Raw genomic sequence first — 144,179 nt, forward strand, 5'->3', positions numbered from 1 at the left:
TCCTTCCTTCATTATAAGCCCACTTACCACAAGTAAATTAGAATTTATGTCTATTAGTCTCAGAGTTAAATTAGCTTAATTTATTATGTAGTCTTTAGTTTTTTGTATCTATTTTTTTTCTTTAATTACCAGTGTGTCTAAAATGAATGTGTGTGCATGTGTGTGTATGTTTTAGTATGTGATCCATCCAGGTGTTCTCAACTAAGCTGTCCCTATGGGATGTCAATAGTGTCAGTGTCCAGCACAGATCGTTGCTGTTCCAAGCACACATGCGGTACAACATGAAATATATATATAATATGCAATTATTAGTCAGCCGTAGCGTTTTAATTGTTTCATTTTTAAAAACCTCTGGCTTAATTAATGTTTTCAGAGTGTTCCTGTGACAAGATTACACCTCCAAAATGTGAACTGGTATGTTGTCATTCTTGCATTTCTGCCTTTTGGTTTCACTCATCTATTTTAAGAACCAGGTTACATTTATGAATTTAATCATTGTTTACGTAGTATCATATACAAAACACAACACAAACATTTTCATGCCAGTAGTGACTGTCTCACGTTTTGGAATTGGGCTGGGTTGTGCCAAAATTGGCGAACTGGTGCAGGGAGGATTTGTCCATGAAGTCATGTCTGATGCAAGAACAGTTATACTCCTCAAGAGGGGATCTATGTTTCAGAGCAAGGTAGACTGCTTATATTGTGCACGAGGCACAGGCAGACAGATAGGTATCTCAAACTTCTTGTTATGTGGACTTTAATGTGTTTCACTCATGAATACATGAACAGTGTATGTCAAAACCAATTTTGCCCGATTCTTTTAGTCGTCTTTGTTACATTTATAAAATCCTACCTCTGGCCATGACAAAGATGAGTTGAGAACTGAGGGTGCAATTTCAACTAAACGAACAAAACAATACAACAAAGTATGTTAACACAAAAGTTGGAATTAAAAAATGATGGGACATGATGCTGTGGAACAAAACATGTTTGTCCATCACCTCAAATCAAAAATGTATTTAGATTAACTATACTATGTTGTAAACTTGGCATCCCGGTGGTGTTAGTGGTTGGCGCGTTGGCCTCCCACCTCTGAGGTCCTGGGTTCAAATCCAGGGCATGTTCCTCAAAGTGGGGTTTGCATGTTCTCCCCTGGTCTGCGTGGGTTTCTTCCGGGTACTCTGGTTTTCTCCCACATTCCAAAAACATGCATAAGCTGATTGAACACTGCTAATCACACATCTGCCGGGCCGCCCTATGTTGTTAACTTGTTTATGATTATTTATTATTTAACGTGCCTGTGGATGAGTGGTTAGCGTGTCGGCCTCACAGTTTGGGGGTCCAGGTTTCGATCCCACGTTTGACCTCCTGTGTGGTTTGAATGTTCTCCCTGGGCTTGTGTGGGTTTTCTCTGGGTAACCTGTTTTCCTCCCACATTCCAAAATCATGCATGGCAGGCTGGTTGAACACTAAATTGCTCCTAGGTATGAGTGCGAGCATGAATGGTTGTCTTATTGTGTCCTGCAATTGGCTGGCCTCGTCCCCGAAATCAGCTGGGATTGGCTCCAGCACACCCACGACTCTGGTGAGGCTAAGCGGTTCAGAAAATCAATGAATGAATGAATATTATTTTACTTAAATAGCTGTCTGTGGTTCTTTTAATGTCACTTTTTATATGTTTTCTGCAGGGAGAGGTTCCTCAATCGGAGGAGACCTTCCTCTCCGACCCACAAAACACATGTGCCTGCAAAAGATACAAGTGCGGTGAGTGTTACAACATCAGAATGATTCACATAGGCTTGAAATACTTCACAGGATACATCAGGTTATGAAGAAAAAAGAGTGATGGACCTCTGCAACTTGACAGTTGTGTCACTGTGCTGCTGGATTGAATCCATCCAAGACCAACCAAGTGGCCATTTCACTACATCCTCACGCACAGTTAACATTAAACAATTGAAAAGTTTCAATCTTACAATGAAATTGATTTGCGATTGACCATGACCTTATATTCCAACTTATAATGAATGATATGTCTTCTTTCTCTGTAAAAACTGCAAATTTTTTATGTTCAATACTCCAATCTCAGTGCCCTCTAGAAATGCTTAATATCATCCTCAATTTCAATACCATCACTCAGTAATTAAAATCATAAAAATATGCAACAAAATTAGAGGTAGAGAGCAGCAGTCCTTTCCCAATATTCACCATTAAGTCATAAAAAAGTGCATAGATATCAACTGATCTCCGCTCACGTCTGTATCACTGCATCCCCATTACATCCTACTACAATCGAGTCAGAGCTGTAGGCCCCACCCGCACAGCCATTTCTACCTTCCACCCTCCATCAGACCACTTCCTAAATTGTTGATGGCTGCACCAGATAGTAGCTATGATTGTTTTATGTTGCTATTGTTTTTAGTTTTCATCCATATATTTATGTATTGTCTGTCGTGCAAATTGTCATGTTTTAAGTTACTGTGCGTCTGTTTCTGTGAATGAAGTTCCTAACACATGAATTAAGTGAATTGAAAATCAGTGTAGCAAGTTAATTAATGTTTTTTTTCCATGAGGGGATTTGGTATCAAACTGGGGAATAGTTTAGCCAATTCATTTTCTATCTTACACTTTTATTTCAACCCTGCATCACTGACTCCTTCTATGTGCAGTGAGAGAAGCAGTTTGCGTGTACCAGGGAGAACGACATGGGGTTTTGCGCCCCGGTCAGACCTTGGTGGAACATCTCGAGGATGGCTTGTGCTACAGCAGACACTGCAGCAAAGTCCAGGACATGTTCAGTGGTTTTCATGTACTACGGACCACCAGCACCAACTGCTCTGCACTTTGTCAACGCGTAAAACATCTTACTCACTAATCTACTTGAACTCTTAAATCAGTCTCAAAGTTTAAAAAATGGTCACTTGAAAAATGATTAAATTAAAATGTATATCTTTCTTCATATATTACATTACTGTTTGTGACATGGAAATGTTCCTGCCATTGTCATTCAAATTGATGCCTGCGTTTCTGTTGTAGAATCAAATCTACATTCCTACAAAAGACCAGTCAACATGCTGTGGAGTTTGTAAGAATATATCCTGCCTTTACACTCATGAAAATGGGTCAACAATTCTTTACAAGGTTTGCATTTAGAGTCTGTACAGTCATTCACTTTATTTTGTGAAATCATAGATGATATGATTCTGCTTTCAGCCAGGGAAATCTTGGGTATTCAATTGCCTGAAGTTTCAATGTGTAGACATTGTGTCCGGCCCGACAATGGTCTCTTATCCCTTCAGCTGTCCCCCCTTCAACGAAACGGAGTGTATGAAGGTTAGCATTATTAAATTCAAAAATAGAGAATAAAAAAAGTTGTTATCATTGTTATGGCCATTGCCATTATTATTATTATTACTGGTACCAGTCGGTATAACCTATGCAAAGAGGGGGTTATGAATGATCTTTTTTTATGTCTGTGTATTTGTGTTCAAGATAACAAACTAACATATTATTTTACTACATAGTAATTATGTTTGTGATATGAAACCAAAGGGTTGATTCAATTTTAAGGTAATTTGGTTCAATGACCCAAGAGGTCAGAAAAGGATTTTTGTGAGAAAATGACAACAATTAGCATGTCAGACTCAAATGTGCAATGTCTGTACTGTGTGAGGAATGTTCATACTTAACTTCCAAAGACCCAAACTCTTGCAAGGCATGCCGTTTTATTTTCTCTTTGATATTAAGGCTGATTGGGAACCTATGAGTGTAAAAACTAGAATTATCTTTTTTGCATGATGTCCACATGCCCTTTTAGTCTAAAATTTAACATTGTAGGCTTTGACAACCAAAAATTTGATGTCCACACATGTGAACACCAGGTCATAGGAGGTTAAAGTGAATGACCGACCACTCTTCCGCATACGTCTTGATTTTGGTGGAGTGCTTCTTTAGTCATTATTTGATTGGCTAACGAACGTTTTACTAAATAATGAACAGTTAGCACGTTTCAATGAGGCAAACTATCTATTTGTTGTGGTGATTTATTGCCTTTGGATATTTTTTTTGCACACAGATTGGAGGAACTATAATAAGTTACATGGACGGATGTTGCAGGACATGTGAGTATGTGATGTTAGAAGAGAACAGCTATATTAGTTAGTGTAGTGTAGTGTAGTGCTCTAGGCTGCAGCTGACACTCGCCAGTCACCGAAGCATCCCTCCAAATCCATCATTTTGTTGTGCAGTCTTAAAATACCTGCCTCACAATCAAAATAATTTCTTGTTCTTCCATGATGACTAAGTATTAAGCTAGCTTCGTTCAGTGTAATTTTCATTTAAATGAGCACTGTGCTGTTTTTAAAGTAGCGATTACTGAAAAGTACCTAAAAATATTGTGAGTCACTCAGTGGTTTACGTATGTGCTGCAGTTTACCATCCTGTACAAATCCCACCAGGTACTGGATTGTCTCTCATCCCTTTCCCTGTTAGCTCCCTGACTCCTACAGTAAACACAAACTGTGAAAGAGGTATCAAAAATCATTAAGATTACCAGTGCTATTGTTGATATTCAACAATGTACACCCTACCTTCATGATCTTACTGATATAACACACTAAATATTAAATTGCTACCCCCTGGCCTTAAGCAGGACAGTCCTCTCAAAGTTTTACTGCTAGAAACACATTGACAACAATTGCATTCAACACAATGACAACAAAATATTTTCTTATACACTGAACCCCAGGCCATGGCAGGGATTATGTGTTCTATACAAGATCAATAAAATACCACAGCATTGATAGATTATTAACATTTAAAAGCACGTTTGGTGATTACTGTATTTTCTCTCATGTAAGGTGCCCACGTACAAGCCACACCCTTAAAACTGCATTAAAAACATTGAATTTTACAATTACTCGTGTATAAGTCGCCGCCTGATTCACAATTTTCACCTCCGTATTCATGGTTATAATAGGGAGTACAAATGTGTTACTCTGAAGGGAAAATCTTAAGAAAAATAATCTCACGTGGTATTTCTGAGATACTGTATGAATCCAAAGCACAATATTAGGGTCAATATCATAAGGAAGTTAGTAATTCATCCAGTAATGGTGGTTTTCTTACTGCAAAACAGCAAGTAGCCAACAAATAGTCAGTGTTAATTTGCCGACAAGAAAAAGAGTATAGCAACGCTGTAAGTCTTGTGAGCATATAAACTGTACCCTTTATTCAGTCATATTTTTTTTAGTTACGGATATGGCTTATACGCGAAAAAATACGGTATAAGATTATTTCTGTTATGGCTGTGGATTTTTCTTCCAATGACAGGGGTAGCAAAACTCGTCTTTTCTATATTTGCCCTGAGGAAGGACCACTATTGGAGATTTTTTAATCATTAACTCTTAATTCTAATGCCCAGCTTGTTGTAGCACAGAGTTTTAATGCATCTCTAATTTTGGACTGTAGATCGTGAAAAATCTATAAAAATAACCTGGGATTGAGCAGCGGAGTCGACAATGAACTACCACATAGGAGGCATTCATTCCACAGTATTTCTCTTGAAACTTTCAAAACAACATAAACAACCAAACTATTGAATTTATTTTACACAGTAACAAACACATTTATTGCTTATGTTTAAAATAAGCAATCTCTTTAGAGGCCAAACAACAGGTTCACAATTGAGAGGACTGCAACATCTACAGCACATATGGGTGCCCTGCCTTCTTGCAGAACTGTCCACAAAACTACACTCGCCCCACATTTAGCACTGTCTGGGCAGTGCATTGTTGATTGCCAACAATGTGCTGTTGGTAGAGGTCTTGTAGTTAGCCCTAGATGTCTGCATGCCTCCATAGATGATAGTGATGGTCTTTTGTAGTTGTGGGCAGTTTTTCATGTGGCTGCTTAAGGTTTGCATCCTTTTGCATGGTTTCACCACAATTTATGGTATGTTGGGAGATAAAAGCCGTTAAGAACTCTGATGGCCAGTTCCAACATAAATCTATCGAGCAAGATGCTTATTTGATTTGAAATATGCCAACATATAACCAAAGAAACATCAATACTTTATTGAAAAAAACAACCATTAAGGCTGGCAAAAATTTGACACTTACCAAAACCATTGCAGGAAACAAGCAGAATACATTGCAAAAAGAGTTAAATATAACAATAAAAAATTGAACTTCAAGTCGTTTTTGACCTTGGTTTCCACATTTTAACTGTTCCAGTTTGTGCAGAATTTTCATTCAATGCATTCCTGATTAAATACTTGTATGACTTGTATATAAACAGGAGGGATTAGAGTACCATATATTTTGGACTATTTGTTGATTTGGGCAAAAAATGCACAATTAAAGGGGAAAAAATGACTGGAGTGTCCCATTTTGTGGGAAATTTTATTTGATAAAATATTAAACAAATAACAGATGTCATCTTTGTTTAATATAAGATTTAAAAAAAATATATAGTATAATAAAAATAAGAATAGTGGCAAAATCCGGCTCAATAAATTTTTTTACAATTTTTTTTTAATCATTAAAATTTTTGGGTAAGCCCTTCTCAGTTGTTGTTATAAATTCAGGTGATGCTACGGGTTTGCAATGATGACCCCTCATGGGATAAGCCAAAAAAGTCCACCCACTACCAATGTGAATCAATCTACACAGGCCTAAAGCCCAGTTAGTGTTCATGTAAAAATAACGTGAAATTATTCACTAATGTGTAAACATTTAACACATTGTACCCCCAGCCAAACTATAATAAATATAAATAAATAAAAATAACAACAAAAAACTGTGGCTTTTAGTCCAGAAAATACGGTATGAACAAAAGCAAAAAAAAACAACCAATATGTCATTGAATGCTATACTAAGGTATTGACATTTTAAAGGAATATGTCAATGCAAAACTCCTTTCCAAGTGATGTCTGTCCCCCTCGTGGGAGCCTAAATCCAACTGACTCCCACGTAACCTGAACCCTGACTGTGTCCAACTCTGAAAACAAAGGAGTTCACAGAGTTGATTCTGCCTGATGACTGCTTAGTAACAGTATATTCATAGCTGATCCTTCAAGGTTGAATTGTCAGTTGTATATTAAAAAAAAAAAAAAGTTATTCTTGTGGGGTATTTTAAAATAGCATAATCATATTAGTGATCATGTACAAAAATATCTCATCTCATTTTCTGTACTGCTTTGTCCTCATTAGGGTTGCAGGGGGTGCTGGAGCCTATCCCAGCTGACTCCAGGCCAGAGGTGGGAGACACCCTAAATCGTTGGGCAGCCAATCGCAGAACACAAGGAGACAGACAACCATGGACACTCACCCCCATACCAATTTAGAGTGTCCAACCAGCCTACCGTGCATGTTTTTTGGAATGTGGGAGGAAACCAGAGTACCTGGGGGAAACCCACACAGGCCTGGGGAGAACATGCAAACTCCACACAGGTGGACTCACTTGGATTTGAACCCAGGACCCCAGAGCTGTGAGGCCGACACGCTAACGACTTGCCTCACCGGGTCGCGATATGTACAAAAAGATCTCTTGGGTTTTCATAACATCAATATTAATCCAACTTTTTAAGGGGTTGTTCAGATACGTCACAGCAAATGCTTGCATTTTTATTCATCACTGAGCGTTTGAAATTGTTCATGTTTAAGTACAGACAATACTGCAGATTCTTATTAGATGGCCTCGTTTGACGTGTCAGTAGGTTCAAATACATTCAGTACATTCACAACTCGGATAAATGTGGCTCTGGCATCATCACTCAAGCGCTTTTAAACACTGACAGCGGCTGCAACAAAGCATTCGGTGCTTTCTTTCATCCTTCTCAAAATTTGCAAACTCGGTTAAATGAAAAAACAATCTAATTTAATGCATTTTTTGCCTGTATTAAGTGTCATTGCTGTTTGTGGTAAAGATTCAGTTAAATTATCAGAATTGACATTCTCAAGGTTGTGTGGTTCAAACACTGCCAAAGCAACTCTATCTTATTCGCTTGTAATTTTTATTTTATTTTCACATCACCAGTTTAGGCAACACTCACTCAGTTATTTATTTGCGTAAAAACGGATATCATCCCAAACCATAGTTGTTTCTTATAGCAACGTTATGACTTTAGAAAACACTAAAAGAAATTCAGAAAGACAATCCTGATAATCACTAAGTTACTTTTTCAGTCCAATAAAGGCAGGGAAACTGCCAAATTACTTAAACCTGAGGAGGGAAAATACATCATTGAGTAAAATTGAATTCCAAAACCTAACACCATCAAATTTGATCAGCTCATTCAGTTAAAAAGGAGTGATCACACTTTGGTGAGCTATTTCTCCAATGACACTGACCTGAATCAAGGCTCCAACCCGAGAAATATCATTTGAAACAATGTATTCAAGAAGGTAAATATGACACTGCAAAACAAAACTGGTTGATTGTTCACAGTTAACTGTTAATAAACCTTAACCAAGCCCAAAAAAAAGGTGAACTCAATGGGCAAATACAAGGACAAAAACCAAATTGACAAAAACCCTTCAGACTATAAGTCGCAACAGCCAAGTAATGTACAATTAAGAGGACAAAAAGTACTATATACACGTCACAATTTAGGGAGGGAAATTTATATTTAATCAGGAACTACGAACCAACATACTTTAAAGTAAATATAATTAAATTGAGAACAATTGGCTGAATAGGCATCTGCTAATGTAAAATTTACAGTTCTTTTTTTTGGCAACTATAGCATAAATATAATGAAAAATAATGCTATTGGTGGTCAAGAGAGGGGAAAAAAAAACACAAGTCACACTTGTGTATTAGTCGCCGGCCAAACTATAAAAAGTGCGACTTATAGTCCGGAAAACATGGTATATATATTTTAACGTATGTTGGACTTCCTTAAATCCAGGATCTAGTCTAGTGCATGATTCAAACATCAGTGCTCTTCTTTACCCTCATCTTTTTTATTTGTATTATATAGATTTTTTTTTTATCCCACAGTCTTTTTCCTCTAAGTTTGCTCTCTCCCAGGAGAGAATTTGAGGTATAATTTCCTAACATTTGGTTTGGTTTGCCTTACCTTTTTGTGAACAGGCAAAGAAGACGGGAAGTCGTGTCAGAAGGTGACAGTACGGATGACTATCAGGAAGAATGACTGTCGCAGTAACAGACCGGTAAGGCTTTAGTCAAATAAGGAGTTTGAAGTCAGAATCGAACATGTAGTACATCTGTATTGTAAAATATTTATTATGAGGATATGTTTTCTGGTAAGCCGCATCATGGTGTAGGGTTTCACCCATTGACTTGGGTGCGGTAAGGCGTGGGCTCGATTTCCGCTGGTTGCGGTATGATTGTGAATGCGAAAGGTTGTTTATCTTTTTGTGTACCCAATGTCTGATTGGTGATCAGTTTGGGATAAGCTCCGGCAACCCCCGCAACCCTTACGAGGATGCGCAGTATGAAAGATGAATCTGATCATTTTCATCTCATTTTATGAACTGCATTATCCTCATTAGGGTCGTGGGGGGTGCTGGAGACTATTCCAGCCGACTTCAGGCCAGAGGCGGGGGACAGCCTGAATTGGTGGCCAGCCAATCGCAGGGCACAAGGAGGCCAACAACCATTCACGCTCATACCTAGGGGCAATTGAGAGTGTCCATTCAGCCTACCATGCATGTCTTTTGAATGTGGGAGGAAACCGGAGTACCCGGGAAAAACCCACACAAGCCCGGAGAGAAGGAAGATGAATGAATTAATAAATGTCTTTTGGTCAAGTTCAACTAATGTTTTTCTGTGTCATTGATACGGTCGTTGGTGGTTGCCTCTGTTTTTCAGGTGAACATAGTGTCATGTGATGGGAAGTGTCCATCTGCAAGCATCTACAATTACAACATCAACACGTACGCGCGTTTCTGCAAGTGTTGTCGGGAAGTAGGACTGCAGAGGCGCTCTGTACAGCTCTACTGCAGTGGCAACTCCACGTGGGTCACCTACAGCATTCAAGAACCCACCGATTGCTCCTGCCAGTGGTCCTAGAGTGCCTATTGCAATCCACTCAAAGGTTTAAGATTAAGAGGAGAGTGAAAAATGAAAGTTAGAAATTCACATGATGGCTCTAAATATACCAAAAAAAATGTTGCTACTCCGGCAGGGAAGTTATGCGTTTCGAAGCACCGGGCTGCCAGCTGTAAACACATCACGCGTTTTGACCTTTGAACTTTGACCTCTCGGGGCTGGAAAGACAGATGTACTACTTTGCAGGAAAAAATCGTCACATAAAAAAAAGAAAATCGTAAGACTATAAATACAAAATAAAAAAAGATATACATATCTAAATTCTGCCTCTAAAATTCAATATTCTCATACCTAAATTGTCAATCCCCACAATAGCTTTGGCACAAGTATTACTCCGTCCTGTCTGATACGAGCCACACAAGCAGAAATCGAACCCAGGCCACCACGACAGCAGATGGAAACTTTGATTACTGAGGCACCACCGGACTTGTCTCTGTAAAGGGATTTCTACAAACACCAGTAAAGAGAAAATGTCAAAGGAAACCATAAAATGTTTTGTTTGCAATTTGATTTGATGAAGGTTGTTAAGAGTGCTGTCCTGTTGTGTTTACAATTATTTAAAACATGTGTTTAATGTAGCTGTAGAAGTAGCTCGTTTGAATTTATGCATTCTAAAACATTTCTGAAAAATGCCTTGTCCTCCTTTTTATTTAACGTCTATATTTTTGTAAATAGTGTTCAATTATTTTAGACACCAGGTTCATTAAACTCTCACTTACACACATACTATATATTTGTTATAAATACATCTATTTGTATTATTCTTTATACTATCATCTTTTATATTATATTGAAATAATGATTGTGAATTAACAGAAATGACAGTCTAGCGCTTTATTTATTTATTGGGGATGGGCAAACTATAAATACTATTTTGCACCAAGATAAGCATTCTAATAAATAATTGCAAATGTGGTACATTTACCTTTCAAAAAATCTGTTGAAGATGAAATCTTACCTTAATATTTTTGCTTCTATATTCCAAATCCTTCCATCTGAACAAACCTTTTGCTGTTTACATTAATTCCAACAATATGTGTTGAAATGCTTTGTATGGTACACCATTTGTAATAAAGATTTTCCCTCAAGAGACGTGTTTACTTTTGTATCTTTTACACTGCATACATAAATTTTCTATCTTTGACCCCAAATGTGAAATAAGTTATATTTTTAATTCGACCGGAGGTTCGAGGCTCCGAAGGGTGAGTAAAAAGCGCAGTTTGTTGCAATATTCTTTTCTTTTAAAATGAACTGGTTAAGGAATAAAATGTCTGATACTGTTGACCTTTCACAAATGTTACAACTTCCTTTTTATATATAATAAAGCAACATTTGAGATACAGGTAGATGATGTAAGTACATTGCAAAGTCTAAGTAAAAATTATTCTGTTCCTTGCATGCAGTCCACCTGCCCCCTAAAGCTTCCTGTGTGGAATTAGCATGTTCTGCCCACACTTGCATGGATTATCTCGGGGTACTCCAATTTCTCCCCACATCCCCAAAACATGCATGTGAGGTTGGTTAGAACACTCTAAATTTCCCCTAGGTATGACTGTGACCATAAATGGCTGCCTCTCTTCTTGTGCCCTGCAATTGGCTGGCCACTTATTCAGTGTATTACCCACCGGATTCAGTTGGACAGGGTCCAGCACCCCCCACGATCCTTGTGAGGAGATTCGGTTCATAAAATGAATGAATGAATAATGTACTTAGCCTGACATTGCACATTTAATATTTTGTCCTTGTCATGCAAAACAGTTAACACACTCACACCCATACCTAGGGGCAATTTAGAGTGTCCAATCAGCCTACCATGCATGCTTTTGGAATGTGGGAGGAAACCAGAGTACCCAGAGGAAACCCACGCAGGCCTGGAGAGAACCTGCAAACTCCACACAGGTGGACATGACCTGGATTTGAACTAAGGACCACTGACCTGTGAGGCCAAGGCATTAACCACTCGTTCGTTAAAACTAACTTGTAATGGTGCACTCCTGGAATATTTGAATTAAACATTGTTTCTCTATAATCTTGGTGAGCATGGTTGCATGAAGTTTAACGACATATTACGAAAAAAAACACTGTTGAAGATTTGACTAAACTGTAGCTGAAAATCACATCTTTGTATAAGAATAATTCAAGTGAATCTTGGGAAATGTTTTGAAATATTGCAACATTACAGTGAATAGCTCATTTGTCAATGTGGCTGAAGATGAATGCAAGAATAAATGTATTACATTTTTGTTGAATTTGCTCATGTTTTTACTTAAATATTAATTTGTTTTAGATTAGTACGTGTTGTGTTTCTTTTTTTCTCACTGGAAACAATGAGTTATTATCTTATTTTAGATCCAAAGCTCAAGTTCTGTGTAGAAGTTGGGTTCAATTCTCTGTATAAATTCTCTGTATTGATAAAAAGCTAAAAAAAAAACATCATTTAATGTTGTTACCACATCACTCATTGATCTTTTCTACATCATGTCTCTGCAGGAGTGTGCTGCCCTCATGTACCCCAATGAGAAAAGGAAACATCCTAACTGTAAACATCCGAATATCTGACTTCCCTAATGAGAAGGCCAGACCACAACCTCAAGAGAGAATAGTGGACATTTGTCCCCTGATAAGGAAATAGCGTAATGGCATTGTCACAACAGGGGGGGATGGAGAGTGCAGGTTGAATTGTTTTAACCCTCGACCCCTTGCAAAAGAGCATTACGTGATCTGTTCTCAAAATCAAAGCAAAAGGAAAAGTGTCAGGGTACTGATTACCAATATTACAAACAAAACTGAAATAATTCCAAGTGTTGCCGAGGATAGATGGGTGGGCATCATGAATTGCAGATGAAGTAGTTCTCATGGCTTCATCAGGCCGTGAATTTCAACTCTCACTGGGACGATTCGCTATGTGAAGCGGTTGAGGTGAGCTTTAGCACCTCCAAATCTGAGACCATGGTCCTCAGTTGGAGTGGGCATGCCCTCTGTGGGTCAGGGATGAGGTCATTCCCCAAGAGTAGGAGTTTAAGTATATTGGGGTCTTATTCCTAAGTGAGGGAAGAATGGAGTTTGAGATCGAAAGGCAGCATCTGCAGTGATGCGAACTCTGCATTGGTTCATCATGGTGAAGAATGAACTGAGCCAAAAGGGGACTATTCATCCTCACACTCAAACCAAGAAGGGAATTAAGAGTCTTCAACCAGCCTACCATCCATGTTTTTTTTTAGAAAACCCACGTAAACCTGGAGAGAACATTCAATCTCCAAACAGTGAGAATTGACCTGGGATCAAACCCTTGACCCCAAAACTGTGAGGCCAACGCGCTAACAACTCTCCCACCGAAAGAAACAATGAAATACATATTAGATCATTAATGCAGTCAATTTCAATACATTTATATGCAGCACGTCAACATTTACTTCATTATGAGTTAAACATTATATTATAGCTCTTGACATGGGTTTGCTAAGTTTTGTGAGTAAGTATTAACAACTAGAGGTTGCCTACATTGAAATGAGACTCATTTGATGACGTGGATAGATCCGCTGACATTATCTGCACTAAAAAGAAATATGTTAAAACAATCTGCATTTGTCTGCATCCCGGTAGTCGAATCACATTCTATTTGAGTACTTAGTGACACTTGGCCAACCACATTAGAGGTCAAACTCCTCACCTACACCACAGGAAGCAATAATTCAAAGTCAAAACCGTGACATTGTTCCACCTGTCAGGAGAGGAAGTTGTACACTTGTCCAAGTAAGTATAGTCTTTGGGAGGTCATTTGGGAAAAATAGCAAATCATTTTCAAATGTGGCAGCATGACCAACAAGATTCCTTCCTTGCTTTGATTATCCAAAAATGCAATAAAAGACAGCAAAGGAATTGAGTTGAGTGATGAAATTATTGGAGCCCAATTGTTATAACTATGAAAAAGCAACTTGGTAAATAACACTGCTACCTAATTATTTAAGCGTTTGGCAGTGATTCTTCTGCACTTAAAAAAATACAAAAGAACAAGAGAAATAGCAAATTCATCTCCTCTGATCTCATTTGACCTCATTTTCTGAACTGCTTTATCCTCACTAGGTTCGTGGGGGGTACTGGAGCCTATGCCAGCTGACTTCAGGCCAAATGCGGGGGACACCCTGAATTAGTGGCCAGCCAATCGCAGGGCACAAGGAGACAAACAACCATTCTCATGCTCACATTTATACATAAGGGCAATTTAGAGTGTCCAAACTACAAACAGTTGGACCGACTTGGATTTGAACCCAAGTCCCCCACTGTGAGGCCGACGCACTAACCACTCATCAGCCCGCCGCCAAGAAACAGCATATTGTATATTGTTATTATTTTTGTAAAAAAAATGATATGCTGTGGCTTTATTAAAAATAGAGGCCTATAAAAATCCATTGTTCAATCTTGATGGTAGTCATGCAACAAAAGGAAAAAAAAAGTAATCTATTAAAATCATACTGCAGCTGGCTGTCCACCAACCGTTGTGAAGATAAGCAGTTCAGAAAATAAATGAAATGAAATAAATGAATGAATAATAGAATCACAGTTATATGAAACATAATCTGATCAAATTTTAGGTTGGCGAGGATGCAAATGCACAGGTGTATTATGGGTCTTCCCAAAACAAAAAAAACACCTGCAATCAAACGTTTTGAGAAACAGTGATAATTGGTGGGTAGGAAAAAAGTTAATGCTGCCAGCTTGAAACCACCAGGCCTGAATTGAACTGAATATTTCCCATTTTCTCATACATCCTCGTTGTTTCGTTCATTCTTAATCTATACCCGCTTATCTGCCCAGTTGAGTATGGGCAGCAACAAAGATACACTCGGAATGGCTTACCAGCTAATCAATTTATTATTTAGAATGTGGTAGAAAAATGCCCCTTTAGAAACGTCGACCAAAACAAAAGAAATCCAGAATACTGTCCATCTGGATTCCACATCCATAATTGTCCATTCCCGTGCCCTTTGACATGATATCAGAGTTTATTGGAGTCTTTATGGTTTCCTCATTTGGACTTTGATGGTCAGGTTGCTGACATGTGAGCGAGGAAAAGATTTAATGTTTGGCTGTTTTCACATTGTCTGACAAACAAATAGTGGGATAATTTATGAAAGGGGACACCCCGGTGGGGCAAGTGGTTAGCGCTTCGGCCTCACAGTGGGAGACCTGGGTTCAAATCCAGGTCGGTCCACCTGTGTGGAGTTTGCATGTTCTCCCCGTGCCTGGGTGGGTTTTCTCCGGGTACTCTGGTTTCCTCCCACATTGGATCTCCATCAATTCAGGGAGTCCCCCGCCTGGTGCCCATGGTTGGCTGAAATAAGCTCCAACACCACCACACTCTTTGGGGAAAAAAATAATGAATTATACAGGTGTATAAAATAATAATAATTTAAAATAATTAACTAATCAATAAGAAAAAATATACTAATATTTTTGTATAATTAATATTACCATTTAAAAAAAGTTTTGTTTAAATTACATTTCGACATGTTAAAAGTACAAAAAGTCTCTGAATACTTTGGACAACATTGTTATGTTATTTCTAATCAATGAGCATCAATGGGAGTATACATGTAGAGGAGTCTAATGAAAAATAATTTGATTAAAGGAGCTTGAGTTAGTCGCGTCTCGACGACATGAAGCTCCCTTGGTGCGTTCGGCACTCAGCTCTCTCAACAGTAAGGTTTCCGTATTTTCCTCACAGCTTAGCGGAGACCCATATGCACCCATGGTTCCCTATCCAAGCTTTAAAAGCTTGAAGATTCAGGAACAGGGTGGTGACCAAAATTAAAAAAAATACTTTTGAATAGCAGTCCACTGTAGAGACTACTGTCTCTGAAAGGGTTACATGGATGCATGTTCTACTAAAAATCCTGCACAGAAATGCGGGGGAGTATTGTTCTCAAGCATCACACTCATCCATGTATGATCAGCAGTGGTGAAATTCACATTCCAAAACAAGAGACGGGAAAAAGAGAACTAGAACCATTTGAGAAACATCAACATATCAGTAAGGATGACATGTTGATGAGTGAATCACTCCCATAAATGAACCATTAAAGTAATAGATATTGGTAAGTAAGTTTCGATATTATCACTCAACTGCAGCGTAAAGAGTTCTGCTGCTTCTCAACTAATATCGACCAGTGTAGTAGTATCCAATTGTCCAGTTTCAGAACTAATTCAACCAGGAATTGAATAGTGTAATGGGTATGACAGCTACGTCTAATAGATTGCCACCTTCTCGTTATAACTCAACAATTCATAGCGTGAATGAGTCTCAGGGTAGGAGCTGAGCTATTTCATGATAATACCCGCTGAAGCTCAAAGGTCACTAGTCTTGAGTTTCATGAGCTGCTAAATTTAAAGTTCTGCCCAATAAACTGTAAAGAGATGTCCTTTTCACCATGTATCACCAAACCAAAGCTGTTAAAACATCAAGCTCAAGTACACGGGACAAATTAACAAGACACTTGAGGTTGCTTAAAGAACCTAAAGAGACCATTTATTTGATATTTAAGTCAACATTTTGCAATGCAAAAGAAAACTGGGAAGAAAATGACAGCAGATGAGAACTTCAAACACACACTAATGCTTTAAAAACTGAGACCTGAGTCAACCCGTGAGTTTATGTCGTGTCACCTGTTTATACAAGTTGCCTTAAACTGTTGTCCAGGAATGACCCTCACTGGGGGGTGTTTGTCCCGCAGATCAAAAACCAACTTAGGTGCTTGTGATCTCATGAGCGGGAGTGAAACACTAAGGCCGCATGTTTTTGTGTTACTGTCCAGGGTAAAGGTGTGTTCACGTACTACATTCAACACTTAATTCCACTATAAGTGGTAACTTAATCACCTATGGTGTTTTTTTTTTTTTTTTTTTACATTTTAACAGGCCAACTGGAAACTTTTACGAACAATGCAGTTTTGGTAGATGTGAAGAATAAATGTAGAGTGTATGGATTTTCTGTATAGAACATGTTGAAACTAATATAATGTTTTTTTTGTTTGTTTGTTAAAAATAAAAATAACCGCAACCTTTCGAACAAAATTGTTGTCTGATGATATTTTGTTTCAAAAACTACAACTAAAAATATTTCTCAAACCAAAACTGCTACAGCACGAATTAGAATTTAATGTGTGTTATGTTTCATGCAAGGAATGTCCTGCAAATATCATATTTAAAATCTGATTGGTTGCAGATGAACTGTTCTTGTTATTGTTCACCTACATCAAATTAAAAAGCAGATGAATACTAATTAATTACCAACATATGTTCTCTTGCTTTGCAGTTGTTGTTGTTATTTATTCAAAACCTTGTGAGGACAAGCGGTTCAAAAACTTCTGGATTTCCTTACGTTAACCTTCCATCACTTCTTGCATTTACCGCCACAAAGACACACCCCTCTGCTCACTGCTCAGTTACATCAATGCCTCGCCCCTTCAGTGACTGCTACCTAATATAAACAGTCAACAGCACTGGGAGTGAAGTGTCACAGACTGAAGCTTAGCAAGCAAAATAACTTTAAAGGGAGAGCCACATTCCTTTTTACTTTTATTTTTTCATTCACCAAGCTCCAATATTTTGGATGTCCTTAGAGGATCTAGCGACAAATCTCACATTCCTTCAAAGAAAAATGGATGTACATGACTTTTCTTTTCCTCTCTCATTTCCCGAAGAACTTTACGAACATCTTCGCATAGACGCTGGGGACGTGAACTTTTTCGATGACCTGGTTGACAAACCAAATTTTGTCGGTCCGCCCAAGTTACGGGAACATCAGAATTTCCATTACCATCATCAAGTCCCAGTGGCTGAAGACAAGCATGTGAGGGTTCCGCGGGATCTCCACCAGGGAGGGAACTGCCTGCAGTGGGCCTGCAAAGCTTGCAAGAAGAAGACAACCTGTGAAGACAGAAGGAAGGCGGCAACAATGAGAGAACGGCGACGACTGAGCAAGGTCAATGACGCTTTTGAGACCCTGAAGCGCTGTTCGGCTTCCGACCCAAACCAGAGGCTTCCAAAAGTGGAGATCCTAAGAAACGCCATCGACTATATCGAGTCATTGCAGGCTCTACTGAGGTCAAACAAGGATGAGATTTTGTACCCAGTGCTTGAATACTGTAGTGCAGACATGTCCAGTCCCCGGTCCAATTGCTCCGATGGCATGGTGAGTCCAATAACAGCTGAAAAGCTCATAAAATATCAATTTGTGCTATTTTGCTTGCTAGACATCCAATTTCACAGAAATCTGCCTGACAGATTACCACTAGGCTACTAGACTTGATAATATAACACAGAAGCTTCCCAAATTGACTTTAACAAAAATATTTGACAACATTTTGATTTCTTAATCGGCAAATTCATATCCCCTCAGGTGGATTTCTTCCCTCCGTCCCCAACCAAGAATGAAAACATTGATCCTTCTTACCATGGCAAGACAAAACACGGTCCGTTTCCCTTTTTTTTTTTCATTCTATAACCCAACTTTCTTCCTCTGCTTTATCTGACTCATTCCGGCTTATATTTGACCAAATTGGATCAATAATTCCTACATAAAACTGCATCAAGCTAATATTTTATGCTGCCGGTAGAGTCGTTTGTGTCCAGAAATGAATACTATATTTTCTCCACTTTTGTAGATTCCAGCACAAGTGCACCATCACTCCTTTCCAGTTTGGACTGTTTAACCAGCATTGTGGAACGCATCAATACAAAAGATGTGAAGATCTCCCTGGGTGATAGTGTAGTTTCCCGAGGACTTGGATCCCCTCAGAGCAGTCCTACAGTCTGTAGAATTATTGAGGACCACACTAGCATATACGGACCTCTCTGAAACGGGACAACCAAAGATCTATTTTCCTCAAAAGAAATGTATTATACCTTTAATGAGCATGTGCTCCCTCAGAGAAGGACACTCGCTTTGATTGTTGGATTAAATTTCGGTTTGACCCTTTTTTGTGGACTTTGCCACAACAACCCTCTCGGCATGTAAGGGTTCTTTTCAGGTACGCTGGCTAATTGGACGGATGTGTAGAAGAATTAGTAAAGATCACCTCGTAAAATTTGTACATTGGTGTTTGATAAGAAGAAATACCTCGATTTGTATTTTATTTGTAATTTATGAGTGAATTCCAGTACATTTATTAAAGAATATTTATCTTCTGACATTTCTAGTCAGATGTGTAAAATATTTTAAAAATGTTATAATGTTTTAAGGGTTCTCTCTGGCTTTGAATGTTAATATAGAACTAATTGAATGCGTCATCAGACTTTTTCAGTGCTTCACTGAAATAATAAGGACCATAATTCTGCTTTTAAGAATACAAAGTTAATTAATGTACCAGTTCATTTCAATCTCAAATGCAGCAACAATAGTTTCTAACTTGTTTTCATTCGTTCATTTTCTGAACCGCTTTATCCTCAATATTCCAGCTGACTTCGGGCCAGAAGCGGGGGACACCCTGAATCGGTGACCAGCCAATCGCAGGGCACAAGGAGACGGACAATCATTCACGCTCGCATTCATACCTAGAGGCAATTTAAAGTGTTCAGTCAGCCTACCTTGCATGCTTTTGGAACGTGGGAGGAAACCAGAGTACCCGGAGAAAACCCACACAGGCCTATGGAGAACATGCAAACTCCACACAGGTGGACCGACCTGGATTTGAACCCAGGACCCCAAAGCTGTGAGGCTGACGTACTAATCACTCAAGTCACCGGGCCGCCTAACTTGTTTTCAATCTATAGTTAAGATGAAAATATACATGTACAGATTTGGAAAATCCCAGATGCCCAAACCTTCTAATGGGACAGTATATTTGCAATGAAAATTTAGAATGAAGTGACAAATTAAACTAAGGGATGTAAGAAAAGGGAAAATAGAATTTGATAAACATTAAAGTTAAAGTTTTCCTTGTGACAAGTAATTAATGTTAAATAGAAAGCTGCGTTTGATGGAGCCTAAATCATTTATTTCCAATTAATACCCGCTGTCATAAGTTTTGAGACTTGTAACTATTCAGTTGAATACGAATGAGTCATAAAAACCTTTGACCAAAGAAGTGCCCCTGAAAGAAAACATTCCAGATTGTATTATTCATAATTCAAAATAGATTAAACAGCAAACAAGCATGATTTCAGATACATGATTTATTTTCTGGACAGCCACACCATCTTTATACAAACATAATGATGAACTTTTAATGTATTGGATGAAGGCAAATCCTTCCAGAAAACAGTTTCTCTAGGCAAACATAGGCAGTAAGACGTCCAGTTGTCATTGCAGTACTGACACTGCCAGTTTCTCGTGGGCGGAGTGGTCGCAGCATAGACAACGTTGTTTCCTGACTGGCGCAAACCTCACTTTCTGCGGCGTGAGTGGGCTCCTTTCTTGCTACTGCAATGCGCACACACAAAGAGAAAGAAACGTGTCAGTGTTTTTGTAATGATATCTCATTCAAGAAACATATTATGAAGTTCAAATATATGATGTGATATTTGTCTTAATTGTTGCCTTTTTATATGTTAATGTCATATTTAAAACACTATGCCATTTAATAGGAATAAGAAAGAATGGTTGGTTAGAAAAAACAACAACACATTTAAATTGTTTATTTTGCCCATTCAATTAAAAATACAACATATTTTTATATTTGAGGAGTAAATGTTTTTGTCCTGTTACTATAAAGATAGATTAATTATATTGATTGCAAACTGTTGAAATTTGTAGTGTAGAAGTTTAAGGTTAATGCCATTATTCACAATTCTTCACTGTAATTCACTTAAAAAGCATTTCTGTAAATTATGTTATACAATTTTCACATGAAAGTGATGGTATTAAGATAAGGGTTGGGCTAAGAAAGTAGTTTTCATGCATCACTTAGAAAAATCATATATACTCTTATGTATGTATACTAATGGATGTATTTACACTGTAAGAATGGTAAGGAAGGAAGTATTTATATATATTTTTAATAGGAGCCCTACTGCAGAGAAACGCATACTCACTGTTTTTGCAGCTCATCAATGCGATTTCTGAGAGAGATCACCTGAAAGACAGTACAATTTAATCGAACACCTTTCACACTGTATGTTTCCCTGTAATTTCAAATTATTTTCTAAATGTGAAAGTTAAAAGAACATTTTAATTTAGTCGATCTAGATACAGGTTTTCTTCAGTTAATTTGCTCAGCGATCGGCTAGACACTGTGGAATAAAAAAAATAGCAATTGGAGCTAAATACACTGCAAAAAGTGATTTGGATTAAAATTCATGGGAAAATGGGCTGGATATCACTTGAATATCAATCAGGATTCTTTTACAACAGAAAGAAGCGAAAGTGATATACAAATATATCAGTGGTCACTACTGAAAAACTGAACCAGAACCATAATTTATCATCATCATCACCATCTAAAATAATCACCATAGTTGGTTGGTTTACAGTGTTCCCTCGCTACTTCGCGCTTCAGCTATCGCGGACTCAGAGCTTCGCAGATTTTTTTCAGGAAAAAAAAATTAAGATATTAAGTTAAAATTATAAATTACATCATTTTACAAGAGGTGGAAACAAAATATTCAATAAGAATTAGTAATTGCATCAAAAAAGGCCAAAGAAATGGTCAATAACATGGTGAGAGTACAGGAATCGCATTGATGACGTCATGGCTGTTTACAGGCGCATCTTCACCACCCAAAAAAACAATGTTCACAACTCCCAATAACGATGTTTCTTACGTGCAAAAAAACTGCAGGAGATCCTCCATCCGGACTACTATGGTGTTTTTGCTTGGTGGTGCTTTTGTGCACGTGTTACACGTTTCTTTAAGTATTTTTGAAGGGGCACGCCTACTTCGCGGAAATGCAGCTATTGCGGGGGGTCCCGGTCCCCATTAACCGCGAGAAGCGAGGGAACACTGTACATAGTTTTTTTTTAATGAAAAATCAAATGCACGTGAAGTACAACATAAAATCTTTACCAACCTCATATCTCTGTCTCTTGAGCTTCTCACAGTGGTCATATTTAATCTCCTCCAAGCTGTGCAACCACTCCCACATCTCCCTTGCTTTTTCCCTGATAACAATGAGCCGATAACAATTTAATGTCAGTACAATTTCAATGTCAGGGATATTTAGGTATCACAAAACTTCAAACATCATCATGTAACTTGAAGCAATGCAGTCTATGTGGTGGATATGGTAACAAAATGGTGTGAATTGTGTTATTTGATCAGTATGATTGCAATTCCACACATTTTCTCTCAATAACAGTCACACAAAACAAATAACGGAATCATAAAGTCATACTAAAAGTGCTTCTACTTTGTATTTCTTTCTTTTTTACAATTACTTCTCTGTTAAAAAAAGGCAAAATGTTATAAACCATAATGTAAATGCTTGATCTGGGCTCTGAAGTATAATAAGAAATCGAATTTTAGATATAGCTTGAGTAGACGTGTTAACTTTTTTTAATACAAGAAATGAAAACCTATTTGCATTGCATATTTGTGACATACTTTTATTCTATATGTTGGTTAGCCTGGTCAATTTGCAATGGAAACACACACAAATGCCAAAGCAATGTGACTTGTGGAGACTTAAAAGTAATGTTTCGAATCATACAACATTGTTCTGTTAAAGGATGGCTTCAAGTTATTACCTCAGAATGTCGTCACTTAGATCATCGATGTCCAGAGGTTGGCATCTCTCTGCCAGGACCTTCTTCTTCTTCTCCCTCTCAGTCTGCTTTTTGCCTCTCTTCTGGTCCACCTGTAAAGTTACGAGGCTAATTTTAGTGGACAAGTACAATTTAACCCAACATACTACAGCACCTGTGTTACGAACTCTTTTAGCTATGAAACACCACCTGTCATTTTTTAAATGACATGTCTCCCTCAACATCCCCAAATTATACAAAGACACAGGGTTTTATGCTTTAACAGGAAAAATAAGTTATCCAGCATACCCTCTGCAAATGGCTGCTGAAACCAGATCCCATGCTGGATAGAGCATTCTTCTTCTTGGCTTCATCCTCAGCCTTCCTGTTGAGGTCGGCCTCCTCCTTTCTTATCCGCTCTGCCTGTTTGATTGCATTGATATTCACAGTCAGTCAATACGATTTCTGAAGCAAAAACAATAATCACATTCACAGCTCATGCTCCAAAGGGTAAACAGATCCGAATTTTGTTTTGATGCTCTTTAGTGGCATGACAATTTGCATTAATTTATCTGCCTTCTACTGTAATTGAATCCTCTCATGATTATATTTTGTAGTGTGACGTATTCAGCATTTACTGTATATGGAGTTGCTTCATAAACTGCTGCTGTCTGTCTGTTTTGGTAAAAAAAATTACAAAAGTGGATATATGTAAGTCTATTCATCAGTATTTTTTTTTTAGATTACTGTAACAGCCTTGTGTGTTGCAACCATGAGCCAGGGACTTCCCCATATCACGACAATGCTCTTTTTCAGTTATGTTCTATCCAAGAACAATGTGATTTCATGTTTCCCAGTTTGTGGAGACATAAGGGCGAATTAAGAGAAAGAATCTTGGTACCTCCCGCCTGGCTTGGCGCTCCTTATCCTTATCAGATCGAATCCTTTGCTGCTCAGCTCGCTCAGCTCTACGCTTTTCCTAAAAACAAACAAACTAAAAATTAGTCCCTAAGCAGATGTGATAGTGATACTAAAGTATTTGTGTGGGATCGCACGATTCTGTCTTTGAGAGCAATTAACTCCTCTTCCTCCTTCTTCCTGCACTCAAAGTGAGCATCAATCAGCGACTGAAGCTCAACGAGGTCTTTGTTTTGACGTTTCTTCTGGATGTCCTGTATGATACAAAGCAGACGTCACCATCACTATAAATGAACATGTTATCTACGAGTATACTTTTAGCTTAATATAACATCTTTCTGAAACTAGAACGGCACTGGAACAGGTGAGATGGGGAGAGAAAATTTCTATATATATATATATATATATATATATATATATATATATATATATATATATATATATATATATATATATATATATATATATATATATATATATATATATATATATATATATATATATATATATATATATATATATATATATATATATATATATATATATATATATATATATATATATATATATATATATATATATATATATATATATATATATATATATATATATATATATATATATATATATATATATTGGATTGGATCGGATAACTTTATTCATCCCGTAATCGGGAAATTTCTTTGTTGCAATAGGAAGAGGGTGAGGATGCAGGAATAGGAAAGGCATTATACACAAATGGGTACTTAATAGTAAGTTAATAAATAAATACATGAATAAATATATAAATAGGTAACTGTGTTGGTGAGATATGTATATACATACACATACATATATATACAAGCACATCTACACTGTATCCCAATTCAGGAGGTCCTAACCCACAGCCTTTTTTGAGTTAAAGAGCCTGACGGCTGATGGGAGGAAGGATCTGCGGAAGCGCTCCTTCCTGCAGTGAGGGTACCGCAGTCTACTGCTAAAGGAGCTTCGAAGGGACTCCACCGACTCGTGCAGGGGGTGGGAGGTGCTGTCCATGATGGACCTCATCCTGGTCAGCATCCTCCGCTCTCCCACTTCCTCCACAGAGTCCAAAGGACAGCCCAGAACAGAGCTGGCCCTCCTGACCCCAACCCCAACCCTAACCCAAACCATAACCCCTAACCCCTAACAATATCCCTAACCCAAACCATAACCCCTTACAATAACCCTAACCCAAACCATAACCCCAACCATAACCATAACCCAAACCATAACCATAACCCAAACCTAAACACCCAACCCCCAACAATAACCCTAACCCAAACCATAATCCCATCCATAACCATAACCCCAACAATAACCATAACCCAAACCATAACCCCTAAATCCTAAAAATAACGCTAACCCAAACCATAACCCCAACCATAACCCCAACCATAACCTTAACCATAACCGTAAACCAAACCATAACCCCTAAACCCTAACAATAACACTAACACAAACTATTACCCCAACCCCTAACAATAACACTAACACAAACTATTACCCCAACCCCTAACAATAACCCTAACCCAAACCATTATCCCATCCATAACCAATAATATATATATATATATATATATATATATATATATATATATATATATATATATATATATATATATATATATATATATATATATATATATATATATATATATATATATATATATATATATATATATATATATATATATATATATATATATATATATATATATATATATATATATATATATATATATATATATATATATATATATATATATATATATATATATATATATATATATATATATATATATATATATATATATATATATATATATATATATATATATATATATATATATATATATATATATATATATATATATATATATATATATATATATATATATATATATATATATATATATATATATATATATATATATATATATATATATATATATATTATATATATATATATATATATATATATATATATATATATATATATATATATATATATATATATATATATATATATATATATATATATATATATATATATATATATATATATATATATATATATATATATATATATATATATATATATATATATATATATATATATATATATATATATATATATATATATATATATATATATATATATATATATATATATATATATATATATATATATATATATATATATATATATATATATATATATATATATATATATATATATATATATATATATATATATATATATATATATATATATATATATATATATATATATATATATATATATATATATATATATATATATATATATATATATATATATATATATATATATATATATATATATATATATATATATATATATAATCTATTCAGAGGTTTGTACTTACATCAAAGTCAACCTTCTCGCCATCAGGTATTTTGGGAGCAGTTGGTCTATTAAATGAAAGAGCACCATGAGTATATGTATGGCATCAAAGTTTAATCCATTAAGTAAAAGTCACTCACTTGAATTTTGGCCTCTCTTCTGAATATTCAGTACATGGCAAAAACCAGAGAGAGAGAGAGGGGGGGCGGGGGGGGGGGGGGGGTGAATAGCAAAGGTGAGAACATTGGAAGCTAAAATGTGGGGAAATTTGGTTAATCAGGGGAAGGATTCCACGTGAACAAGTTGGGTTACATCACAGGGCTACAAATGTTTCCACACCTCAAGTAGACAGTTACATCACAGGGCTACAAATGGTTCCACATCTCCAGTAGACAGTTGACTGATGTGAGTTTTAATTTTAGAAAAACTTTCCACAACACAGGTGCCAAATTCTTGTTAAGTACCCTAAGTTCATACCGTGGCATAACCTGATTTATTGAGTTAATTTGGTAAATTAGTACGTAACGGAAACAGTTACCTCAACAGTTTGACACTCGTTTTATGTTTAAGAGTCGAATCACGGTTAATAGATGTGCATGGTAGAAACACAACGGGATTCCCACAAGGACACAGTCTATGTACAGTATGTTTGAGATGATCTTAGAGGTTTCTAATAGGGAGCCCCATTCCAACACGGGAAGAAATCAAAACAAGCCAAAGCAACAGCGACTCAGCAGGAAATACAAAGTACCATCTAGATCTTCCTCCTCCACTGGTGGAACGCAATCATGCAAACAAAAGAAGAGGCAGAGATGAGATGTTTAAGCATGGCTCAGCGTGTTTGCTTCATCACATTGCTCTAGCGCAGGGGTGTCCAAACCCATTTGAGCTGACTTAAAATCCTCACAGTATCAATTGGAAAAAGGAGGATCAAAATTTAGTAAAAAAATGGTCTTTGGAAGGTTTTATAACGTTATTTTTTTTTATTAAGTCACTGGCGGCCATTTCTAGTGATAGACGTACACTGATTTCAATATTCTTCAGGTTCTAATCACTAACCAAATGGCGAGACACTGTATAAATCCATGCAATCACCATGAGAAGGAATACTAAATGTAGGCTGAATCTAAGTTTCTTTCAATCATATTTTCATAATTTGGTGCTGTCCAATAAAAACGGAAAAAAATGGGAAGCAGACTTTTGACAGCAAGCCGTGGCTTGGACAACCTTGTTCGGACGACACATAAGTTGGCTAGCGCAGAGACTATGTTGCCTCCACCTTTCCTAAAAAAATAAAATTGCTCAAACAAAAACAAAGGAATAAATTCAAATAATCTAAACCAACATACCTTCCTCTTCATAGGCGTCTGCATGCAGCAAGCGTCCAAAGCAGGAGCAGAACAGAAATCATTAGTGATCATACTTGCTTGCTGCCGCTTTACAATGCATGGCTAATGAGGCCCATTTACAAAACTGGGGTGTTGCATAGGCAGCGTGAACCACTGCATAGTTCTGCAGATAACTTTGCAAATCAATAAGGATACAAAAGCGGATGTCTTGTTGGATTGAGAAACTTAACAAGTCATTTTGTTGTGTGCTTAAAAGTTATTCCCTAACTAATGGCTGTTGTAATTTCATGACATTACAGATAATTATGTTGATTTATGTCCAATTTACTAAATAATAATAATTTTAGTAATAATAATAATAATAATACTAAATCATCGACAATGAGCAGCCAAACACTTTTTTTTAGAATTACTTGAAACACATTTGCCTATCTTTAAGCAAGTTGTCAACAAATAGCCTTAAAATTGGTTTTAAAAAAAGATTTACAAAAATTACGGTGAAAAAATCAATGAGGAATGGAAAGATTTTTCATTGTCACGTTGAAATTTATGCAATTTATGGCCCGCGCATTGCCAGTGACCAAGCACCTGAATTTGTATTGTGTAAAACGACCCCTACATAATCGACATGACGCCCAACAAAGTGCACTTTAAGCTCAGAACTACTGCAGTGAATTCACGCTATATGCGACACATGTATAGACAGGATGATTTGAAAACAATTGAAATCCACCAATATGAAACCATTGCATGCAAACACCCCAGTGTAAATATCATGTTACAGTTTGCCACGCTCTACATCTCATCTAATCGCAAAAAGAACGATTTTAACAATGGAAGGATGGAGTTGAACAAATCGCTTTTACATGATAGCAGAAAATATGACACGTCATCCAAGGTGAGGGCCTTCAACAATATAGTTCTGTTCGGGTTTACTTAATGTCATCTGAGTCTATTTCAATATAATATGAAAGAGTTTTAGCTTAGACCTCGGATGAGATGGGTCAGTTCGATCATGTAAAAGCTGTTGAATTTACTAATTGCACTCTAAACATTTTATGCACATTTCATAACACACGAATGCAGCAAAAACGGTGGAATGCTTTGGTTTGATTATGTAACAGCTAACGATGATGGTGATTGTGTTTTCTATAATTCATTCCCAAAACATGAAGTTCATGAAGGTTTAATATGAGCACTTTTGGGTTCCTTATTAAAACCAGACTAAAATGCAAGGTGCAATAGAGCCCTGTTCGCCAGAGTCTACCTACAATGAAGAGCTTCTGAGGTTTATCAGTCTTTAGGAAAATTTGATAGCATAGTGGTAGGTATTTTACCTGAGTTTTAGAAAAAAAATAGAATTATTCATATGATCTGGACATTTCATGTATCAAGATGATACACGGCTTCATGCGCATTTCATCAGAAAATTTGCCATTTTAGAACAACTAGATGATCAATCAAAATCAATATTTTGTACAGGGACACGGGCTCTGGTGACCAGGTCATTCTCCAAAAAAAAAAAAACATATATACATTTTTTTTATGATGCTACAATCAGCTAAAATGACCAAATTTCCAAAATTTCTTGCATGCATGTTTGTAATTTAACAAAGCACAACAATGCTGCCTCCATGCGTCTATAATGAAAAGGACATGGTTCATGTAGAACGATATCATTTTAGTATGTCTGGTCTTTTTCAAAAGCTGAATAAAAAATATTTTTATGCATTTATTTTTTAATTTTAGAACAAGAAGTAACCTCTTATATGACACAGGATTGAACGAATCACGACGCTTTAATTACAGAGTACAGTAGTGTATAACACTTTTTAACAGTAGTTGCATTTTCCAAAAATGCACTGTTTCTAAATCAATTTTAAAATAATTTTATACAAATATAATTTTTGCTTGATTATATTTTTACTTCCGACTGCCAATAAACAAATATTGCCTTTGAGCGAGTCGATTTTAGCACACATTTGTGTTACCAACTGTCATATGTGGCTCTATATTATTGTTGAAATGTTTCAGAAAATCCCATTCCATATTCTTTATGCCAAAAATCTAATTTGGGAATATGATTTATTTATCTCGCAGCACACTTAGTTGCCTTATATTACGTTTCGTACTGTCCTAGAGAGCAGGGAGGGTAACGGGAGAAGGGTGAAGAGTCTGCCCAAGGCACGTACCTTCCTCCTCACGAACCGGCTCTGGTTCAGGCTCTACCTCGGGTTCGGGCTCTACCTCAGGTTCAGGCTCATACTCTGGCTCTGCTTCTAACTGGGCCTCCGCCTCAGGGGCTACTTCTACTTCTACTAGCTCCTCCTGGGCTACGGCCACGCAGCATGCACCAAACCGCCAAGGAGAGGTTGTCGGAGGAGGCCAATAATGAAGACCACAGACATGACAGAGCCATTAAAACAAAACAAAAAAACAAAAGTGAAAGATTGCTTTAGTTACACAGAAGATGGATGGATGAGCGAGGGGCGACACTGCTGGAAAACAAAGATAGAAACATGATGATGATGACAATGGTGATGATGGGAGTCATGTGACCTTATTCTACACAGAAGCCATGGAGGGCTCATAATGGGTTTTAACTTAACATGAATTTGTTTATTTGCAGCATTATGTTGCAGCAACATTGCTCTTTTTAAGGTAAATAGTAGACTTGAAGGTAGTATATATTAGTATTGTTCATTTGGCCGACATAACAGTTTTAATTAATGTTACTGGCATTGGACCTAATTTAAATTCATTTAATTGTTAAGCAAGTGATTAATTCAAAACTATTAGGGGTCACAGGTTTCTTTTTAATGTATTGCCGTATGAATTACAATACCATAACATTCAAACATTCAGAATTTTAAGTACTATATTCGATGTGATAGCAGTTGATAATGAAAACGTTTTCATTATAAATCTCAATTTATTTGAAATTATGCAATCAAAGTTGATTGGTGCAAACATCATCGTTATTCTGTTTGCTCTTGGAAAAAATACCGATAAGTTTACAACAATAAAATTAATTTAAGACTATGAACATATGTTTTAATCCTCAAAGGCAGTTGCTCATAAAGTCAAGATTGGATAAAATTTCAGATATGAGGACACCCAAAGGTAAGTCCTGCTCAGTGTGACACTGACTCAACTGAATCTGTTAAGAATGAGAATCATTGGAAGCAAAAAAATGCCCTACATTTTCCTAGGCAGGTCGTGTTAAATTATGATTGAAATATTTAAAGGGAACCAAAAATTTAGTTAACATGAAGTTAATATTATAACTTAGCGAAGCATATAATGTATAACATTGAATTATATGTGCCCCGAAAGCCTAAACATAATTAAAATAGGTTACCATGGCAATTGTGTAAACAAGGTCAATGACAGTTGCACTAATCACATGGCAAGAAAATAAATGTAGTGAGCCTGAAAGCTCAATTCCATTTTTTGCTTAACCATGTGATTCAGAACATCACTCTGAAGTCAGCAATACACCCTTAACTTGAACTGTTTGACTGACCGCTGTGTGTTAGTAAAATTCAAACCAAACTATAAAATCTTACAATTTATTTTTTGTTTGTCAATGTTGTCAATTACCGAGGTAAACCTAGAATTGCGGCTCAGGAAATAACATTCCCGTGTGTTGTTTTTGATGTAAATAAATAGTAATGTCGCAGGTAGGCATATTTAATAAACGTTAAATAATGGCCGAGTTTGTTCACTTATCCTCTGCTTCGGAAATTTGACCAATACAATGCATTCATTTGATAAGTGATAATATATCTTGCATACTAAACACCAGATGTCTGTGTCAAACACTTCAACTTAAGCATGGAACCCAGATACTAAAAAATTAGTGAAGACAGGTCTTCGGACCCCCAAACTGGTTCAGTCATCTTTACCTTCCTCGTCTTCAAATTGCAAAGATACCATGGGATGGGGGAAAAAAAGAAAAAACAAACAATTATTTAGGAGGTCAACATCATCTCACTTGGTTTTCATGTGCAGTGAACCATATGACATTAAAATTTAGAAAAAGTCTTGACATTGGCCCTATTTTGGTAAGCTATTCAAATCATGACCAATTTTTGTAATTGTGTGGAAAGTTGCAAGGACGTTACTTAGAGCTGTGAACATTACCGCTTCTTTCACGCCAATGACCATTCTCTTTTAAAATTCTACATATTTCTGAGCGGCTCATCTCCTAGTCGACGGAAATAGGAACTAGTTTTGCCCAATGGAAGGTTGAGCCAGGCTTGGTTTGAGGAAGTTTAAGAAGACAAAACTGAAATATTACATGAATTTAGGCAAGGAGAGCGGCTGATAAAAATACCTGTAACAACGTGTTAGACAAATATATCTATAGAATAATTTAGTGGTTTTGAGGGACATATACTGTTCACAAATGTATAAATGAGCAGCATATCTTGTCTATCTTACATCAAAACTCCTAGTCGAAGTAGTTAAGAAACATCTTTTGTGCATGAAATTGTGAAATTCAAATTGGCGTTACATGGTCTGCATTGGCATAGAAATACACTTTAGTGGGTGTTTTACAAATTGATGTTTTGATAAAAGTAGGGCTCTTGGACTTAATAAGGCTACACCTAAGTACAGTTAATTTGTATAAACTTTAAAGTATCAAAATACTAAAATATTTTTTAACAGTGCATTCAAATCATGAACATTATCATCACCACCGTCTTCGAGAACAGTTATTGAAATGAGAGCATTTGGGAATAAAAAGTAAAAATAACAAACGTTATCAAAATCCAAGGACGCTTTTGCGGCTTTTCAGGATTTGGCCAATTCATGACAGCTGCAATTCTTGTAGGTGGTAGAAAACTCATTTAAACATTCCTGAATGGTTACTTACCCTCATACTGATCCCTAAAATACAAAAACAAAACAAAAATCAACCAAACAGGAAAATATACATGTCTTCAACATGTTTTCCAGGAAGTTAAACAGCATCAGTCAATGTGTAATGTATGATTCACTTACACTTCCTCAGTATCAGACATGGTGACAGCAGACCTTGCAACTGAGGACAAAAATAGACAGCCTAATGAGACCATTGTGTTGAAATGCGTCTGCATCACTTTCCTATTAATTTCTCTATTTAGTCTTTAACTTTGTTTTGATGGAAAAAAGTAAAAATAACATCAGAACAAACCCTGTGAAGCCCTGACATGTGGGGTCATTTGCGTGTGTTGTCCCTGTCCAATATATAACCTGATTACAATTTGTTCCCTGAAGCCAGTACAAAGGGCCATTAACCCTTTGTAGAGGATTCATTTAACTTGGATATGTTGGACTGAAAGGTTGCTAGAAAATGATAACTGTCAACATTCTGTCAAAATGGATTGATGAGTATTCATAGCAAGTCTTCACAATGTATTTATTTCATAGACTAAATATGACTTTTTTAAATACCTTGACAGTGTCCTCATTTAACGGTGCTCGGACGTTTGGTCGCCGGTCTATTGGTCGCCGGTCAAATGTACTTAGATATTAAACAGTACTTAGATATTAAACAGTACTTAGATATTAAACTCTCCCTCATAGATATTAAACTCTCTCTCTCATGAATATAATTTTGAGAGCTGGCTTCAACAGTAAACTTTCTGTCACCATTTGACCGGCGACCAAAAGACCGGCAACCAAAAGACCAGCGACCAAACATCCGGTCACGTCAATAAACGCATTGCCTGGCATTGATGGTGCTAGACGTCCAACCTAATTAGAATGAAAGCTTGTTCATTTATCCTTCCCAGTCTAAATAGATTGGCTCATCACTGGCATTGAAAGATAAAATCCTTGATCAGTACTCCCAGTTTATGATTTGGAAGTCTCGTGGCATCACTGGACATTGGCCATTATTCTCAATTTATTTCAATTGGATGTCTATTGCCGTTAACAGCATACAACGGTTTAAATACTACAGGGATTTTTTTTAAAAATGCATTTTAGTTGATCAATCCATCTACTACTAATAATAAAAAAGGCGGTTCAGCAGCCAAGTCCAGAAGGGTGGGGGCACATTGAATTGGTGACCAGCCAATTGCAAGGGACAAGGAGACGAACAACCATTCACCTTCACACAATTTTGAGTGTCCAATCAGCCTACCATGCATGTCTTTGGAATGTGGGAGGAAACCGGAACACCCGGAGAAAAAACCCACGCAGGCCCGGGGAGAACATGCAAAACCCACACATGTTGACCAACCATGATTTGAACCCAGGTCCCCCACTGTGAGGCCAGCGCACTAACCACTGAGCTGCCGGGCCGCGCCCTATTTTTTTTTTTTTTTACTTTGTTTAAATTACTGCTGCTGCTTTCATATGGCTATTTCACTTTCATATGGCTATTTCACCATCATGGTGGGATAGTTATATTGAAATTGAAAAGGAAAAAAGTGATGTTTTTTTCTTTCCTTTTTTATACATTGGTAAGGTATTACATTTTTATAAAGGTGGAAGTGTGGAGTTTTCTGCCATAAGAGCAAAAATCCAATAGAATTTGAATATGTCCTAACAGTCTATTTTTACGCAAACAAAACACTTGCATCATCCGTGCAATTCAAGTACAGGTGAGTCCAGGTAGGAAGACCTTAGTTGGAACCAAAGCATGAAGCTGCAGTGGACACTGTACATAACTGTATCATATTTGATATACTATTTGAAGTCTTATTGGATGACTCCTTCACACTTAGCCATGGGCACAGGTGCAGAGGACTAAAAGGATTAGTTAAGGATCATATTTCTCCCCATCAGCTGAGGAACACAGTCCAAATAGTTGCTTTAATCCTCCGGCTTGGACCAAAGGGAAGATTCTCTACACCCCAGCAGCCAATCAGCCTTAACTTCCAACAAACGACTACTTAATGCTGACAGTTTTGTCTCTTTTGTGTCGGTCATTCCATCAGCACATACCTACACATCAGCGAACTGTATATTTAGTGGACGGTCATTTCGTGTCTCTAGTAAGAGAGCACTGAGCGCCGAGGAGTATTTCTGAGTCTTTCTGAAACTAGAACGGCACTGGAACAGGTGAGACAGGGGAGAGAAGCATCCTCGGCCAAAGTGATTGCAGATATAGGATTTATATATAGTGCCACACATCACTTTGACAAGGCAAGGAGAGAGAAGCCCCTAATGGCCAACGTGATTTAGTATATTATTACTGTATCTAAAGATGTCCCACATATCACCAAAGTGACAGCCGGCTTCTCAGGCCAAGCATTCATATCAAATTAAAGGTTGTTACCCTGATATCCAAGGGGAGCAAGATTCATCCTTTGATTTGGGATAAATATCTGAACGTTTTTTTTTATTTAAATGTACCCTGATATGCAAGGGGAGCAAGATTCATCCTTTGATTTGGGATAAATATCTGAACGTTTTTTTTTATTTAAATGTAATACAAATCTCTAATCGGTCTGATCATGTAGTATTTGACATCGGTTGTTGAATATATAAACATATTTGTTGATGTTCAGGTGCAAGTGCCAACATGGCTACGATACAAAAATGTATATAATTTTTTTTTGCATATATGAACACAAATATATATATATATATATATATATATATATATATATATATATATATATATATATATATATATATATATATATATATATATATATATATATATATATATATATATATATATATATATATATATATATATATATATATATATATATATATATATATATATATATATATATATATATATATATATATATATATATATAAGTAAATCTAAACTAAATGTAAATGATAAATATTGATGATGTTAATATATAGATATTTAAGAGTAAAAGAAACAGACATTTCAGCCCTTTATAGAAAGTAAAGAAATATGAAATAAGATGAATGTGATCAAAGAAATGGCGCAGAGTTTGAGTTAAAAAAAACAACAACTCTAAAATGTATTAGATGCATGAACATTTTATTGAAATTCTGGAGAGCATGCTTTAAATAAACTTATATTAAGAGAGAATATACTCTTGGGTCATGCTTTTATTACATTGGCTTGTGTTGCCGTGACCTGATCAAGGCCAAATTTACAATCACTTTTACTCTGTATTCCCCATCATTCAATCCTATAATTAATACTCATAAATAAATAATATGATAATAAAAATAATAATAAAATGATAACTAAAATAAATGTTTTCCAAAATATTAGCATTATAATTTGAACATGCCTAATTATATCCTATTTTATAATCTATCCCTACTCTGCACACTCAGATATTCCTAATAATATGTAGTAAATTTGAATTGAAATGGAGGTACATTTAAGAAAATGTGCCCCATGCTTACCTCAGGGAGGAAGAGAAGCTCCTGTGACGACGAAGATGTAGTGCACAATCTGGAGTCACTGCTCAGAGAATATGTCCTTGTGTTACAATGATACTTGAGCTCATCTGGCCCTTATTGGCTGTGGGATGACAGTTTGGTGTGGGTGTAGTATATAAATTTGTGTGAGGGAAATGCAAGGAGGGGGCCAACCATGACCCCAGAGAAGGAGATGGATGAAATACTGTGGATGGGAGACGAGGGCTCGGGTTTTGGAAAGGAGCAGCTGAGAAGCTTCTGTTGCTAAATTTACAGTGATGGAAGGCTAAGAGGAGGGGGGTTACACATCAGCTTGGCATCCAGACAACGGAGGGAGTTTGTGTCTGAGTGTGTCTATCTGTCTGCCTGAATGTTCGTTTGTCGAATTGTGTTTTTTTTTGCCACTTCCCTAATCAGTCCATCTATCGGTTTGTCATCCCAGTCAGGGACTAAGCAACAGTTAAAAGTCAGAAGGACAACTCTAGAAAACTTGAGTTGAATTACCACAACCAGTAGGACATTTCCAATGCAATCTACAGTGTATAGAACATATTGAGTGATCTAGATGTACCCTTCAGATGGATTGAAAATCATTATTTTGAAAAAAATTGGGTAAAGACTTTTTATTTTCTAAATCCAAGATTAAACAACTGTAGTCCCAACATGACTGATAATTTGGGCCCTACTGTCAGAGCGAATGTCCGTGTGCTTTGGCATGAAGTGTGATGGAAGTGTATTTTTGTGTTGGTGCAGCCCACGCCTCATGGGTTTTGGGATTTGGTAAATTGTAATATTGGACCACCATCAAAATGAGTCTCTCTCCTTGTGGATACATCCGGTTCAAGTGACAGTTTTGTGGATGAATTGTACACTTTAACTCTTAAATAAATTAAAATGGATAAGATCGCGTTGGCCTGGCAATCTTGAGATTGAAGGTTCGATCGCAGGTCCAGACCTTTTTGTGTGGAATTTGCATGTTTTCCCCGGGTACTCAGATTTACTCCCAGAAAAACATGCTACAGGATAGGCTGCTTGAAGCTATGAGTGTGAATTGTGGTCCGTCTCCTTGTAGCCTGCAATTGGCTGGCCACTATTTCAGAGTGTTCCCCGCCTGTGACTGAAATACCAATGGAATTTTCCTTCATTCATTCATCTTCCCTACAAGCCTATCCCAGCTGGCTTTGGACACAAGGCAGACTACACCCAGTACTGGTCGGCCGTAGGGCGAGTGAACCTCTATACCATCAGGCAGCGGAATTTTCATTTGTTAAAAATAATCTCCTTAAGATGGCTTATTCCTGCACAATAGAAATCTGCTATTGAGATTCTTCTTTAACTGTTGCAACATTTCAGCCTGGACGCTGTAAAATTCACCCTGAATTTATCATGCAATGTTTACTTGCTCAAGGTCGCTGTTTTGCATTGGTGTTGCTTGCTCCTTTCTGCCAACATGAACTTCAAAAATGCCCCTTAGTCCCCCTGAATTAGTATTTCAGGACTATTTTCCAGGTCATAAAAGCCTTGACACCCTGAGTACAAATTTACACAGAATACAGGTGTGAAGTATGTTTGTAAAGATTTTAAGGCAGTACTATTATGGATCGTCAAGTTAGTTGTTTAGAATGTATTAAATATTCTTCCGTAATTCTACCACCATGTAAAAATACTGAACATATGCCAAAAGCAAAATAAGACAATTGTTTATGTTCTTTATTTATTATTATTCTGTTCAGGTATCTTATGAATTTGCAAAGCATCCAGGTTCACTCCAGCTCATGAGAGTCAAAGATCCACTTTACAACCGGTATTAAAATGGTATGAGTATCCCGGCACGTTATCCAGATAATAACAATTGAATCCAGTCTTTGAGTTCGCACCTGTTGTTTTTAATGCATCCTCATTACCCTCATTGAGGTCATACATTTTCTGTGTCTCGCAGAGCAAAATCCTGCACATGAAAGTAAAGAGTAAATCAGTTGTCTCTGTGCCTCCTATTTTTATTGAACTATTAGCGGCCTGGCAGTTGAGTGGTTAGCACGTCACAGTTCTGGGGTCCTGGATTCAAATCCAGGTGGGTCCTCCTGTGTGGAGTTTGCATGTTCTTCCCGGGCCTACATGGGTTGTCACTGGGTACTCCGGTTTCCTCCTACATTCCAAAAACATGCATGGTAAGCTGTTTGGACACTCTAAATTGCCCCTCAGTATGAGCGCAAATGGTAGTACATCTCCACGTGCCCTGCGATTAACTGGAAACTGATTCCAGCCTCATGAAAAATGAAAAAATGAAAATCAGACATAGGCATTGTCGTCATCATTGACTTGACAAAAAGCCTAGTAGTCATCATACCCTTAGCAGCGTATGACGAAATTGTATAGTGCTTCTCCACAAGTTCGTCTTCCCAGGCCAGACACATTTATGACATTTATTTATGACATATTCATACTTGTTAGCTCTCCGCCTTGAGCGCCATTTTCCGGCGACTACAAGTTGCCTCACCGATGCCAACAAGAATAAGATGGATCACTTACCTCTCAGTCTTTATACTTACCCTCCCTCAGTCATCCTGTGGAAGGTAGATCTGCACCAAACGACCTTCCTGTTACTTCAATTTGACTTGACTTAATTTCATAGTAGGGATATGTGTAGTCGTCACGTCACGTGTTGCTGCAGGTTCAGAGACCTGATGGCTGTTGGTAAGAAGCTGTCCTTGAGCCTGTTTGTCCGTGCTTTGTAGGACCTGTAGCGTCTGCCAGATGGAAGCAACTGGAACAGGCCGTGTCCAGGGTGGTATGGGTCTCCAACAATGGACCCGGCTCTTCTGAGGTATCGGGGGTTGGCAATGTCTTCTAGCGATGGCAGAGAGCAGCCGACGATCTTCTGGGCAGTGTTTATCACCCTCTGTATGGCTTTTTTGTCTGCTGCCGTGCTTCCGGTATACCACACTGTAATGCCGTAAGTCAGGATGCTCTCCACAGTGGCTCTGTAGAAGGTTGCCAGAAGCTTGGTGTCCAACTTGTCCCTTCTCAGTACCCTGAGGAAGTGGAGTCGTTTCTGGGCCTTCTTCACTAACACTGTGGTGTTTGTGGACCAGGAGAGCCTATCCGTGACGTGGACTTCCAGGAATTTGAACGATTGGACCCTGTCTACACATACTCCGTTAATGAGGAGTGGGGCCAGGTCTGTGCTGCGCTTGCGAAAGTCCAAGATTATTTCTTTAGTCTTTGTGGTATTCAGTGTAAGATTGTTCGCCGAGCACCAAGAAGACAGTTTGTCGACCTTGTCTCTGTAAACTGACTCATCCCCGCCTGAGATGAGTCCGATCACAGTGGTGTCATCGGCGAATTTGATGATTGAGTTTGACTGGTGGGCTGGTGTGCAGTCGTATGTGTACAGGGAGTACAGGAGAGGACTCAGTACACAGCCTTGTGGTGAGCCAGTGTTTAGTGTGATGGAGGAAGAGAGGTGTGGACCCATTCTGACAGTTTGTGGTCGACCAGTCAAGAAGTTCTTTATCCAGCAGCAGATTGAAGAGGATAGTCCAAGGTGGTAGAGTTTGTCCTTCAGGATGTCCGGCTTGATGGGGTTGAAGGCTGAGCTATAGTCTATGAAAAGCATCCTCACATAGTTCCCCTGTGCTCCAGGTGGCTCAGTGCTGTGTGAAGAGCCACGGCGATAGCATCCTCAGTGGACCTGTTTTCCCTATAAGCAAACTGGTGCGGGTCAACTGAGGGGGGAATTGTCTTTCTGATGTGTCGGGCCACCAACTTTTCAAAGCACTTCATGATCACAGGCGTGAGAGCAACAGGCCTGTAATCGTTCAAGCTGCCGATGGTTGGCTTTTTGGGGACAGGAATGATGGTGGCAGATTTTAGGCAGGCAGGAACGATGGATTGTTGCAAGGACCGATTGAAAATGTCCGTGAAGACTCCTGCCAGCTGTTCAGCACAGGCTTTGAGCACTTTGCCAGGTATTCCGTCTGGACCAGCAGCCTTCCTGGTGTTCACAGACTGCATTTCCAGTCTCACTTCCTGTTCCTGAAACTCCAGTGTATTGTCGCAGGGTGGTGGTGGGAGTGTTGACACTTGGTTTGATTTGTCAGATTCAAAGCGGGCAAAGAAATGGTTCAGTTCCTCCGCTAGTGAGACATTCGCGTTTACAGACATGGAATTGTTCTTGTAGTTAGTGATATGTCGTATTCCCTGCCACATCTTCTTTGGGTTGTTTTCTTTGAAGTGCTCTTCGATTTTCTTAGTATATGCTGCCTTGGCCTTCTTTATGCCCCTTTTCAGCTCTGCTCTGGCAGCTCTATACTATCTTTTGTCCCCCGATCTGTAGGCGGTGTTACGGCATTTGATAAGTGCTTGTGTCTCTTTGGTCATCCAGGGTTTTTGATTTGGAAAAACTCGTATCCGTTTGTTTGTAGTGACGTTGTCAATGCCATTTCTGATGTAGGAGAGTACATTTTCTGTATAGTCCAGGAGGTCGTTGTGTTCAAAAAGTTCCCAGTTGGTGCGGGAAAAGCAGTCCTGCAGTTTAGAAAGAGCGTTCTCGGGCCGAGTTTTTATTGACTTTATTTTTGGCTTTGTCTGCGTTCGGAGTGTGTTGTACGCAGGGGTTAGAGATAAACAAAGATGGTCTGATCCAGCTAGATGTGGGAGAAGATCAGCTTTATAGGCATGTTTGATGTTCGAGTAGACATGGTCGAGAATTTTGTCTTGTCTTGTATTGCATTTGACATATTGGATGAACTTAGGTAGGACAGTCTTTAAACTTGCTTTGTTGAAGTCACCAGCGACAATAAAGACTCCATCAGGTTGGTCGAGCTGTTGTTTATTTACAGCCGTTAGCAGTAAGTCGAGAGCCGTGTTGACGTTAGCATTTGGAGGTATGTAGATAGCCGTTACTATGACGACCGTTAGCTCCCTCGGTAGGTAGTATGGTCTGCATCGTATTGCCAATAGCTCCAAATCCGGAGAACAGTGGGTGTCAATGACCACCAACACAGTTACCTATTTATATATTTATTCATGTATTTATTTATTAACTTACTATTAAGTACCCATTTGTGTATAATGCCTTTCCTATTCCTGCATCCTCACCCTCTTCCTATTGCAACAAAGAAATTTCCCGATTACGGGATGAATAAAGTTATAAAGTTATCCAAGTTAAAGTTAAAGTTATCTTGCTGTTACAGCACCATTCGTTGTGTATGTACATGCATAGTCCACCGCCTTTGCTTTTTCCTGTTAGTTCTTTGGAACGATCGTTCCGAAAAAGCGTTCGGCTAGCTAGCGATAGCGCAGCGTCGGGTATATGCTGGTGTAGCCATGTTTCCGTGATGAGAATAATGTTGCAATACCTTACGAAGCTGTTGGTAGCAACTCATACCTGTCAACCTCGAACCATTTGTGATCTTACCAAATTTTGTTTTCGCCCTTACATATATGTATAAATACATGGAAAATCTTACCACTTTACTTTTTTGTAAAAAATCACGAACAACAAGTGAAAATGAAAGTAAACATAAACAAGGGAACAGGAAACGGAAATCACATGGTGAAAGTGTTACAAAACGAAATGTTTATCATGATCTTTTTTTTTTAGCCAATCAGAGGCGCCGGTACATATATCACTTGGCAGACATGCGTTTCCGGGAAGAAACAATGGCGGATGGTGAAAAATGGCTAGAAAGTGCCTTAATTTATTTTTTTTTCTCAAAATCACCGTTTAGCGTACCATTTTCATGTGTACAGCGTACCAATATAAAAATGGGCTTTCAGTTGTACCAATTACGGCGAGAACGTACCAGTTGACAGGTATGGCAACTCGAAGTTCCAACTCATCCATTTTGCGCGAAAGAAAGCTGGGATTGCCTCCAGCACCCCCTGCGACCCTTATGAGGATTAGTAGTTCAGAAATGAATGAATGAATATTTAGGCATACTGTACACATAATGTAGAAGTTGGAGGTTCTTCTGTGCCTCTGTGTTCTAGGCTATTCATTCGTCTTCCGTAAGGATTTTCCTCAGAAGGGTTTCCCAGCAGACTTAGAGGAAAAGTCAAACTGATCCCAAGACTGACTGCCAGTCAATCCGAGGGCATACACAGAGACGGACAACCATTCACACTCACAATCACATCGCCACCAAGCGGGAATTGAGCTCACGCTTGTTCACACCAAAATCAGCCGAATTTACCACTTCACCATCAGTTGGCACTCTAGGCTATATGATCTGAAAATGAAAAGAATCTGAATAGAATCTTAAAATAAAACAAAAACATGTTAACTATTTACTTTTCCAACAGACTGAATGCAAAATCAATCAATCACACTCATACCTAGGGGCAATTAAGAATGATCAACCAGCCTATCATGCGTGCTTTTTTAGGATGTGGGAGGAAACTGAAGTACCAGTATGTTTGTATCTATTACAAATAAAATGCAGATGCTGTTTCACAAATTGTTGAATAAGCGCTATCTGAAAGCTTGATTTATTGTACTGTTTATTTAACTCTTGAAACTTGTGCATCGTTTATAATGTATGAAATAGATATTATGGATACGAGTAAAATTTCGAACAAATAATTATCTCTAGATACGAGAAAAATTTTGAGATGCGAGAAAGCCAGGTGGCCAAGACATGAGAGGCTGTTTATCATTATTGCGCACTTTCTTTTTTGCCGAATCTCTTTCGTGTATAACAGATACTTATGAGCACTGGGCAGAGCGTTGCATTTTTTTCCAGTGTTTTTTCTGTCACTCAGCGTGAATGCTGGAGCGATCACCATTACAAGCAGTATAGTATATTACTTCTTGTTGGCTGCTCATAAGAACATCAGGGGCACTGGCTCTCTCCCCTGCAACTCTTAGTGTAATATCTCTGGTCGCAACTATACCTCTTTGTAACGTCTCTGCGAGCACTGAGTGGAGCGTTGCATTTTTCTTTTTGTATTTTTGCTTCAGACCGTTATTGGGTAAACGGGTCCTTAGATGACGGTGAATGGCTGTGGGATAATTATGTGAATGTCCTTGTGTGGCCCACCCTCAGATGAACCAGACATAGCAAGATTTGAAACCTGAACTCCACAACTGTAAGGCTGATGGCCTAACCGTTAGGACACTGTGTTGTTGCCTTTGACTTTTTATGAAAAGTTGCCACTAAAATGGGCATAAACTGCACAATTTTAGAGTTATTGTTTATAAACTGTAACTTCCACTGTATTACTTGATCATCTGTGAATATATGTTGCCTTTCTGCAGGTAATGTCACTATCTGCTGCCTGTAGGGGCTGCACCTTGATCATGCCAGACCGCCTGAGAAAATAAAAACATGTTTGCTAGCAACATTCACTGCAGGCAAGTGCTTTATTTTTGGAGTGCCCACTACTCTGCACCTCTCTCCTTAAGGCTCCAGTTCACCAGAGGATGAGACGGTCTAGTGGCACTCTGAGCTGGGATTAACACAACCCGAGAGCAGTTTGTCCCAGCATCCGCTCACCAAAGGTAAACCAGTCAAACTGTGTTGCTTGATTGACAAGCTGCTGATATTTCAATATATCCTCTTCTGGCTATGTGCCAAATGTTTACCTCTATCCAATGCATTGGGCTTGTTAGCAGCATGTGGGCAGCTGGACGTCTTAAATGCATGATACCTACAATACTATTGGTCCAAGGGAGAAACAAGAGATTACGTTGTTTCTGCATTGTTTTGTGGCCTGACCAAAAGTAAGTCAACCATGCACAACATTAGGCGTACATGAGCCATCTCTTCGTTAACTTCTTGCAGAATATTATTTGATTGTCTTCACTCCTCCTGTAATACAAAGCTGTTGTTTTATCTACAGGATTCAGAACAAAACCAGGGCAGCGGATGTTGATATAATTAGTTATAGTTTGTCTGATTTCCAACCAGACAATGAAGACACATATATGAGAAAAGAGCTCAGTTAGAATTGAGTTCAATTGCGCTATTTAAAGATACATTCATTGAGGTCATATTCAAGTTTTATATGAGATAATCTTTCACTTTCCACTGATGAGCTGCTTCGATGTAAGCGAAGACGCCCAAGCACGGAACCTTAAAAAGGAACCACTCGAGTGACAGCTCACCTCCTTGCCATTGGAGTGTCTTTGACTAGACAAATGTATTGCATACCTACTTTAGAACTGATACAAGGTGTTTCTTTCAAAGGTTGAATATGGGGATTTTCCTTTTTTTGTTGGGTATTTTACATGAACAATTTGTGTGATTTGGAACTTTACTCAGTCCGTGGATGTGACTCCAATAAAATTTCAGAGAGACACGTGTAAGCTTATAAAAGCTCTGGGAGGATTTTATGCCTCATATTTATTTTCAACAGACTGATGTTGTTTCTGTGAGCGTAGGACATCAGGCAGCAGGTGCTCACTGTCAGAATGCTTGCTCTCATTTCCCTCAGGCTAAATTTAGACTGCAGGCCCTTTCTAGAGACAACCGAATATACAAATCACACTGAAACGAGACTATCTATTGACAGTTAAGAAAAAAGCAAATTTATATATCTAAATTGTATTTATTAAAATTTTTACATATATATATATATATATATATATATATATATATATATATATATATATATATATATATATATATATATATATATATATATATATATATATATATATATATATATATATATATATATATATATATATATATATATATATATATATATATATATATATATATATATATATATATATATATATATATATATATATATATATATATATATATATATATATATATATATATATATATATATATATATATATATATATATATATATATATATATATATATATATATATATATATATATATATATATATATATATGCAATCATTAATGTACCCTACTCTATTGCATGGGACTGTTATACCCACTCAATGGTCCATGTATTCCTTTCACCTGTCTTGGCTTGTTTTCTTTAGCTAATGTATTAGTTTTGGGGGTACTGCCTCCTCACTGGCCTTCTTCCTTTGCCTTCTGCATACTTGCACCTCTTTATCTTCTTCTGCATGTATCACTTTAATCTCATGCCAAGGTCATACTCATATTTGACCGCCTCCTTGAAAGACTATTTTCAGGAGGAGCTTGTCATGATTTCAATGCATCCTTGACATAAGTAACAGCTTTACATGCCTTTCTATTTCTAATAGCATTGCCTTAGGTAGAAAGGCATCATCTTCAAGACCCAATTAAAACTTTCAAAATGTGTAAATAAGTCAGTGATGAGAGCTTGTGTTCTAATTTCAGCTACAGATTTAGCTCTGAGACATGAACCCATCTTATACAGTGTCAGAGCAGGCAATAGGAATTCAGTGTAGAACATGATGGACAATAACACGACACCTGCAACTTGAGCAGGACCCATGAAAATACATCAGAACAAACCACACAAGATGAAGAAAAACGTTACAATTGTTTTATTAAATTGATGAATACATGTCTTAAAAAAACATATACTGATGACCTATTTGTGTCCAAAAATGTAGTTGTATTTATATATATATATCTTTAGAAGCTGAGTAAATGTTTTATTTATAAATGACAAACTATATATAGTTAATCATTTTCACCAGAAGACAATCTTTTTAAATTCCAAATGGAAAGGTCCTATGGATGTTGTTCTTTAGGCTGTAAAAGAATGAAAGATAAAAATCACAAGCAGTAGTCATTAAACTGTTATTAATAATGGCCAATGAAAACTCAGTGCACATATGAGCTTTGTGTCATTATTTCGTTTCGTTACTTTATTTAAAGCCACAAAAAATTCCAAGGCAATGTTTATGATTTTGATCAATTTGATGCTGAATCATTTCAGACATTTGAATGAAAAGCATTCCTTTTAACAAAACGTCGTATCCAAAAGATGATTGTCCTTTCCCCAATTGATATATGGATTGATAGTGATCAATTCTTAGACCTTAGAACAATAGTTCTAAGTGTGCACTTGGCACTGGGGTAATGCAGGCAGCGGTTCAGGAAGGAAAGGTCCATTGAATTTCAGATTTGAAAAGAACAATGTGCATTTTTTCCTTGGTCATGGAACACTGAACCTGCTCTCATCTCTTAACTGCAAAACCAAGCATGCAGGGAAGTTTGAACAATACTAAGTTCATACGATCTTTACACACTTGTTGAGTAGTTCAACCATTTTAATCAAGTCAATATATTATATTTCCAACTGCACAGAGATAAAATCGACAGTATATATATATATATATATATATATATATATATATATATATATATATATATATATATATATATATATATATATATATATATATATATATATATATATATATATATATATATATATATATATATATATATATATATATATATATATATATATACATATATATATATATATATATATATATATATATATATACATATATATATATATATATATATATATATATATATATATATATATATATATATATATATATATATATATATATATATATATATATATATATATATATATATATATATATATATATATATATATATATATATATATATATATATATATATATATATATATATATATATATATATATATATATATATATATATATATATATATATATATATATATATATATATAAATTCATATTTGTATGTAAAACAAAGCCAGCTCATTAATATATTTGTTTTGTAACTTTTGCAGGACTTGACAGTTGTATGATGGAAGTAAGCAACGGATTGGAATCTGGCCTTCCCCAACAGTATCCCCCACCCTTACTCCCAAAACCTTCCAAAGACAATGTGAAGCTTCAGAAACTAAAGAAGAAGCGGGTCACGAAAAGGGGCAGTCTCTCTCTGACACCTATCCCATTTCGTTCCTGCTTGTCCCCTGTCAATGAGGCCAGCCCGGATCTCGAGGACAGTGATCTCTCCAGCCCACCAAAGAAACCAGATTTAGTCTGCACCGTGGAATCCTTGAGGTCATCTTTCTCACTGAATTCATTTGAACGATCTGCATCTGGTTTTCCTCACCTTGAAAGCAGTTCCTTCAAACAAATTGACACTTTAGTGCCACATATCAGGAGTTCTGAAGAGCAGGTGGCACCATTATACGAATGCTCTACATTCTTGTTTGATGAACTGCCACCTAGTATGATGCAGCCCAAAAATTCTACAGGAATGGAGCAGGCTCCACTATCCTCACTTCAAGCTACTTTCGATTTAGTGTTACCAATTTCCCCTAGGTCTGTCACACCCGTTGATCATCTCACTGTGTCAGAGTCCAGTCCTAAAATATCAACTCAGAACCAAACACCATCCACAACCATTCTCAACATCAGTCCAGACCCAACATCTTCCCTTTGTACAGATCGACCTCCTGATCTACATGATCTACATCTGTTATCGGTTTCAAACACACAAAACATTTTTTTATCTCCAAACTGTGTAGAAACAAGCACTGTTTCAAAAGAACCTTCTCTCCTACATACTACACCAATATCACAGATCTACAGACCTAACGGTAATGGTAACTTAATAAGGAAGTTAACCCAAAAAACTACATGTGAACCTCCAAAAAATTTGACGTTTATGTCAAAAGCAACATTGAATGAGTTCTCTAAGAGTTCCTGCCGTCAAGGGCTGACAGCAATAAACCCAACCGCTGAGTCATTTTCAATGGCTTACATGAAGAAAAAAAGGGCTGAGGAAACAAAGGATCTAAAGTCAGCTGTGCCTAAACTTTTATGTGGGAAACCCCAAACTGTGTCTGGCACGCAGTCAAGAGTTTCCACTCCATCTTGTGAAATATCCAAAACGGGTTCTATATTTTTTTTAAGTACAGCTTTAAAGTCCTGCCAAAATAAGTTTGGACCCACATTATCAACTGAGTCTATTGGTAGCATAACATGTGCTGCTACAAAAGAAGTACAGCAGAATGTGAAAAACGGCAATTCTGGAGGTGTTCAAAATACCTGTAGGAGTACTCTGGATTTAAGCATTCCCACTGACACTTTTATTTGTAGAGAAACAGTCACATCACATGCATTAAAAGACCAAATTTCAAAAAGAGAAAATGCATGTTTGCCAAAGGTCCCATCATTTCTCTGCACTGAACCAAAGACTCCAGAAATGTTGATTTATCCTCAAGGACCCAAAGGTTTGAGCTACTTGTCGCCAAACTATCACCATCCAGTTTTTGAGGCACGCAACTCTTTATCATCACTACTGGAAAACCAAATATCAATAGCCACTTCCAAAACCAAGGCACACTCAACATATTACGGACTTACTCCTCTTCAGTACGCTGCTCATGGTGGGATTCAGACTCCAAGATCATATCAAAGCCTTTCAACCCACAGAAGTCAAGTTTCCTCTTTGACCGGAGCACAATCAGAGGATGTTTATGTCGCAAAAATTGATTCAACACAACACTGTAGTGGGCATGAAAATCTACGGCCTTTGGATAGTGAGGTGATAAAGAGTTTGCAATTATGTACAATGTCAAGGGATTCAAAATTTCAAGCAAAACAAACTGTAAGAGATAACAATTTCTTTGAGAAAAGTCACCAAGCCAAAACACAGCATGTGGACAAAACTTCATTTAAAACATTTGGTTTGGAGGGAAAAAGACCTGAGCTACCTCTGGGTTTGATACAGAAACATAACTGTCATTCCACAAGTGATGTATCTACACGAAAGGCCTCATACTCTGAGGTGCCAAGGCCAATTCCTAAAGCAGGTGAGGTGCACACATCAACTGCTACAATGATTCCCATGGATTCCGATTTAAGTATAACCTCATGCCTCAAGAATAGCAGGAATGTTTTTAAATCAATCCCAAAGCTGGTAAATCAAGATTCAAATGTAGAACATATTCTAAAAGTCATTGGTGGAGAAAATTGTGCAAAAATAGATGGAAAATACAGTATTTTTAAAGGGAATAATTTTGAACAATTCAATGTCCCAAAATCTGAGCAAAAGCTAGAAAATGTTTTTGTCAATGACTCATTCACTGGCAAGAGTCTGGACAAATTTCAAAATAAAGCGAATTTTATCCAAATGGAAAATCAGGCTTTACACAGCCAAAGAAAAGAGTTTAAAAAAGAAATGAAAGTAAGAAATGAGTTTGTTCTACCTACTAACGGTATTAACATTGATAGCATTTCTTCCTCTGCTGTGTCCATTACTAACAATATCAATGAAAATTCAAACAGAGACTCCCAAATGAACAGTGATTTTGAAAACACAGCTTTGAGGACAGAATCAATGATTGAACATGAGCCAATAGCAGATTCTGTTTGTTGTGATGATAATCACATACTCACTGAAACAGTAGATTGCAAAAAGCGTTACTTTGGAGACAGTTGTGAATTGAAATTGTGTCCCACTCGTGTCAATACTTTCTCAACCACTTGCCATATGCTAGATGTCGAGCTAGCAGACATGCCAATGATAACGACCAAATCCCCAAATATTTTCACTTTGGAGAGAGACCAGCAACCAAATATAGAAACTACGATCCTTCAGAAAACAAGTGACAATAGACTTCTTGACTCCAGTTTTCAACGTAAAGTTAGGAAGGAAGAAAGTTGCATCGACTCCAGCAAACCCTTCATAGACAGACCACTATCATTTGAAGATGACTATGCTAAAAATAGACTAGAACTGACATTTTCAAATATGAAATGCCCAGAACTCAATCCAAATGAACCTTCCAATGCCGTTGAATTTGTTGCTGAAAAGTTACAAAAGGATTCCCTTCCTGACATATCTGTAATGGTAGGGGACATAAAAGAGACATTAACTAATTCCAAAAGTATTTCTAATACATCAAATGCTCAAATATTTTTGAACATTCTTGACATTTCAGATAAAACATCCGACTCACAATATGGAGGATCTTTGCCTTTGAGCAAGACAATTAAAAATATTGTTTCCCCTAGGGAAATGGTTGGTGTTCACAACAACAAGGGTGTTCCAGAAACAATAAAGTTAAACAAATCTGACTGTGTTCATGAAAACATACAGGAGAACAACATAGAACATTGTCAAAACCCAAAGACTGATGAGCATGATCACAATTCTGTAAATTTAGAAGTAATTAAAATGGAAAAAGATAGTCAGTTCAACAAAGTAGCTAGTATCCCTTTGGAAAATGGTATTCATAATGGAAATAATATTCATTTTTTAGTAAAAATGCCCCAATCTGTTCTCACCCGACTGAGCCCGACAACGCAAACAAAATCTATGGTTGTCCCACGAGCCTTTTCGTTACAAAAACCAAGATCCTGTAATACGCCAACACATGCAAGTAATTTAATTTTACCCCAGACCAGCCAGTCCCCTGTTAACATTACCCCCACACCAGTAATTAATAAAACAGAAGACATTTCTCTCAACACAATGTTTTGCAAATCAAATACTTTTAAAACAAATTCAAGATTCAATATGGAAACCAAAACTAACCCCCCTCTCCATAATTTGACCCACATAGCCAGTCCAAGACAACATCCTTCTAAGCAGGTTGAAATAAGTCAATCGGGTAGTGTAGAAAGAAATCATTCTTTTGTAAGCACCCACAATCAAGTGCAGGAAAACCATTCTGCCAGTAAGGACCGACAATTGACAGAGCAGCCAGTTGAGAATATATTCCCTGCAAAGCCAGCTAGAGGTACTGTCATGAATTCATCCCTAGTTAAAGCTGCCATGATTGATTCTACAAGTCATGCCTCTCTGCCTCAGGACTCAGTCACAGTCACAACTCCATCCTCAAAGAAAGGAATGTCACCGCAATCTCAACAAATCACTGGTCTTATAGAAAAGGAGGCTTTGAAGAGGAAAGACACACCAGAAGAGAGACCAGCAATCGAATGCTCCACGAAGTCAGTGACATCAACTGCATCTTCAATTGATGAGAAAAAAGCAGCTGGGCCTGAAACAAATCCTTTCGCCACTGAGCCCAAAGCCAAATCAAAGCCTAAAAGCCTGAAGGAAAAACTCAGTGGATGGACACGACTCAAGAAACACATGGTAGTACAATCAGAGGAACCTGTCTTTCCAGAGGCGCAGGCCAAATCCCAAATTGAGTCAGATCATGATTGTAAGGACAAGTTATCAGAAGACCAATGTGATAATCAAGAAATTATCAAGCAAGAAGAGTTTCCCAGGGCTCTAAAGATGTGGGATGCTCTTCTCTTTCAGATGTTCTCTACTAAAGACCGAATTATGCATCAGATCAATACCGCTAAAAGAGATTCAGAAGAGAAAAAGGCCAACAAAGGAACCCAGGAAGAGGTTCCCTCGTTTGTCAATCGCCTACCAGTCTTGCTGTACAGTCCTCGATTTGATGCTAGGAAATTAAAACAGGCAGCAGTGAAGCCATTGACAAAAATAGCAACGGTCTTTGAAAGGGGACTCCTGAAACGAAAAACTCAGGAGGATGATCACAAGGACTTCAATAGAATTGCAAGAGGATTTGGACCGACTTAAACAAAAGAAATGTAACTTGAACAGATGCGTTTGCAGTTTATTAATTCACATTTGGAATTCTTCATTATGAAATAGACATTAGGTGGGAGTGTTTTTTTTACCTTGTAGGCGAACTTTGACACTAATCTATTCAAGTTTGGCCTTATTCAAATTATATTAACATTAGGTGTAGAAGAATGATGTATGGTTTTGTCATCAATCATCTCTTTGAAGTACTGTCAACTCAGGCATTCACCTGGAGATGGAAACATTTCCTCTATAGTCTTAATAATGTAAATTTCTGGGGGAGACTGATGTCTGTGAATATGCATTATGTGCTAAAACTGTAATTTACAGACACATTTGCACTTTTAACTTTCAAATAAATAAGATAAAAGTACAACTTTTGAGAGTAGGATTACATTATTTCCTATATTGCATATATTTTTACAATAAAGTGTGACCTGCTGCCATAAATATTTGTAATAAATAATATTGACATTCCTCAATCAACTAATACAATGCATTTCGAAATGAATATTGGATGGACAGTCAATATTTTGGCAGTCAACCAAGCCACAAAACAAAAGCCAAACATGCTATATAATTAGCTGTACATGCCTGTCTCCCAAAGACAGCTGCGTTAGGCTCGGGCAACCCCCGCAACTATTTTGAGGATGGGCAGTATGGAAGATGAATGAATGAACGAATTAGCTGTGCACAATCAAAATGTTTAGGACAGAATTGTGAATCAGTTAACAACATTGTCTATATTCTGAGGGACTACAAATGGAAACAGCAATAAAGTGGAGCTGAAGTGGAAATTTGGAAAGTAATCATGATTATGTAATGTTGCTTAGGTCTTTGGACTTATAATGAGAATGAAGAGAAAGTAAATATCTTCATTACATGAGTGTTTTGTATAGGTCATTTTTGCTGTCACTCTAAAAGAATTTCACTCTTGAATGTCACTTGTATGTCTTGAAGTAAAACCAGATGGATGTTTTATTTTTTAGTCTTCTTTACCAAATAAGCCATCTCTGTTAATTACATTGATGTTTAAAATGTGTTCACTGCCTGATGGCGGCATGCTCCAAAACCATGGAACTCATCCTGGACTTCAGATGGAACAAGCCTGCGCCACTCTGCTGACCTCACTTGGGCTACTTATTTATTTCTTATTTATTGATTATTTAATTGTCTGTTTGTTTTTATTTGTGCATTATGTGGTGAATGCTTTAAAACTCATTATACATGTATAATGACGATAAAAGCATTCAATTCAAAATACCATGACATCTGCAAACCAACTACTGCCGCCAGACTGACTATTCTTTTCCGCATAGGTCATATGTTAAGCGACACACATATTTACAAATATGAGAATATCCACATAACAATAACCAACAACAATTGCTTTTTTATGCAATTCTCATTAGTAATGTGGGATCGGATGAGTGATGATGTGATTGTGAGTCTGAATGATTGAGTGTCTCTGTATTCTATGAGTGACTTTTGACAACTTTAGGGTGTAGCTGTAGCCCGTCTCTCACCTAAAGTCAACTGGGATAAGCTCCAGCACCTTGTGACACAGACAAGCGGTGTTGAAAATGAATGATCGAATGAATGTAATACTCTAAAGTTGTGGCAAAGTGTACCGGTGGAGAACAACAGAGCTGGTTAATAAGGTGGTGAAGTTCCCCAAAAATGTCCCCGTATAAAGTGAGACCTAAAGCACAAATTAAGCTCTGATTATATTATCATGTGAATAAAGCATAATGGAAAAAGCTGTGAATTGATCAATGCATTTATCCATCTTGCTATTTTATGAAACATGAGCAGGAAAAAAGAGGAAAAAAATGATTATATGACACATTCCATGTTGAAATTTCAGTTACCCGGTACTTCATTAATGTTAGTTCATATTTTAAATCCCCATGTATTTGAGGTTTCCTAGTTAAGAAGCATTTGGTGTTCACATTGATAACAAAATTACAAGCACATGCAACAAACACATTGACATAGTAACGAAAAAATAAAATCATTATAATAAACAATGATAATTCTTCAACTTTTTAAAAATTAGCTTCAAATGTATTTTTGCATTAAATAAATACTATTAACTACTGGCATAAGGAGTTGAAATTTTTTACTGTCTTTCCACGGCATCACCTGGGTATTTAAACACTTGTATGCTGCTTCCCATCAAAGAAGAAGGAAAATGACTAAAATTCATTAATGTATTGCATGAGAACTGACCTTGCTTTCCTTTCTAGAAGAACCCATATCACTTAATTTCTCCCAGACATTTTTCTTGTTTAAAACACCACCAGGTTTGATTTCCTGAAATTTAAAGAAATCACATCATCAACTTGCTACATTGAAATCTACTTTATGGCATGGGTGATAGGAAGTATACGGAAGATACATACGTACAGTACATCCACCTGTTTTTTATTGATTAAACATTATCCAAGAATTATTAATGAACCTAACAGTAACTGTGAGGCCAAAGGTAAAAAAATGGGGGAATAGTCAGAAATTGGCCATTCAGGATGACCCACCCTTTAATCAAATCTGTGGTATCTCATGTATGTATGTGTATACGAGGGTGTTGGATGAGCAAACAATTGATTGAAATTAGTGTCATTATTCTTTGCTGATTAAAGAGTAAAATTAAGATAATATGCAAAGGAAAGTAGTATGGCAGATTTTATGTAACCATGCAGAAACTGAAATAGATTACTAGCATCCTGTTTTAAAACTCTAACATTGCCCACAATCAACTCAGAAAATACTTCTCCGTTGGACCTTCAATTGTGTGTTCGTTAAAGTGCTTTGGTTTGACGACACTCCAGCCTCAAACAGATTCTTTCTGGGGGTGATCGGACTCCTCACATCCACCAGGACTGGACTAACTGATTTGCCTTCTTTGGGGGAAACCTGTAAAGGGTTACATTGTTTTGGGGAAAAAAATAAACTGAAAATCTGACCATATTGAAAACCTATTTTCTCCACCAATAAGGTGCAAGTAAAATACTTAAATTTTATCAAAAGTGTGCCTTAAATAATCACTGGAAAGGCATAGTTACCTCAAGAGCATGTGTGTACTGCTGCAGTTTCTTGTCAATTTTGGAAACGGAAAGAGGATGGTGCATCGTTTTTTTCATATTGGAGCTTTGAAAGAAGGAGGAAACATCACAGAATGTTTAAGTATATACTTTGCCTTATTGTTGTGTCTAAACCATGGATTAATAAGAGTTTTGGGTCTTTCAAAAAAATATCAATTACAGTAATCCCTCGAATATCACAGTTAATGTAGACTAGACATGACCGTGATAATCAAAAAATCGTGAAGTAGATCACCCCTATTATAACTACTTTTTTTTCAGAGTCGAGTCATATTAGGAAGCAGAAAACCGGGAATAGCTTCGGCTTACGAGTTCCAGTGTGAATTTTCATATTTTTATGTACTTAAAAAAATTATATATATATATATATATATATATATATATATATATATATATATATATATATATATATATATATATATATATATATATATATATATATATATATATATATATATATATATATATATATATATATATATATATATATATATATATATAAATATATATATATATATATATATATATATATATATTTTTTTTTTTTTAATATTTAATAGCAGAAAAAAAATCATAAAGAGGTCAATTCGCGATAAGTGAAGTCGCGATAATCGAGGGAAGACTACGCCCTTTATCGAGTTGTTTTATGCTATGTTAATACACAAACAAAGTTCACCAGAGAAAACTAGCCAGATGTAGTCAAACACAACTACATAAGTCTAACAGTCTGAAATTAAGTGCATCAAAACTCAAAGGTGAAATTTTTTCCATGTGTGGCGGTTGACATGCCCTCAGGTATTCTATTACAATCTGATGCTGAATGTTTTTAACAAAGGTGAGCATATTGTATATATTGTATTTGAAAAACTGTGTTTATTTTGTTGTTGTTGGTCTCCCAGAGATGCCTAAACCGTTTAACAATTTACGTACAGACAAGTCAAGGTTTTAAACCATATTTTTCGCTCCATGGCACTGACAACTCTTCTGGAGTTTGATCTGAAAGGGGAGCTTCAATTGAAATAGCAAAGGCCACAAACATTATCCAAAGCTGCATGGCATTCAGATTATAGTTGTAGAAAGACTTGAGAGAATGTGAGAAGCCTAAAAGCCCAACAGAACGTGATGGACTGGGACGAAACATTTCATGGTAAACCACTGGGCTAACCATGCGCACCTCTGAGCCTCGGTCGGGCTCCCATTGGCCCATCATGGACACAGTCGTAGTACTGTGATCAAATTGACCAAGTCTTGCTTAACAAGAGAAACAGTCGAAATCATATTGTACGATCTGCTTTTCGCAAAGTATTTTTTGTCGTGGCTTTTGGGAACAAGTTGTATCTGTAACATTTTATTTAGAGCAAACTCAAGTGTGAGTTGCTTCACTTGAATCATATAAAATGTCCATTTATTTGGAGAAATTACAAGTTTTTGACCTCCCAATTAACAAGGAGGATTTTCCATATTGTAGATACACAATATGTACAGACAACCCACCTTTTTCTCAGTGATTCTGTTCGCTCTGTGATCTGAAGGCAAGGGAAATGTGAGAACAATTAGTGCACTGTAAAATGGCATTAAGTAAATGTTCTCTCTTAACCCTTACCACACATTTGCCTTCTGTTGGTGCTCTGCTCTTCAACTCATCCTATACAAAGAAAGAGTGTGCTGAGATACATTTCCATGTTTAGCTCAGCTGCACTATTTGTTTTTGTTGTGGCAACAAATCAAGTGGTGCCTATTTATGTATCCTATACTCTAGACACTTGGACATTGTTGCACCTTTCATTTATTCCATAGCATTGACAGCACCATTTAATAATTACTAGTTGTATGACTTAAGACAATTTAATGTCAATATCCCTCTTTACGGCATTGCTCAGAAGTGGAGTTAAGGTTAGTCTCATAATAAAATGATTTATTAGACTATCATTAAGTTTTATTCAACCCTTTCATACATGTATTTTATTATTTATGTATCCTGTACTCTAGACTCTTGGACTTGGTTGCATCTTTTATTTATTCCAAAGCATTGATTGCACCATTTAATAATTATTAGTTGTATAACTTTAGACTATTTCATGTAAAAATCCCTCTTTAGAAGTCCAGTTAAGGTTGCTCTCGTAAAAAAGGAATTATTGAATTGTTATTACTATTAACTATTATTCAACCCTTTCATATAAGAATATACATTCATATTGGATAGGGCTGTCAAAGGGTTTTTATATAATTTAATTTTATATTCAAACGTAGTATGACACAGAAAACGTAAACTATTGAAAACAGTTTATATGTATGTATATATATATATATATATATATATATATATATATATATATATATATATATATATATATATATATATATATATATATATATATATATATATATATATATATATATATATATATATATATATATATATATATATATATATATATATATATATATATATATATATATATGTAAACGTAGGTACTTAGATAACTAGATGATATTTGTTTTTTAAGTATTGTAATAAATCAACTTCAAGTAAAATATGCAAAAAATGTATGAGTAATCAAAAGTATTAATAGTTCTAAATAAAAATATATGAATATTAAAAATTAATACAAAAGTAATTTAAAAACAAATTGTACCAAATGAAAAAAGCTGAGGAAATCAAACAAAAAATTTAAATATGTGTGTGGAAGCCTGTATTACGAATATTTTACAGATATATTGGACTTAAATGTTTTTTGTAGAACAACAGCATTCCAAATTAAAAACATCTGACATCTGTTTTCACTGAGGCAGATGTTTACTTAATTTTTAGTTTCATCTAAACACATATGGCTGTAACATCTGAACAAACTGTTAAATGGGATGTTTCATGTTAATTAAAGGTGCAGCAATATGCTGTCATGCAACCGGAGGGCAACTTCCTTTTCAAAACCCAGTTCACTAATTATCGTCTTTAGTTTTATTCATTCTTCATCACACAAGGGGAAAAAAGTGAACTTACTGGGTAAAACTGAATGAGGAGTTTCTGTTGGAAGAAGCAGAAAGAGAGAGCAATTTTATCATGGTTAACATGAACATGGACAACAGCACTACCTGTCATGTACTGATGGCGGGCGATACATAGTGTGGTTATGTAATTATATGTGAGCCATTATACAATTTACTCAAAAAATCTTTCCTGACAGAACCAAGAATTTACAAACATCTATTAAGAAAAAATATGAACAAATCTAAAGTTAAAATGTCTGAGTTATTTAATTTTTTTTTAATTTGTTTTACTGGATTTAAATATATAAGGATGATAATCAGTTTAATATTGGTAACGATCCTGTTGGTCCTGTAATGTTTTTAAATTAATTCAAATATTATATCCCAAACATTTTGATGTATTGTATAGTAGTTAAACAATAGGTAATCATTTTATGGTGTACATCAGGGGTAGGGAACCAATGGCTCGGGAGCCATATGTGGCTCTTTTGATGGGTGTCTCCACGAACCTATGTGGTAAAATATGGGAAACGCTGGTGAGAGACCTAAGTCCCTAACGCACCAATGGGAGCGCCACGCTGGCACTGTGGCGCCGAAACTGTCTCTAGCGCCTTTTTTAAATCCTAATTTTTCTTCATTAGACTCTTCTTCTGCATGCATACTCTCATTGATACTCATTGATTAGCAACAGTGAAATAATGTTCTGAAAAGAATTCACACTTTTTTTTTTACTTTCAAAAAGGTGAAATGAATAATAAATGCTCACATTTTAATGTATTTTTACTTTTAAATTCTGAGTATGGCTATAAAGAAATGATTTTTGAAAATATGAATTGTCTATGGCTCTCGGTCAAAAAGGTTCCGACCCCTGGTGTACATCAACACAGTCCTCTCAAACACTGATGTCGCCCCCCGCTGGTCATGAATGAGTCATATTTGAGTTTTCAAATAAAAGGCTTGTTAAAATGTCTCATCTCATCTCGTGGAGTGAAGTTTTCATTATTTGAGTTACATTCCAATAAAGCTAAAGATAGCATGCCAATTAACAGATTATAAAATAGACACTTTTATCTAAAAATCAGTCCTCCTCCTGTTGAAATGTGAAATTATTTTGATGCATTAATAATGTTCTTCTTTAATACTATATATTCTTAGGCTCCTAGAATCATCATAATCTTATTTAAGGATGGTGTCCGTGTGTTCACAAGTGTGTAAACATGAAAACTAACAAACATGAATGATTTTTAAATAGATATAATGTTCTTTAGGGTCCCCGGTTTTATGAGTGGTTTGGCGTCGCCTCACAGTTCTGAAATTGAGGGTTCGATCCAAGGTCGGTCTTCACTGTATGGAGTTTGCATGTTTTCCATGGACTTGTTTGAGTTTTTCCCCAGTTACTCCGGTTTCCTTCCACATCCCAAAAACAAGTTGAACTGGTTGAACTTTAGAGTACCTAGGGGCAACTTACACTCTAAATTATGCTGGAATTGTGGAAAATTCGTCTGAATTGCCTCTAGGTATGAGTGTGAGCGTGAACTGTTGTACGTCATCTTGTCACCGCCCAGTTTCCGAAGGCAGCTGTGATGGGGTCCAGGACCCCCGCAATCTTTGAATGAATCTTCTTGAAATTTCTTATATTTACTTAATTTATATTTACTGGATTGAATAGCTTTGTCACTGCATGTAAGATATGAAATCATTTAAGTGCTGCTCCAGTAAAGTGCCACCATAAAGCAAATAATGAATAATGCTAATTCAATGTCTCGTCTTTCTCGTACATAGAGTTCATTGATTTTACCCTTAAGTATCAAATGACCACTTGTGTCCAAACATAGAGACATGTGATTAGGGTAGTAATGGCGAATCCCTCTTTTGACAGACAATCAGGCATTTATTTAACAAATTCGAGACTGGGGCCCATAATCACTAATACTTTTCACACTGTCTGGTCATCAAAGTTCCCCAAAAAAGTATCCACCACTACTGTTTCTACTCTTCTCCATCCATACCTTAAATGTCGGGCTCATGGCTCCATAGCATTTCAATGTCTCATCTTCTTCACTGCTGCAAACAGGATGGTTCGGCTGCCTGTTTCTAGATTTGTCAGGCCCGTATTCTTTTTCCTCAGACTTCTACAAAAAATCCAAAGTGTAAAACCACCAAATTATTAGTCAGAAATTACATTAATAAATCATTGATAAGATTGGCAGGTTTCTTACAGGTTTTATTGTTTTAGGTAAAAAAGTAATTATAAAATAAAAAAAAGCAATTGTGGTAGATTTCATACCTTATGTACACACCTTTGCACGTGCAGTCTTTAAATATATCTGCAAATGGGTTGGTGTTTTACAATGTGCCCCCAAACATTGTTTAAAAGCCAATAAAGAAAACCTGAAAAAATGCTAATGGTTGTTTCACATTGAATGTGTCTTTGAAGCATTTGCCAAGGCACATAACCCTTTTTCACCGAGACCAGAGTGACATTTCTTTCATTTATACTCTTATTTAATGGCTTAAGTTAGCTCTAATGTAGTAGTATAATAAGAATAAATGTATTTATTCATTGGCAGTAGGTGGGGAATACCCCGAATTGGTTTCCAGCCAAACACAGGGCACTAGGAAATTAACAAAGACTCTTAGCTATGGACAATTGCTTAATTTATGTCGGGAAAATTTTATTCTCCACATTCATAGTGTGGAAAAGTTGAGAACAAGCTTATTTTTCCTTATGATTCAGCTTGTTTGCAATTCGTCATATATGTGTATATAATATATGTCATCCTTGTGGTAAACATGTTCAGAGAGATTCTAATATGTACTGATTAGAATTATCAATAATGACAAGCATATAAATTCCTATTATTATTCATTTGTATGTTTACTAAAGTATATTATGGTTATTTCTAAGAGTATACCATACAGTCAAAAAGTTTACTATGCTTAAGAACATCTTTGGTAATAGCATGTACATTTTATGACACATTGTATACCCCATTAACATTACAAAAGGAAAAATATTTGACGATGGCACCAAGATTAAAGGGGCTGTCCTTCTAACTTCTCATTCAAATGACTCTTCTGCTTAATGTGTCACTCGAGATAGATAGTCAAGCTTCCATTTATATGCAATTATTTTTCATTGGAAAACTTGCTTACAACTTTAGATTTGCTGCATGTTTTGCAGAGGAGACCTTTACCACCCAATTTCACCGCTTGTTCTTCTATTTGCACATACTCCGACAGCCATTCCATCTTAAAAAGAAACTGCGTTTCTTTTTTTACTTTGGCTTGTTGAGTGGCTCTACCACAACCCGGTCGTTTCGCCATGATAAAGGCTTGGCACCAGCTTCACAGTTTCTGATCCATGTGTATCTATGTATATATTACCTGAAAATCATCAATCACCATCTCCTCGTGAGTTAAATTGGCATCTTCTTGTTGATCATTTCCATGTGTGGGCCTTTTACTGCTCGTGTACAAAATTTGCTGCACCCCTTCTCCCTTTGCCATGCACACACCATCCCTGTTAAAAGGAAACCAAGGGTTTCATTCAACTTAGTCTTTTATACATTGTGTTTTGGTGGTCTGGTGGGGCGAGTGGTTAACGCGTCAGCCTCACAACACTGGGGTCCAGGGTTCAAGTCCAGGTCATGTTAATCTGTGTGGAGTTTGCATGTTCTCCCAAGCCTGTATGGGTATTCTCTGGTTACTCTGGTTTTCTCCCACATTCCAAAAACATGCATGGTTGGTTCATTGGACACTCTCAAATGCCCCTCGGTACGGGTCTGAGTGTGCATGGTTGTTTGTCTCCTTGTGCCCTGCAATTGGCTGGCCTCTGATTCAGGGTGTCCCCTGCCTCTGGCCCAGAGCCAAATGGGATATGCTACACCCCCCCCCCCCCCCCCCCCCATGTGGCCTTAATGAGGATAAAGCAGTTCAGAAAATGAATGAATGAATGTGTAAATATTTGAGATGCGACTTTGTGTTTCCAACTCATTCTCGTTTTGCAATGCATTTACGACTTGTACACTGTACTTCATAAATAGTGTTGGCATAAATATTTTCATGATTTGATTGTTTATTTTCAGTATTTTATGATTGTTTTCCATGCTAGGTTGTTAGACAAGAAGTGCCCATAGGTTGCATAGTCAGGAAGTTAATACCTCTCATTTGTTTGTTCGTTTTCTGAACACTCAAGCCTAGGGAGAACATGCAATCTCTCATCCAGCTGGAATCAAACCATCGAACCCAGAATTGTGAGTGTAACGCACTAAGCACTCAACCACCGCACTCAACCATAAACAAATGTGCAAAATTACTTGAAACATTTTCTCCAAATAAATAAAATCAATGCACTAGCTCAGAAAAACATTGTTCACATTTGTATAAGCATTTCATACAAAATAACAACATTTTAAAGACAGTACAAATTGTCACCTCATGTTTCCAGACGACAAGTGGAGCAACGTGTCAGTTGATGTTTCGGTGACTTTCTGTTGTTTTGCATCATGTGATCGTACGACTTTTGAGCAGGACAACTGAGTTACTCCTTTTATCTAAAATTGATTAAAAAAAAGAAATTATATGCATGTTCAAGAATAATGCACGAGTCTTACAGACAAGATTGGACAGAAAAAAAAGATACATTGAAGAATGGTGGTTTGACAATTTAACTTCAATCCCCATGTACCGAAGGGCTTCTGTTACTCCTTACCTGGGGCTGACATTGCTCCTGCCCTTCATCATCGTGTTTATCCTCATCATTTCTGCCTGCTTTCCTCAGCAATATTGAAGGTTCCTCTGCCTTGACATTGTAGTGCTCTGCGTCACTACGGTTCTCCTGCTTTTGGCTCCAGTCACTGAACCCCTCATCCTCCTCTTGAAAGAGGCAGCAACCAGGTCCCACCTCCCCACTCGACCTTTGGAACAGTATAAAAAAAAACATCAAAATTGAACTTATTCCTAATAATTATTTTTTTATTTATAAGTCATTTAAATTGAAAAAAGTCAATTTAAGTTGAACAAGTCTCTCTGTGTACCCTACGGCTGTCTGATAACCACTCTTGGGTTGTAGTTTGCCTGAAATCAGCTGAGATTGGCTCCGGCAACCCCGCAACCCCGACGAGGATCCACGGTACGGAATATGAATGAATGAATGATTAATTTTGGATATTAAGGAAAAATACCGCAATGCAATGAAGCCACAAAATTTGAGCCGTGTAACGACGAGGGATTACTGTAGAATCTACAGTAATCCCTCGTCGTTACAGTGTAGATGTTTACATACTAGATGGCAGCTGACTGCTGCTGACTAATGGACGCAGTGAAAGTGGAGACACCTAGTGTTTATTACGACCAAAAACACAAAGATATAACATTGAATCAGGTGGATTTTTAGTCAATACGAGAATCGTGCAATGTAATGTTGCGATATATCGCCATAAGGATCTATTAAAAATATCTATTACAACTTTTACTGTCCATTATGGCATCACAGTTATCCTTGAAAGTGAAATGTAATATATGAATGAACAACAATCATGAGGAGGGTTCGGAGAAAATGACTTTACCGTCCTGTAAATGCCATTTTATTTTGCTGAGAGGCCAGCGAACAAGAACTTCCCTCTTCTCTTTGCCTCTCCTTGCTTCTCCTTCTGCGCTCTCGCTCCATTTCCTCAGCATCCTCAAGGCTGCGCTGGACCGTCACCCTGCAAGCAGAGAAATAGGTTCACAGAGTTGACATTAAACTGACATGATACCTTGATTAGAGATTGTTGGGATTCATTTCTCCAGTGCCATTACTTAATTTCATTACACCCAACTGTGAATGAGCAAATAAAGTGTGAATGATTTGCACTAAGCCTTGTAATTCAACCATTGCTTTTAATAACTTGTTTTAACTCAGGCTGTACAAAATCATGTATTGCTCTCAAATCATTTTAATTGGTGATGTCATTTAATACGTGTAGTTAATGACGGATCAGATAAAACAGTCTGTACCAATAACTATTAGGAAGTGTAAGTTCTAATTGGAAGAATGTTATATAAATAACTTTTTATAGCACATCTGCCAAAGTGTGAACCATCTGCAGTGCCATGTTATTTTGGATTGGATAACTTTATTCATCCCGTGTTCTCGAAATTTTTAAGTAAAAGAAATAGTGAGCTCCTGTAATTGTCTGAAATCTTATATAATATTACAATAACAGAACAGATCTGGCAGGCATACGCCACACAAAAAGGCCTGGGCAGGGATCCAAACAGAACCTCTGGAAAAACGGAGGTTACACTTTGTCTACTTTCCATCTTGTGATGAAATAGTCACATCAGAAAAGGACAGCTTTGTTAGGAATGCAAGTTGCAGATGTTTACTTGGCAACATCTGTTTTACAAGCTATCAACAGATGTCAAAAGAACTATGGGAAAGGATAAAGAAGTTTAAAGCAAGTGGGGTTCGCAATGGAAGTTATGAGAACATTGGAAGCTTTTAGCTCAACATATGACTCATTCTTCAGTTTCACTTCCCTTTTTTGATGCCCCATTGATAAGAATGTCAGTGTTATTTATTTCTTCTTTCATTTTAAACTCAATGTAATATTTCCCCTCTCGTTTCTGTCTTTGATGCATCCTAACATACATGTGAGTATTCTATTCAATAGTAGGAGTCTTTGCTTAAACGCAGATCAGAAGATCAGTAAAAGGATATGGAATCATTGATAAACTATTTCCTGCATGCTATCTTAATCATCTTCCACTCATGCAGTCTTTCATAAGCTAAGAGGGTCAAATATGATGTGGTCATTTTGCCTAGATATAATAAAACTCAATTAAGCTGCAAGTGGAGAATATAGTACAACATATTTACAACAAACATGAATTGACCGTAATTTAATTTGATTACTGTCAGTTGTTTTTGTGTATCGGCAGAAGGAAACAACTGCAATTTACGATAGGACTTTCTGGCCCTAATTAGTATATTTCAAATATTAATAATTAAATTAAAAAAACTAGAATTGTTGCAGGCAATTTTTACAAGCAGAAAATATATTTTGGCCTAAACCATGAAAAGAAAAATATCATCAACTTGCAAAATTAATTGGTTCCAAAACTTCTTTCATAACTTCAAAATTTCGTATGTAGAGCAGTACTTTATATGTAAATTCTCTAATTCGTTCTACGGTTGTCATACAATTGCCAACTAAACCCCTAAAATTGGTCAAAATGTCCCAATTTTCTATGAAAGATGTGAGAAACAAAAAAATGAAAGAAAATTATAAGAAAATGATTTATTAATGTTTTAAGATGAATACTATGGCTAAGAATCTCGGTGAAAATGCGCCCTGCGTCGTCAAAATAGTTCTTACCACAGCTGTTATAATGGGAGACGTAATAATTGGGCAGCAAACTTTTAGGGGAACCCTTCTGCATCCTCAGCAGGCATCTCAGGGTCACATGGGTTTCGCCCTTTAACCTGTACACCTCACCTGAGTGAAGCACCGAAAACTGACTAGGCTCCACCTGCAGAATGGTTCCAACTGCAGGCTCTTTTGAGCCACAAACATCTTGAGCTGGACTCGGCTGTTTCCTCCCGTGTGGCTTTCTTCGGCTGTTTTGACTCCAGTCCTATCCTCTGGAGGAAATTGCACACTGAAATTCCTGGGAGCCTGCGATAGTCGACTTCGATGGAGAATAATGATGCATGCCAGGCTTTAAGGGCTGCTTCATCAACCGAGTACTCGTATAGAGATTTCTTTAGTTGGTGTGACATGTTCAGCCTCTCTTCCCATGGGATCATGAGTTTAACAGGTCAGTGGTTTTTGTAATCCTGGACAACAGAACCATGTCGGATCGAAGGTAAAGTCACCGCCACGTCCTACGAGACGAAAAGTCCATGTCTAACTCCCAATCAGAGGCACAGTGAAGAATGAATAGAGGGGTTTTGGGCTTTGTGCTAACCTTCTGAGTCCTCTTGCCTGCTCTCACAAAGGTTAATCTGATTGTTTTGGGCCCTAATGATACTGTGCCAGCCCGGTTTGCCATTTCAGCAAGAATTTTATCGTATTAATGTGCCTTGCTTCAGGAAAGTTTAGTATTCATTCATCGATTTTATGTATACTCCCTAAACTCACAAGGGTCGTCGGGGTGGTGGAGCCTAGCCCAGCTGGTTCAGACTCCAGGCGGGGAACACCCTGAATTTGTGGTTTGGCCCAGCCAATTGCAGGGCAAGGAGATGGACAATTATTCATCCCCACACTCACATTGGGGCAATTTAGAGTGTTCAACCACCCTACGCTGCATGTTTTGGGGATGTGAGTAGAGACTGCAGTACCCATAGAAAACTCACTCAATTCTGGGGAGAACATACTAATTTCACACAGGATGGTCTGGACCTGGAATCAAACCATTGATCTTAGAACTGTGAGGGCGACACATTAAATCACTTTGTCTACGCATTAACCACTAGGCCACCGGACTGCCAAATGTGTGGTAGATCATCTGTAATTGCCACAAGTATGACAAATACATATTATGAAACAGTGAAACGCAACTCTTTGATATTCAATGCATCACAATTTCAACCCATGGACTTAATATGGAAGTGATTATAAATGGTCTGCTTGTGAGGGCTAGTTTTAATTAGTTCATTAACCTGAAAGAACTCATAATCCCACTTATATTACAAGGATATTTTTTTCCATTAGTCAAAATATGTCATGCGTGGGTGCTGGAAGCTGACTGCAGCTGAGCAGGGAAGGAGTGCAGGGATTGTGCCAAATGATGTCATTGCCATAAGGGAATTTGCTAGTATAAAAGACTATTGAGCAGAGAAAAGAGTGAAGTCACACATTTTCCACCAGTAACTTGAACACCAAAAGTCCACACTGATAATAAAAAACATGGGGCCCCCTTTTTTCTATAGACCATCATAAACAATACAGTTGCAAGTGGTAAAATATTGTACTGTAAGTCCTAGTACAGGGGTGGTATTGAATGATTAGCATGTTTGTCTCAATTACTTAATTAATTAGATAAAGGTTGCAAACTCCTTGAGAACTACCTTGAGATTTCAAGACCGAGCTCGTGTGTCAATTTACTTGGATCTCAAATCAATTTTTGACATAGAAATTAACTAAATACAAATTAATCCGTTCCCAACCTCTGGAAAAAAACACTAAAATCAGGATATTACAATGGAAAGACATCTTATTATTATTTTATTTTTTTATTGGACTTGTTGTCAGCCAATCGCAGGGCACAAGTAGATGGAGATCATTTACACTGCTCAGCCTCATACCTAGGGGCAATTTAGAGTATTTAACCAGCCTACCATGCAAGCAAAACTCCACACAACAAGATCCTCGAACTTTGATGGAAACGACCCATACACTTGCCCGCCAATTGAATAATTTTCAAAAATATAACCAAACCGACAATATCAATTCGCGTTTAATGTATTGATTTATGACGTATGCTGTAAATATCTCAGAAAGAAATAATCATGAGCACGTGCACGCTAGTATACTACATGCTGGAGGCTCCGCATTCATGCATGCACCCTTTACTTCGATAACTCAAAACTTACAAGCAGCACGGGCACTTATACGTCCACAATTAATTAATATATCCTCATAAACATACAATTAAAAACAAAAGGAATTCAGAAAACAACAATAAAACTAAATTCTACTCTAGTGCCACCTTGACAGAACCTCAGCATGTTGTAGTAATGATAGTAATTTATAACAAAAAGGAATTGATCAGCTATCAAAAGTCGTCAAACTAGCTTTCTGAACAAAGGACAGAGAAAAGAAAGTCTTACATTTCAAAATAATATCCATGACACAAAGTGTTTTGCCTTTCTATCTCATGGATTTAGTGTTTAATAATCCTATTTTAGGACCTTTAATTTTTTTGCAGGAACAAAACCATCACACTGCCTAGAAAAAGAAAAGAAGATAAGACATCCTCTAGATTTGATGTGTAGTTTAAACCAATTTATTTCATGTATTTTTATAATGATTCTATAATGAACTAAAACAGCAGAAACATTCAATGTTTTTCAATGCAAAAATGAGTATTTCTTAGAAGACTGCAAATAACCACAAAGAAAACAGAACACCTTAAGTCAATACCCCAAAGTTGTTAGTTTTTGATCAGCTTTTACCACACTTAGCTTGTAAATGCAATATCTTGAGCAGCTTGTTTTCCATGAAAGATGAGTGTGAAGAATTTAATTTTGATGTGTTGGGTTAATACAGGTTGTGCATTTTGAAGCTAAACAATCCTGAATTGTTATTGCATCCAACCCATTTTACTCCGACAAATTCAATGCAAAGTGCAGCGACATAAATGGGGTGACATAATGCATGGTTGTGAAGGATTTTTGCAAGACAAACACATGTTTTTTCTTCATATGGTTTAGCCTTCCCTGAACTGTGGAGCAAAATATGCAGTTTCATTGCTACTTCTAATTGGATATATAAAAAAAAAAACCTTGCAGTTTGGAAAATTGGTCAAAATTAAGAAACAATTTTTGATGGCCAAATATTTGGTTTTGGGAATAGAATTCACACACACACATCGCTCAAGCAGTTAGAATTGATTTTAATCAGCTGTCGATATTGATGTAATCACTCAGATTTTGTCAAAAAAATATTGACTGAATTGTCACAACATTAAATGATACTTGTATCCACCAAATAAATTCCCCATCCATAGATTTACATCCAAAACCATCGTCATGTCATTCAAGCCGTCATTCAAGCAGAACAAAAGGTTGATTCTTTTATTTTTTTTCTTTCTTACTGAATGAGATCCTGGAGGAGCTGTCTGCTGGAGCTTCTTCTACGGATGGGATATGACATATTGGACTGGCTTGGTCCTGTTCTGTTCTGAATGGATCTTCCAGTTTGTTTTCCAGTTGAGGTTAAGAAGTGCTGTATTATTCCTAGTGTTGCGCCTTTCTTCTTTCAATTTTGTGTCTGCAACCCATCATGAACTTTATGTTCAGCTGGAGCTCAGCCCTCCCTTCACAAGATTTTCATTGAAGTGTCGACTGAACCCAACCTCCTTTAATCGACTGGTCATGTGACTCTCCTAAGATGATAGAAAGACAAATGCATTACTATTGACATTGATATTATAACTTATATTCTAGTCATCATACTAGATTTTAAAATGGAAAGGAGATTTGTATGTAATTCACACATTTTTATTCAGATTAGTTATATTATATGAAGTAACTAAATTAAATATAACCATTAGATCTACAATTTTGCTCCATGAGTAAACATTTTGTTGTAAATAATTGATCAAAATAATATAAGCAAGATCAATGGTTATAGTTTTCAAATGCACAATAAGTTGAAACTAGAAGTGTTACATTGTAGTTGAATATGCTTTGACATTAATAATAACAACATATGATCAGCTTCACAGTCACTGTTCCGGGTTGGATATTTTACAAACATGTGTTGAATATCTAGCCAACTGATATAATTTCCTCCGGCAGTGAGAATTAGACAGCAGTGAAACATTTCTCCAGTCCATACACAGATGTGATGAGCTCACCCAACCATTTGTCATTCAAATTAGATCAAACAATTCAATTTGGAAAATAAAAATAAAATAAAAAAGTTTCCTTCAAATTCTCATGGTTGGAAAGCCCTGGTCTCATCCAAGTATCCTTGGTGCCTTTGAGCAAGGCATCAGATTACTGCCATAAAACATTGTGCAGAAACAACATAAATTGCCTTTTTCTGGCATACCCAAATGGGCCAGACGTACCTTTCATGGTGCAAAAGTCTATTTGCAGAAAAGCAAGATTATAATTTTAAACAATATTTTGCAAATTTCATTGAAATATGAAATAAATAAATAAAAAAGTTTCAAACATTGACAAAAAATAACAGAAAACACTTGTTATTTTGAATCCATCCATTCTTTCTTGGCTTGGTTAATTGCAATCATACCCCTGCCAACTTTGCAATAATTCCTGTAATAGAAAGAACGAAAAAATTAATCATCACATTCATCCTATTGGTGGGAAAATAGTTTTTCAATAGACCAACTAATGTCAATCACACACACCTGGGCTGGACATGCTTCTCTCCAACTGCTTTAAAGATTCCCCCGTTAGCATGCCTATCTCATCCCTCAATCGGCAGTGTCCATCAAAAGTCAGGTGCCAAAAGCATGACTTCCTTTTACCATCCCTGCATGCCTGGTTGCAGGTTTTGCGGAAGCTGCTGTTGAAGCACAGATTGTGTCGAATTGTGTTCTTCCAGCCATCAGGGGCCGTCCGAAAGAAAGGGAAGTGTTCTCTGAAGAAGGTGGAAAAAATGACTTACAATAAGGCAGAAATGTGTGTCTTGAGACCAATTCCCATTCCAGGGATGAAAAAAAACTTCATATGTATGTATATGTGAATATATATATGTGTCAGTTGTGAGTGAAAGGGAAACTTTCCTTCTTGTACCTGGTATGCCAGAGTCATTTTCTGACCTTGTAAAGCTGTAAATCTGCTGCACTTTGAGGCTCCCATTGTGGCTGCTTTTAAGTGCAAGAGCAATGAGGAGGCAATAATTTACTGGCGGGCGAGGCCAACATCCTGGCTTCAAACCTTTATCATCCTAAAAACAAGCTGAAATTATTTTGAGTATATAAATAAAAGAACATTGTTCCAATGAAAAATAATCCGTCAATGTCATATGTTAGTTTTGGGAGTATTTTCATATTTTTTACCCCTATTTTGATGGGTCTCCCTTTGCGTCTCCGATGTGATGTCTGGAAAGCGCAGCCTTCCTTTTTGGTGTGAAAGATAAAAAGCAATACATCTTTTAATTGAATAATATCCAATTCAGACCATTTCTTTTACAGTAAAACTACTTAGAATGTTTGTATTATATTAACTAGTGACAAGAACAGCCCATCACAAACGTCAATCTTCCCTAGGCAAGATCTAATCAAACAAGACTAGCTTGTCCGCTCCGACCTGGAACTTTGCCCTTCTAACAAATGCAATATTTTCTCAGTTAACAGTAGTTAAAAGTAATGTCATTTGCACTGCTTAAGATGGTGACTGAAAAGTTAGGGCAGGAAGTAATTAAGGCATGCGTAATAATGCCTATGCGAAAAAGCAATTGGGTTCAAGAGTGGATGGGTGGTAAGATTATTTATAAAAAATAAAAAAACTACACTTTAGAAAAATAATAGTATTATAATGCTTGAGGCATCATCGAGTTGCCGCAAGCCGCTAACTGAGGAATTCCCTTGATGGTTCTCCCCTTGCATTGCCGGTGTGTTGTCTAGAAAGCACATATACACATATACACATATACACATATACACATATACATATATATATAGATATACATATACATATATATATAGATATACATATACATATATATATAGATATACATATACATATATATATATAGATATACATATACATATACATATACATATACATATACATATACATATACATATACATATACATATACATATACATATACATATACATATACATATACATATACATATACATATACATATACATATATATATACATATATATATATATATATATATATATATATATATATATATATATATATATATATATATATATATATATATATATATATATATATATATATATATATATATATATATATATATATATATATATATATATATATATATATATATATATATATATATATATATATATATATATATATATATATATATATATATATATATATATATATATATATATATATATATATATATATATATATATATATATATATATATATATATATATATATATATATATATATATATATATATATATATATATATATATATATATATATATATATATATATATATATATATATATATATATATATATATATATATATATATATATATATATATATATATATATATATATATATATATATATATATATATATATATATATATATATATATATATATATATATATATATATATATATATATATATATATATATATATATATATATATATATATATATATATATATATATATATATATATATATATATATATATATATATATATATATATATATATATATATATATATATATATATATATATATATATATATATATATATATATATATATATATATATATATATATATATATATATATATATATATATATATATATATATATATATATATATATATATATATATATATATATATATATATATATATATATATATATATATATATATATATATATATATATATATATATATATATATATATATATATATATATATATATATATATATATATATATATATATATATATATATATATATATATATATATATATATATATATATATATATATATATATATATATATATATATATATATATATATATATATATATATATATATATATATATATATATATATATATATATATATATATATATATATATATATATATATATATATATATATATATATATATATATATATATATATATATATATATATATATATATATATATATATATATATATATATATATATATATATATATATATATATATATATATATATATATATATATATATATATATATATATATATATATATATATATATATATATATATATATATATATATATATATATATATATATATATATATATATATATATATATAAAAAGTTATACAGTTGATCAATGCATGCATTGTGGATAGTGTGGCATAATGTCAAGTCATGTTTATCCATATATATGGGTATCGTGTTGTTGTTTACCATGTGGCCACCGGAGGAGGGGAGAACATGCATGCTTTCCCTTTGTGGAGAGTAGCCATTCTGTATAGTGCCATGTGGACACAAAGCCAGTGGCTTTTGGATTTCCTCTGCAAGGTTAATGTGGGTAATTTGACGATCTGCTGCAGGTTTGTCATAGAGGATCGGACAGGCAATGTTAGGATTGACGAGGAGCCACAGGTTTGGCTTTACAAAAGTGTCTGACAAAAAAAATCAAGGACATTATTTTATTGAGATTTCATATCAGATAAGATTATGAAATGGTTTATTCACTACCTGAAAATAAGCTAACCCATGGAGGAAAAAAAGAGCTCTCTTTCTTCAACAATAATGTTTACACTGGACTCAAAACACTAATAACAGGCACACAGTTGATAAAGGCAAAAAAGTAGAAACTATTGTGCAAATGGGGAAAAATTGTGACCAATAACCTAATGCTAAATTTTGAAATTATCCAAGGAAAACAAAATGCTACATACGTTATCTGTATTTTTCCCACTTCTGAATGTTAATCCTTAAATGCAATCAAATTAACAGAGATAGAATAAAACTAATAAAACAAATACTGCCTCTCACACAACTTGAGTCTTGAAGTCGAGTCTTGAAAGTAAAGTCGTAAAACATTCAAGTATGGAGTAGGAAATATTAAGTAAAGAATTAAAAAAAACAATAAAATTTAAAAATAGAAGATAAAAAATCTACTGTATACTACCGTCTACTGTATTTTGAGAACATAGCCGATGGACCTATTACATTGCTGTGCACTAGATACTCTAAGGTTTTAGACCAGTTTTGGCAAAAAAGGCAAAAAAAATCTCTAATTTAAGTGTTTCTGGTTAAACCTTTAAAAAAATGTCCACTTGTTGCACTCACCTGATGTTTTATCATACCAAATTAACTCATCTTTTGTTTCCGAGGGGCTTGCTGAAGGTCTATATGCTACATATTGACCAAGTTTATCATCTATGGGAGAAAACAGAAAATAAAATTCAAAACAGACAGTGAAATTGAAAACTAAATTACCCATTCATTCATGTTTTTTTTCTTAAGTCAGTGGCTGCCTTTGTAAGAGGAAGATAGATAGCCATCCATTTGGACTTGGAGGCTCATATAAACTAAAATTTATTCATTCATTCATTTTCTGAACCACTTCATCCTCACTAGTGTCACAGGGGGTGCTGGAGCCTATCCTAGTTGACTTCAGCCCAAAGGCTGGGGACGCCCCCGGGGGCACGAGGAGACGGACAACCCATCACGCCCACACTCATACCTAAGGGCAATTTACAGTGTCCAATTTGCCTATCATACATCATATAAATAATGATAAGCTAAACTCTAATATAGTGTTCACCCATTCTCCACTAATACAGTCATAACTTGTAGCACATATTGATGTCAGAAAAACATCTCAACTAACAACAACACCATGGTCACTTAGCAACCTTCTACTATAACTAAATAGGCAAAAAAATAAAAATATTCTAATGTTCAGTTTTCGTTTAAACTCTACTAACAATCAACCATATTAAAATGAGTAGTCGAATCAACAAATTACAAATTCATTCTCTCATTCATTTTCCTGGTGAGTTACATTTTACATTGGTTACATGGTGTGTTTGAACCAAAAGGGAAACTAAATAGTAGTCACCATGGCAGAACTGGTCAGTAGTTGTTACCAGATTCAGCTCCTGGTCCATGTCCCAGTCTGTCAAACCTACAGAGCAGTGTAGGTTACGGAAATGAGCTTGAGTTTGAAACTTTAAGTTCATGTCAAAACTTTGAAAAGAACACTTCCTTCTGCCTTTGGATTTTTCAATTCAGACAAACCTGGGTAATCATGCTCACGCAGCTGGAGCTCATTGTTATTAATTCAACCATGAAAGAGTTTAGCCCCATGCAGCAATCTTTTAAAATACATTTGCCTCACAGCTGTGCAATTAATCATTTCACAATAACTGTTTTTCAAAAAACATTTTGGACATAAAAGAGACACACAAAAAAACTCGATAAATAAAATATGCACAAAAAACAACTCTAATGGGACTGAAGCATGTTCAGAACCCCTTTCATGAATAAATTATTTATTTTATATCCTTGCATGGCACCCATTGGATGCCATTGACAGTGCTAGACGTATAAAACATTTTAATTGGAAGGGTGAATAAATGTACTTTAAATTTTCCAATGTTCATTCCTCCCTCCCAATAAAAATAGTTTTGGACGTCCATAACCGTTAGTGGCATTGAAAAATATTCACATTCAATGCACCAATTTTAACCTCCTAAGACCCAGAATCTTCCAAGGCATGCATTTTTATTTTATCTCAGATATTTAGGCTAATTGGGAACTGATGTAAAAAACTAAGAATTGTCTTTTTACATGTAGTTTCTGATAAAAATGATGTTCACATCATAAGTAGATGCCAGGCCCTTGTAGTATCGTGACCAACTCACATTTGAACCCAGGGCACCAGAGGTGTGAGGCCAACATGCTAACCATGCAAGCAGTTAGGCCACCACTTATATTATAACATTAAATTTATCAATACAATGAAAATCAATCAACAACAATTGCTAGCTAATATTAGAAGTTTTTTTGTAATAGGCTAAAAGTCAATATAAAGGTTTAAAGGAATTTCCCTAGTGTCCCAAAGTCAAAATACTACAAATAGAGGTTCAAATCATAACTTGATTTTTTTTCAAAAAACGCTTAGTTATTTTGTGAAAAATAAAAATTAGATAAACTTTTCCATTATATACCACACCAAATGCATTATCATTGAGTCTCACACCAACACATTGTGGAGAGGAAATTTTATTTTGTTTTGCTCACATTTTGAACAACTTCACAAGAAACATCAACCAGGATATAAAGCAATTTATACAGCATGAGAAAACACAAACAAATTGTTATATATATATTTAAATAGCTATATTTTTAATAGAGTCACATTTTCATACATTTACAACAACGTGCATGATTCTAGAGTACACATCCTACAGGCAATACGAGTTTAGCCGACAAAAACATTTCACTCTACAGCTTTGCTCAGAGGAACACAAGACATCTGACTAGTTTTGTTCAGGGGAATACAACAAAACATTCCTTCAAGTTGTTCTCCACAGCAAAGAAAAACGTACAACTAGCATCGTGGAATGGAATGTTTTCTTCAGACAGATGGTCAGGGTACTCCTTGGTTTCATTTTACTCATTGAGGAGACTATAAACCAGAAAAAAAATGTATGTAAGGGAAGTAGTTTTTTGTTGTTGTTGGCGAACCTGAAGATGAAAAGCGCTTCAAAAAGGGATCCATTTATCTTTATCAATAAAACACACGTCAAATATGTTCATTTTCAGTTCTGATTCCAATTATTTTTTTATTTAGAGCAACATGGGAATATCAATAGCAAATATTGTTTCAAATCTGCTAAACAGTAATTCGTCTTATATACGTTTAATGTTTTCATAAATGGTTTTGTTTCATCAATATTGGCTAATCTAAAAGTGTTGCAAAATGAACAAAAAATATGTCCCAGTTGTGTTTGTTTTGGTACCCACTCATTATCCTGGTGAGTTAAATTTGATGGTGTGTTTAAACCAAAAGGGAAATTAAATAGGCGCCGTCACAATCTGTATAATGATATTAATCAGAAGCAATTCATTTCAAAGGTTAAACCTGGGGTGCGGTCAATAACCATTGCATGACCACTTGTTTAAAAGGGTCTTAAAATTGTTTGCTTCTTGACAACCAATTCACACAAACACCTAAAGAATGAAGGATGTTTCACATGGCAGTAACAGATGCTTTAACACCACGGTGGGAGAGGATGGATGACGCAAAAAGATATGAGGCCCGACGTGAGCAAAGTTTAGGGCGGATCTCAAAAGATAGGAATGTAGTTGTCAATCTTGGCACGGTGCCTCTGGGCGATACACTCGGCAATCCAGACAATATTCCTGCACTCCTGCTCTTTCAGCTTGACGTAGGCATAGAAAACACTAAAATGGAACTGGTTGAGGAAAGCCAGTTTATTCAACTTGACCTGCCGGAAGGAGGTGAAGAACAGGAAGATGCATTAGAACAGTGAAACATCAGAATTTGGCAGAGAAAATAAAACGAAGGAAAGAAAAGACCTTATTGTGTCATACTAATTAACAAGTGGGCGGTCTCATCCATGGTGAGTTAATAGGAGTGTGTTAAAATCATCACGCAATATGTCAAAAACAGAAAAACTGGCTTGGCCAGAGCAAGGACAGCATCAAGCTAGTATTTCTATTTTTTTTTAAATCACCCTGATGTTTATTTTCTTCACCTCATGTTCAAAGAAGCGATCCTCCAGCGTTTTGTCGCCTGGGTTACTGCCAGCACCCTCAAACAACAGCTTATACTCCTGAAGAAATACACAAATACATTTCAGTACAGTTAGATGCTCAGCAAGCATAAACACAACAGGAAAAAGGGAAGGAAATTGTGGAATTTATAAATTTTAGTTTTGAAAACTTGACAACTTACAGGATAGTAATCAGCCACCGCCTTGACCTGCTCATAGTCATCTGCGCGGGCTAGCTGAGCGAGGCCTTCTGGGTAAAGCTTGCCGCAATGGGGAAAGAGCTTGGCACGGTCTTCCTTAGAAAGCTCTGTGCCAAATGAATTGATGGTGATGATGAAGGCTCTTCGATCGGCCTCAAACTGCAGCAAGGACAGAAAGGTTAACGCAGAGGTCCCCAAATTATTCCACACATGGAGGTGGGTGCAGGATTTCAGTCCAATCAAACATAATGACACCATTTCACCAATCAATTTGCTGTCGGGTAAGGGTTGTTTTAGGAGATACCTCAAGCTGTCTGTGCTCGTTTGGTAGAACAAAAATCAGAAAAATTGGCGGCTCTTGACAACCGGTTTGGAAACTGGTCTCATCTCACTTTCTGAACCGCTTTATCCTCACTAGGGTCACAGGGGGTGCTAGAACCTATCCCAGCTGAATGCAGACCACAGGCAGCGGAGACAAACAACCATTCATGCTCACACTCATACCCAAGGGTAAAATAGAGTGTCCAATCAGCCTACTATGCATGTCTTTGGAATGTGGGAGCAAACCAGAGTCCCCAGAGAAAACCCACAAAGGCCAAGAAGATCATGCAAACTCCATTCAGGTGACTGACCTGGATTTGAACTAACTAAGGTCGACGCGCTAGCCACTCAGCCGCCGGGCCGCTCTCTAGAAATTGGTATAATTGTATAATTTTTTAGGGCTTAGGGCAGGGGTCACCAACTCTGGTCCTCAAGAGCCCCGGCCCAGTCTGTTTTCCAAATCTCCCTCCTCTACCACACATGAATCAATGATAAACTCATCAGCTAGCTGTCCAGAAACCTGATAAATATCCTGTTTATTTGATTCAGGTGAATAGGAGGAAGCAGACGTGGAAAACAGGGTAGGTGCCATTGAGGACCGAAGTTTATGAACCCCGGTTTAGGGGGTAGTATTGTAGACCTTGCAACACATTAGGGCATTTACATGTAAAATGCGACAATCTACAAAAAAATCAAGTTACGAAACAACTTCCTGAACAAATTAGCTTAATTAAAAAAAAAACATGCTAAAAAAATGGGCTTGAGATGCTGTTGCGTTATTTTGAATTTACAAGTCAGACAAAAACCTCACCTCCAAGATTGGACACATGGTATCTGCTGTAGTTCCTCCCAGATTGGAACAGAATTTATAGAATGCTTCAAGATAAGCCTTAGAAAAACAAAAAAAGGTAGCAAATGAAATAATTGTACTTTTTGCACGACAACATGCTCGTTTCATAACATAAACAAATTTAAATGAACTTGGATTACGATGCAGACACACTCAAAAATAAGTTTAGTCTAACCTTACAGTAAACTTAATTCTAATTTTGTTTTACATTTTTATACTACCTTTTTTCTCCCGGCCGGGTTGGCTCGGTTAGCCCCTCCTCCACCCTGACTTTCACTATCGATGGGCTGTTTGCTTTTGCATTCCCTTAAAAATATTCCGAAAATGATGCACACAAATGTCCTCACAATACGACCACTTGCCAACGAGAAGTAATATATACACCTCACATCAGCAATCGCTGCACCTTTCACGCTGAATGAAGGGGAAAAAAACATTGACAAAAATGCAACACTCCACCCAGTGCTCGTAGATATCTGTTATACACGAAAGAGATGCGGCATAAAAGTGCGCTAAAATCAGAAACAGCCTCTCATGTCTTGGCTACCTGGCTTTCTCGTATCTTGAAATTTTTCTCGTATCTAGAGATAATAATTTGCTCAAAATTTTACTTATATCTCAAATTGCTCGTATGTCGGGTGCTTGTATGTCAAGGTACCACTGTACTTTATATAAAAAAGTAAAATACATTAAAATAAAAACAATATCGCTGGAGAGTGGGATGTGACGACATGTGCAGCTTTGTGTGGGCAAACTGTGATATTATTTGTAAGTGCAGTGTTCTCGTTACCTCTGCGTCCTGCGTCTGATACGCACAGCTTTTCTTCCAGACGCACAATTTCAAGTAATGTGCTTTTTTCGGACGCAAAGAAATTTTTATCAAAAAAAAAACCAAAACACATATATCCGATAGCAAACCAATTTATTCCACATAATCTTTGCGAAATAATTCTCGCGAGACTAGCAGACACTAGCAGACGAAGACGAGAGAAAGCGATAGCAAGAGTTTCGTAATAGTGTAAGAAAGATAAAAAATGTTTCAGAAAAGGCAAAACAGTCTGGATAGTTATTTCGCAGTTAAAAATACAACTAGTAAGAAAAGAACTGCAGAAGATTCGATTGATGATCATGAAGCAAAACGGGGGAAGCAAGGAAAAATACGCACATTTCAAAAGACTTTTGGCTGCAAAGAGAGGAGGATCTACGAGCTGAAAGACTAGTACAATGATAAATAAACCCTAACCCTAAACCATATAATAAATAAATTAAATCTGAATGTTTATATATCGTTGTTTATGTTTTATTTGCATCCGTAGTATGTTGGGACTCGTGACAAGTTTCCTGGGACGCACAGTTTTCAGACAAGCGAATCCCTGGGACTCGCAGTGTGCCAATTGTAAAATTATCACTGCTTTAAGTGTACTCACGCAGTTTCGAATAACAGACGATTTACTGATCAGAGGATTCACATAATTTTGTATTGAAATTGCACGTAACACGCATGCAGATGGAATGGTTTAAAGATCGGGCACTTTATTATATTTTTAAATTATGCAAGCACACAGAAGGCATCTGCCTTTCTACTGATTTGGGATGTTTTTTCCCATAACGTGCAGTGCATCATTCTAGAACACGAATATCCACTGACTTGAGTTTTTCTTTTGGCTGTATCAGCTTTCTTTTTTGTGACTATAGAGTGAAAAATAAGGGTGTAGAAGGCAAAGATACTCCAGGCACACAAACACACGGAGGTACTCTGTACTAGATGAATAGAGACTATGGTGCTGGGGATTAAATAGACGACAAGGTCCAGACGTTAACTCAAAAAGTCGTAAGTGAAGGACATCGTAACTCGAGGACTCCTTGTTCGATAAAAGCTTTTGTATGGACGCATAGTAGCAGAGGTCACCCTGAAATTGTTTTACCTTGTAGAGGGTGTTACGGATGATTTCAATATTCATTTCGTCCAGGTCCTGTTCTGATATACAATCCTGGAAAAAGGCAGCTGAAAGCAAATTAATTTTAAAAAATGAAAATCGTTTCTCATGATTTTACAAGCTTTTTTTCTACAAATTATTTAGCGTCCACTTGACAAAAGTAAATGAGACAATTACCAAGCGGCGTGTCCACCAGGATGGCGTTGTACAGTTCAGCTGGAGTCTGAGCGATATTGACTGCCTCCATTTGCTCAAAGCTTCCCAGTGGGTGACACTTTGGCACCAGCTCAGAGATGGCACGCTGGTGAAGAGTTCCTGTGATGAGCAAGATGACGTTGTCAATCATGTAACTGTACCTGTCGGAGAAAAAAAGGACATCAGTCATGATTTTCCAAGATAAAAATGTTATTTTAATCCCGCTGAAATAATAATTAGAATTAATAGAATTAATAATGGATTCTCTTTTTATTGGCCTCACACTCAGGCACAAATTGCTGTATTTCATCTTTCTTGTTGTTCTGAACCACATTAAGTGGTGTAACAAGCGGTTTACTACACAGATTCTCACGTGATGAAATCCATGAAGCTGGCCAGTGGTTCATAAGACTGGTTCCTCATGTGGCGAAACTCCACGACCATTTTCTCCTTCAGCTTGTCATCAATGACAGACACCGTCAGAGGTGAAGCCTCGTTAGCTAGGAAGCTTCCATAGTCAGTGCTTTGCAGATGAAGCTTTAGGTCTGCAAGGGATAGAAAAATGGATGAAACATGAAATAAATTCATGAGAAGCAAAAATAAAACTGGGGCATGGAGATGACAAGTATACTTTTTAGCGTGAGAAATCACACTAAACCCTAACCCTAAAATTACAGCCACTTAAAAACCAATGTACTATATATTTTTCTAACTATTTTCCAACTCGATTGTTTACTGGCCTTCTTCAACTCAAATTTGTCAAAACTCTTTGGAAAAATATGTATACATTTCAGTAGTTCTGCATGAAAGCTGAGTGATTATCTTTACACCAGCGGTCCCCAACCTTTTTCTCACCGTGGACCAGTATAGCTCTTTCTATTCTCGCGGGCGGTTAGTGGAGAAGACACCCACTATATGGCTAAAAAAATTCTCATGCATATTAGAACCATAGAGACCATAGTTGTCTACAATAATGTCATAGGAATTCAGCAGTTTATAATTGTTATACATGTCAGCCGTTAATAGAAATGTGATGAATGTTAGGAACTAATTTATTAAAAATGACAAATAATCTTTGACATTTTAAAACTTAACTATTAAGAATGCCAAGGTAGGAATTTGTCATTATGGCCATCGAGGCCAGGATTTTGCTAACTAGCCTTTGAACAAACACCAAAAAATGACTGGTGAACACTGTAGCTCCCATTTGACGACTGACGAATACCACACATCGAGTACTTTTTGAGGTTGACTTTTCATTTTGGATCATTTGTGCTTCCCAAACGAGAGCTAGCATTGCTTGTACTAGTTAGTAATCTCGCGCGGCCATTGACAAATGATCAGATGAAACTCACCTTCCAGAGTCTCACATTGTACGAGGTTTAAATAATCGGCTTGTGAGAGTATCCCAGCTTTGAATCCCCTGACCAAACCCTCGAGATACCCGTTATCGACATTGAAATAAAGCTCCGAGAAAGGCATCCTGTCTGGCCGTCCAGATTTCGCTCTAATGCAGAACCGTCGGACTAGCAGTTTAGCGTTAGCATTAGCATCAGCTGACACACCCACGTGACAGTCACCTGATCAGTCATCAGGTCTCTTACGGAAACCCCAACCCATCATTTCCCTATTTGTTCCAGAAGTCAACACTAGAAGACGCTAAATCCCCAATTTCACATCGCAGGAGTAAAATCGTTCTAAATATAAAACGGATTCTTCATAGTTTAATATTGTGATGTAATACTATAATGGAGCTATAACCCGGTGATGTATTGTCTACTACAACAAGGGTGTCAAAACTACTATGAGAATGTAAGCAAATATGGGCCGCACAAGAAGCTTGAGCTGCATTCTGTTACACCTTTCAGTTTACAAATGAGACAGTTCCTTCGTATTTAGAACAGTGATTGATTCCTCTTTTGTCGTCTCTTTGTAAAATATAGAAAAAAACACTGACAAACAGCTCTATGAATAGTAATTATAGCGCGCCCGGTGGAGCGAGTGGTTGGCGTGTTGGGCTCATAGCTCTGGGATCCTGGATTAAAATCCAGTTCATGTCCACCTGTGTGGAGTTTGCTTGTTTTCCCAGAGCCTTCTTTGTTTTAGAACAGTCTTTCCCAACCTTTTTGGTGCTGCAGCACACTTTTTGCACTGATAAAATCTCAGGGGACACCACCATCTGAAAATCTTTTAATTTAAAACTATGTCGCCTGCATTAACAATAGTCATTCTCATCAAAGTTTTATCGGCAGGAATCACATAAACCTCCAAAATTATTCCAAACTGAACAACTTCCGGTTGTAAGTAATGTCATGTTTTTAATCACAGAATTTTATGGCTTTTCTCCAACTATGACTTAAATCTCCTAATATTACGCAAGCAAATGTTGTGGCCAAACAGACTAAACGTTGCCAAAAGTTGATGCCCAAGAAACCAAACAACTTCCGGTTCATGTTAGAGTAAAATAAGCAACAAAATGACTGTTTCCCAATTTGAAACTTGTAATAGTTCAATTTTAATTTCATTATCTTCATATTAATTTTTCACTCTGAATATTACATTCCTGCAATTTCCCGCGGCACACCTGACCATTGCTCGCGGCACACCAGTGTACCGGCGTGGGCTGTCGAATCGCCGAAAGACGTTTGGGCGTCGGCAACTCGACAGAGTACCGTGTACCGGGCAACAGTGGTTGGGAAACACTGTTCTAAAAGACAGTAGTTAAAATATACCCCAAAAATAAAACACTGAGTTACCTCAGCAGCTTGTTTATAGATTTTATTACATTCATTTATTAATTTTCTGTACTGCTTATCCTCACAAGGGTCTACTGGTGGCGGTATGATTGCGAGTGTGAAAGGTCGTTTATCTCTCGGTGTGCCCTACGATTGACTGGTGACCATTCTAATACTCTGCCTTTCACCTGAAGTCAGCTGGGATAGGCTTCATCAATCCTTACAAGGATGTGTGGTATGGAAGATGAATGAAAAATATACGTATTCTTATTTTTTGTATTTTCAAACAGACACACGATGTCATGTATCCACGGGGAAGTGAAACAGAGTTGTACCCAGATGCAGGGAAAACGACAGAAAACCAGAAAGTGCGGGTATAATAACGTAACTTCATACAATTTGTCCACTCTTGTTCGTTTTGTGTTTTGCGGCTTTTATGTTTTAATGATTTGATGATTCCATTTACTTTGATTTGCTTTGTACTTTGTGCTTTTGCTTTGCTGTTTATTCTGTCTAATCACCCTCTTGCTACTGCCACAATGTAATTTCCCGAATACGGGATGAATAAAGTTATCCAATCCAATCCAATCCAATACTCCGTCTGAGAAGTGTTGACTGAGACCGACAAGTGTTGACTAGGACATGGGCCTTAATTATGCCAACAGGGGTTGACTAATGGTTAATCGAATGGACAGGAAAACAATAGAAAATGCCCAACCTACACAAAACCCAACAAAACATTCATTCTTTAGTCGGCCTGTTGGCCAAACCCACCCACCCAAAAACCCATCCACAAAACACCACTCAAGCACACACCCACTCACTTATACTCACGCATGCATTCATTCATTCTCTGATCCGCTTAACCTCACGATGCTCGCGGAGGGCGCTGGATACTATCTCAGGTAACTACCGGCACCAGTCGGGGATTTGAGAGAAAATCGGAGTACCTGGAGAAAAACGTACACAAGCTCAGGGAGAACATGCAAATTTCATACGGTGAGGACTGACCTGGGTTTGGAACCCAAGAGCTCGGAGCTTTGAGGCCGACGCGCTAACCACTTAACGCCGGGCTGCCCCCCCCCCCCCCCCCCCCCCCCAAAAAAAAAAATTACACATGAAAACCTAATGTCATCCACTCACGTGTTCCACATACTGTTTATTCCCCAACATACCATAATTATTGTATGTGAAGAGAACAACATGTCGTTATGTTGCAATCCTTTGGTACGAAGAACATTTTGTTCGGATTCAGATGACAAGCCAAGCCCTTTCGTGAGGACTGCATGTTTCTTAAAGCAATTTGTAGTGACTGTACATTGTACAACCATGTGTATTATTTTATACCTGTTGAATCCATGTTTCATTATTTTTTTTCAATTTTCAACTGGCAATCAAAAATAAAATGTTCTGATATACATACATATGTTTTTTTATTTGATAGATACTTACCCCACAATGCACTGAATTGACGAAACGTGGTTTGCAAAGTATTGAGGGATCACTGTATTAGCTTGTACAATGATCGGAGGAATAAAAACATACAAAACTGAGTTTTGTTGGTGGCCTGGGAAAAAAGGAAGGTGGTTGGAGATTGGCTCCTTTAAAAGTTTGCGTGTTTTGCACACCCTTGTTCTTGGGTGTAGTCTATCTTTCACTCAAACTCAGTTTATCGAAATGATGCTGTCCCAAGATACACAAAAACAAATTTAAGTCACGAAATCATAAAGGTCTAAAAATCTAAATACTTTTCCTGCATCCATTATATGATTTTGAACATGTTGTTGAAATTGTCCGCTGGTCCTTTGACTATGAGAAGCTTTGACTCTGTGATGTGTAGATTTAAAATTGATTTAGAAATATATTTCAATAATTTTCAATTGTTGTTTTCCCACAGCGAAAATCTAAATATATTTATTTTCTGTGGCTCAGATTAAAATATATATACTTTGGTAGACAAATACATTTCTGACGCAAATTAATATTTTCCAGGCCCTGCTAACAATCCAATTTAGAGTGTCCAATCAGCCTATCATTCCTTTTCATAATGTGGGAGGAAACCAGAGTACCCAGAGAAAACCCACGCAGGGCTAGGGAGAACATGCAAACTCCACACAGGTGGACCGACCTTGATTTGAACAAAGGACCCTAGAGCTGTGAGGCTGACAAGCTAACCATATGTGTGTGTGTGTGTGTGTGTGTGTGTGTGTGTGTGTGTTTTGGTAAATACTGAGGCAATTCGATATAGTGATGAATTTCTGCTTAAAAATAATTAGAGGCAGCTAATATTGGAACAACTACAATGCATGCATGTTCAATATTTTAGAATGCTTTAAATACATGACTATGATTAGGTCCGGCCTTACCAGTTTACCATGTTCCATGCCAATGCCACGCAAAAGACAACAATTATCTTTGTTTATCTTCATTAAGTGCTACCAGACGTTAATTCTCATGAGATTTTGTGAGACATTTGCATTTAGTTTGTTGGATAGGTTAACGTTATTATATCACTATGATCAAATGTAGCGAGTCTTAGATTGTTCATCATTAAGTAGAAACTTCATTATTAAATCAGTCTCACTTTGTTAACATGAAATATTGTTGTTGAAAATACCCATTCCCTTGAGTAATTGTTACCGGCTTCCACATTTTTTGTGCAGTGCTTCCGGACCTGCTTCACACGAATGTAATAATATGCTGTCATACAACATTCCCCTAAGATTGAGAAAGCTCTGATTTCAAACAATTATGAAAGGTTATTGTATTATATCTTGGATCACGTCAATATAAAATATTTTGTCCGTCTTGGTATGTATTAATTATTGTTCTGATTTTCTACATATTCATTTATTCATCTTCTGTACCGTAAATCCCCGTAAGGGTGGGCGGGGTTGCCGGAGCCGAGCTCATCCCTGCTGACTCCGGGCAAAAGGCAGACTTCACCCTAGACCGGTCGCCAGTCAGCGGTAGTGCACACAGAGATACAAACGACCATCCCCACTCATAATCGTACCGCCACCAGCGGGAATCGAGCCCACCCTTGCTCGCACCGTAGTCAGGATTAGGATTCTTAATTAATTAATGAATAATATAATGAATACTTTCTGGTGTGTGTTTTTTTCCTTCTGTTCTTTGTGGCAATGCTTCTTTCTAGTATAGAGTCATACCTCTACTTACGAAATTAATTGATTGCAAAATATTTTTTGTAACTTGAAAATCTTGTAAGTAGAGCAGTACTTTACATGTAAATTCTCTCATTCGTTTCACAGTCCTGACACAACTACCAACTAAACCCTTTAAAATTGGTCAAAGTGTCCCAATTTTTTTATGAGAGATGTGAGAAAGACAAAAATGAGAGAAAATTATCTCTCATCTCATCTTCTCCCGCTTTATCCAAATTCGGGTCGTGAGAGAGAAGATTGTAAGAAAATTCTTAATTAATTTAAAAAAATATTTAAAAAGCATACCAAATCTATCCGTGTTGACGCATGATAGGCGCACAATCATTCCCCTTTGACCCGGTTGCGTCAGAAAGCCATCTACTTTCAAGTAAATTTTAGACTATCAGGGTGCCCTATGTGAGTATGTGCTCTATGTGTGAAAATATGTGCCGCATTGCATTTCTACATTTTTAAAATCGCTTAATAAGGGAAATTGCAATCATTAATAAGGGCAGCATTTAGCTGAGGTGAACAGGACACCAATTCAAGGTGTCCCCCATCTCGTGCCCATTGTTGGCTGGGATGGGCTACGGCACCCGCTGCAACTCTTCTGAGTCTAAGGCGTATGGAAAATGATAAAGAAAATAATTGCCTTGCCTTGACACTTACATCCAGCATATGTGGATTAACAAGTCAGACACACCCTTGAGGAGAAAAATGCATTTAAGCGATGGAAAACTGCAAAACAACATCATACAAGAATTGGAGCCTGACTAAGGTAAACCTAGTTCCTACGAGTACCTCGTGTATATACTTACAAATGTAGCTTTTTTTTTCTCCCGTAGAAAGGAAGATTAACACAATCATGACTGCAATGGTTTCTATCATCCTAGTATTGTCACTAGTGGGTGTTTGTCCAGTAAGACTTCTATTTTTGTATGCCTTCTCTATTTTTGACTGAATAATAATATAACATAATGCATTGTGTTTCAGACTTTGGCACAGGGTAAAAATTACACGGGTAAGTTAATGAATGTAGAAATTAGTATCAAATATAGAGACAATTGGGAATCAAATGTTAATTTCTTGTAATTATTGCCCTTTTGTTTTTATATTATTAGGCACCCTTGGCATCAGTGACGATATTGCAACGGCAAACCTCGACACAAGTACGACAACACCTGGTTTTGCTCAATTATTTCAGGAATTTTCCAATTCACATATTTGAACTATAGACATATCGTCTAACAGTGCGATCTATCATGATAGTTCAAATATGTGAATGATAGATTCATTCGGATATTCATCGTCCGTAACTCCGTAATTTACTTCAAAGAAAAAAAGATACCCAAGATTTTAAAAAATAAAACCATATGTACCTACATGTTTCTTCAATTTCTTTTTTGACAGCAAAGTTTCTGACCCATGGGGATATTGTCTCAAGTTTACAAAGAAATGCAGATCCTTGCACAATCAGTGGATGCAAATGGCCTAAACAAGGAACATTCGTCTATGTGCCTGTTACTATGTCCTCTTCCTTCTGTAAGTAACTTTACAAATGTCCACTAAAGCTTTATGGATGGTGTTATGGAAATCAAAGGAATTGTGATTAGAGAGTAGTGTTCGAGTCAAGGTTTAGTTGAAGTCCTTCAGCAGTATCTTTACATTACCATTTTTTTTTGTATCATGGGAGACAGACAAATACGACTGCCCACAAATTTAGCAATATAAAATACAAAACCATTGTCCAACATCTAACTAGATGAAATGATTCAGAAATAAATTAGGATGGGATTTTGTTGTTATTTTAAAATTAGCCTATCTGCTATTGTAGAGAACATAAACTTTGTAATTAGGTGCACAGAGTGTCAATTTATTTACGGTATGATTAAACCCAATTCCTACCTCATCAGACCCTTTTTTTTGTCTCCACAGCCCGTGCAGAGCGAAATACAATAATTAATGCTTTAGTGAGCTTTCATGGGAGCACGTGTATTCGCTTTATGTGGAGGCGCAGAGGACAAAGAAGCTATGTACACTTTTTCCCTGGATCCGGGTAAGATTTTTCACACTGTGTATTTACAATTGATGACATCTACATTATGTTTTAATGGTACTATGATTTTAGAGTAAAAAAAAATCATACTAAATAAAAAAACAAAAACAAAAAAGCAACAGATTACTTGATTGGGCAGAAAGAAAAACTACCTACAAAATTTGCATAAATAAAAAGGTATGACTTTGTGTTGTGTGTTAGTGCCAGGAACCTATTGACATGTTGCATAACTGTGCTTAAACCAGATTCCTATCCATTACTACATCTTTGAAACCCCATATTTATGTGATAGGTGTTGGTCATACCTTGGGCGTCAATTGAGAGGACAACCAATCTCTTTGCAGAAAAATGGTTGTGTGCGCCATGGCATTGTGCAACACGAAGTGCTTCACGCTCTTGGATTTCACCACGAGCAAGTTCGGTCTGACAGAGACGATCATGTCAACATTTTGTTTGAGAACATAATTGCAGGTGAGGGCACATTGGAAAACCTCCTACAAGCCAATGTTGAAGCTCATCAAAGGGAATTTACCAGTTATAGACTGTGATGTGCATAACAAAGATCCTGATCATGCAGATAAAAAATGTACTCTTGTTTTTATTTCATGCACAGGAGTGGAAAGTAACTTTCAGAAGGTCAACACAAATAACCTAAATACTCCATATGACTTTGACTCAATCATGCATTATAGCAAGTAAGTGTTTTGAACAATCTAAAATTGAATAGTCTTGAGGTCTTATTTCGCTAACATTATTACACCGTCTATTTTATTCATAATGTGATCTTTCTTTTAGATTTGCTTTTTCCAAAAATGGAGAACCAACCATCGTTTCTAAAACTGATCCTGGCCGCCTTTTTGGTCTTTCGACAGAGATGACAGCCAACGACATTGCACGCATCAATGCTCTTTATCAATGTGATGGTGTTTAGAAATATGTTTTGTTGCTGGTAGATCTGTACTTTGGTCTTGTTAATGACCTGTTCAGAATTTACAAATACATTCATTCATTTTCTGAACCGCTTATCTTCAAAAGGGCTACAGGGGGTTCTGGAGCCTATCCCAGCAAAGTACGATCACCAGGCGGGGGACACCATGAACCGAAATCGGTCGTTGTGTCTTGACCTCGTACCTATAAGGCAATTTGCCCGTTTTCTGTTCTGGGGGATTTGAAGATGGACAAATAAATATTGAAGCCGTAACTTAAAGCTTTTCATCTCATCTCATTTTCTCAACCGCTTTATCCTCTCACAAGAGGAATTGCAAGGGGTGCTGGAGCCAATCCCAGCTGTCTTCGGGCCAAAGACGGGGAACACCCTGAATCGGTGGCCAGCCAATCGTAGGGCACAGTCACACCCATACCTTGGGCCAATTTAGAGTTTCCAATTAGCCTATGTTTTTGGAATGTGGGAGGAAACCAGAGTACCCGGAGGAAAGCCAGGCAGGCCCGGGGAGAATATGCAAGCTCCACACAAATTGACATGACCTGGATTTGAACCCAGGACCCCAGAGCTGTGAACTGGCGCGCTAACCACTCACCAGGCCGCCCTGACTTAAAGTTTTAGTAACTTCAAATATATTTTCGGAACCAGAAAAGAGAGATGAGGGTTCGCTTTTCATTTGATTTGATTTTTCCTCCTTTGCTTTGGTGATATGAGGGTGATAGAAGAAGTGGACAATAAATCAATGGTTGAACCCTAAAAATGGTGTCAATGTGTGTTTACTCAAACAGGGTGATTTCTTCCATGTAAATTGGTTTAAGAAGTTGGATAGAAATATTTCTTAGAAACACACTTATTATTTCATTGCTTTAAAATAATGTTTACCTAAAAATAGTTTTTTTATACATACCATTTAATTTGTAGTCAGGAACTCTGTGTAATTTACGATGCTTTTTTGTATGCGTGGGTAAAACACATTTTTTTTACATAACTAATTCAAGTACTTAGGCAGGGGGGGGCCAAATGGAAAGATTGGTGGCTTTATTCCTGACTGTTGAGATAGGCAGGGGAGGATCGCACCCTTTGTTCTCAAATTGTATCAACTACAACATGTGTGTTTCTGAATTAAGTATAATTTTAATAGATGGATATGTATTGGGTTGACATCAGCTTTTCATCATATTCCATAAACGTTCCAGGGAAATGCCCAGATTATTTATCTTTAATGAATCTACATTAAATCATTTTTTTTCAGTGCACCAGGACCCGTTTTGTTTTTGTTCACATGAACAATATGTTGCCACACAGGATTTCCATGACAGAGAGAAAGTTACGCGATCAAAAGTGTTTAAAAGCTGAGATCATTGTCTCGAAACCTTATTCTCAACAACAAACAATATATTTGTATAATTTTGGTATATTAACTATCATAGTTAATTAGCCCTAAAAGGCAGTTTAAAGTGTTTGAAATACCTTTCCTCTGAATGGATGATGAATTATAGTGTGAAAGATTTCAGGAAATTGAGCCACACCCTAATTAGTCAACGAATACTACAATGATTACTTTCTGGCATTTGAGCTATTACATTCTCTTTGTTCCAATGCTTCTTCCTAGTATGGTAGTAATAAACAGCTGTGAGTAAATATGTTTGGGTAAAAGGATGCTAGTTTTCATTTTTATATTTAAGATAAACAGTGTCATTGCATTTCAGTTTAAAGGTTTTTTTTACATTTACACAATTTTTAGAGAGTGAAAAAAATAACCTTTGTGGAAAAGGACTGAAAAATGCTTCGATCAAAAGAAAATAATTGAGCTGCCATTGTTAATATGAAGCAGATATTGATTAAACAATCAAACACACCCTTTTATGAAGCAAATAAATAGGGTAAGAGAAAACTGTAAAGCCGCATCATACAATAAATTGGAGCCATACTAGGAAAGGTAAACCATTTTTCTATGAGTACCTTGTATACACTCTTTCCAAACTAACTCTGCTGTCTTTTTTCCCTCCTAGAAAGAAAGATTAACGCAATCATGACTTCAATTTTATCTATCATCCTATTGTCGCTAATGGGTGTTTGTCCAGTAAGACCTATATATTTTTTTTTATGCCTTCAGTATTTTTTACTGAAAACTAATACTAACACATAATCCTCTGTGTTTTTAGACTGCTACGAGAGCTATAAATGGCTCAGGTATGTAAAGACAATTAGAAATTAGTAGATGTCTCCAATACACAGACATTGGCATTTTAATGTCAATTATCAGTATTCAGTGCTTTTTTTCCTCAGTATTTCCAGGCAACCCTTGCATCACTGACAATATTACAGCGGCAAACCTAAACTCAAGTAAGAGAACACCTACTTTTTCTCAATAGATTCTGGGATTTTCTAATTCATATATCAAAACTAGACACATCCTTTGAGAGTGTGAGCTATCATAATAGCTTGAATGAGTGAATTATTCTTTAATTCGGGTGTTCATCATCCGTAACACCGTAATTAACCTCATGTAAAAACCCTATCAAAAATTCAAACCATATGTACTTCATTGAACACGCAAGATAGGCTGGTTAAACATTGTAAATTCTCCCTAGGTACAAGTGTTTGGGTCTCCTTATGCCCCACGATTGTAATAAGTGACACAGAAAATGAATGAATGTACTTAATGTAATCACTGTACATGTTTCTTCTCTTTCTTCTTTGACAGCAATGTTTCTGACACATGGGGACATTGCCCCAAATTTACAAAGAAATGCTGTCCCGTGCACAAACATAGGATGCAAATGGCCTAAATACGGAAAAAACGTCATCGTGCCTGTCCGTTTGTCCTCTCATTTCAGTAAGTGACATATTCCTCTTTTAAAAGTTTTCGCGAAGTTGGGAAATTAAATGAATTGTGAGTGTAGAGTAGTAAAAAGTAGAACTCCTTTTGCTCTAACTCACCGGTGTCAAATCTGGCCCGCCGCATCATTTTGTGTGACCCGAGAAAGTAAATGATGAGTGTCGACTTTCTGTTTTAAGATGAAATTAAAATAAAGAGTATAGATGTCTATTACATTTCCTGAATTTTCCCCCTTTTAAATCAATAATTTTCATTTTTTATTCAATTTATTCTGTGTTTTTAGTTCAAATATCATTTTGTTATATCTAAAAATATTTTAAAAAATAGCTAAAATTGTTTTAGATCTATAAAAATGGAATATTCAGGTCTTTTAACCCAGTTCTTTTAATCCATTAATAAAAATAAATAAATGAATAAATATTATATCTAACATGGTCCTCCACACATGAAATCGAGTTGACGTTAATGCGGCCCGCGAACCAACCCGAGTCTGGCACCCTTGCTCTAACTCATTCCATCATGTGTTTATGAATCATTCTTTGCGTAATGGGAAACAGTCATTCTGGAACAGAAATTGCACGTGCCCAAAGTCTAATGATTCATAAGTAAAGTGAGGTGGATTTTGTTGTTTTTTTAGTAGTTTTTAACAGTATCGAACATTTTCTTTTGTAAGGAAAGTAAACTTTTCTATTGTGAGAATAGAACGTCAAGTTATCGACAGTATTATTAAACCTTTGGAAATGTGATAGCTGAATCCAATTTTTGTTTCCATAGCCCTTCGATAGCTCAGTAGTAAACTTTAGACGTAAAGAATGTCAATGTATCTACAGTAAGTTTCAAATTGCGACATCAACAAACTTTTTTTTGTCTCCGCAGCAAATGCAGAGCGCTTGCTAATTATTGATGCTTTATTGAGTTTTCATCAGAAGACGTGCATTCAGTTTGTTTGGCACACAAAGCAAAGAGACTACGTGCACTTTGTGCTTGGACCCGGGTAGGATTTTGTTCGCTGCACATTTAGTGATGACATCCTTTTTAAAGGCCTTGCCAAGTATAAACTGAAAATCATGATGTTTTTTGTATTGGGCAAAAGTAAATACTTTTATTAACAATTCTGACAAAATTGCATTGGTGAAAAAATAGCGAGTATATTTAATAAGAATTTGCAATTTGAGAGGTTTAGCCTGTTAGTGTCGAGTCTTTGTAGGAATTTTCAATGACTTGTTTGGATTGATGCCATTTCGGTTAGCTTGTTTTCCCAGTCAACACAACCGTGCATATTTTATCCATCTGAGCCAATTTGCAATCCTGAAGTACAAGTTTTGCATATTTGGGTGTGGGGGGGGGGGGTACTTTTCCGTGGACTTACCTGAACTGCGATTTTGTGTGGCCCCTTTTTTTAATCTCCTTATCTTTATTAGAACAAATAACATCATCAGATTTTTGGTGTATTATGGAATTCAGTAAGTGTATCTATTAAAGGCATTTAGGCTTTGGTCCTAAAACCGACTAACGACCATGAAGAGCAACTAACAGCATGCTAAAGCTTACTATATCGTGGTAGGGCCAAGCCCGAAGGCAGGACGTGACAACACTCAGACATGTGACGGCACAATTCCATTTTACACTGACAAAAGGCGAGAATCCCCATGACTCAAAGATTCAGCGCTCTGTTCTTAACCTCTGCCCATCAACATTTATCACAGTTGATGTATTTTGATAAATCATCAAAAAGCCTGGGCAAGGCCTTTAAATTTGTGTGGTGACTATGACAAATGTCCAAATGAATTATTGTGAAGAAATGTTTTTTTTCCATGGAATTACAGTTAGATTAGCCACTGTGAAGTATCACTTGTGGAAAATGCACTGATGCCTACTATGAAATTCTTGGTAGACTGTTTCCTATTAGTTTCACCCAGTGTATTTTACACCATTGCAAGTAAATTTATTGAGATGCAGCTGGCAAAAAAATAATTATGACAGTTTTTCCTAAACACACACTGCGGAGCATTCTCTAATTTCAAAATATATTTGTGCCAAATAAGTGCAATTTTCCCCCAAAAAGTTTTCTTTTTCTTTTTTTTTAAACAGTTATCATTAATATTTACATAGAGCCGAATAAAATGACTGTACACCCTGTTTGATCAATTTGTTTCTAAACATCTTGAAATGCCTCATGTATTTGTTAGGTGTACGTCACCACTCGGGCGTCAATCAGGAGAGCAGTACATCTCTTTGGGGAGAAATGGTTGTATGCGCAAGGGTGTTGTGCAACACGAAATTCTTCACACTCTTGGATTCCACCATGAGCAAGTTCGATTTGACAGAGATGATTACGTGCACATTTTTTTTGAGAACATAGAGCCAGGTAAGGTGCTTTGAAAGAGCCCTTAGAACAGGGGTAGGGAACCTATGGCACGGGAGCCACATGTGGCTCTTTTGAGGAGTGCAAATGGCTCTTTGCTAACCTGTGAGCTAAAATATGGAAACACCTGGTGACAGAATTGAGATACTACATCTAGAACTACTTTAATCTTAATTTTCTTTCTGCTGTAGACTCTGCTGGAATGCTTCCTCTCATTGATAGGCAATAGCATAAGAATCTTTTAAAAAATATTCATTTTTTTCCACTTTAAAAGTGGTGAAATGACAAAAAAAAATTGAAAGGGCACTCGTTTACATGTATGTATTTTGACTTTTAAATTCGTAGTATGGCTCATAAGGAATAACATTGGAAAATATGAATTGTTTGTGGCTCTCTTCGTCATAAAAGTTTCCCGACCCCTGCCCACGAAGCAATGTTGAAGAACATTAAGAGCAATTTATGTGTTACAGTTACTGTTACTCACCCTACAAAGATTCTTATCATGGATCTAGTTTTATTTCTTCCACAGGAATGGAGACAAACTTTTATAAGGTCAACACAAACAACCTGGGTACACCTTATGACTTTGACTCAATCATGCATTACGGCAAGTAAGTGTTTGGAACTATCTAGAATTATAAATAGAGTCTTGAGGCCACATATTTTTCACCAATATCACTGAATCTAGACTCTTGCTGGCTAATCATTTTTATGCGTGTTTATGTGATTTTTCTTTTAGCTTTGGCTTCTCCAAAAATGGACTACCAACCATTATTTCTAAAATGTATCCTGTCCATCCATTGGGTACTTCACTCAAGATGACCGACAATGACATTAAACGTGTCAATGCTCTCTATGAATGTGGTAGGAAATAGATTACAGAGGTCGGCAAACTATTCCATAGAGGGCCGCAGTAGGTGTAAAGTATGCTCAGATCGGATTCAGTACCCCTAGTCACCCTTGGGAGGATAAGCGATACAGAAAATGTATTTATTAATGTATTTTTTGGGGGGTGGAATGATGAACTTTATTTATTTAACAAATAAAGATAGGTAACTAATTATGTTTGAAAAACATCCCTGTCAAATTATAACAACTACAAAGCATGTTTCTTATTTAAGTAAGAATTAAATAGATGACTGTGAATATGTACGTTCGACCTTACCTGTTCATCACGTTCCATGGCCATGCTAGAAAAATGCCCAAATTGTTTATATCTATTGAATCTACATTAAATCATTTTTTTTGTGCAGTGTACCAGGACCTGTTTCCCTTTTGTTCACATGAATGGAACAATATGTTGCAACACAACATTACGATTCAGAAACATGCTGTCAAATAGTTTAAAAATTTAGTTAATGGTCTCAAAACCTTGTTCTCAACAACATAGTAAAATATTTGTATAATGTTGAATAATAACGTTCATAGTTAATTAGCCAGTTTAAAGTGTTTGAAAAACCTTTCCTCTGAATGGATGATGAATTGAAATGTTGTCAAACATTGCGCTACACCTTAATTAAATAATGAGTAATAAATTGTCAGGTATGCTATTTTTTCTTTGTCTTTATTCTAATGTGTCTTCCTAGTATGGTAATAACAAACAGCTGAGAGTGAATATGTTTGAGTATGAGACGCTGTTTTTTATTTCTTATAAAAGATAAGATAGTCTATGTGCATTTTACAAAGTTATTTTTACACTTACGTTATTTGTAGAAAATAAAAAAAATCTTTGTGTCAAAGGACTGTAAATTAATTACATCAAAAGAATATAATAGAGCCGCCATTGATAAGATTTGGATTTTGATTAACCAATAAGACACACCCTTTAATGAAGCAAATAAATAGGGTGAAAGAAAACTGCAAAGCGACATCTGACAAGAACCAGAGCTTGACAAGCACAGGTAATCCATATTTCTATAAGTACCTTATATACACTTGCTCTACACAAATTATGCTTGCTTTGTTCCCCCCTAGAAAGAAAGATTAACGCAATCATGACTTCAATTTTTTCAATCATTCTATTGTCGCTAATGGGTGTTTGTAATGGGTGTATTTTTGACTGAAAACTAATATAACATAATACTTTTGTGTTTCAGACTGCAACAGGGGGTATGAATGACTTAGGTATGTAAAGACATGTAGAAATTAATAGATGTCTCCAATACACAGACTTTGGCATTTTAATGTCAATTATCGGGATTTTGTGCTTTTTTTGTCAGTATTTCTAGGCAACCCTGGCATCACTGACAATATTACAGCGGCAAACCTCAACTAGGTTAAAAGAACACCCACATTTTCTCAATAGATTTAAGAATTTTATAATTCATATATTAAAACTAGACATCCTTTGACAGTGTGAGCAATCATAATAGCTTGAATGAGTGAATTATTCTTTAATTCGGGTGTTCATCATCCGTAACTCCATCATTGACCTCACGTAAAAACCTTATCCAAAATAGAAAATTCATCCCATATACATTTGGTTCACCATGCATAGGAGGCTGGTTGAAAAGTCTAAATTTTCTCGAGGTATGAGTGTGTGCGTCTTAATCTGCCCTGCAATTAGCTGGCCACCAATTCATGGTGTCCCTTTTGAGAATAAGCGGTACGGAAAATGAATGAATGAACTTGATGTAAAGATTGTACACGTTTTTTCCATTTCTTCTTTTACAGCTATGTTTCTTGTACATTGTGACATTGCCCATGCATCAATGTGCCCCTCATTGTGTCCTATCAATACAGTAAGTAACATATCTCTATATAAAGTTCAGAAAATAAACTAATTGTGATTGGAGAGTATTAGAAAGTAAAAATCCTCTCACTCATAACATCACACTTTTATGAACCATTCTTTGTGTAGAGAGAGGCAGTCATCCTGGAATACGAATTGCATGTGTTTGGAGTGCAAAATACCAAACCGTAGTCTGATGATTCATAAGTGAAGTGGGGTGGATTTTTGTTGTTGTTGATAATTTACAACATTTACTTTTGTAGAAGTTTTCTATAGAATTGACTGCCAATTTGTCGATAGTATGATTAAATCTTTTTGTAATGTGCCCCAATCCAATCCAATCCAATTTTTGTTTCCACAGCCCTTTGAGAGCTTAGTAAACTTTGCTATTAGGCGTACAGAGTGTTAATTTATTCGACCGGAGGTCGGTGATAGGGAGGATTCTATAAGTGTCTGCGCCGTGTAAGGGTCTGTGCCCCGTCTGTGTCTGTAAAATATACTGCCATTTTGTGTGCCCCTTTTTCTCAATCTACATTTTTTAGATGAAATAACATCATCCTGTTGAGTAGTGCATTGTGGAAGCCAGTAAATGTGTCTATTACAGGCTTTTAGCTGCATGCTTAAGCTTACTATATCGTGGTAGACTTTCAGCATTAACTTTGATGACGATAGAAAAGAAGGAGAAATGAAAGGATGATGGATTTTGTGTACAGATGAAAATGATTTTTGGTGATTATGGCTATATTCCTAAATAATATTTCAATTGTATGAGCTTATTATTGATGATTTTTTATGTGTTGCAGCTGTAGCTGCAGTAAAGGTTTTATAGCCATAAAATAGTTTTTGAGGGTTGATTCAGACATAGCTGAAGGCGTCGGCATGAAAATCACTGGTAGACATCCACTTCAGAGTTGGAGTAATGGCTACAAAGCCTCATGTTTCTTATCCCTCCCACCCAAAATATTTCAGCCAAGTGCAGTCAATGGTAGTTGATGATTTATTGAAAAATGACATTAAAACTCTACAAAAACACTTTCTTTCCTCAAGTGCTTTTATTACAATGAATGTACAATTAAATCAATACATTTTAAGATTAATTGCCAATGAATGCATTTTAAAAAAGTCACAAGATAATTCCTTCATTTTGTTATAATGTGACATAAAACCAATAGAGACCTGATATGGACATCTTCAGTAAAGTTGATGCAATGTACATCGTGTGAAATGAGAAAATGTTGGTTCAGGAAACTTCAAAACTTAGCATTGATAAAGTGCATTGACACGTGCGTAGTCATTGACACTCATCTCGAATGCAGTTCCAAATGGGTTGTTCGAAGGGTCATTGGCAATAATGGTAGGTTGACCATTTTTGGTGAAGGCTTTGCTACAAAAGAAATGAGAGAAAGAGAAGAAGTGTTTATATGTATTAGCATATCGTTTTGTGGGGTACACCTGAACTAAAAAAAAAACGTACAACTCGAACATCCTCATTTTTATGTTCTTTTGTGAATTTTCTGCTTCATGTCCTTATTTGTGTAGAAAAAGATGTGCCAAAAGTACTGAGACATTGAACATTGGTATTCTCAAAATACACCTAGACACTTAATATTAATAAAGTAAAAGTAGCGACTTAATATGACACACCATTTGTGAATAGTTTAGAAACTGATCCGATTTTTGGGGGGACTATAACAAAATATACTGTACTTACTCAGTGTAATGCATCACAGATTGGAAATCATAAGGCGTATTCAAGTTGTTTGTCTCCACCTTAGCAAAGTTATGCTCAAAACCTGCATACGAAAGGGCAAAACAATTAATTAACTTCATTTAAATTCTTTTGTAGAAAAGCAACAACAAAAACATCACCTTTTCTATATACTGTTTTTTTTTAACACATTTTTTTTTTTGTATTTTTGTCAAGCTGACCTGATAGGATGTTTTCAAAATCTATCATGACATGGTCATCTCTGTCAGAGCGGACATGCTCGTGGTGGAATCCAAGTGCATGGAGAACCTCGTGTTGTATAATGTCTTTGAAAACACAGCCGTTTTGCTGCAAGGAAATTGGCTGTCCACCTGGTTGGCGGCCGAGGTATGAGTAGCACCTGATTAACAAATATAGAAAATAATCAACTCAATAAAGCATCTGAATTTGTAACTTTTGTAAAATTTGAGTTTAAAATGAGCTGTGCAGAATGTACCTAAATTGTCAGGCTATTTGACGCGAACACACAAAAACTATAGGTTGTGTGGCTTTTGGAAGAAGTTGAGTTATTTTCATAACCTGACTGTAAAAAAAAGGCAAAAGAGCCCAAAACAAGCCTTTACCAATATTTACTACTCTGTAAAGAAAGCAAATGTCTTAAATTTTGCATGAACTGACCGAAAAAAAACATTATTTTCTCAGCAGAGTGGTATACTCTTATACTCACTCTGCTGGGACAATGCCTCCCACAACTTTTAAAAAATAATCGCAATGGGTAAAAGAAACATAACACAAAATGGCATCCCAGAGTTTCATTAAACACCTGTCCACAGGTTTTTGTGAAATTTAGCAACTTTTCCAGTGCTGGGCTGGCTGTTGCTTGCGTTATACATTTTCTCCCGAATTTGGTCAAGTACTGCAGAATTATATCGATAATCTGTGCTATATAAATTTTACTTAATAAACCCATTGGGAAATATAATCCCATTATGTAAATCCAATAGGAGAAGAAATCTATGGGCTTGTAACTGAATCTATGGATGTGGAAATTTTAAACCAATTTTACAGGTATCCTAGACTTCTAAGCAAGTAATATATGCCATTAATTTCCACATTTGTAATGGCATCGGAAAAATTCTGTTACAATAATTATGCATGATTGGAAGTCCTGATCCAAAATGCTTGTGTTATTCCTTACCCTTGATCAGATATAAAATATATATAGTCATCATGATTTGGTCTCCTCTTAACGAAGCGAATACAGGTTTGGAGATCTCCTTTTTTGAATTCTCTCAGGGCTTTCTTTATTGCTCTCTTCTCTGCGGTGCCTGCAGTGGAACACAAAATATCACATTGCTTAATCCCTATTAACCCTAAACAGCACTTTAAAATTGACACACGTCATTTAAGGTCTGTTTCGGTGATCACAAACAATAGTGGAGAACATAGGAACTGTTTTGAAACTTTTAAAATCCTTATTATAGAATAACTGAAAGTATTGTTTAATTGTCTTCATTACACTAGACCACTGTTATGCAGTACTCAAATGCTTTTGGTAAGCTTTATCATTTATCACTCACAGTTTTGTCAAGTAAGACTTTTGGCATAGAAATTTTGACAAATCAGTCATGAGATTGATCTGCTGTGGCCGCTCCGAATAGTACTGAAAATTTGAAAAATAATAGCTGAGGTTGGAAGGAGTTGGGTTAAAATAACTCACTGAAATCATTAGAGATTTCGTAGGGTACTTTAACTTTGTTTCTCCTTTTAGGCCATAGACAGCCAGCCGCGGTGCAAGGCACAGCGTTCCTCAAAATTCCATCATCATCGTCCATGCCCGTAATAATGTCTCCATGTGTCAGGTGGTAGGCTATAGAAAAGAAGACAATGAAAATTCAGAGAAAGTACTTGGTCAATATTATGTCCATATCATTTAGTGATTCCGTTGTCTACAAATAAAACAAAAGTAGGAGAAGTAAGGATATATTTCAATATTTTTAGCAAATTGAAACCTGTTCATTTTAGTTTTTAGACATAACCAACTTAGGATCGATTGAAATATTTTTGGTAGTGTTTTAATAAAGGGATTCTCAATTTAATTCCAATGTGTGTATCTCTCACTAAAAGCTGACATCCTCTATTTCCACTGATAAGAAAGCTGGGAACAGAGAGGGAATTTACAGTGATTATTACAGCAGGAGAAAAATGGCGGCTAGGTTAAATGGCATTTCCACTTATTAGTGAAGCTTGGAACAAAAAGGAAATGTACCATTTACAATCTACCATCTAAACCCTTTCAATATGGTCGAAGTGTACCATTTTTGATTAAAAAGGGGAGTATTTAGCTGAGGTGGACAGGTATGAAAAGGAGATGTATGTGCAGTCGTTATCGCTAAAGAGACATTTTCCAAAAAAGAAGATTTACACCCTCACTATTTAAAACAAAATTAACCCCGTCTGCATTTATTTGTTTTGAAATGTAATTTTCTAAATATATGCCTGACAAAACAACTTTTTCCATTTGTTTGTTTGTGATTACATCAAATTATCCCCTTTGTCAACTGCAGAACTAAAAAGCCTGTTATATATATATATATATATATATATATATATATATATATATATATATATATATATATATATATATATATATATATATATATATATATATATATATATATATATATATATATATATATATATATATATATATATATATATATATATATATATATATATATATATATATATATATATATATATATATATATATAAACTTTGAATGAACGGTACAGGTAGTATTCACGATATGATATTTCTTTTAATGTATTTTTTTAAACACTTACTTGTGTTAATGTGTTCATTTGCGGTTTCAATTTTAGCACAAGTTGATGTCTCTCCTGATAGAAAGAAAGAAAGCAAGATACCAAGCAGTGATTTTTTTTGGTTCAGATTATGCCTTTAGAAAATGTAATAAACCAAAAGTATTGTTTGATATGATATTACCAACCTGTATTCTTTCCGCCCCTTCGATCTATTGCAGCCTGAAACAAATGTTTACATTTTAAAATCCCATTTAAAAATATTTGCCGATTGTCAGAATAAACAAAGCATATTCCTACCGGAAAAACCTCTGAGATGGACAGGAGGACAAGAAAGATGAAAACAAGCTTCATTGTGTTCATCATTTCTTAAAAAAGAAAAAAAATGTTAATCTTTAATCTATGTTAGAAATGAAATTTGCAATTGATATATTATTGTGAAAAAAAAAAGAAACAAAGAAGGCAAATAGGCTTTTTCCTTACCAATCTTACCTAGTATGATTGTGGCATCATGTGTTGTCGCCTTATATAGGAGGGACAACGGGTGTGTCGGAAGTGACACTGAATTTTCTCATATTTGCAGCTTCCCCGTTGTTAATTAGTATGTAATGTTCTTGTCATCTTATTGTCAAAGTAGAATGTAAACATGAGATTTCTGCCAAAGAGGAAAAATGTTGGTAGAGGCGTATGTGCTAACTACTCTTCTTCCTTGTCACGTGTATTTATTTATTCACACATTATTCCATATCCATGTACTCTTGTGAGGGTAAAACGTATGAACAATACTGTATTTTTCAGACTATAAGTCGCAGTAGCCAGAAAGTGCAAAATTAAAGAGGAAAAGCATAGAAGTTGCACTGAATTAAAAAGTGCAATTTTGGGGGAATTGTATTTGATAAAATTCAAAACAAAGAACAGACATGTCATATGAAATATTTCTATTGTAGGAACATTGAGACAACGGTGTTGTCTGCTAGCTCACAGGGCCTTTTAAAATATATTTTTCAGCACATACTCCTATATGTGTTTTATCCCCTTTTCCTCTTCATGCTCAGTTAGTGTCCAAGGTATAGGCATCACTCTGTCTCCCATACCTAAACGGCAACGTAGAAGGATGGCAATCGCCAGGAAGGTGCAAATTCTTACTATGGCAAAGAAAGGAAACACTTATGCTGCCATCTCGCTCAATTTTGACTAAACAAGTTAACCATCCGCTCTATTAAGAAGGACGAGGTAAGTAAGACTTCTGTCTCTTTGAGTAAGACTGCTCTGTGTGGAAGCAACTTTAGCTCTAAGCTGCCTAAAGTATATTTTAAACTAAATTGGTCTCATAGAGTAGCTAATTATACTTTTGGGATTTTAAAGACACTGTTAAAAAGGAATAGGTGTCGTCATGATTTTTTTCTAGAGGAACTGTAATATCTGTAAATAGAGCACAATACCTGCCTTTGTGAAGATTTCGCACTTCATTATTTTTCAATGTCAGAACAGACGCATGTTGGACTTGGTTGGCCTCATTGTGGAGCTGTACTGCCCACTCTTGCATCTATTTCAGCACGCTGGCAGATACACAAAGAGCGCAGCAGTTTGCTGCAAAGGCTCTGAGATTATCAGGAGCAATAGCATGCAGTTGTCAAAATAGAAAGAAAAAAAAGAATGCTTCAGTGCACATTTATTTGAGAAGCACAATCTCCATTTTCAATGTGGGTTATCCAGGTTTTGTCAGTTTCCATATAAAAAATGGATAATACATGTTTTTTTCTGTCTGTTTTTGTCTCACCACTCCAAATAGCGAGGGGAGACTTTTTATTTTGAGGGATATGTGCGTCGGGTAGGGAGGGCGCTGCAATATCACCAACATCAAACAGCAAAGCTCACACAGCCACTGAGAGGATCTGAACTGCATTGCTGCAGTATACGCATTGCACCTCTAAAACCAATCAGATTGCAACCAGCAAGGGCATATGATAGTGTGTGAGGGTGGGGGTGGAATGGAGGTGTGTTAACAGAAGATCCAACAAGAACGGGAAGAGCAGATGGAACAATGAGTGATGGGCAAAGGAGGGGCGAGCAGATTGAAGGAAAAAGAGGTGGATGAGTAGCAGAAGAGAGAAAGGAAGGAGGAGAGGAGATTTATCCAAACGGTGCTGAGAAGTCGGAAGTTTCCTCGCTACTCTTTGCCTCGGCGAATACAGCCAAGACAAATTACCCACAACACATTTGCTAAGGTGAGCAGACATGATCACTGTCATCAACATCCTTTCATCATTAATGTGATTCTTTATTTTAACATTCTGATGCTGACATCAAGTTTTGAATGCAAGTGTTGTGTATGCAAGCACGGAACTTCATCCCAGGTCAAGTTGAGAGTGTACAGGCATGTCCAATATAAACAGAGGCTCCTTTACATGTCATGTTGGACAGTAAGAAAATATTCTTTATACTTGTGATTTGTCTGAAAATAACAGATGGTACAACGGCGGTATCTTGTGATGCATGTTGAGGTCATTGTTTTGAAATTCAGCCATTGTGGCACATTTCCACAGTATGCATTATTTATCTGCTGGTAGTTTACGATCTTAACTGGGAAAGGAATCAATATCCGCCAATGCTTTCATAAAATATCATACAGCATTGCATGTGATTCCGGGATATATATGCTATGGAAGAAGATACAAACCAGAGCAGCACGTAATACTTGCTCATTATCATTGAAAAATTGGAAGAGAAACCCAGCAATCCATATAGCTTATCTGAGCTGGTGGTGTTGATAAAGGTCTCTAGGGCAATAGCAAGCTGTGATGTGAATAAAGCTGAGATGATGAGCTGTCTCTTATCTTGAATGGTCTGCACTACAAGGCAGACTCCTTTGTCTGTTGCTGCACTATCCCGTCCCATCAGTGTAAGACATGCCTGATAAGTGAAACAATATGGCTTAGCACATTTGTAAGCCGTGCAGGTTTGCTGTATGTGTGCACTTTTCTTACAAAAACAGTGACCATTACAACAATTCAATGGAATTATTCACCGAGATCTATTTTTTGGCTTATTTGCCCCTTGTCACGTAACCTGAAAATGATAATTTCCTTGTTAGTTTAAGGATCAACATTGATATTTGGAGCCTGAGAGATATGCTATTATTTTTTTAAAAACCAACACGTACTTTGTACTTTGTAGTGCTACTCCCCTGTAGCTACAAGAAACAAGTACAGTACATTGAGGATGTAATGCATAGGTACAGAAAGCCAGTTAGCCATGACAGGATCGAAGTGCATATGTACAGGAATAAAGCTGTGGAAATGTATTATGCAAAAACAGCTCCGCATATGATGAAGAGGGTTGTGCAACAAAGGAACAGTTGTTAGAACAATGTATGGCTCAAACCCAGACCCCATCCGAGCATGTTGAGTTACCCAACTCTGCAAATTGTTGCCGTTACGATAGGCACCTTCTGAGTCAGTTCACACACAATGAACTGCATTGTTTTACATATGACTAATAGTCTTAAGTCATAAATTATGGTTTGGAAGTCTGTCAAGGGGTAAATTAAAAAAAAATCCTGCTGCAAGTGTCTACCTATTGATGGATAGTGATAAAGGTATTATTGTTCGCTTTAATTACCACAATTCCAAACAAGACAGATTGGGATGGATTAGAGGTCGAGATGAACATTCACAGCCAATTAAAATGAATTGGAACTGTTAATGGCATCTAGGAAGTGAAATAGAATAATTTAGAGTGTTATTTGGGACCATAATCAGTGTATTTCTGTTTTGATTAATTTTTCAATTCAATTCATTTAGTTTTTATTCACAAAAGTAACTAATTAATGAATTTTCAAATGGCAAAGATGACTCCAACACCCCTGAAACCATTTTTGGGATAAGCAAAAAATGAATGTGTGTATATATATATTAAAATATGAACAAAATAAATAACATCTACAATAACAAAAACAACAAGAATGAACCTGTAATAAATATAATGACTTACATAATGACTAACTTAACCCAAATTAGTAGGGGCAATTTAACCCAAAGTAAAGGACAATGTAGTGTAGTGTTTCCTTTCACAATTCCATCTTCCATTCTTTCATTTTCTGAACCACTTATCCTCACAAGTCTTATGGGGGCCGCTCAGCCAGCAGGCAGGGCACACCCTGAATTGGTGGCCGGCCAATCACAGACAACTCCATCTATTGAAATAAAGGTATAAAGCATGGTGTGGTACAACTACTTCTTTAAGTACATTGTTCTCAAGTGAATAAAACAGTTAATGGAACACATTACTTTGCAATTCTGGTGATTGTAATAACATGGCTGTTATCATGAGTGCTGGCTCTTATTGGTTTTCTGAAAATCTACCGCACATGCTGCAATTAAAAAAATGTTGTGAAAAACATGGGTTAATCTGGTTAGTCATACTTTCTTGTTTTCACTGTTGAGAAAGTGTCTTGATCAAACCCCGTTACAACTGCTTGCTATTGCGATTGGTGCCCAACAGAAGGCTTTCAAAGATGTACATTAAAATGTACCTGCTTTTATTTTATTGACAAGGAAACTCAAACGGTAGTCTGTAGGGTACTATTGTGTATTTATTGTGAACAAAGGGGGATTTCCGTCACGCTAGTTTTCATATTTCTCACATTCTTCTTCCATGTATGCGATTAGGTGCAAATGGTAGAGTAACAGAGTTGTAGTCTTGCTGCTGTTGTTTTCGTAGCTGTCAAGGCCTGGCAGGAAAGAAAACAGAATGTATTAGACCTCTGAGAAACCCATCATCTCTGGTGTCCAAGGTTCAGATGTCAAACCTAGCATGTCACTTGAAATCCTACTTTCTGTCCTTGGCTCTTCCCTTCACTGACATTCATTTTGTCCCAAGGTTGCTTCTCTGTCTGCAGCCAAGCAGGCAGCTGACAGCTCGCTGACAAGTGGTGAGGATGAGAAGCGAAGAGGGGAAGAGAAACTAATGAGATGGGTTGCACCAATGGGGGTCCGTCAGTGTACCTTCAGATAGCCGCCTTAAATTTTTTATATATACGTTCCCGGTTCACCGCTCACCCCACTTCTTGTACCTGTAGAGTTCAAAAGTCCTAAAAGAAATGGAGAAAGCATAGCCCCTCGAAATGATTGAAAAATAAAATCTAAAGATGAATTAGTACAATTTGACTTTTAAATGAGGTGCAATCACATTTTCACTTCATTTTCACAGTGGAATCCATTGCTGTGAGGCAAAAATTACCATTTGTTAATGATCATAATTACCATTTGATAGTATTCATTCACAGCAGAATGATTAAAGGCTGTATATATATATATATATATATATATATATATATATATATATATATATATATATATATATATATATATATATATATATATATATATATATATATATATATATATATATATATATATATATATATATATATATATATATATATATATATATATATATATATATATATATATATATATATATATATATATATATATATATATATATATATATATATGTTGATTGTTAAGTTGGGATAGGCTCCTGCAATCCTTATGAGGATAAAGTGGTTCAGAAAATGAATGAATGAATGAATGAATGAATATTGTAAACAAAAATTTAAAAAAAGAAAAAACGACTAATCTTGACTTTCTTTGATGTTGTTTGGCGTTTGAAGTATACGTTTTTGTCATCTACTTTGATATTGACCTCTTTCCCCGGGTTAGGGCCATGCGAGGTAACATCAAAACATTGCAACCTCCCTCACTTTTCATGAGAAATAAAAAGGACATTGTTTCTTTAGAACAGGTTTTTTATAGGAAATTATAAAATGGCTACTCTTTGTGTCGTTATTCAGTGGGGTCCTAATACCCATGTAATGAAGTATAAAAGTATGATTTACAATAAATCAAGTTAAAACAATTGACAATCCAGTAAATCTTAGTCCAAACTACAGCCAATGGGCCAACTGGGTTTTTTTTGTTTTTTTGGCACACACCAATTTATGAACATCATGACTATTCTAATATATTTACAATAACCTTATACCTTTATATTATTATGTTTTGGGGGCCCTAATGCCCAAGTAACCAAAAAAATCTGGTTTAAAATTATGATAGACAGTAAATCATGTTAACACAATGGACAATACAATGTGACAATTCCAGTAAATCGGTGTCCAAACTACAGCCAATGTGCCAACTATGTTCCAGTGCCCTTTTTTTGTATTATCATTGATTGATCATGATTGTTCATTCATATATTTACAATAACCTTATACCTTTATATTATTTTATTAGGTTAGGTCAGAACTTTATTTCATCCCGGATTCAGGAAATTTCTTGATTGCATTAGGAAGACTAACACAAGACACACCAGACATTGTAGGACTAGGTAAAATACTAAATACGAAAATGCAATAAAAAAAAACTGAAAAAGCAGCTACAAAACAAAAATCGGGCAAGAGCGACCGCTACTGGCTGCAACTCGAGCAGTGCTATCTTGGTTGTTGTAATAAAAATGGATACAGACACAAGAAAAGACGTTGTAGAGTTGGATAAAATTGGAAACCACACACAGGAAGTCTTTCACAACATGGGAAACTTCTTTAGACTGTGACTGAGGTTGCAAATATGTAGAGTATTTGAAATAACCCTTAATTAATTCATGCTTACAGTTACAAAGATAAAAATCTATTTCAGGTTACGTCAGAACTAAATTTAAAGCAGTGTTCTTATCAACAACAACAAAAAATCTTTTTTTTTTTGGAAATAGTCATTATCCTTAAAGACAATACAAAGCAGTTAAATGACACTAGAGTAAAAATAACCCCCACCGAAGAGGACAAAGACATAAACAAGGCAGTTAACAAACTCAAGTAGCTCAGTCTCCCTCTTCGGGATGACTATTACTGGAACAAGAAGTCTGTATGCTGGTTTGAGTCAATCATCAGCAGACAATGACATTCTGGCACAAAACAAGCATGACTCTGACTATTTATGTACAGAAGCTTATTGGAAACCGGTGCAAACAATTGGCAAGTGCTCTGAAATGAGGACCTTCACCATAAAACAGGAAATCATGCCATGACACCATACAACAAACCTCAACGCTGACTTTGGTGTAAGCAGTCTGAGTTTGATTCCCACTCGGTGGCAGTGTGAGTAAATGTCTTTCTCTCTGTGTGCCCTGCCACTGACTGGCGACCAGTCTAAGGTGTAGTGTGCCTTTCGCCTGAAGGCAGTTGGGTCAGGCTCCTGCAACACCTGCAACCCTTTTGAGGATGTGCAGCATGGAAGATGAATGAATATATAGAATGGTTTGGACATCTGTCGCAGTCTGTGGTAGCCATTGAGTTAGTATTTAAGAATAAAAACAGATATATTTGAAATGTAAACGTTGGCCCTTGCAGCTTTTTGTCTGTTTTAAATTGTCTGAGGTTAGCCAAGTTACTGTCAATTAAAATGTGATAATCTTTGGCAATAGTTTACTATTGTAGACCCTCAAGCTTCCCACACTGCAGCACCCCTAGGGTAACTCAATGCATGACAAACAAAAATGTCACTGCCTATTATTTTCTCATTCTAACATCAAGTGCATTTCACCGTGCAACAAATTAAAAATTCACTGATACTTTTGAGATATCAAATTCAAAGTCTGGCATTTTTACAATTTACACATGATTAAAACTCTTAGTATAGTCCATTGTCATACCTACAGAGGTCACAGACATGTACACAGTTCCCTATTCTGAGGAGGCCTCGTTACGTCCTGGGCCTGTTTTGCTGAATATAGCGCAGGTTGGCTTGCATCTGTGCTATCAATTATACGATTATCAAGACATTTCAGAGAGAAATGTCTTACCCACTGTCATAAAACGAGCCATAAAGCAAGCCCAAAAATTAAATAGAAAATAGTTTTTAAAAAAGAAGTGCAAAAAAACAAGAAAATATTCGTAAGACATCATCATTTCAAACCAGTTTTGTTCAGGCATTCCTTGCTTACTTTCTCTTTAGAGTCTAAAGAGACAGTCTAAAGTTTAGACTGTCTATTAAAATAATGAAATAATGACCATTATTTTTAGTTATAGCTCTTTTATGGATTTGTTTACTGCTTTTTAATGAGTCACGTGCACATGGAAACTACCTTACTAATCTCCTGTTTGTCAAGTTTCTCAACAACACTGTGGTTCACATGCTTCTATTTTACTTCTTTCTGTATTTACTTACATAATACATGGATGCCAAAGTGAATGGTTTAAAAGGGCTTGGTCATGACACACGTATTATCATCTCATCTCATTCTCTGAACCGCTTCATCCTCATTAGGGTTGCAAGGGGTGCTGGATCCTACCCAGCTGGCTCCGGGTCAGAGGCAGGGGACACCCTGAATCGATGGCCAGCTAATCGCAGGGTACGAGGAGACGGACATCCATGCACACTCACGCCCATACCTAGGGGCAATATGTCCAATTAGTTGAACCCAGGACCCCAGAGCGCCACCTGACCGTCCTTGATTCCATTCTTCTTGAGTTATACTTTCTAAATCTGAGCACTGGCTCTCGCTCCCCACCTGGCAGACAAAGACAGGTTTTAGGTTTGTTTTTATACATAACGGCTACAGGATTCATGTATAACACGCACCTGAACTTTACTTCAGTTTTTTGTCACAAAATTTTGCGCGTTATATTCGAATAAATACGATACATTATGGAGTTTATTATCTCCGGTTCAACGTACCAACAATGACTGTTTGAAAAATGTACTGTATTTACACATCAAATAATGAACAGCAACCTGAGAGGTGATTGTAACAATTTATATACTTCATTCATTCATTTTCTGAACCGCTTATTCTTATAAGGGTCATGTGTGGTGCTGGAGCCTATCCCACCTGACTTCTGACACAAGGCGGGGGAGACTCTCAATTGGTGGCCAGCCAATCACATGGCACGAGGAGATGGACAACCATTCTTGCTCACACTCACACCTAGTGACGATTTAGAGTGATCAATCAGTCTACCATGGATGTTTTTGGAATTTGGAAGGAAACCAAATCACACAGAGAAAACCCACACAAGCCCAAGGTGAACATGCTAACTCAACCCCAGAACTATAGGGCCGACGCGCTAAGCACTCATCCATCAGGCCGCCCTAAATAGGTTTTGACATGAAATCCATCTACTAGAGTAGAGCCCTCACATTTCTGAAAATACATGCAATCTTAACGTAAAAACACTGAAGAGACACCTGGCGAGTCAGAGAAAATGCAATGTAAATGTTTTCAGTCTTTTTTGCCATTTTGTAACAGATTTGCAGTCTATAGTAGTTGACAATGATGCAAGTCTCCTATTTAATTGGTCTTTAATTTACTGGTGTTCTTGTAATGTCTATCTATAAATAACCAGCCCTCTTGAACGCCTACTCGTACCAAATTTGTTGTTAATGCGTGTTTTATTTTATTTTCGATTGGAAGCTCCCGACACACTCTTATTTCACACATTTTCTATTTCTTCTGCATCCTGCTGTCATCTTGTCATCCTTGTTTCTTCCATCTTTTGATCTGTCTCCCGAGCGCTATTTTTAGACAGACACTGCATCGCAGGGATTTACTGAGAAACGCAAGACAGAATGCACCGATAGTGGAAGGTTGTCTTTTATTTTATAGTAGTAATACTTAGGCTGATTTTTTTTTTGGGGTATTGTTGTACTTAGGATCTTCATTCATCTTACCAGTCACTCATCCTTACGCAAGGATCCTGGAGGCTATCCCAGACAACAATGGGCAGTAGGCAGGCTACACCCTGGATTGCTGGATGGATTGATTGCCAGCCAATTCACTGTAACTCTCATTGTCTCATTTTTAATCCTATCCTATCTCATCTCATCTTATTTTCTGAATGGCTTTATCCTGATTAGGGTCGCGGGGGTGCTGGAGCCAATCCCAGTTGTCTCCAGTCCCGGGGGACACCCAGAATCGGTGCATCCATGCATGTTTTTGGAATGTGGGAGTACCCGGAGGAAACCCAGGGAGGCCCAGAGAGAACATGCAAACTCCACACAGGTGGACTTGAACCCAGGTCCCCAAAGCTGTGAGGCCGAAGCGCTAAGCACTCACTCCACCGGGCCTCCCATGTGTGTATTTCCTTACGTGACTTATATAGAAAAAAACCTTAATAAATCATGTTTTGTGTTTATTTTTGTCAAAGTGTCCCTTGTTCATGGGATAGTACATTTGAATTTGCCTGTCAGAATTAAAAAATAGGTTTGCCAATGCAATATTTTAGCATGTTGATCATTTTGGAGCCTTGAAAAGAAGTATATTTTGGGTCCTGTAATGAGGAAGTGAAACTTCTAATATGTACAGTATGAGTTGATAGAGTTGCATGTAAAATTTAGAGCTCCCAATGGGATGGGCATTGCCAGAAAAAACAATGAATTTTACATCTAGATAGAATCTTAAAATTTGTGTGATGGGGCAATTTAACATGATGATGCAACACTTATTTTTTAAAATTTGGTTTTATGCGATCATGTTGTTAGAGCACACAACTGATGTCAATAATTCAATTAGATTTTTTCAAGACAAATCAAATGTGGACAATGTTAAGTTGCGTAAAACAATAACAAGTGCACTTCAAAGGACATACATATTGGCTCCATGACAAATCCGCACCCAAACAGTGACACTTAGTGACACCTATGATGGTGGTAACACTGATGATTGTAATATGGATGAAAGGTCCCTATGACATTTAACCGTGACACGGATTGAAAGATTATATGCAAGGATTTGTGACATACAAATTCCCTATGACAAAGAACAACCTGTCAATAATCATAATGATGCCTTTAACATGTCTCAGTGACTGTTGTACCTTTTTCATGACATCAATGCTGAAACTTAATAAAAGCGCGACTTGGGACTTGGAAGGAGGAGAAGGTCCGGAGAGCCGAGCACGTGTCCATAATGGAATCGCGCCTCCAACCTTCCCCAGCCGCGTGGTTGCTTTAAAATATAACACAGTCTCATGCCTCGTTTTTCCTTTGTGCACGGTTGGTAAGTATGGGGATCTGTAACTTCAGACCCAACAGACAAAAATCTTGTCTAAAAGGTGTTAAAAAATATTTAAAGGAGGAATCAAAGTCTGCTTTTTTCCACATTGTCCTTTTCAGCTGCTTTCACAAAGAGAATAGAAATCTGGATTGTACACTGAACATTATACTCGGACACTTGATTGATTTATATATGACAACTGAGTAATTGTGGAAGTATCTCTACCGAATTGTTTCCACGTTTCTATGTTTCGTGCATGCTTGGAAACAATTTGAAAAATAATTAAAGATGAATGTGTGAGGTTGAGTTGCAGACAATGAGTTATATAACAGATCAGTGTACAGACAGTTCCTTGTAAATACAGTAATTTTGGGATTGAAGAATGAGGTTTGTCAGGTACAGGATTCTGAGGTTGAAAATGACTGTACAGTGAAATGTTCCCATATCACCGACTCAAATATTTTTTTCATTAATGGTCCCGGAAATCACCAATAAAAGGAAAGGGTAGCTATTTTTATCAATAGTCCTTTGGTAAGAAATTGAATTTCATGAAAAAATGCAATCAGAGGCAAATGAAACACATTTAAAAAAAAAGATCTTTTACAATGTTATCATTCGTTAACGTGGAAAATAACTAAAATCGCACGTATATGGTAACCAAAAGCATTGTGTCCATTTTTAAAGGAAATGACTAATCCAAAAACAGAGTCTTTGTGTTTACTTTGTAGTCACTGAACTGCAACTACCAGAAACAGTGCAGCCAAGTAATCGAGAGGACTCTGTGATGTCTATTGCAATGGATTGGCAGCTAATGAGTAAACATCACAAAGAGGAGTTGTGTAGAAAAGCTGGGGAAAAAAAACACTTGACTGACTGATTGCAATCAATCGCAAGCTACAGATAGAACAGGACAGGCTAATTATCTAAATATTATTTGCTGGAGATTGGAAAGACAGACTTTCACATCCCACTGCTGGACACACTTAATACTGTAAAGATATTAACAGATTTCACCAAGTCGCAGCTGACCCTTACATCGACCAACTGCCCCGTGTTAACCTTCAACATCTTCAGGTTACTGTGAATTGCAGTTTCTCTGAAGTGGGAGGACAACATCAACAACATCCTTTGAAAGGCCCGTGAGAAGATGTGCCAAGTGTGGCTGCTACCGTGGAAATATAACCTGTCACGAGGGCTTTTAAGTGCCTTCTTGACAGTAGTCATAAAACCAGTTTTGGGCTCATGCATCACGTTAAAAAAAAAAACCCTTCTCAAAGAGATTATTAGATCATTGTGGAGTAAATCCCTCACAGCGTCACCTATACCCATAATTATTCAATACAAAGGAACAACACAACAATACATCATTATTTTAGTAGTTAAATAACCATAAAAATTCCTAAAAACATTTTTTGCTCAACTTTAAGGCATATTTGCATTGCTTTTGTGTTATTTTGTCAATGTATTCTGGTCACACTGGGTCATCTGTTTGCATCACTATCTTTAAGTGGAGAAAGCATACTCATGCCATACCGTGCATAATTGTAAGGGTTGCGAAGGCTGCTGGAGCCTAAGTCCATCTTACTTCCATACACCCTAGACTGGTCGCCAGGCAGTTGTAGGGCACACAGAGAGACAGATGACCATTCACCCTCACAATCATATAGCCACCAGCGGGAAACTAGCCCTCATTGAAGTCAAGCGAGCGAACCTAAGGTGGCTGATACTATACAGTATGATAGCAAATTATACCTTCATGTTTCTTTTTAAAAAGAAGTCAAAATCTCTAACTAGAACTAACCGTATTATTATTAATCGCCACAGGCTGATTTTGCTACGCTCTTTTTAACCAGGTTTCGGTTGCCTGGCAACAGATGTATTGCACATGTCTTGCATTGAAAACAGCAGCACTAAAGCTATTTTAGAAGCCACCGTCGAGTTAGAATGTTGCAGTGTGGGCGAAAAAAAGTGTGCCAGTCGTTTGAGATGCAAAAATTTAAGCGGCACAACATTTCAAAAGAATGCATAATAAACACAGCTGTATTATTGCTGAAATAACCAGTTTTACTTTCTGTTCTGCAAACAGACTACTTTCTTATAACTGCAATCTTATTGGGAGTTGAAATGATATGGGTTTTTCTAAATCTATTTGAAATGTCTTTCTCTCTAGAAATAAGATGCTGCCCCCAGTGAGGATTCTGATTGCCCTGCTCTGCCTGAGCCATGGGGGCGCCGTGATGGGTTTTGCTCAGCAGCTGGACAATGTTGAACTCCGTTCAGCTTTCTCAGTCGCACGAACCAACAGTATGGAAGGTGGTCCCAAGATGACGGTAACCTTTGACGCAGTATACGTCAACATTGGTGGAGATTTTGACCCAAAGACTGGTTTATTTCGCTGCCGCATTCCTGGGGCCTACTACTTCTCCTTTACAGTGGGAAAATTTCCCCATAAAGACTTGTCTGTGATGTTGATGAAGAATAGGAATGAGGTTCAAGCAATTGTGTATGAAGAGAATCCCGGGGAGGAGAGGAAGGTAGGCCAGAGCTCTGTCACTGCACCATAAACACTGCTGCATTGAATGAATGTTTGAAAAAAAAAACGTATTAACCTATTTATTATTTTTTTGTTTTGTTGTTGCATGTCTAATCCTTTGAGATTGTTACGTCTTTGGCGACGTCAAGCATGGAAACATAGATTGGACCCAAATGCAAGGAACGGACGAGGAAGGAGCGGTCAAACAAAACTTTAATTCCTCCGGCAGGGGGTGGTTTCCCAAAATTTAATAACGACTTAGAATAGAACAACAAACTCAAACTTGTAGTGGGAAACACGGTGAAGCGAGGAACGTAGAAACATGGCAAATATGAATAAAGCAGATCATACAACAATTACGTGAGTTTTAAATAGACAGAACGAGAGGAAAGGGGAAGTCGTGTGGAAGTTTATTCGTTCACTTCATCTTTTACCTTTACGGATCAGTTCAGAGACTTAAGAACATGGTATCCTGGATAATTTCAAAAAGCGCCGTGCTTTTTTTGGAACCCTGTATCCTGCATAGCAACCTTACAAAGCTGTGAAGACAAAAAATGTCAAGGAATATGTCAGGTGGATGATGTACTGGATTGTTTTTGCCCTATATACTGTGGCGGAGGCAATCACTGACCTAACACTGGCATGGTTTCCTTTGTACTATGGACTGAAGATAGCATTTGTAACCCTAACCCAAACCTAACAGAGATGAATTGGCTCTTCAATACATCCATCCATTATTCCCAAAATGTATCATACGTGATAGTGCAAAAAAATCCTTATTGAATTGTTAATCGTTACTTATCAGTCAGACAGATTTAATCTGGTTGTTTCATCAATAGACTGAAATTACCTTCTTACTGTACAATAAATAGGTATGGAATAAGAATACTGCACTCACATGGTTTAGTTTAGGGTGTACAAATGGATGTCATCAGCATAACACCAGATGATATACTTGGGGGTGATACTCCCAAGCAGCTGTATATACCAAGTATGAAATAAGAGAAGGCCAAGTACTGATCCCAGTCAAAAAGTGGCATTTGAACAAAAGCTTTCAGACAGCAAAATTATAGGAACTGCGTTCCGAAAACAGTACCACTAAAGAAAGCAATTTTAGTCGTAGGAACTAACCTTCCCGAGAAAGTTGTGTCTGCACGTAGGTCAAAGGTCCTAAAAGGAATGGACATTAAGTGTTATTTTAGTGCCACAACTGCAAATTAAAACAAAACTTGAAATTTAAGATGAATGAAAAGATGGAGTCCGGCGGGCGACCACGCCGACCCGTGACAAGACGTGGGAGTGGCCGGTCCGGCGGACTTCCGCACCAGCCGGTGACGAGGCGTGGGAGTGGCCTGTCTGGCGGGCGTCCGCATGCTGCCACCAACCCCCTCGTCCAGGGGGCCTGGAGAGTCGTCACCGGTGACCCCCTCATCCAGGGGGCCCGGAGAGTCGCCGCCGCTTATGGGCGGGCAGGAACTTGCCGGGCAGGAAATTGGTGGGCAGGAAATTGGCGGGCAGGAATTTGGCAGGCGGGAACTTGGCAGGCAGGAACTTGGCATGCAGGAAGTTGGCATGCAGGAAATTGGCAGGCAGGAGTTGAAAGTCACGAACTTGGCATGCAGGAACTTGGCAGGCAGGAACCTGGCTTCGGCACGGGGATGGCACATTTGAGTCATTAATCCATCCGTATTGCTATTGTTGTTTGTTCATAAAAAATAAATAAATCAAATGTCAATTTTTTTTAATAAGCAGACCTCATTTTGTTTGATTTTAGAAGAATTACAAATTTGTAGGCACCCCTCTTCTCCAAGTACTTAAGTTTGGTATTATGAGTCTTTATCCAGGGGTTACTTTTGCAGTATCTTTGAAACTGCTCTACTTCAATAAATACAGTGGTACCTCGAGATACCAGCTTAATTCGCTACGGGACTGAGCTCGTATGATGATTTACTTGTAACTCAAATGAACGTATCCAATAGGAATGAAATAAAAACAAATTAACTTGTTCCAACCATCTGAAAAAACAAAAAACAGGATAATGGATTGGAAAAACATTTTTATTAGTTCTAATTTGCCATCTATTAACAAAGTAACAAATAACTAGTGGTTTAATAGTACTGAAATGTGTTTAATAGTACTAAAATTAGATGAATTTCGTGGAGGTTAGAGAGCAAGGCACTGAGAGGGTGGGCACAGAAACACGTTCGTAACATTGGATTGGATTGGATAACTTTATTCATCCCGTATTCGGGAAATTTCTTTGTTGCAATAGGAAGAGGGTGAGGATGCAGGAATAGGAAAGGCATTATACACAAATAGGTACTTAACAGTAAGTTAATAAATAAATACATGAATAAATATATAAATAGGTAACTGTGTTGCTGAGATATATATATACATACACATACATATATATAGAAGCACCACCTAGCACATCTATACTGTATCCAAATTCAGGAGGTCCTAACCCACAGCCTTTTTTAAGTTAAAGAGCCTGACGGCTGATGGGAGGAAGGATCTGCGGAAGCGCTCCTTCCTGCAGTGAGGGTACCGCAGTCTACTGCTAAATGAGCTTCGAACATAACATAAACAAGTTTAAATGAACTTGGATTATGATGCAGACACACCCAAAAGTAAATTTAATCTAAACTTACACTAAACGTAATTTTAATTTTGTTTTAAATGTTTATACTTTTCTTCTCCCGGATTGGCTCTATTTGCCCCGCCTCCACCCTGACTTTCAAATGCAACCTATCGATGGTTGTTTGCTTTTGTCTTCCCTTCAAAATATTCCCAAAATGATGCACACAAATGCCCTCACAATAGGATAACGCACGACCACTTTCCAACGAGAAGTAGTGTATACTCCTCTCTTATTGGCGATCGGTCCGCCATTTGCACTGACCAACAGGAAAAAAACAATGCAACGCTCCACCCAGTGCTCGTAGAGACATTACACGAGGCAGTTCCGACCAGAGAGACAATGTCATTGATGTTCTTATGAGCAACCTCTCGCGTCCGCTGTATGCTCGTATAGCAAAATTTGTCTCGTATCTCAAGATAAATATTTGCCCGAAATTTTACTCGTATCTCAGATTGCTCGTATTTCGGGGCACTCGTATGTCGAGGTATGACTGTACTCCTATAAAAATCTTCAGATTTTCTGATTGTTTTACATGATATTCCCCATCTAAAGTCTGATTCGCTCCTTTAGGTTCAGAGCCAGAGTGTGATGCTGCAGCTGGAGTTCGGCGACACTGTTTGGCTCCGTCTCCACGGCGATCCTCGCTATGCCCTCTATAGCAACACCGGACACTACACCACCTTCAATGGTTACCTTATCTACCCTGACACATATGAGTACCAAACGCAGCGGGCGCAGCAGCAACATCCCGCCCCCAATCCCCAGCAGCTCAAACGTGACGACGTGCCGTCGTGGAATAGCAACTCAGCCACTGATCATATCCCTGATCTGAGGAACACAGTGGGCGATAAGGAGCTGCATCAGGAAAATGGCGAAGAGCAGGACGAGGAAGATCCACGTTCCGCGTTCTCCGTGGGTCGCACTCAGAGTATCGTAGGAGTGAATCAGGTAGGCCTGCCACAGCACCAACCTGTCAGCTTTGACACATGGTTTGTCAACATCGGGGAGGACTTCAATGTTTCAGAGGGAATTTTCTTCTGCCGCATTCCGGGCGCGTATTATTTCTCCTTCAACGTGGGTAAGCTCCCTAAGAAGACTCTCTCCGTCAAGTTGATGAAAAACCACCTGGAAGTGCAGGCCATGATTTATGATGACAGCAATGGGGAGAAGGCTCTGCAGAGTCAGAGCTTGATGCTCTCATTGAAAGCTGGTGACACGGTGTGGCTCTACTCCCACCAGAGGGATGGCTTCGGAGCTTACAGCAACCATGCCAAATATATTACCTTCACGGGCTTCCTGGTCTACCCAGACTCGACCCCCACCACCGATATTAACTCCACCAGTCAGTCACAGGAATTCAAGAAGCCCTAGCCACAGCTGCTTGTCTACAAACTAAAAGGTTAAGAGTGGAATTCATGCAAATTGGCTGACATGGATTATTCTTCATTGCAAATCCATCGTTTCTCTTGAGATGAATTATGTTGTCATTCTACTGACTTTGGATTGAGAGCAGTGCTTGAAAACGAGAATAATTCTGGAAATTCCAGCAATTGTGCAAATGAAAAAAGTTTTTTTAAAAAGCTTATAAACATAAAACGTGAAAAAAGGGATATTGTATTTGAAAATAATTGTATCACACGCTTCTTTCCCCTCCAAAACACCCAAACTGTTAGTGTTGTAGACAAACTTGGGCATTATTCTCTCTAAAAAAGAGCCACAAGGATAGTTAATGACAAAACTAACTTACTTTTGAGAGAAGTACAAACTTCATATCCATATGCGCTGTTGACCACATGCCATCACTGAGCTTGCGGGAGTGGGCAGCATAATTGAGTTCTAATTCTGGCAGAGTGTAATTTATTTCGAAGATGGAAACCACTAAGGGGAAAATTAAATTTCCTCTTCAAGGCCACTTTAATATGCATGTCGGTTTCATTTTACACAGCGGGGAGAAACACGATATGCTTGAAATTTTGATGAACCTTGACTTTGTGAAATTATTAATAGTGCGCCAAGATGTTTCTCAGATTGAACAGTTGCCCATCTTCATTCCACTAACAGAATGCAACTGTGGTTTTGTGTAAATTTTAAATGGTGAGCATAAACAACAGGTCCAATTTATGTTTAGCCCTTGTTTATTGTTCGTATTTATTTAATGTGGACACTTAAGACCGTTAACCTTTTATAGCAGAAGGTAATTTTTTATTTGTTTGTTTTTTTATTGATGTATTTATTATACTTAAGACATTTAACCCCTTACATGGTAATTAACTATTTTTATTCTTTTTAAAAATGGGGAATTATGATTAAAAAAAATGTAACTACTAATTATTATTCTATGTTATTCATTCATTTTTCATTCATTCATCTTCCCTACTGCTTTTCCGACAAGGGTTACAGTGTATATTTGATATTTTTGCAATTATTAACAATTTAAGTTGTTGATAAAAAAATAAAGCGAATAATCGGCCCAAGTGGCACTCTTTAGTTATCTTTTAAATATTTGTTAACCCATTGAATGCCATTGAGAGCAATAGACATCCAATGCATTTAAACGAGGAACACTGGCTGAGAATCGTGTTTTGGTGGCGTTGACGGCGTTAGACGTCCAATCCATTTTGACTGGGACTGGCGAATGAACAACCATTTGCACCTACCAGACAAAATATATTGGACATATAGCACTTCCAGTGGCCACCAAAGAGTTAGTTAATAAGTGGTCAAACAAACAAAACATTTTATTTGTGCATGGTAGAAATATTCAATTTCTGGCAAATTTAATTTAATTAAGGCATCTTAACAAAAAAGAAGAGATCATTCCCCATAGTAAAATCCATGTATATTTAACAGAATTTCATTAATATGATTTTACCAACTATCATTCACAAAAGACGATTCAATGTTTGTAAGTAAAAAGTTCTCAATAATAAATGGGCATTCTCAAAATTTACCAATACAAATATTTGTAAGAATTATTTCCCTTGAGTTGAACTATCTTTAGGCTTTAAAAATATTAAAAATGAAATTTGGCAATTTGAAAATAGTTGTTTTTATTTTGCAGGAGTAGCTAAATATTTTACCTGCTATATTTTTAAGGTGCATTTTTTTTGTGAACACACATTTCCCAAGCCTAACAATCTCTAGTGTCACACTGCTCTCTTTGGCACAAAAGAGATTTTTTTTTCTGACACAGAAGAAAACTAATTACTTGAGGTGTGGCTCACACTCCCACCAGACTGCCCTCCACCTTCATGCTGTTAATGGACATTTTCTGAAGGTTACTTTCCTTTTAAATTACATTTTGAGCTGATGCTCAGGCCATCTATTTATATATATATATATATATATATATATATATATATATATATATATATATATATATATATATATATATATATATATATATATATATATATATATATATATATTTTTTTTTTTGACGACTGTTTCCATTCCAACTGTTTAATAAGTCACAATTGGAGTTGATATATTTGTAATATTCACCATCATTCACAAAACATGGTACGTACTTGTTACAAATGATAGAAAATAATTACTATTGAAATGTGGTGTGGTGTGTTAAGTGACTATCATCACCTTACAAAAGCATGTGATGCATGCATGTAACACAAAATACAGTGTATTACAAAGTATATTGTAGACCCAATTAAAGCTTGTTACTGATGTCTTTTGTCATCATTTAAAGTAAAGTGTAAGAAATCTGTACAGTTGCAGTTTTTCCTTATGATGAAAGGATAATATTATCTATATTTATAATTTATGAAATTGACATGGAAGAAAATGTACGTTTTTCAAGACTGGTGATTCTATTTAACTTGATCTGTTGGGGCGGCATGATCCCACAAAATTCAAACCATGTCTGATTTTGATAAATGTTGCTTAATTGTCTTTTAGATGTTGATTTTCTTTAAAAAAATGAAAACTAAAAAGTGATCATAAAAAAATCTATGTTAAAAATACTGAATTCGCCAATTTTGTGTTGGACAAAATAAATTGATTAAAAACATGTTTTTTCTTTGTTTTTATTGAAACAAAATCAAACAAAGTTAACGTAGATGAAAAAAACCTTCGGTTCCGTGTACGTTATTGCCATCTACTGGACAAATGCAATATTAAAGTTAAAGGGTCAACGGTTGCCACGGAGTGGAAGAAATGTGTAATTTAGGTTTAGAAAGGGATCATATATTCCTATCGCGGTGAGAAAGTGGTTAGCGGGTCGGTTTCTCTGGTTCTGGGATTAAGCATTCAATCCCAGGTTCGGAACATTCTATATGGAATTTGCGTATTCTTCCTGGGCCTGTGTGGGTCTTCTCTGGGTACTCTGGTTTCTTCCCAAATCCTCAAAATATGCATGGTAGACTGGTTGGACACTCTAAATTGCCTACATCGTGTGAATGAGTGTGCGTGTGTCACACCAGAAAAAAATGCACAATAAAAGGAGGGGGAAAGTCACATTTTTGGGGGAATTTTATTTGATCAAGGTAATTTCACTTCCTTTTATTGAAATCTATAACTGGAGGCTAATTTTAATAAACTCTTTATAAAATGGTATCAGTTTTAACTTTCACTTTACTAGACAAAAGTAATCCATTTTGTCAATTCATATACAATATTAGCATAACCACAATCAAATCTATACTGCAATCCCTCGAATATCGCGATTAATATAGACCAGACGTGGTTGCGATGATCGAAAAATTGCAAAGTAGGGTTTTTTTTTTTTCCAGTGCTGAGTTCCAGTAGCAAGCAGAAGACAGTGGAGTGGCTTCTGTTTGCCAGCTTCAGCGTGGATTTTCACATTTTTATGAACTTTCAAAATATTTTTTTTTCAATAATTAATAGCAAAGAAGAGAATTTGCGATAAGTGAAGTTGCAATAATCGAGGGAAGACTTTATTCATTACTTGTCGATCTTAAAGCTCACAGGTAAACTGAAGCAAAACGTTGTTAATCTTGTGTTAGAGACAAAACTTTACAGCCACTAATCAGACAGACGCACGTTTTGAAGCTCAACGTCTCACTGAAACTTATTTTTAATCTATTTTTTTATGTCGTATCTTGCCGCAAGAAGTTGTTACCGGAACCCTGCCTCATCAGTCATATTGATCATGTTATTTAACACCATTCTGCCTCACTGAATTTATTTATGCATTAATGTTATTATTCGAAGGATTGTTTGAGTCATGTTGATGACAGGAAAAAAAATTTAATGCTATGAGAATTGAGCGAAAATTTTGTTTCATTGGAAATCTTATTTTACAAACAGAATAGTCAAAATATAAGGAAAAGTTGGGATTTTTTTGTCTAAAATTCTTTTTTTTAAGTTTACAAAAAGATTTTACAGCAAAATTAAATTATGTAGTGAAAGAAAAAATAGATAAAATATAATAGAAAATAAATTATTGCCGATAAAACATTACCAATATATTATCCCAATTATTTGATCAAATATTTAAGTTTAAATTCCCAAATTAACATATTGCATACAAATTTAAACCAAACATTCCTCCTATTCCGATTTTTTTTCCTCTCAATGTGGCCTAAAAATGTGAAGAATATTGTCATTTATTTTTGGAATGTTGATATAAAATGCTACCTCTGTAAATACTAAAAAAATAAACATCTTTCAAGTCAGAAGATAAACAAAATAGACAATTGTCTTGCTAGTTATTTTTATTTTGTTTTTTGTTGTTGTTGTTTTTTGTTGTTTTTTGCATGGCTGGTAAAGATTTGTGGTCGCTAGTTAAAAAAGAACAAAAAGCAAAGTAAGCCAAGTAGCCCCGCCCCTTTTAGTTGACCTTACGTCTCCACTTTTTGTTACGTTTGCCGCCATTACCGTCAAATCTCAGCTAACAGTTACAAGTCTGTCATTAGAAAAAGGAAGGAAGAGAAAAAAGAAAGCAAAACCTCTATGTTGATTGTGCAAAGCACATTTTTAACTATAAAAAGATAGATATATTTATATATGTATGTACAGCAAAACTGTAAACATTGTTGAAGTGTTAGTTTTTTTTCTGGTGTCATAAATACAGGCAACATTGGCATCTGCAAAAAAAAAAATCACAAAAAAAGAACATTCGGAGCTTTTGCCATCAAAATTAAAACAAAAAATAAACTAAATTTAGCATATTTGGTAAAGATGGACGACTAGTGTGCTTTTTTCACATAAATCAGGAAGTGGAAAATAGGTATGAAGAAATATTAGTAATACTGATGAAAAAATCCAATTTGGTTGGCAAAAAAATGGCACATTTGAGATTTATCTCGTATACGGAAACCTAAAAAAAAATGTGTTTTAAGTGTGCTGAGCCTGCTCAAAGCCTCTTTAAAAATGTTAGGAAAAAATGAAATTTGTGTTTATTTTGGCTGTACATTTGGCAGTTACAGCTCACTTAGGTTTGCTTTTTAGCGGTCGCCAGCTCTTGCCTGAAAAGAAGAGAAATGACCGCTTATCATTATTGGTGGAGAAGGAAAGGGGGAGTGGCAAAAATCGGGGTGCTACGTTGAAGGAATACCAGGGCCACGTTAAAACGGGTAACCAAAAAATAATTCAAGATAGGTTTTTTTTTTTTTAACTCTGCCTGTTTTTAAATGGTGGTTAACAAAGAAATTGCCTGAAAAAAATGTTTTTTTGCATTAAGTGGACAGTAAATTTGGCAAATGAATTAGTTGTGATGATGGCTAACTTTAAACAATGCTATGAGGAAATAAGTTGTACTGTTAACAGGTTGGTTGATATTTTAGGTATTTATCCTTGCATAAGACATATGGGTGGAGTGTGGTTTTTATGCCATTAAAACCCGATTCTCTTTCACTAATATGCACATTTTTTGGCATATTAAATTACAATCGAGAAGGATTTATGGTAATACTTTGTTGAAGCTACCAATTTATCAATTTTTAACAGATGTTTAGAGTTTGCAGCAGCTAATTAACTAAATTAGTTATAATATATTTATACATAAATACCCAATCTAACAACTTTTTCAACTTAATCTCCCAATAGTACAACTTTTTCCCCACTAAATGTCAACCAATGTGATTTAAGGACTATTTTCCTCCATTACCATGACTTGAGTCTCATACTACTACTTTATTTTAGCTAATAATTTTGTCGTATGATTTCTGCGAGTATGCAAAAATAATGTATAATAATAATACTAATAATAATAATAAAAATGTGGATATAGTAAAACAGATTTTTAGCGACCAAATTTCTATTTTCAAAGTGAATTTTTGACAAATTTAAATTCCAGCTGCACATATTTTTCTTATTGACTAGAATCTAATTATTTTTTCCTTGTCTTTTTGGTGTTATGTTATTTTTCGGCGGCCCTGGTAGCCCCAGCAGAAATATGCGGGTGATAAAACCGGCTAAAGGCGGAGCCGGTTGGTGTCGTGTGATTGGCTGGCTCAGTATTGGTGCAGGAAGGAGGACCTGTGCTCATGTTTTAAGGGGAACGACTTGAAGGCCTTAGCGTCTTTCAACTGTTGTTGCTGTTGCTGCTGTTGAGCGAAAGGGAACGGCGAGGAAACGGCGGATGAAGGCGAGCGGTCGCCGCCGCCGCCGGCTCCGCTGGCCGCCGCCCACACGGGCGAACGCAGCATTTGCATGGAGTCGCTCCACTGCGACGTCGGAGGCGGGGCTAGGTTGATCTGGTGGTACAAGGAAGACGTGGGATCGGTGGCGCCGTGAGCAGAGTGTTGCCACGGCGCTTTGGGGGGCCACGTTTTCGTTTTGCTGTCCTGAGGGAAGACGCCGCCGAAATAGCTGTGTTATGCTTTGGGTAAAAAATGGGGGTGGGAAAGAAATTTGGCTTTTATTTACCTGGCTGTCATCAATGATGTGATGGAGGGCCGGCGAGGGCAGGGTGCACGCTTCAGGCTCGCCGCAACTGTGTTTCCTGCACACAACAATGGACCAAAACACTTATTTTATACATGGACTTTAAATGAAGTCATCCATTTTTCATCCATAATCAAACGGGGAAAAAAAACATCATAGTTTCTTGGTGTCTAATGAAAGAGTTTGAAATTAAAAGCCAATTTTGACAAACTATTTTCTCGCATATAAGCCGTATTTGTAACTAAAAAAAAATGACGGAATCAAGGGTGTGGCTTATTTGCGGACAAGACTATGCTATACCCTTTCACCAGTAGATTTGGTAAGGTAACATTTACTATTTGTTGGTTATTTTCTGTTTTGCAGTAAAAAAAACAACCATTACTGGATGAATGACTAACTCCATTATGATTTTGACCCTAATAATCTGCTCTTGATTCATACAGTATCTCAAAAATACTAAATACTGCAATGTTTTTTCTTAAGATTTTCCCTTCAAAACAACACATTTGTACTCCCTATTAAAACCATGAATATGGAGGTGAAAATTGTGAATCAGAGGGGCGGCTTATACGCGAGAAATTGTCAAATTTAACCATTTTATGGCAATTTTAAGCTAAAACGTGGGTGGAGCTTAGTCACAAAAGCAAGGCCCACCTTCTCTGCTTGACGGCCGCCACTAGATCAGGACCAGAGAACATGGAGAAGAGGCTGTCCCCATTGGCGGAGGAAGTCTCATCGCTGGAGCTAGCCGAGTCGCCCTGATTGGCTGACCAGCCGCCACCGCCCGGCTCGCTGTGGACGTGAATAGACGGCCGGCATTTAGACTGTGCTGGACGACCATGAAGGGAGGGGTGACCACTCACCTCTCGCCGTAGAATTCGGGGCGTGTCCACGTGCGGTGCTGTTCGTCGGGCATGGGCCAGTTGCCACGCGGGTTACTGAGACGGCGGGGCTGCTGCACCTGCCGCTTCTGCTGCATGGCTTGACTCACGCCGGCCACGTAGCGGGCAAATTCGGGGTCAGAACCCACTGATTAAAAAAAAGCAAGAATGTGAGGGGACGAATTAGGATTTAGAAAAATAAATGGACTTTCTAAAAAATAAAAAAAAAGCATTGTAACATTGGTGTGCACACATTGGCCAATGGGTGGCAGTGTGACGCTTCACAGAGAAGTAGCCACTAGTATAGTAATACCTTGACATACGAGTGCCCTGACATAAGAGTAATTTTTAGAAACGATTATACATTTGAGCATATTTACCTTGAGATCCGTTGTTTCCTTTTCAAATGTTAAATTTTACAGTTAATATTAACTGGATTATCATTAAAAAGAGCAAAAAACATCTTGGAAATCATCCAAAAAAATTATGTAGTGTTAAGAATTTTTCAAACTATAGTTTCTTGCATTTATTTCACATTGGGTAGCTTAAATGTGATTAAGTGATTAAATTGCTCACTCGTAGTTGCAACATCATCAAAACAAAACCAAAAATTAGTATGAAAATATGAAAAATCTATTGTACTACAACATCTCATATGCTATAAACTCATGTTCCATAGTAAAATGGAAATGATGACTTCATATTTTTTGTATTTGTTTATATTAACAGGCTAACTATTAGCTGCTTACCGCATTAAGACTCATCAGTATTTTATTGTTGTTAATGCCATAAAATTGCAATTTTCCCCCCTCACTAAAAGCCATCATCTTTCATTTTAATTACATTTTTTACCTGCAGGGTCAAAAGGCAGCGCATCTCCCAAGACGCCAAAAACTCCATCACTCTGCTCTCTGTTGGGCCAAGTGTTGTTGCGGGGCCCTTGCGGTTTTTGCCCCAGCACCTCGGACATGACGCTATCCATGTACGTGCTGACCAATCCCAGGCTGTAGAGGTCCGAGCTCAAATCCGGCATTCCTGGAGAACCCCCCCACTGTCCGATTGGACCCAGGGGCGACAACCCCCCTGGTGGCACCTGCTGACTTGACGAACCGGGCCACTTGCTAGCCGCCCTCTGCTGCGGGGGTGGGATCTGGGGGGGCAATTGCGCTTGCTGCTGTTGCCCCTGTTGACCAATAGGCTGCAAGAGGTGTTGATAATACTGCAAGGCTTGAGGGGAGGGTTGACGAGGCGCCGCTTGTGTTTGAGACGGCGGCGTTGGAGGCTGCCCGGCGCCGTGAGAAATCGCCGGGGAGGTTGGCGTGGGGCCGGAGGGGGGCTTGAGCTCGGCGGGGTTGGCCGACGCCACCGAGTTCCTCCGTTTGACGAGCGGGGAAGCTTGCTGGGATTTGCTCATGTTGAACCCCGAGAGGAAGTCGATGACGTCCTGCATTTCCTGGTCGGTTGGTAGGTTCATGCCCTGTTCGTCGCATGCTAAACCGTTAGCTAGAGGGTTGTGGGGGCCCGTGTCGGGGCCGACGGGTGAGATGCCCATCTGCAGGAGGCCGTGGAGGCGGTTCTCGCAGTGGCTCTTGGTTTTTTCGTCCACAGGAGCGCTACGGGATGGCGTGCTGGGGATGGAGTAGCTTCCACAGCTGTTGGAGCCAGAGGAGACTTTCCTGGTGAATTTAGAAGTCAACTTGGAGATGGTTTTGGGAAGGCCACTGCTGGTTTTTGGGGTGGTGCCTGGGGGCAAATCCACATGGCCGACAAAGTCCGGGCTCTCTCGCTGTAGTTGAATCTGGATTGTTGGTAAGCATTGCTCTCTTTGGACGAGAGAGAGAGAAAATAGTCAAAAACGGACCCGCCTGATCGCTATTGGTCAATACAGTCCTTAAGTTATGATGTAGTTCAGTTCCTATGCTGGCAAAATAACCCATATTTTCCACATAGGTTGAACTTTACTTTTAAAAGTTGAAATTAATTTAGTATAGAAAAGTAATATACCGTATTTTCACGACTATAAGGCGCACCGCATTATAAGGCGCACCCTCAATGAATGACATTTTTTCCATATATAAGGCGCACTGTATTACAAGACGCACTGTATTACAAGACGCACTGTATTACAAGACGCACTGTATTACAAGACGCACTGTATTACAAGACGCACTGTCTATTTTGGAGAAAATTTAAGACTTTTAAGTGTGCCTTATAGTCGTGAAAATACGATAATTGCTCTTGACTTCCAGGTATGAAGCACTCACTACACAGTCACCTCTAGAGCCCACTCACTACACAGTCACCTCTAGAGCCAGCCATTGTTCATGTTTTAGATTTTTGTATAAGATCTTGCAGTGGGGGAGGAGCAAAATGATGGAAGATTTTGTAAACTAAGATGGCATCTGCATATTTAACAGTATTGTTTCAGTTCAGGCGTTTGTGTTTTTTTAATATCCGACAGTGGTGGTTTTTCATTTTTGGTTTTCTGTTTTTTTTCCCCATATATAAGGCGCAGTGGATTATAAGGCGCACTGTCTATTTCGGAGAAAATTGAAGACTTTTAAGTGCGCTTTATAGTCGTGAAAATACAGTACCAAGAAAAAAGCCAAAACCTTGGTACCAAGGTACAAAAGACTACATTTGCATTAGCTCTTGGGCTCTGATGTTAAAGTTTGTGCGAGCATGTTATCTCTCAATTATGGCTGCAGGATTTGGCTAACTAGCCCCAAAGATGGTTTCAGGGAATGTTTGTCTTTGCGAAAGCTTTAGCCTTTTTTTTAAGAAACAAGAATGTCTCACTTCCTCTCCTTCCATCTATTGATGTCGAAAACGGCGGTGTAGAGCACATCCACCAGGCCGAGCGTCTTTTCTGGGTCAAGGCTACGCTGAAGCAAGGACATGGTAGCCGGGTCCTCTTTCAGACACCTACATAACACAAAAAAACATTTTTTAATTTCATTTTTACCCTTAAAGCTGCAAACCATTACACGGCTTTCAGCAGAACATGAAATTTTCGATCTCTTTTGTGTTAAAACGTCAACAACGACAAACCAAATACATGGTCGCTATCTTTTAACATAATCACGAAGTGTAGCAATACCCAAAACAACCTTAAGGTTTTTTTTTTTACCAACCCACAAACAGTTCAATTTAAAATGGAGACATCATAAAAGCTGTCCAAACCTGGAAAACCAAACGTTCCACTCCCACGAGCTCAAATTGTACTTTCTATGAATCACATGAGTAAATATGTGTCTCTGAATGTTACATCCTTCTTTTTTGTTGGGCAGTTCACATCAAACATACATGTCAAATAAGGTCCTTACCACGTGGAAGGAACCTGGACCACCAGCCGGGATCCTTCCAAGGTTATGTGAGGTGCATAGGACTCCTTGTTCTCGATTTGAGCAGTGTCCACAACAACCTGTTAAGAAACAACAACAAAATGAGAGTCAATACAGAACTGGGGGACATTTCGCCTTGAAAATTCCTGGGAAATTAGGGGAAAAAACCTTAGATTTTAAAATTTTCGGTTCAGTATAGTACCAGTACAGTAATCCCTTGATTATCGCGGTTTAATGTAGAACAGACAAGGCCGCGATAAACGAAAAACCGCAAACTAGGGTCACCCCAATAAAAAAATTAAAATGTATTATATAAATTTTTATACTACAGTGCTGAGTTCTAGTAGCAGGCATAGAAAAGGGGAGTGGCTTCCACTTGCAATTTTCAGTGTGTATTTTCAAATTTTTATGACCTTAATTAACAAACAAAAAATATCCCCCAGAAAAAAAACTGCGATGTAGTGAAGCCACGATAATCGAGGGATTACTGTATAGCTATTACCACGGAAACCCATGTTAAAAGCCTCTTTGAATCCACTCAGGAGAAAGATACCGACACGCATGGGTGTCGTTCAATGCTGCGTTCAATGTCGGTCGGGCAAAAACAACATGTTCGTCATCAAATGCAATTTGTTTTGGTCACACAGACCTTACGCTGCCGACAATCAAAGTCAAACAAGCTCCCATTCACTTCACCTATTGCCCCTAAACGGCCCGCATGTATGGGACTGGGATCAACACTTTAACTTATATTTTAACGTATTTTATTTTCTATAAGTTTGGCATTTAGATGTAAATTTTCACAGTGAAAGCAGAAATTCAGATGACGTCGCCAACAAATTTTTCAATCTAAAAAGTGAGCTTCTAAGTCTGGATTGACCTATACTACAACTAAGAAAGAGGCCAGTGCGAGGTTGTCTATGTGGCTTTAGGCTTCCCTTTCAACAAACAAGTTCTTTTAAAAGGCCCCGACTCCTCGACAACCACACAGCTGGAACAAGAAAGGAGGGGATGAGGGGTTTGTCCTTTTCATGCACTATAGGAATTTACTATATTGTGTGTGTGTAGGGCGGCTCACATTTAAGAAAAGCGAAGGTGAATAAAATACAACAAGGAAAATGTTTTTTAAGACAATGTTTGTATACGATTACCCTCTGACAACAGGTAGCACATGTTTTTTTAAGGTGTGTGTGTGTGTGTGTGTTAATAAGAAGTAGAGAAGTGCCAATCAGTCAGTGGGATTGTTTTACAACGATCTGGCTTGGCAAACACTCCAGACCACACAGAGGAAATAAACACTGCATAAGCATAAACACGCTGGTGTGACTCTGTAAAGATTACACCCACTCTAGGAAAAGGGGGTGGGGGTGAGGGGGTGAGGGGGTCTGGAGAGGCCCTCCCAAGTAAGTAAGTAAGCCCATCCTTTATCCAGATGTAGAAAGGGAATGTTTCTTATCCCTTTTTTTCCTGTTTTGCCAGTGTTGGCTTACACTGCGCTTAAATGCCTCCAAAAAACACAGCTCGGGAGAATTAAAAATAAAAAAGTATGTTTTATGGGAGGGGGGACAATTGGGGGAGTAAGCGAACGTGGCAATTTCGAGAGTAGTTGGGGGGAAAAAAGTATGCATTATTTTCCTCTCTTGCCTCAGGAAAGGTCAATTTAGCCAGAAACTACATGTTTTAGCATTTTTTGCACGGACAACAGGTGGGCAATAAACTGATCCTAATACTAAAATGAGCCAGCGTATTCTCTCGCATATAAGACGCCCCCGTCTGGCCTTAGCCAGCAATGGCAGGCACAAGTGTTTTTTTTTCAATTTTATATATATATTTCTTTCGCTTGAATTTCATTAATAGACATCAAAATCTGTTTGTCATTTCTGAGTTTTTTTCACATTTTATATGTATATATATTTTTTTCTCTTGAATTTCATTAATAGACATCAAAATCTGTTTATCATTTCTGAGTTTTTTCACATTTTATATATATATATATTTTTTCTCTTGAATTTCATTAATAGACATCAAAATCTATTTATCATTTCTCTATTTTAAAATAAATGACCCTATCAGCTGCATTATGGCGCTTTGTCATTGTCACCTAGCAGTTTCATGCATGTCAAATCCAATTTATGCGAATATAAGCCTTACCCTTGATTGAGTCATCATTGTTTTGACCGACAAATACAGATATCTGCTGTTGGCTGGAATAGACCCGCCCATGACCCAAATGAGTAAAACTCCAATAATAAACCAGTGTACTTGGGGGCCAGTGTACTTACCAGACCAGCCTGAGCAAATAGCAGCTGGACGGCTGTCTTGCAAGCTCCCCTCCAACTAGATGGACACACTTGGTTGAGCACTTCGGTGACAGGCAAATCGTCCCTGGGGGTCACTCCGTTTTGGCCCAGTGCCTCCTTAATGAGCAGCAGCATGGTTTGCTGAGAGGTGGTCACACATTTACGGTTAAATCTACAACACAACCTTTATGACGACGGCGCGAAGGCGGCGGGGGTGGTGGCACCATTTTCAATTTAAGGTTCTCCGCCGCCGACTCGTTGAAGGACACCCCCTTGAGAAAATGCGAGCCGATCTGCACGGGTATGGTGGGCAACTCGCGTTGGATGGGTTGGGAGGTGGTCTGCATTCGGCCTGCCTGTTGTGCTTCAGCCTCGCTACAGCAACCTTGCAGGGCTGCTTCCACGCAATTGGGGTTGAAATGGAAGCCAGCTTTGAGGGCGTATTCACTGTGGCCCATGCTTTCCAGGGCTGCCTTATATGCCTGAAGAAGGGGAGATATTTCAGTCATTTGCATAGCATGGATTGATATGTGCAGGAATGCTCCAATTTGTTTGTTTATCCAGTGATGGTAAAATAGGTTTTAGAGTTTTTTGTTTATAAATGGCACCAGTCAGAAAATGCATAATCCGATAAGAAGAAGAATTGGGAATGGAATAAAAGTCACAATTAGATGGGGAAATTATCTAGTCTAATAACAGGTATAAACATTCTACATTAGAGTTACAACAATTAAATTAGATTAGATAAAATCTTTATTTCATCCCGTATTGGGGAAATTTCTTGGTTGTAGTAGCAAGACAGACACAAGACACACAAGACATTGTAGACCTAGTTAAGAAACTGGAGCCACACATAGGAAGTCTACAATGTGGGGAACTTCTGCAGGCTGAGACTGAGGTTAGAAGGTCAACTGGTAAGGGTCATCAGTTAAAATAAGGTCAAGAGTAATCCAGAGGACGCAACATGACAGGCAATTTGAGGAATGCGAAAAAATAAAAAACAAAAAAATCTGTCTTGGACATTCCAAATGGGATTGTAAAAAATGCAGCATGATTGGGTATAATGTTTTTTTCTACCCAGGTCTAAAATGTCTTGTGTGTCTTATGTCTGCCTTGCTACTGCAACTACGAAATTTCCCGAATACGGCATAAAATAAAATTCTAATCTATAAACAGTATATTCCCAAAAGGATAAATTTGTGACCAGGGAAGATGTAGCCAAGTTCACCAATATGTGAACATCTGGGTTATCCAAATTGAATGCCAATGATTCAAAAGCAACTTTTCTTGAGTTATACAGAAAAGCAGTATTTCACATCTAGAGTTCATGATGCCAGAAAATAACAAAGTTGTTTACCTGTAAAGCGGTGTCAATCTTAATGTTGAGCTCCTTCAGCTGGTGCTCGGGGATGTTGGTGTTGTGAGAACAGAAGAGCTGCTGAACCTGGAGGCCTGCCAGGCAGCCGTCGCGACCCCTCTCACGCAGCCTTGACGTGGCCTGAAGGTGTAACCACATTCACAATAGATTTTCGCCAGAGCAGAGATTTCCATTTCCAACATATAATATTGCAATCTGACAACATTCCAGGATATAGAACTCGCAAGTCCACCATTTTAAATGCTGAAATATGATTAGGGTAGTTCTGACTATGTCTCCACAAATAAAACCACAAGACATTGGACAGATTGATGCTAGCAAACCAGAGCGGCACTTTTTACATCAATGTATACAAACAAAGCATAAAATGGACCATTGGGACGGATTATCTGAAGGACAGACAAGATCCAATTCCAATTGGTTCCCAATCCAATGTCTTACCTCAGCAGCACCTTTCCACGAACGGGAGGCTTCCTCCAGCTCCGTGATTGGCCCGAGCTCGGCGCTCTGAGCCCGAACGTTACCCGAGCGCTCCTGAGCTTGCGCCAGGGCCTCGGCCAGGCAAGACTGGGCCACGGGCTGGACCTTCTGCAAGGTCTGCGAAAGGAACTGGAAGTGTACCTGCATCACCGTCAGGAAACAACGGCCCAAGACCTGCCAAGGAAGAAAGAACATTGTATTTTACCAGCAAGCCAAGGTTATCTAGTTATTTTAAACTTCGACTGAGCCTGTAACATATATAATGTAAAAAATATTATAACATCTTCTGAAATGGTAAACTGGCTGAATATGGATTAAACATTAGCCAAAACTGTTTCAAATAAGTTTCAAACTGACTGCATACTGTATTTTCCAGACTATAAGTCGCACCCGAGTATAAGCTGCACCCGAGTATAAGCCGCACCAGAGTATAAGCCGCACCCAAGTATAAGCTGCACCCGAGTATAAGCCGCACCCGAGTATAAGCCGCACTTGAGTATAAGTCGCACCTGAGTATAAGTTGCACCCGAGTATAAGCCGCACCTGAGTATAAGTCGCACCAGCCAAAAAATGCAGTTAAAAAGGGAAAGTCGCATTTTTGGGAGAAATTTGTGATAAAATCCAACGTCAAAAACACAAGTCATCTTGAAAGGCAATTAAAATATCAATCCTTTGATAGTTTATCACTCAAGTACTCGCCTCGTACGTATTTTTTCGAAATGAAAGCCAAAATGTCCTCCAATTCAGGAATGACATAGGTTTTACCATTACACCGCTGTGCGTACACACTATTGTGTTTTGGTCCGGTAACATAAGATGAAACGGGACTCTTCGTGCAGGCATTGTGAAGAGGCCAAAATGAGGAAACGGCAAGGAAAGCTCCACCATACTGTAGACTTGTCGTGGTCAAGCTTGTAAAACACGTTTGTTGAGTCAACATCGTATACATAAAAGCTATAGAACACATTTGTGTCAGCTTCATGAAGTGTAAAATGGACCTCCCATCATTCAAAAAGTGGGTGTTTCTCGCTATAACGTCATGAAAGCAGACCACAGACCTGTAAGATGGCCTGTCAATGAAACTTAAAGTTCTCACACACAACCAAAAAAAGCATGTCATAGTTTGTTACTACAGCTTGACAAGAAAATGTTACAAGGTCATTCATGGCAACAAGTTGGGGGGGGGCGTGGCTAAAGCTCAAGATAATGAAGAACGCTATTGAGGATTCTCCAGTCATAGTAAATGAGGAAGATCAAAAAGAAAAAAATGGGTCCCTTTAGCGCAAATAAGGTAATTTAGGAAGAGCAAAATTATGTATTAAAAAAAAAAAAAAAAGAGTATAGCAACGCTCTAAGTTTTGTGCGCATATAAGCCGCACCCTTGATTTTTTGGTTACAAATACGGCTTATATGCGAAAAAATACGATTAGATCTTTTTAAGAAGACTCAAAATGGCTAGCAAAACAACAATTGACCTAAATTGTAACATACGGATTAATAAATAATGAAGACTACAGCGAAATGTTTTCTATAAAAATGCTGAGATTTAATTTGGATAAAGTGCAAACTAACATGCTAACTTGAAGCTAAAAAAATGAAAACAAATTAATGATAAAAGTAATTAAAAAGAAAATAAATCAAACAAAATATACCATAAAAAGAGAAAAGAGCGACAACATTAAAAAGAAAACAAAAAACAAAACAAAATAAGAAAGAGAAAATAATAAAAGTGGAGCAAGCACAGTAGGAGAAGAAAAGATGGCTTAAAAGCCTGCATTCCTCAACTCCCCCCTTAACTTACTATTGTATTTGCTACTTTTCTTCTTCCTTTTTTTAAGCACTAACACTGCTGCCAGACTGCATTCTTCCCTCTCACACAAGCAGAAAAGAAGGAAAAAAAGGCCTCCTGAGTCACAAACACCTTTTGTAAAGCGACTTCCTGCAATACCGTCAATATTATGAGTACTTTCAAGGACTTCTGCATCAGTTAAAAACTCTTTTTTAGCGTATGTGCTTGATTCCTTTTGCAAATATGACATTGGACACATGCCTTAAGGCTTAAGGCCTTATTAGAGTGGTTGTTGTTGCTTAAGGCTTAAGCAACAACAACCACTCTAATAAGGTCTGCATGCAGTTTCGAGACCTATCTCAACTCCGCTATGGCGCTTTAACAAATACACCCCTGTGCCCACGACCAGACAGCTGACCCGTGCCAAGGCATGCAGTCAAAAACCTTTGCAGACTCACGCTTCCTATGTAGAGACCGCAGAGAGACCCATTTTTACTGACTGCCGCACACAAACGTTTCCTGTTTTTTGCGCAAAGCCACATTCGTGGACAGGGCGCAGCGCTACACCGCGGCGGCTCGACCGCAGTTTCCACAGACCGCGATTGTCAAGGGGTAACATATGATAGAATGTTGTCCAATTGTGGACATCGCTTGGATCTGTCAACACGTCTTGTCAAGACTTTTTCCGGCAAGCATTGGTTAACTGACCGCTAGTGATGGCGATACAACAACGGAAGCTGGTCTAAAAATAACTGTAAATAACCTTTTGACAGTTGTGGCAATGTTAAAAAATGAGAATGGTGGCAATAGTGTATTTTTGGATTTAAAAAATACATTTGGCGCTTAAATCCGACTATTTTTTTACCATTTTAGTTTTTCCCAGGTATAGAAATATAATATACACATCTACATTTGCAAGTGTATATAAACATATGAACTGATTATGATGAAAACATGGTATCTATATGGCATGATAGTATACAGTTGTACTTATACTTACGAAATGAATGGGTTCCAAGACTTGTTTCGTAACTTTCAAATTTCGTAAGTAGAAGTGTACTTTATATGTAAATTCTCCAACTGTGTGTAAAATGTGTGCCACATTGCATTTGTAGTTTTTAATTGCTTAATAAGGGGAATTCAAAATAAAATACGGGAAAGGAAATGCATTTACTTTTTGGGGTATTTTGTAACTTGGATCGTTTTTGTATCTCAAGTCACTCATTTGCATAAAAAATGTCATAACCTGAAACTTTCGTACGTAGAGGCATTTGTAAGTAGACTTATGACTGTATATGAAAGTTTCCAATAATCCTATTTTTTGTATCTGGGCAGATTAATTGCTGGTTTATTAGCACCTGTGTTTTGCCAGTAGGTTACAAGTTAGCTAGCAGATAGCATCCAATAGCAGCCTCTAGCTTGCAGGTAGCACAAATGATTGTTTTTGTTCAAACTGAGGTATAGTTTTTAATGTCACACTTTGACTGGGCGTACAGATATGACTATTATTCCGGTCAATTGGCGTGAGTGCAACCACTGTTCATCAGTCTGAGGCAAATCGTCTCATTGTTGACCAGCAAAGGGAGCAAATTCAGCGACAAGTGTGAAGACCCCGTAGAATTTGCGGTCCTTTTCACACATTGGCCTCAGCTTCTCACACCATGCTAACAAAGGGTGGGAACTTGAGCTAGAAAACAGTTATTCATTAAGTCGTCCATGGGACTGGAGTGTATCCAGGCATCTCCCCATATTAGCACCAGGGCTAGAAGGACTGAAAAGGAATGGTTAGCGTAACATGCTTTGAAACATAGCCTTTGTTGAACGTGGAGTCAAGCGAGTCATTTGTCGAATAGCGCTTTACCGTATTTTCTCGCATATAAGCCGTATTTGAATATGCGCACAAGACTTGCTATACTCTTTTTCACCAGTAGTGGTAGGCAAATTAACATTTACTACTTGTTACAACTATTATTGGATGAATTATACTAACTGCCTTATGATATTGATAATATGCTTTTGATTCATACAGTATTTCAGAAATACTACGTGCAATGTTTTTTCTTAAGATTTTCCCTTCAAAGTAACACATTTGTACTCCCTATTAAAACTACGACTATGGAGGTGAAAATTATGAATCTGGGGATGGCTTATACGAGAGAAATTGTACAATTCAACGATTTTAAGGCAATTTTAATGGTGCGAACAGCTAATATGATACAAAATATGGTAATACCTAATGTAATCGGATCGGGGAAGTCTCTAGTTTTAATAAATGTATTAGACTGGTAAAAAATCTAATTCAGGGTCTTCCCCCGGGCAATCATTTCGTATCAATTATCATTAAATTTGCAATTTGGGCAACTTACCTCAACATCTTGCAGGTTGAAATCGTTCGTATCCTTAAAGTTGGCAGCCCCGGCGCTCAGCTCCATGAGCATCTTAGCGATCTCTGGCTTAATGGCCGCCGTTAGCCGGCTAGCCGCATCCATGACGTGTTCCTGCACGTCCTTCAATTGCATAGCTGCTTTGGAGTAGTGCGAGTTCCTGAACACGCTACTGAACAGGTCGGTAAGGAAGGCGCTGGCACGGCAGAAGACATTGAGGGCATCCAAGTACTTGGAGATCCCTTGCTGGATGTCGGCTACCGCCGTGGAGGAGGCGCTGGTTGGGTGGCACCCGCCTGGAACCCCCATAGCCGAAGAGGCCGAACAGGACGAAGCTAGCGAGGCGCTAAGGGTCCGGCTTAATTCGGGCATTTGATACTGCTGGTGCTGTTGGACTTTCTGCTTGGACCCGCCGAGCAAAAAGCGACGTTTGTAGTCCATTTTACTTTGCTGCGCACTGCAACAATACATAGGTGGTGCACCAGCACCGGAAGATCTTGTTTTCTTTTAAGTCTCCAAGAAAAAAAATTGCTCCACAGAACACGGAAAAGGTCCAGGTCATGTAAAAAGACCACTGAGGGATTCTGCCTGCCGGAGGCTCATCTCAGTCCGCCTCGGGGTGGAGGCCAAAGGCAAGGATTGGCGAACTGACGTTAAGCGCTTACATGCAGACCGGCTGCTTTAAAAAATAAGACGCATGCCTCCTAAGATTCGTTGGGTTAGCGGAGGAAACCGATCCAGGGAGTCGAACTTTAAAGTGCGTGAGTTTTTCTTCTGAAGAAGGGAAATAGAATTCTTCATACAGCGTCTGTCTGGCTTTTTTTTTGTCCAGTTAGAAATTTTTTACTGATGAAAAGTAGAAAATCCGTTGGGAAAGGAAAAGATGAGAAAATGAAAGCACTGGTCAACAGTAAGGAGGTTACAAAATGGTTTGTTTTTAAAAAAATGTGTGGGGAGATTATACATGAGGCAGATCCAGTCCGCCGTTTTAAGGTGCTTCTCTCAGATCCGGCTTCCTGCTTTTCCTGGTTGAGGTAGGTGGGACTCGCCCGCGGATGTAGATTAGAGTGACAAGAGCACAAATGTATCTGTAAGGCCTCTAGGTCATTTCCTAAAAGGAAGGGGGAGGAAAGGACAAGGTTAGAATGGCGCTTGGGAAAGGAAAGATGAGCTTTGCTCAAGGCCCAAAATAAACTTGCATCTTCCCCATATGAAAACATAAAGCTATATATTCAGTAGAATCAAACTATTTTGTGTTAATGGGCTGATTTTCAGGTAATTATAGCAATCTTTTCATTGTTTTTTGCGCGAATGGCGGAGCGATTGCTAATACGAGAGGAGTATACTACTTTTCGTTAGCAAGTGGTTGTGCGTTGTCCTATTGTAAGGACATTTGTGTGCATCATTTTCGGAATTATTTTGAAGGGAATACAAAAGCAAAAAACCCTTGATAGGTTGCATCTGAAAGTCAGGGTGGAGGCGGGGCCAATAGAGCCAACCCGGGAGAAGAAAGGTATCAAAATTTAAAACAAAATTAAGTTAAGTTTAGTGTAAGGTTAGATTAAACTTATTTTTGAGTGTGTCTGCATTGTAATCCAAGTTAATTTACATTTGTTTATGTTATGTTACAAGCGTGTTGCCGTGCAAAAAGTTGTTCATTTGCTCCTACCATTCAAAATGGGTTGGACACTTAAATCCCCAAAATACAGCATTACACGACTGGATTTTTCTCTCTTTTATTTTTTTTCTCTAATAAAAAACTTTTTTACACAATAATGCAGTGTGTAACAGTGTAAAGTTATATTAAACTTATTTTTGAGTGTCTGCATCGTAATCCAATTTAATTTAAATTTGTTTATGTTATGTTATGAGCACGTTGCCGTGCAATAAGCTAATGTTAGCATACATGTGTTTGTCATTTCTAGCGACCACCAACCACATTTTCAATGTGAACACAAGGCAAAATCCTTTATGACTGTTTATAAAATACTCGTGGCTACAATAGATGAGTGGTATGCCAACTGCTGTGAATTATAGTGCTACTTTACTAGCCATGAGCAAGACAGTATGACAAGCAGTTTCTAAAAGAGCCTCTTGTTTTGCAAGATACTAACTACATTGTCCCGGTAACAACCCCACCGCACACATGCTCCTAGACCATCCGTTCCTTGCTACTGGGTTATGAATGCATTTATCTGTGTACTACTCGCTATGGACATTCAGTAGCGGGAATACATAAAGTCAGCAAATGGATGACATCATGACAGTCTTAGTCATATATTGAATATTCATTTATTCTGCCACCATTTGAGTGACAAAATAATCACTTTGAGTCACTGTCATGTCTACTGATTTGGAACAACTTCCGGTTCAAGTGATGCAAAAATTAGTAATGACTTTTCTCCAAAAATGACTCAAATGTCATAAAATTACACAAAAAAAACAGACTTTATCTTGCCAAAAGTTGATGCCCAAGGAACCAAACAAACAACTTTCGGTTCATGAGGAGAAAAAAAAATGACTGTTTCCGAATTTGAATTGTTTTCTGTGTCTGTATTCTCACCCTCTAGCTACTGTGACAATTACATTTCCAGAATACGGGATGATTAAAGTTATCGAATTTAATATAACAGTATAATTAACCTTCATCATATTTTTTATTTTAACCTTATAAAAGTTCAATTTCTTAATATTCATTTTTCTCTCTGAATTTTAAATTATATTGTTGAATCTTTTTCTGTGTCTGTATTCTGTCAATTGATGTGCTGAATATTAGGGATATTTAACACCTAGTCCTATAAAGAAGTCTGATGTCTGGTGTCAAAACCAGTGACCGCTGCGAAAGGGCAGCTGACAACCTGGGAAAGACCTGGTGACGGCCTGAAGAGACTGCTGGCAGGAGGGAATAGACCCCAACGGGGCTGGCATGGGTTAGCTACCCTTGCTGGCAGGAGCCTTTCACTACACAGTGTCTTGGATCCACCCAATTATTGCTTCGAAAAGTTCTAAAGGAAAAACACCCCTGGAATCTGCGAGAGCGGGGGCGGAAGATGACTCATCAGCGGACCACACGGTAACGAACCTTGCAACGGAAACGACAACGAATCAAATGATCAGCACAACAGTTGACGGAGTAACAGCACTGGCAGGACACAAGCTACAAAGCTGCATCTGTGGCTGGGAAAAGGTTACATCAGAGAAGGGTCTCAAGATCCACCAGGGCAGGAAAAAGTGCCTGAAAGAGCTTAGCGAGGGGCCTCGCATTGACCACTACTTCCTCAGAGGTAGGACAAATAAGTCGAGTGAAGCCCAGTGGCGGGACACTCACCACAGTTCACAGGGTATCAGAACCCCAGACGAAGCTCAACCAAGCGCGGATCCACCAACGGACATGAGTCCAGACCCCATCCAGCCACAGATGGCAATAGAGAGGAAGATGAACGGACGGAAGCCTCAAATCTTGTGGCCTAAATCCTGCCAGAAAAAGGAGTGGGAAACCACCGACACAGACCTTGTCCATCTTCTTAAAGGCCTGAAAGGGAGCGTGGACAAGAAGCTGGACAAAATTGGAGAGTTCATCTACAACTATGGATCGGAGAGATTTGGGGTGAAGAGTAAGAATCCTAGGACACAGAAGGAACCAGCAGCTCATCTCAAGTCCAGGAGACAACAAGAGATTGAAAGACTTGTGAAAGAAAGAAGGTCCCTGAGAAAACAGTGGAAGAGGGCCACAGAAGTGGAAAGGAAAGGACTTGAGGCACTACAGGGCGACATCAAGCAGCGTCTTGCAACACTGCGAAGAGCAGAATGCTTGAGAAAACAACACAAGAAGAAGGAACGAACGAGGACTGCCTTCTACAGAGATCCCTACAAGTTCGTCAAAGACCTCTTTGTCAAGGAGAAAACTGGGACCCTCAAAGCACCCGTAGGGGAACTAGAGGAGCACCTGAGGAAGACCTACTCCGACAATCAGAGGCATGTGCCAGCCAGCATTCCGGATGACATGCCACCAATCCATCCACCAGAGCACCAGATGGTAACAAGGCCCCCAACATGGAGCGAAGTTGAGAGCACAGTAAAGGGGGCAAGAACTGCCTCAGCCCCTGGACCCAACGGCGTTCCATATCATTTCTATAAGAACACGCCGGGCGTGCTGAAGTACCTCTGGAGGCTGATGAGAGTGGTATGGGGAAAAGGAATTATACCGAAGGCATGGCGACGAGCGGGAGGGATCCTGATTCCCAAAGAGAAGAATTCCTCAACCATCGATCAGTTCCGACAGATCTGTCTTCTGAATGTGGAAGGAAAGATATTCTTCAGTGTTGTGGCCCAGAGGCTCTCAGCATTCCTGCAGAGGAACAACCTTGTCGACACCTCAGTGCAGAAGGCAGGGATAAGTGGATTCTCAGGATGTCTGGAACACACAAATGTCATCTGGCACCAGGTGCAGACGGCCAAGAAGGAGAAGAAGGACCTGCATGTGGTATTCTTGGACCTTGCCAATGCATTCGGCTCAGTGCCTCATGAGGTTTTGTGGACAGCGTTCAACTTCTTCCAAGTCCCCGAGTGCATCACAGGTCTGGTCAGAGCCTATTTCCAAGACCTCCAGTTCTGCGTTGCAACACAGACTAGTACAACTGCCTGGCAGCATCTCGAGATTGGCATAATGGCGGGCTGCACCATATCCCCACTGGCGTTTACCATGGCAATGGAGCTTATTATCCGAGCATCCCGATGGGTGGTTGGAGGGGAACGGTTGAAGAGCGGACTGCGTCTTCCTCCAATCAGAGCGTACATGGATGACATGACGACAATAACAACAACAAGCGCATGCACCAAACGCCTGCTGGATAAACTCCAGGGAAACATCAAATGGGCACGAATGGAGATAAAACCCAGCAAATCCCGCAGTATCTCCATTGTCAAAGGCAAGCTCACTAATGAGAGGTTCCATGTCAACAACAAGCCAATACCAACCATTCTGGAGAAGCCTGTCAAAAGTCTTGGCCGCTGGTACAGCGCAGAGCTCAAAGATTCGAAGCAGTTGGAGCAACTCAAGCAAGATACCATCAATGGCCTCAAGCAGATCAACAGCACAGCTCTGCCTGGAAAGCTGAAACTGTGGTGCTTTCAGTTCGGGCTGCTGCCTCGTCTCATGTGGCCAATTTCCATCTATGAGGTCACTTTATCCCACGCCAATCGGCTGGAGAGACTGGAGTGGCTTGGACTGCCGAGATGCCTGAGCAGCATTGGCTTGTTTGGCAATGGAGTTCTCTCCCTACCAATCTCAGGCCTGACGGAGGAGTACAAATGTGCCAAGTCAAGACTGGAGATGACTCTCAATGAATCCCGGGATCCATTCGTCAGAGGTGCCGCTCCAACCCTAGCAACGGGGAGGAAATGGAGGCCATCTGCAGCAGTTGCGGTGGCAAAGACCGCCCTCCGACACCGGGATATAGTGGGTCATGTCCAACATGGCAGAGGTGGCCTTGGGTTGGAGGCAGCAACACCCACCTGGCAAAGGGCTGCCCCAGCTGAACGGCGGCACATGGTGGTGGAGGAAGTGCGCCACCAGGAGGAAGCAGCCAGATGTGCCACAGCGGTCTCCCAGGCTCAGCAAGGCCGCTGGATGAAGTGGGAAGGTGTGGAGAGGAGGAAAATCACGTGGGGCGATCTGTGGAGCATGGAGGCCAATAGGCTAAGCTTCATCATTGGAGCCACATATGATGTCCTGCCCTCTCCAACCAATCTACATGTCTGGTATGGAGAGGACCCAGCCTGCTTCCAGTGTGCAGCCCCGGCAACCCTCAAACACATCTTGGTGGGTTGCAAGACCAGCCTAACGCAGGGAAGATACTCCTGGCGCCACAACCAGGTGTTGAAGTGCCTGGCTGCTGAACTCGAGAGCAGGAGGGTAACCACCAATGCCTTGCCTCTCCAGACTACAGTCCCACAGAAAACAACTTTTGTTCGGGAAGGGGAGAAGAGAGGAACCAAGACATCTCCTCCGGATCCAGGCCCACTGAACGCTGCCCGGGACTGGGAAATGCGGGTGGACCTCACCC

The 144,179-nt window shown here is 37.5% G+C and overlaps 12 protein-coding genes across 18 annotated transcripts in view; 6 read left to right on the forward strand and 6 right to left on the reverse strand.

Annotated features, from left to right (window-relative positions):
* The window catches only part of otog (otogelin), a 53,493-nt gene extending 42,372 nt beyond the window's left edge, over window positions 1-11,121 (forward strand). Inside the window, 10 exon segments of the mRNA XM_077712990.1 lie at window positions 176-274; window positions 374-414; window positions 1,689-1,764; window positions 2,670-2,854; window positions 3,037-3,141; window positions 3,214-3,333; window positions 4,076-4,121; window positions 4,458-4,529; window positions 9,097-9,176; window positions 9,838-11,121. Coding sequence (XP_077569116.1) covers window positions 176-274; window positions 374-414; window positions 1,689-1,764; window positions 2,670-2,854; window positions 3,037-3,141; window positions 3,214-3,333; window positions 4,076-4,121; window positions 4,458-4,529; window positions 9,097-9,176; window positions 9,838-10,038 — 1,025 coding nt within the window. The 3' untranslated portion in view covers window positions 10,039-11,121.
* Window positions 11,122-17,734: 6,613 nt separating this feature from the next.
* LOC144194353 (myoblast determination protein 1 homolog) lies at window positions 17,735-18,934 on the forward strand. The gene is made up of 3 exons (XM_077713382.1): window positions 17,735-18,268; window positions 18,476-18,548; window positions 18,741-18,934. The coding sequence occupies exons 1-3, from the start codon at window positions 17,735-17,737 to the stop codon at window positions 18,932-18,934; spliced, it is 801 nt and encodes a 266-aa protein (XP_077569508.1).
* Window positions 18,935-20,232: 1,298 nt separating this feature from the next.
* Window positions 20,233-29,848, reverse strand: LOC144194137 (troponin T, fast skeletal muscle isoforms-like; the record flags this gene model as incomplete). The annotated part of the gene is made up of 12 exons (XM_077712991.1): window positions 20,233-20,497; window positions 21,109-21,149; window positions 22,084-22,174; window positions 22,760-22,869; window positions 23,066-23,179; window positions 23,658-23,735; window positions 23,812-23,928; window positions 26,104-26,149; window positions 26,222-26,240; window positions 26,833-26,853; window positions 27,431-27,448; window positions 29,623-29,848. Coding segments are annotated over 12 exons (918 nt in total), but the record flags the coding sequence as incomplete, so codon positions are not given.
* Window positions 29,849-45,352: 15,504 nt separating this feature from the next.
* Window positions 45,353-68,509, reverse strand: LOC144194501 (uncharacterized). The gene is made up of 13 exons (XM_077713613.1): window positions 68,207-68,509; window positions 62,971-63,108; window positions 62,115-62,319; window positions 61,838-61,956; window positions 60,788-60,923; window positions 59,410-59,532; window positions 57,414-57,437; window positions 56,016-56,057; window positions 55,907-55,938; window positions 54,374-54,458; window positions 54,093-54,224; window positions 53,541-53,624; window positions 45,353-45,467 (listed from the first exon to the last, which is right to left on the reverse strand). Exons 1-13 carry the CDS (start codon window positions 68,263-68,265, stop codon window positions 45,447-45,449), a joined length of 1,200 nt encoding a protein of 399 aa, XP_077569739.1. The 5' UTR covers window positions 68,266-68,509; the 3' UTR covers window positions 45,353-45,446.
* LOC144194126 (uncharacterized) lies at window positions 50,262-51,568 on the forward strand. Its single transcript, XM_077712976.1, has one exon. The coding sequence runs from the start codon at window positions 50,262-50,264 to the stop codon at window positions 51,300-51,302; it is 1,041 nt and encodes a 346-aa protein (XP_077569102.1). The 3' UTR covers window positions 51,303-51,568.
* A 633-nt stretch (window positions 68,510-69,142) lies between the features above and the next one.
* foxr1 (forkhead box R1) lies at window positions 69,143-74,091 on the reverse strand. Of its 2 annotated transcripts, XM_077713573.1 has the most exons (7): window positions 73,909-74,091; window positions 73,134-73,223; window positions 72,243-72,460; window positions 70,145-70,204; window positions 69,905-70,032; window positions 69,491-69,723; window positions 69,143-69,395 (listed from the first exon to the last, which is right to left on the reverse strand). In XM_077713573.1, exons 1-7 carry the CDS (start codon window positions 74,027-74,029, stop codon window positions 69,367-69,369), a joined length of 879 nt encoding a protein of 292 aa, XP_077569699.1. In that variant the 5' UTR covers window positions 74,030-74,091; the 3' UTR covers window positions 69,143-69,366. The 2 variants fall into 2 exon arrangements, with proteins under 2 accessions (XP_077569699.1, XP_077569700.1); XM_077713574.1 differs by lacking the exon at window positions 70,145-70,204.
* A 967-nt stretch (window positions 74,092-75,058) lies between these two features.
* atp6v0d1 (ATPase H+ transporting V0 subunit d1) lies at window positions 75,059-81,679 on the reverse strand. Its single transcript, XM_077713612.1, has 8 exons — window positions 81,450-81,679; window positions 80,468-80,639; window positions 80,077-80,255; window positions 79,888-79,967; window positions 77,924-78,001; window positions 76,774-76,950; window positions 76,574-76,651; window positions 75,059-76,303 (listed from the first exon to the last, which is right to left on the reverse strand). The coding sequence occupies exons 1-8, from the start codon at window positions 81,574-81,576 to the stop codon at window positions 76,142-76,144; spliced, it is 1,053 nt and encodes a 350-aa protein (XP_077569738.1). The 5' UTR covers window positions 81,577-81,679; the 3' UTR covers window positions 75,059-76,141.
* Window positions 81,680-86,687: 5,008 nt separating this feature from the next.
* Window positions 86,688-89,580, forward strand: LOC144194341 (high choriolytic enzyme 2-like). Of its 3 annotated transcripts, none has more exons than XM_077713335.1 (9): window positions 86,688-86,771; window positions 86,839-86,897; window positions 86,987-87,014; window positions 87,115-87,162; window positions 87,404-87,535; window positions 87,929-88,049; window positions 88,342-88,520; window positions 88,663-88,744; window positions 88,845-89,580. In XM_077713335.1, the coding sequence occupies exons 2-9, from the start codon at window positions 86,859-86,861 to the stop codon at window positions 88,978-88,980; spliced, it is 765 nt and encodes a 254-aa protein (XP_077569461.1). In that variant the 5' UTR covers window positions 86,688-86,771; window positions 86,839-86,858; the 3' UTR covers window positions 88,981-89,580. The 3 variants fall into 3 exon arrangements, with proteins under 3 accessions (XP_077569461.1, XP_077569460.1, XP_077569459.1); XM_077713334.1 differs by having other exon boundaries at window positions 86,692-86,771; window positions 86,839-86,912; XM_077713333.1 differs by having other exon boundaries at window positions 86,763-86,912.
* Window positions 89,581-91,024: 1,444 nt separating this feature from the next.
* Window positions 91,025-97,122, forward strand: LOC144194138 (hatching enzyme 1.2-like). The gene is made up of 9 exons (XM_077712992.1): window positions 91,025-91,075; window positions 91,158-91,185; window positions 91,700-91,831; window positions 92,711-92,828; window positions 94,024-94,202; window positions 94,729-94,810; window positions 94,939-95,063; window positions 96,873-96,940; window positions 97,060-97,122. The coding sequence occupies exons 1-9, from the start codon at window positions 91,025-91,027 to the stop codon at window positions 97,120-97,122; spliced, it is 846 nt and encodes a 281-aa protein (XP_077569118.1).
* Window positions 97,123-98,035: 913 nt separating this feature from the next.
* LOC144194421 (high choriolytic enzyme 1-like) lies at window positions 98,036-101,907 on the reverse strand. Its single transcript, XM_077713488.1, has 8 exons — window positions 101,761-101,907; window positions 101,649-101,682; window positions 101,485-101,538; window positions 100,359-100,508; window positions 99,837-99,966; window positions 98,860-99,038; window positions 98,642-98,723; window positions 98,036-98,314 (listed from the first exon to the last, which is right to left on the reverse strand). The coding sequence occupies exons 1-8, from the start codon at window positions 101,824-101,826 to the stop codon at window positions 98,188-98,190; spliced, it is 822 nt and encodes a 273-aa protein (XP_077569614.1). The 5' UTR covers window positions 101,827-101,907; the 3' UTR covers window positions 98,036-98,187.
* A 1,453-nt stretch (window positions 101,908-103,360) lies between these two features.
* On the forward strand, window positions 103,361-121,032 carry c1qtnf4 (C1q and TNF related 4). Of its 2 annotated transcripts, none has more exons than XM_077713758.1 (3): window positions 103,361-103,688; window positions 114,686-115,049; window positions 118,263-121,032. In XM_077713758.1, the coding sequence occupies exons 2-3, from the start codon at window positions 114,693-114,695 to the stop codon at window positions 119,061-119,063; spliced, it is 1,158 nt and encodes a 385-aa protein (XP_077569884.1). In that variant the 5' UTR covers window positions 103,361-103,688; window positions 114,686-114,692; the 3' UTR covers window positions 119,064-121,032. The 2 variants fall into 2 exon arrangements, with proteins under 2 accessions (XP_077569884.1, XP_077569885.1); XM_077713759.1 differs by lacking the exon at window positions 103,361-103,688 and adding an exon at window positions 112,372-112,518.
* A 2,335-nt stretch (window positions 121,033-123,367) lies between these two features.
* Window positions 123,368-144,179, reverse strand: part of garre1 (granule associated Rac and RHOG effector 1) — a 40,331-nt gene continuing 19,519 nt past the window's right edge. For all 3 annotated transcript variants that reach the window (XM_077712781.1, XM_077712783.1, XM_077712784.1), the window contains 12 exons: window positions 138,097-139,225; window positions 133,903-134,115; window positions 133,441-133,581; window positions 132,308-132,565; window positions 132,066-132,224; window positions 129,766-129,863; window positions 129,239-129,364; window positions 127,292-128,262; window positions 126,422-126,587; window positions 126,213-126,350; window positions 125,541-125,616; window positions 123,368-125,458 (listed from right to left, as the gene is read on the reverse strand). In XM_077712781.1, the coding sequence (XP_077568907.1) occupies window positions 125,126-125,458; window positions 125,541-125,616; window positions 126,213-126,350; window positions 126,422-126,587; window positions 127,292-128,262; window positions 129,239-129,364; window positions 129,766-129,863; window positions 132,066-132,224; window positions 132,308-132,565; window positions 133,441-133,581; window positions 133,903-134,115; window positions 138,097-138,585 (3,168 nt within the window). In that variant the 5' untranslated portion in view covers window positions 138,586-139,225 and the 3' untranslated portion in view covers window positions 123,368-125,125. The remainder of the gene's footprint in view (window positions 125,459-125,540; window positions 125,617-126,212; window positions 126,351-126,421; window positions 126,588-127,291; window positions 128,263-129,238; window positions 129,365-129,765; window positions 129,864-132,065; window positions 132,225-132,307; window positions 132,566-133,440; window positions 133,582-133,902; window positions 134,116-138,096; window positions 139,226-144,179) is intronic.

Source organism: Stigmatopora nigra, chromosome 3 (assembly GCF_051989575.1).
Source record: "Stigmatopora nigra isolate UIUO_SnigA chromosome 3, RoL_Snig_1.1, whole genome shotgun sequence".
NCBI lineage: Eukaryota > Metazoa > Chordata > Actinopteri > Syngnathiformes > Syngnathidae > Stigmatopora > Stigmatopora nigra.

What these genes read in the sequence shown, in the direction of transcription:
- LOC144194353 (XM_077713382.1), top strand. Translation starts at nt 17,735, where the DNA reads ATGGATGTACATGACTTTTCTTTTCCTCTCTCATTTCCCGAAGAACTT. An exon ending in CCAATTGCTCCGATGGCATG is followed by an intron (nt 18,269 to 18,475) that starts GTGAGTCCAATA and finishes ATATCCCCTCAG; the next exon opens with GTGGATTTCTTCCCTCCGTC. An exon ending in CCATGGCAAGACAAAACACG is followed by an intron (nt 18,549 to 18,740) that starts GTCCGTTTCCCT and finishes CCACTTTTGTAG; the next exon opens with ATTCCAGCACAAGTGCACCA.
- LOC144194126 (XM_077712976.1), top strand. Translation starts at nt 50,262, where the DNA reads ATGGAAACCAAAACTAACCCCCCTCTCCATAATTTGACCCACATAGCC.
- LOC144194501 (XM_077713613.1), bottom strand. Translation starts at nt 68,265, where the DNA reads ATGTCATATCCCATCCGTAGAAGAAGCTCCAGCAGACAGCTCCTCCAG. An exon ending in AGGAGCAATGTCAGCCCCAG is followed by an intron (nt 61,957 to 62,114) that starts GTAAGGAGTAAC and finishes AATCAATTTTAG; the next exon opens with ATAAAAGGAGTAACTCAGTT. An exon ending in TTGTCGTCTGGAAACATGAG is followed by an intron (nt 60,924 to 61,837) that starts GTGACAATTTGT and finishes TCCTTTTAACAG; the next exon opens with GGATGGTGTGTGCATGGCAA.
- foxr1 (XM_077713573.1), bottom strand. Translation starts at nt 74,029, where the DNA reads ATGAACTTAAAGTTTCAAACTCAAGCTCATTTCCGTAACCTACACTGC. An exon ending in CAGATTTACAGCTTTACAAG is followed by an intron (nt 69,724 to 69,904) that starts GTCAGAAAATGA and finishes CACCTTCTTCAG; the next exon opens with AGAACACTTCCCTTTCTTTC. An exon ending in GAGAAGCATGTCCAGCCCAG is followed by an intron (nt 69,396 to 69,490) that starts GTGTGTGTGATT and finishes TTTCTATTACAG; the next exon opens with GAATTATTGCAAAGTTGGCA.
- atp6v0d1 (XM_077713612.1), bottom strand. Translation starts at nt 81,576, where the DNA reads ATGCCTTTCTCGGAGCTTTATTTCAATGTCGATAACGGGTATCTCGAG. An exon ending in CCATGTGTCCAATCTTGGAG is followed by an intron (nt 76,951 to 77,923) that starts GTGAGGTTTTTG and finishes TCCTTGCTGCAG; the next exon opens with TTTGAGGCCGATCGAAGAGC. An exon ending in CGGTGGCTGATTACTATCCT is followed by an intron (nt 76,652 to 76,773) that starts GTAAGTTGTCAA and finishes GTATTTCTTCAG; the next exon opens with GAGTATAAGCTGTTGTTTGA.
- LOC144194341 (XM_077713334.1), top strand. Translation starts at nt 86,859, where the DNA reads ATGACTGCAATGGTTTCTATCATCCTAGTATTGTCACTAGTGGGTGTT. An exon ending in TACTATGTCCTCTTCCTTCT is followed by an intron (nt 87,536 to 87,928) that starts GTAAGTAACTTT and finishes TTGTCTCCACAG; the next exon opens with CCCGTGCAGAGCGAAATACA. An exon ending in TCAATCATGCATTATAGCAA is followed by an intron (nt 88,745 to 88,844) that starts GTAAGTGTTTTG and finishes TCTTTCTTTTAG; the next exon opens with ATTTGCTTTTTCCAAAAATG.
- LOC144194138 (XM_077712992.1), top strand. Translation starts at nt 91,025, where the DNA reads ATGACTTCAATTTTATCTATCATCCTATTGTCGCTAATGGGTGTTTGT. An exon ending in CGCTAATGGGTGTTTGTCCA is followed by an intron (nt 91,076 to 91,157) that starts GTAAGACCTATA and finishes CTGTGTTTTTAG; the next exon opens with ACTGCTACGAGAGCTATAAA. An exon ending in GAGAGCTATAAATGGCTCAG is followed by an intron (nt 91,186 to 91,699) that starts GTATGTAAAGAC and finishes CTTCTTTGACAG; the next exon opens with CAATGTTTCTGACACATGGG.
- LOC144194421 (XM_077713488.1), bottom strand. Translation starts at nt 101,826, where the DNA reads ATGATGAACACAATGAAGCTTGTTTTCATCTTTCTTGTCCTCCTGTCC. An exon ending in CGAAATCTCTAATGATTTCA is followed by an intron (nt 99,967 to 100,358) that starts GTGAGTTATTTT and finishes GTTCCACTGCAG; the next exon opens with GCACCGCAGAGAAGAGAGCA. An exon ending in TCTGTGATGCATTACACTGA is followed by an intron (nt 98,315 to 98,641) that starts GTAAGTACAGTA and finishes TTTCTTTTGTAG; the next exon opens with CAAAGCCTTCACCAAAAATG.
- c1qtnf4 (XM_077713758.1), top strand. Translation starts at nt 114,693, where the DNA reads ATGCTGCCCCCAGTGAGGATTCTGATTGCCCTGCTCTGCCTGAGCCAT. An exon ending in ATCCCGGGGAGGAGAGGAAG is followed by an intron (nt 115,050 to 118,262) that starts GTAGGCCAGAGC and finishes TCGCTCCTTTAG; the next exon opens with GTTCAGAGCCAGAGTGTGAT.